Here is a 129,716-nt window from a genome sequence, read left to right as displayed (position 1 = left end):
GTTTCTAGATCTGAATTGTCCAAAGTATCTGCTGGAGTCTGGCCTCTGGACCCACATATCCTGGTGATCTGAGACACAAACTTGTGTGGCAAATCCTGACCTGATCAAATTGGCAACAGAGCCTCAAGAATTGTTTAGGCATGTAAGGACCACTGATTTCGGTAGCTGGTAAGCCCCAAACTGAGAATCTGTGCATTTTTTTTTTCCTGTGGCTTGATGCATCCCCTTCAAAATCAGTTTTTTCTATACTGCCTTTTTCTTTCCTCCCCACTGAGCAGACAGTGGTTCTGGTTATTCCCACACTGCTGCTGTATGATCTCTGGACAATATTTCCAGTGGGCTGTCATAAATCTTCAGTCCTCTTGCATTTCATGTTGTCTTCAGGCAGCCTGGGTTACAGCTGAGGCCGTGGGGCAGCCAGCAAGGGAGTGAGACCCTGCAGATTCATGGTGTGCAGGGATAGGCACAAACCTCGAGTACCATCCACACGTGACACTGGGGGAACTTACTCAGACTGACCCTCTCCTTGTACAGCTCGGTAGCCTAATACTGAGTAATAACATGATATTTTAATATTGCTCTTGTTGAAGAAGAGAGATAGAGGTACTATTGGGAGACGGATTTTTAGCGGTTAAAGAGAACTGGCTTTTAGCCTTTTTAATCTTGCACTCTTGCTTCTGTCCCACAGCTTAGCTGGGTAACCCTTCAAGGTTATAGTAACACCTTTTATGCCTTTTTTCGCTCATTACTAGAAGTATCTCAGTCGTTATCCACCTTTATGAATCACCTGGAGATGCAAGTGAGACATAAATGCAAAAATAGTATTATTGGTATTGTATTATTATTTTTCCCAAGGAAATCGCTGTTTTCCACAAAGCAGGGCACATGATTTCTTGTTTATTGTGTAGTAATAGCCTTGTGTTGTGATGGTAAGTAGGACACAGATACAGCTTTTCAGTGATGTACAGTACTCTTTCTTATCTTTAATTAAATGCTATTCCCTTGTATTGGAACATATTCTGTGATTACACATGTTTACAGTCTCTAAGTAACTTACCACCAAATACACTAATGAAAATCGGTGCCCCAAAGCGACTTGTGCCTTTTGTCCTGTACTGTCCCACACCTCTCTCATTTATAATTTTTTTATTATTACTTCCAGTCTCCATTTTAAAAATTAAAGGGTTGAATTAAACACTTTCTTATGAATTTACTCCAGCCATCTCTGCTTTTGATCTGGGAACATGTACCTATCTAGCTCTCTCTGCCCTTCCCCAGAACAGTAACCCCTGGGGATACCATAGAGCATAGAGATGATACAATTTAATAAAGTCACAATAAAACATCCAAGGCCTCTCATACTTTTTCACTTTCTTTAACTCAATTTATTTTTCATTTCATGGACAGAGATTTAGTCCTGGTATTAGTTTATGATTTTGCTGAAAGAATTACCGAACACATACAAAAAGGAAATATTATTTTTATTATTTATTTTGTGCCATGTATACCATAGGAAAAAAAAAAAGAGTTGAAATCACTTCAGTACCGCTGTGTTTTTCATTACAAAGTTATTACATATAGAAATTACTCCAAATTATCTGAAATGAATGGAAATTATGAGGTTTAAATTCCCCAGGTTACTGCAAGCACAGCACTGGAAATTTATTTTGTCATCTTGCTGAACATAATTGCTACAACAAAATTTCTTCCATTTTACAACCGCAGCATAACTTATTTATACCAGTGTTGTTGTAATTTTACATCAATAAGTTGCATGGGAAGGAGTATACAGGTGGTAATTGAAAACAATAATTTGTCGTGGGGTCCAGGTGGAACAGTTGGCTCAGAAAAGACTTGTTCGCTGCTCTATAGATGCTTAGCATCTCTGTGGCCTTTGACTAGGGTGCTATCAAATCTCTGGTCCACCCAGCACTGAGGTGGCCTGATCATCCTAAATTACATTTCAAAGGGAGGCGAGAGCTACAACAGATCTATCATCGTGGCACCGACCTGCAGCTCACACGGGGAAGCAGAAGCAGAAGTGTGGTGCCTGAGAAGAAGGCAAAATCAAAACTGGGCATGTGAACAAGTGGTGTGTGCGATCCTGGAGTCAGGAGCAGCATCCTTGAAGGAACCGAGCTGGAAGGAAACACAATCCAGGTCTGGGGCGTGCATGTAACAGCCAATACCAGCTGTTGCCCCTGGCTTTTCAGCTCAACCATCTTCAATGAGTGTGGCAATACAATGTCGTTTGTTTGTTGAAGGGAATGCTGTTATTTGATCATTTTCAATTAAGATGTGAGTAGTTGCCTGAGACACAAGCAATGACGTTCACATTCATACTTTGCTCCACTCTTTATGAGCAGGAATGTGTAATTTGGGTGCAATACACAAGCACTCCCCGGCCAGGCATCTGCACTTCTGCGATCCGTAATTGTCAACAGGAATAATGAAACTGCAGAGGCTGGTACTGAACCTAGAAACTGATGAATTTCCCTGTTTGAGTTCCATTGGCCAAGTTAAAATAATAATAATAATAATAATTACAATGCTAATACGTTACTATGGATATACCTTATTTAGATAAAATAAAATAGGATGAACACAGAGGGATGAAGAACCAGAATGAGTGAGGCGACATTCTCTTCTGCTGTTCAGACTCAGATTTTCATGATTCACAAGAGACAGGCTGGAACGTTTCTGTCACGAGTTCAAGCTGAAGATTTCATTGCCACATTCAGAGCTTAGAGGCCTTTGTTATTTAAACAATCCAAAGATTTCAAATCCTCTTAAAATCATCTGAGAAAGGAAAGAGAAGAAATTGGTTGAAACTTGCACTTGAAAGCAGAGGAGAGCTGTATGGATCCCAAATTTCAGGTTAAGTTCTGAGGAGCATCTGTGGAGAGAGGAGGGGTTCTTTGTTCCCTCCACATGCAAACCAAGTTGCACATGAATCTCTCTCTCTTTCTTTTGACAAAGTTATGCATTTCCATAATGGAGCAAGCTTTATAAGTACCTCTTCAGACAAAAATATCCCTCAAATTCTAGGAGTTTTTCAGGGATTTTTTTTTAACAGCAAAACTAGTGCTGGTTCACAAAACTCAGTTTATTGCACGAAGCAATGATGGCATTTGTTTTCCAAAGACACAAACAATCCTTGGATTGAAGTTGTTGGGGAAGATGTGCCAGCTTTTTTAAAAAAAGCCTCCCCAGCAACAGTGGATTTTGTCCATCTTTTTTTTTCTTTTTCTTTTTTCCCTCCAAATAACAGTCCTAACCTGGGTGTAACATGGATGTCCAAATGGCATTCATAGTGGGACAGAACATATATAGCAGATGGGATGCTTGACTCTTACTTACTTTGCATGCTTGGAAAGTGTGTTCCCCTCTGCTTTTGCCTGCATGTGCACGCAGATGCAGGCAGACCTTTGCAGGATAAGAGAAGGTGCTGGAGAGAATGATCTGGCTTTTAGAAAGACCCTCAAGTTACAAATGTAGGGGCAGGTCTTGCTCTCACTGCAGTCCCTGAGGGTCCTGCAAATGATTTCGGTGGGGACACAACTGAATCTCTACTGTTGGAAAGTCTGAAGCTTAAACAGACCAAATTCTGCCTTTAGGAATGCACCCTTTAAACTGAAGAAGGAAAATACAGGGCCAAATACCACATTTTATTTGATTAAGAAAAAAAAAATAGTTTTTCTTCTGCTCTGGCTTACTGGTTCCCTTATTTTATTTTTTTGGGTGGGGGCAGAGGTATTGTTTTGATTTTGTTTTAATTGAAAAAGGTGTGGGAGAAAACTGGGCCCCATCATTTGTACTGTTACCTAGCACGTTTAACACTTGGGAAGAGTTGGGAAAACGAGAGGTGCTGCAGGAAAAAAAAACCCAGAAAAAAAAAAAAAAAAAGAAGCTCAAAGAACCCCACAGACCATAGACTGAGCAGGGGACTCCAGGGAAGGTTTAGGATGTAAATGTTGAGAAAATCTCATTTTCTAAATTCACTCCTGGAAACAACTGCAAGAGACAGATGCCAAAAATAAGGGGACACCAAACATCTTGAAAACACAGCAAAATCTGCATTGCTTTTGCTCTCTCCAAGAAGTCTTGGGAATGGGGCAGGGGATAACACATTATCCTCTTAAGCCTTCATTTCACTGAACCCTCAAATAGGCTAGTGTCATGGAAAAGAAAATCAAGTGAATGAATGTTGCAATTTATATATATTTGAATAGATAACAAGAACAATTTTACTGTTTGCCATAAATGAAAAACCCCACCAAATCATTCCTCTGATTGAGGTTCTGAAGCTCTGTTTATGGCTGCAAAGTGATTTGATACAAAAAAATTACACATTTTGAGTTATTATATCACCCAGAAATTTGATGCCACTTAACTATGTAATTTTCAGAAATGATATAAAACCGCTGCAGAAAAATATTCAGGGAAGCCCAAAAGACCTCTTTTTATCTTTTTTTATGGGTCTAAAATGAGAACTCGCAGAGATCCTTGCACTGTATGTGAAGGCTGAACTGCCACCTCGGGAGCTTTATTAATATGTATGTAAATATGATCTGGTTAGATCCTGTGTTTCTGTGTCTTTTCACAAGGTGGAGCGGCTAACTAAGCTGATCAGATCAACGCCCTGTGTTTATTTTTTTTTTCTTCCCAAGCAGCAACATTTAAAGATTCAAAGAGAATGAGGACAGCAGCCTCATTCATGTCAAGATTGTCTCAAACCTCGTTCCTTCCTCCCTTCCTTCCTCCCTTCCTTCCTTCCTTCCTCCCTTCCTTCCTCCCTTCCTTCCTCCCTCCCTTCCTTCCTTCCTCCTCTCTTCCTTCCCTCCCTTCCTTCCCTCCCTTCCTTCCTTCTCTTCCCCCCACCCCCCCAACTCCCAGATCTGTATCAAAACCAATTTACTTCTAACTTAGCATGAGCTTTCTCAGTAAAGACTGGGAAAAAACTAAAATCACATCACACAGAATCTGCAGCTCCAATTTTTCTTCCACTGAAAAGTTATTTGAGCAAATGGGGAGAAAGTGGAAATTCATTCGAAATGTGTCCAAGTGACACATCAGGCTTATCCTCTGTGAGGATATTGGGACTCCCTCTTTACACTGAAGCCGCTGTTATTTATGTATCTATATCCATGCCAAATTTTAGCTAAAGACTTTGCATGATTGAAAAAAAATGATAAAAAAGAAACCCAGAAGCTGAACATGTGTGTGCGGAGAGTTCTTGACTCATCATGCCTTGTTGTATGTAGGATAAAACTGAATACTTAACATTATATTAGCTTGTTTTCCCCTATGATAAGGACAGTGTTTCTAGATGAGAACTCCTCAAATCCCTGGCATATTATGAAGACAGGAAAGATTATTACCTTGATACAAGTTATTTTGTGCAAGACTCTCCCCCCTAATTTAAACCAGGGGATTATAGCGTCTTCACAGCTAGCAAAAAAAGCTTGTGCTCTTGTTGCAGGTTATGCTCCCGTTTCGCCTGTTTTTTCCTTTCTTTCGGGGGATATTTTTTGCGTGGTTGGTCGCGGTTTTTGCTGCGGTTGTTACGCGGCCCCAGGTTTGCAGGCGGCGGGGCCGGCGCTGGGCCGGGGGGGCGCGGGGCGCAGGCCCCTGTGCCGGCGGCGGGCGCTCGGCGGCAGCCCGGGACAAAGCGGGGCGATGTCGGGGGCCGCCGCTGCCGCCCGGGCAGCCCCCGGGGACCCCGGCCCCTCTTGCGGGGCTGCTACCACCGGCTGCGCCGGGGGCGGGGGGGCGGGGAGAGGAGAGACAAGCGCGGGGCCAGCTGCAGATGGAGGCGGGTCGAGGGATAGGTCAAGGTTAGAAGGAGCTTGCTATTGATCTGGCTTTGAACGCGAGACAGGGAGAGCAGAGAGACTAAAGGGGGAGCTGTGAGACAAGACATTAACAGCTTTCAGTGCTAATGATCACAAGTGCCAGACAAGGGAGGAAAGAGGAGACTGAGAAATCACTTTGGAATTTCTCCCCCCCCCTCCCCACTGGGATGTATTTTCGGAGGGGGGGAGGCGGGCTGGGGGCTCAGCCCCCGCAGCCCTGCCCGCAGCCGGCCAGGCGGTGAGGGCGGCCGTGGGGCTCCGGCGGCCCTGCCGCCCCAGGCCGGCGGGGCGGCCGCCTGGTCAATCATTGCCGGCCCTTATCTGCCGCGCTCAGTGCCCACTGGAAGACACTGGTTAATCAACAGATGATGCCCAGTAACTTCCCGATAAGCTGCGCTCCGAAGGGGTGCAGCTTCCTGCAGCTCGCCGAGAAAGGGCCGCAGCCGCTGCGAGCCGGACTTTGCACCCCCGAGGGCGGAAAGTGACCCCCCCACACTCCCCGCCACCAGGGCCGCAGCCCCGCGGAGCGGCCCCGGGGTCGGGCCGCGCTTCGCCCGGCGGGCACGGCCACTTTGTGTGGCCTCGCCAGCCGGGAGTGAAGGAGGGATCAAAGCGGGCAGGGGAGCAAGGGCAGCCCCGTCCCCGCCGGCCTGCCCGGACCCCCTTCCCCGCGGGTGCGGGGGCCAGCGAAGGGGAGCCCCTTCCCTCCGCCCCCCCGAGGGTGCCTCATGCCGACCCGCGGCGCCTGCCCTTCGCCTGCCCGGCGGCGCGGAGCCCGTGCCATCGCCGCGCTCATTTTCCTTTGCAGGACCCGGCAAAACAAACCAGAACACGCACGGCAAAGAATCTAAACGGCTTAAGCGCCGTTAAATGTCTTTTGCGTATTTGTCGTGCGTTAACAGAGGCGGAGGAAGGCAGAGCCGGGGCAGAGGAGGGCACTGCCAGGCTGGCCCGGCGCCCACCGCCCGGCCGCGGACCGGGGGGGGCCGCTGCCCTGGGCGCGCCGTCGGGCCGGGCTGCGGGGGGCCGGGGTCTGGCAGCGCCGAAACGCGAGCTGGGAGCGGTCGGGCGGGTGTAGGGAGGGAAAGACGGTTTTAGTGGAGGAGGCGAGAGCGATGCTGTTTAGCCAAATTTCTCACAAAGCTGATTAAGGGCACCGAGATGAATTCTGGTCCCCGTCAAAGCTTTCAGGCGATTTAATACAAAAAAATATTCATTTAACGTGGAAAGTGAATGACACGACTGCAGAGCAGCTCTCCTAGCGTACTCCGAGTGGAGGCTGGGTTTCTTGGGTTTCTGCTCCATCTGCCTCTGAGCCCCCAGCCCTCCCCCTCCTCTCCATTCCCCTCGCCCTGTCCACACCTGGTGCTGAAAAGCTGTTTGCACCGAGCAGCTTCCTTGTCTGGGGAGAGAGACGGAGAGAGGAAAAAATAATCGCAGGAGATGAGCTGGGAGAGCGGAGGCAGAGGGGAAAAAGTTGGTTTCCAAGAATCTCCTAAGTTAGAAGCGCACGCAGTTGTGAGCATTTACCTGCGTGTGAAATAGGAGGACAAGTGCACCGAGCTGCAGTCCCTGGGAGCCCGGCGTCTCTCGATTCGTGGCTGAGACTTAATTCCTCCAAGGAAAAATCTTCTCTGCCAGGATTTTAAGGGAAGGGGGGTAGGGGGGTGGGAGAAGAAGGTCGGAGCGTGTGTGCGTGTGCGGATCGGGTGTGCGCGCGTGTCCCGCTACCATCACACTTCGGGTAGGGAGAGAGGAGGGAGGAAAAAAAAACCTCTCCCCAGCCCACACAGATATTTGTGTTGTTGTAAAACTGTTTGAAAGAAATGCAGGGGGGACGTGCTCGCCGCCGCGGAGCTGCTGCGGCGGCGCCTGGAGGGAAGAGCAGCCCGAGACCCCTCGGGAGCCGCCGCCGCCGGGCTCGGACGGCGGGGAGCACGACCCAGCGCCGAGCCTGGCCGGCGGAGCCGCGATGAGTAACGGCGAGGCGGCGGCACCGGCGGTCAGCGCGCCGCAGCCTCCCGCCCCTGCCGCCTTCGGCCGCGGAGCCCGGCGCGGCGCAGCGCGGGCCCGGGCAGCCGCTCCGGCCCCGAGCGCGGCCGGGCCGCCCCACCGCCCCCGCCCCAGCCGCCCCCGCCGCGGCCGGCGCCGGGCTCGGGGAAGTTTGGCCGTGCGTGAGGATGCGGATCCATGCCTGCCCCCGCTCCCCCCGCCGCCGGCACCCCGCGTCCCCGGGAACGCGGCGCTGCACAAAGCCCGGCGCGGTCCCCAGCCCCGCTGCGCTGTAGGCTGCGTGCGAGCGGGTGTGCGCGAGTGTGTGTGAGTGCGGGTGTGTGCGGTGTGTGCGAGTGGCGTTTCTTGTTCTCTTGCAGGGTACAATGTTAAAAAGCCACCGCTAGTCGCCCCCAGTGCTCCTACTCTCTGGGTCTTTTTGTCTCTAGTGCAGATTAAACGTCACGTCCGCACTTGAACTTGAATTTTATCCCATTGTACAGAGGCAGCCCCAGCCATAGAGAGACAGAGCGCTCCCAGAGAACCAGGACTCCGCCATCTTCACATTGCAATATATAATAGTAATAGCCAGCACCAGCCCAGCTGCACTGGGGGCTTCCTTCCTTCCAGTCCCAGTGCCAGGCGAGGGGGGAAGAGTGCAAAGTGGTGCAGGAGCACTGGCAATCCAAAAGCACCAGGGCAAAGCAGTGCCACTTGAACTGGGAAAGAGGAGACACAGTTTTGGCTACCCCTTTTCAAAAAAATTCTCTCTATATATCTACCCAGCAAGGGTCAATCTCTGAAAAACATTTTTTTTGGCATTTTTTTTTTGTGTGGGGGCAATCCCATTTCTAGTACTTTTTTTTATATTTCTGCTTTTTTTTCTCTTTATTTTGTTTTATTTTCTCTCCTTTTTTTTTTTTTTTTTTTTTTTTTTTTTTTTTTTTTTTTTTAACCCTCCTGGTGGAAAAGCGCACTTGCCAATTTGCCAAGCACTCTGGAAACAGGGAAAGAGAAAAGTGTCACTGGCGGTGCATATCCTCCTAAGTTCAAGAAGAGATCTGGAAGTCCAAGTGGCAGAAGCAGTGGAGAAAAGACAGAGTGTGTGAAAGAGAGAGAAAAAAAAGAGCGAGAAAGAGCTTTTCCTGATGATGATGATTTTTAATTGAGAGGGGATCCCATCCAGTGCACCACAGCAGCAACAAAAAGGAGGCTTTTTTTCCTTTTCTTTCTTTTTTTTTTTTTTTTTTGAAAGAAGAAGAACTCGATAAAGAAGAAGAAGAAGAAAGAGGAAAAAAAAAAAAAAAAAAGAGGAGGAGGATCGCCCCCCCAGCACATCCCCCCAAACCAGTGCAGCTCTCCAGGCGATGCCAGTGTAAATGCCAGGGCAATGTCCCGTCGCAAGCAGGGAAACCCGCAGCACTTGTCACAAAGAGAGATTATCACACGTAAGTTTGAACTTGGAACCAAACCGAGCCGAAATCGAGGAGCAAAATTAGGGAAGGGGAGGAAGCGGTTGGGGGGGGTGGGGGTGGGGGGGAGACTCCAGGAGCAACCAAAGCTGGTAAATGACTTCAGAGAGAGGGAGAGGAGAAGGGAACTAAAGAGGGGAGGGGGGTGTGTGGCTGGGGGATGGGCTGGGGGTGGAGGGGGGGAGAAGCCCGAAGTTTGCTGTGCGTTTTTGCAGTGGTGCGGAGGTGAGGCGGGCGGGCAGGCGGGCGGCGTGGAGCGGGGAAGGCGCTGCCGGCGGGGAGAGCGCGGCGCGGCGCGGGGGGCGCGGGGCTCCCCCGGGAGCGGGCGCGGGGGGCGGCGGAGAGGGGCGCGCCGGGCCGGGCCGCCCCGCGGGGCTCCGCCGCTCGCCCCCGGCCCTGCTCTTCGTTCCCTGCTCCGGGGGCAGCGCGGAGCGGTGGGAAAAGTTGGCTGAACGCCTTGCCTCGGCGTGACAGCCCGGCCGGGAGGTGTGTGTGCGGGGGGGGAGGGGGGGCGGACCGAGGTGGGTAGCGAGGGGGGGGGAAGCGGAGCGGCCAGGGGGGACTTAACGGGAAGCACATGGAGGCAGTGGGCCGGCCGGGGCAGGCGGGCCGGCAGCGGCGGGCGCCGAGCCCCCCGGCGCGGGGGCGCGGGGCAGGTAGATGGGCAGGCTGCACCCTGCCCGCCCCAGGTGCATCGCCGGCGGGGGGAGATAACTCTCCTCCAAAGCGGGGAAGGGAAGGCAGGATGAGCTCGGTTGGGGCTAGAGGCAAGGCTGCAGAGGGCTGGGGGCGGACGGGGGTGTCTATCGGTGGCGGGGGACGCGGAGAGAGCTAAGGCGGGGGACGGGGCTGGAGGGCACGAAATGCCGGGCAGCGGCACCGGCTCGGGTGCCCGGGCAGGGAGCAGAGGCTGCACTTTGCTGAAGCTCCTATCGTGAAATGAAAACACACACATTACTCTCCCCCCCCCAGTAGGGAAGGAAAAAATAAAGTGGGGGGAGGGAAGGAGACGCCCCCCCTCCCTCCAGCTCCAGCATCCCCCCTCCTCCCCGTTCCCACCCCTCCAGCCCCGGGAGAGGGGCGACCGCCTGCAGGCAGAGTAGGGGGCAGATCTCCGCGCCGGGCGCCCCGCTCCGCTGCTCCGCCGCTCCCGTCCCCGCGGGGCTTTTACCGCTGGGGGGGGAGGGGGGGCGCCTCCCGGGGCGCGGGACCCTCAGAGCTCCCCACTGCGCCGCCGCCACCGGGGCGGGGCGGGTTGGGGGGGGGGGGAAGGTCAGGTCAGGGAGGTCCCAGTTTACCTCCTATAGCATCTGACCCGTTTGGGGGGCTGGTAGAAAATGCCCGGCGAGGTTTCGAGGTTTGGGGGGGCGGGGACCAGGATGGGGCCCCGCACCCCGCCGGGAAGGCCGGCTCCCTCCCCCCCCCCCCCCCCCCAAGTCCGCAAGTTGCTGTGCTGCGGGGGGCGGCGGTGCGCATGGAGCCAGCCCGGGGCTGAGCCTGAGCCGCGGCGGATCCGAATATTTATGTTGAGATTTTAAAGAATTTAAATAAATAAATAAAATATTCCCCCGGCTTCTCTCCCCTCCCCTGAAAGCCAAGAATAGGAGCCATCTGCCAGGAGCATTTGGTGCTTGCGAGCTCCTCTCTTTCTTTGTTACCGGTGATAAATTTCTGTTTGTAAGATTTCCTTGGGAATCGAGATATGTGTATAATTTTTCCACCTCCTGTGAGGTTGTTTTTCTTTTCGTAGTGGAGGGTTGTGGGGGGGACGGTTTGGGTCCCGAAATTTCAATTTCTTTCGCTCTGTCTTTCCTCCCCCCCCCCCCCTTTTTTTTTTTTTTTCTTGGTGTGCGCCTTTATTTTTTAACCCGTTCCTCCTTTCCCCCCCCCCCCCCTCCCCCCTCCCGCCCCAGCCCATCAGCTGGTGGAACACAAATGAAGATGCATCTGGTATTCAGCTCTTTCTGGGGGGGTTTCTTTTTAATTCATTGTTATTTTGGAACCAGATTTGCATCACCATAAAAGGTGGATTTCCCCCCCCTCCTCAATTCCCTCCCCTTCGTTAACTGCATTTTTGTTTTTAACCATCCGGTTTGGAAAATGCATTTCCCTTTTTGTTGATGGCTTCTTCCCACCCCCCCACCCCCACCCCCTTTTTTAAAAAATTTATATATATATTTTATTTTTTAAGAAAAAGCATCAACAACCCTCTAAATCGCCCAGTGCAATTTCTCCTACTTCTCTTGTCTCACTTGCAAGGAGATGTGGGGTGTTGAAAGGGGGTGTGCGGAAAATCTGGTTTGTTGTGCACGTCTGATTTTGTTTAAAGGGGTGAAACATTTCTTGCTGCTGTTGCTGCTGGGGGGGGGGGGGGGAGGTGGGGTGGAGAAGAGAGCCAGGTAGGTTTGTTCTTCCAATTTGATCTCCTTTTCTGATCGCTTTACTTGAAAGTAAATAATGAGACAGGAGAGCATTAAAAGGTGCCGATGAGCTGCGTGTACAATGGGTTTAGCGGGGAGGCTGGGGAGGAATGGAGAGCAGAGCGGTACGCCGCTTCCCTCCCTCTCCTCCTGTATTTATTTATCTCTCCATCCTGAGGAAGCTGGCGGAGAAATCACGCTGCATACTGAACAGTGGCAGAAAAAAATTAAGGTATCCAGGGGAGGAGGTGGTGGGGGCCGGGGGGCTGCGGCTGGGGCTGGGGAGCAGGAAGCACAGGCATTGCAGCGCACAGGCGCTGAGCCTCAGCTGCGGGCTTGCAGGAGGGGGGTTTCGCAATCTCCGCACTCCTCAGGAAGGTGTCATTCGTGGGGGGAAAAGGAGCCAGGGAGACTGTTCTCTGTAAGGGGGAGTTTGGAAAGTAGCGGGCAATGGAATGGGAAACCGAAACACTTTCAACAAAGTAAAGCCAACCCCAAGCCAAGCTCCCAAAGCTGGGATGAATTGATGCAGTTTTCAGAAATCTTGTATTTATGTCATGTTTAGCATGGGCTTTCCCCCCCCGCCTTCTCTTTCTCCCTTTTTGGCGTCTGTCAGGAGAGTTGCATTTCAGGATGGATTGGAGGTCTGTGCCAGGCAAGGACAGAGAGATTGGGAGAGAGATGGAGGGTGGTGGGGGTGGGTGGTGGGTGAGGGAGAGGGAGAGAGAAGGGTTTTCTGACACTGCTCAGCTGGAGTTTATTGGGTTTCATGCTCTTGGTGTTCAGAGAAACGTTTAGATCCTGAGTGTAAGACAAACAAACAAACACAAAAAGCAGAGAGGCTGCAACGTAGTTATGCTCCAGAGTTGCAGCGTCTCATTAGCACAGTGGTCTTTAAGACTGCAAAACGGAGTGGCCTGTTTCTCCTTGCCAGTCTTTCCCAGGCAGCCTTGTAAGGGATGCATGTGCAGGACAAAAAGAGAGGAAACACATGCAGAGAAAAGAGCAGCTCTGGACTTTTCTTCAGTGGTGGTGGACAGAACAAACTTGGTAGCCGAGCTCATTTTAATGGGTGGACAAAGCAGAAGAGGCGATCACGTAGGGAAGAGGAGGCTGAGCTGTTAAGCTGTTCTGTGCAAAGAAACGTTACTTTGGTTTGATTCAAATCGCTGAGTTTCCAGCTTCAGATCTTCTGTTTTTAACTTGAGAAATCTGGTTTCAAACTAGCCTTGCATTTTGCATTTGAAGGACATGTGAAAGGCAAGAGCATGTGAAAAGCTCACTGGTAGCAGTTTTGCAGAAGGTGGCAAACCAAGAACATTTCTGTAGAGCAACAGCAAAGATTGGGAGGGAAAGGCACAGTAAAATCATAAAATTCCAGGTAGAGAACCAGGTTTCCCAAGGAGGCTCCTCACTACCTGGTCAACAGGTTCCATAGGAAGAGTAGTAATTTCCTTTATCACTTTGTATTTATGTGTAGTCATTAAAAATAATTATAAAAAAACCTCTATGAATTTTTGCATGTCAAAGTTTTGCAAATTCCTTCAAGGAGGTTTTCTTAAAATGAATTTAGATTTAGTGCAATTAAGGTACTTTTCCTACAGACGACACCCCTTCCCCCCCCCCCCCCATGTAATCAACTCTAATACGAAGAGAATGTAAGCTGTGACTGAAGAATTAGAGGAAATTATTATTATTTTGGAGATGGCTGCATTTTTCATATCTGCCTAGCTGTGCACAGAAAAGCTTAACATGCTCTTAAAAGACATTACATGTGTTGGCTTTAAATAAGGCAGGAAAAAAGCCCAAAAATGGTTGTGTGCTGTTGACTTCCAGGTTGCCTTTCATTTGAATATATTTGTATTGGACTTTCAAGATAAAAAAGAAAAATAAAGCAATTTTTCATAGTTTCTGATCTTTTAAAATATTTTACAAAATCTAGTGCAGAGTAACTAGATTGTGGATGTGGGTTGTTCTGTCCTTTTTGGTTGATGTGCTCAGGGGCTTAAATGGATGTACAGTGGGTGAGAAATAATTTTGCATTTTTTTGCTGGTCGGCAGATGCAGAGCATATTTTGTCAGGCTTATTTAAATATTGAGAAATAAAGGTCTTGAAGATTTTACAACCTGGCTGCCTTTAACAGGAACGGTTGGAGCCCTTGTCTTGCGCAAAACGTACATTTCTCTGTAGAACAAAGGGTTGTCTTGTGGCATATTTGACAATAATTATGACTTAGAGGAGTATGCGCTCGTAGAAGTAGTACAAATTATTGATATCAGTTACCGACTTCAGTTGACACCTCTTCAGCGGCTCTTCCCAGGGCTGCGCTTGCTGCTAGCGAACCCCTTCGCTCAAAAAATGCCTCGCACAAGTTGGTCGCTCCCCTTCCGTTTCCCACCTGGATTACTTCGAGCTCCGTCTTGTTTGTTGATGGAAAATACTTTCCAAAATAAACTTTGCTGGCTTGCTCAGCCGCCTCGCGAGCCTGCCTTGTGCCCCTGGCGAGAAGTGGCGGGTGTTGGCGACTAGGGGGAGCTCGCAGCCCGTGTGATGGGCTGCGGGGCCGGCCCTGCCCGGCTGCGGCTGCGGCGCGGTGCGCTGCCCCGGGAAACAGCCGCCGCGGCTCCGGCGCTCCACGGCGCTGCGCGGTGCTCCCAGTGTAAAGTTGTAGTATCGATTTTCACGAGGAGATCTATATAGCGCTAGCTGAGAGGGGCTGCGAGCCAGACAAATCTCTTTTTAGCTAAATCCCGGCTGATTAATTGGTTTGGGCGGACAGGAGTTTTTAATTAAAACGAGTTTTTAACAGTGCCTTTTATTGTCAACATGCAAAGTTTAAATTCTCGATTTGTCCTCGTCAGATGATGGCAGTCGGGGGGTAATGATACCTGTACATGAGCAAGTCTGTGTGTGTGTGGGGCGGAACAACCCACGGAGATCCGTTAGTTTGTTCCAGTGGATGTAAAAACACAGAGCGAGGAAGCTGGAGTTCTAGGAAAAAGTGTGTACAGCAATAAAGCAGACATGCACGTACATAATTTGGCATTGATTACATGTCAGAAAGCCACATGTACCCCTGCTGAGAGGATCTGATGTGAGATAGTGTACTGTACTTTGATCTTCAGGTCCTTATAGCAAAAAATCTGCAGTTTATGGAAATAGGCATTTTTTTCCTAGAGAAATAAAGGCAAAATCACATCTGTCACATAGAAGTTGGTGCTGAGCAGCTCACAGGCTGCTCTGCCAGGCTTGTGCTGCTCTCTGCTTGCAGTCGGCTTGTGCATCGTGGACGGACTTTAGCGGGACACTTTCTCGCCCAAACATATAATTTCACGGCGTGCACATGGGAAGCTTCGATCAGGGGATGTTGATTTCACCCAGTCTGAGCAATTCATCAAGTTATGATATTGTTAATATAGCACAAGCGTCTTCTTATTTTTAGGGTGCAATATGTGCATGGAGGTTATCCTGCGACAGGAAAGCACGCTTTATTCTAACCTGAAAGAGAAGTAAATTAGGTCAGACAAAAGATCAGGGCTGTCATCAGCTGTACAAAAACCCTTCACTCTTGGGTAGAGAGGGCCAGCAATTTATCTGATGATTTCTCTACCTCATTTAATGTTTGAATTGAGGTAGCTGGAAGCATATAGACAGGAGCCAGCTCGTTTGACAGACCGGTAAACTGAAGAGCACAGTGCCCGGGCCGCTTGCTGATGCTAGTGTTCCCCAGCCATGGGGAAAACCTTCCCTTCTCCCCTTCCGAAACCTCAGACTTTGCTGACTGTGGCTTTCCTTCCATTCCGTGAGCGTTAACTTTTACCAAGAGAAAAAATTCCATGAGTGTTAACTTTTACCAAGAGAAACAATGATTCCTCTCTCTTCCTTCCCCTCTCCTCTGCCCACCCAGTGCACGCACACCCATGCTCCCCTTCCTCTTGCTCCCTCCTCTGCCTCCCACCCGTCTCATCCAGGTCGAAGCCTGGTGGAAAAGTCTCCCTGCGGAGACCTACTACCCCAAAATGGCTCTCTGCCTCCTTGCTGGAGCATTTCCTTCTTTTCAGTTGCAGTTTGGTTTCGCCAGGGCTGCGTTGCAGTTGTTGGTTGAATTTGATCTCCCCTCAGTAGCCTCCAGAGAAAACACGCAGAAAAATAAACAGGGGCTGGGGGTTATCGCCTGCTTTAAAGTTAGCGATACTGTAAAAGCGCTTGGTGAAGCATCAGCATTGGCTGTAGACGGCTTTATATATATGTATATTTTTAATGAGGGAGGGAAAAAGCATCAATAACTGCATGCATTGATAAATGCATGATTCATTCAGCTGCTCTTACTACAGCATCTTCCTCTTTTCGTGTTTATTTACTTTCTGAAAATGTATCTGGGCAGGCTGCACACCGTTCCTCTGCACCCACGGTTACAGCCTTGGAGGCAGTTGTGTGTTCAGCTCCTAAATATCAGTCAAATATGCTTGTTGCCTGCCCTCCTTCCTGAAAAGCTGTTGCTTGCTCGGTACTGTAGATCCTTGCTGGAGCTTTAAGTAGCAGCTTCTTTTTCTTTCTTTCTTGTTTGGTTTTTTTTTTTTCTTTTTTTTTTTTTTTTTTCCAAAGGATATATAAAAAATGCCTAAAGCAGGCTATTCGAAAACAAATTAAAGCAGAGGGACACACTTCATGCGTTGCAGGCACGCGCCAGTAGAAGGGGGTTAGAAGAATATCATCATTTTACTGGCAAAAGTGACACCAGATCGGGGATTTGATTAATGGTGCAGCATTCACAGGGACTTAGTTCTGTGTTTTTGACATATGCAAGTCTTTTGTGTAGTTGCCTCAGTGCAAGAAATTCTGGTGTTTCTTTTTTTTTTTTTCCTGGAGCAGCTGATAATTTGTGTATGTGCTGGATATGCCCAAGGTACTTTCCAAAGGCTAAGCACTAGACAGCACAGTATAAAAAAGGAATCCAAAGTTAAGGGAGAGGAAAAAAACACACTGGTTTACTTAACTTTTTTATGACCTCTTTTACTAAGCCACTGGAAGAAGCCATAAATTCGCTGAATGTTATAATGAATATGCTTCAATGAAAGTAAAAAAAAAGGCTTAAGAAAATTGTATATGAGCAACAGTGTGCCATACACAATTGAGAAACACAGTCTCTTTTGAGCCTCATTCTTAAGAAAAGAACAGAGCCGTTGTTGTTTAATACATGTTCAAAACTAATTACTTAATTTTGATCATGCCTTTTAAATTCTTGGGTAAGAATCTGTGCTTCCAATATCCTTTTCCATGCCAGTTAAAAACCTGTACCCAAATACTGTTCCTTCTCCTTTTGTGGCACCAAGTGCTCCTTTTTCTCCTTGGTTGTCGTTTAGTTTTAAATAAAACAAATGTATTCACTGGGGAACAAAGAATGCTTTTATATCACATCATCACATCCCATTTTATCTGCGGAGATTTACAGCTTCTGCAGTCTATAGAAGAGCCTGTGTATTTTCCACTCTCAAAAGCAGTAAATAATTTTTTATGAACATATAGTTTACTTAAGAGGAGACACACCACTCCCTTCTTTAACACTATATATAGTTTCTGATGAAATAACATCTGACAAGTGTTGGAGATTCACACAGATCCTTGGATATTCTCGGCTTTTGTTCCATTTGGGTCCGGCGTGGTTATTGTGCAGTTTTCCTTCTTTTCCCTAAACCCTGATGTGTTGCCCAGCTCTTTGCGGCGGTGCTTGGGCTTGCTGCATCTCAGGTGTGTACAGAGGGTTAAACTGCTTTCTGAGGGATTCAGGCTACTTCTGCAAAAGGTGCCTGACTACTAACTCACAGCTGTGTGCGGGGCTTGCTCAAGCTTTGGAGTGAAACGGGTTCTCCCCCCTCAGCCTCCCTGCACGGCTGGGTCCCGATCCTCTCGTCCTGGTCCCCTGGCTGTCGGTACGCAGCAGGGGCGGCTTGGCAGGCTGTGCCGGGGTGGTGGGCTCTGTCCTGCCCGCTGTGGGCCATCGCCACCCACTGTGCCATGCTGCCGGCTGGCATGCAGGGACGGGGGCTGGCGTGCGGCGGCGGGTGACCGGATGGCGGCGGCTTGGCAGCGGCACCGGGGCCATGCATGGTGCGGCGGAGCGTGGCTGCTGCTCTGGCCGCCTTTGTGCACTTTGCACATGCCTGAGAGTTGCTGGGAAAGTGAAGCAGAGCTGTGGGCCCCTGCGTTTCTGGGGCTTCCCCACCAAGTTGCCTCTTTTGGCCGACTCAGACTTCTATTTAGAAAAAAAACCTACAAAGAATTGTTTTTCAGTCCTCAGAAAAATTAAAAATTGATGGCAGATAAGCGGTGCCTAGTACCACTGAATGTGATGCTGATGCAATATGTAGGCATAAGATCAACTCTGCACCTTGCAGCTGCAGGGAGCTGCGGAGAGGCTCTGGAAACAGGTTATTGATAAACTTTGACGGTGAGGAGCTGCATCGCCCGCTTTGAGCAGCGTTAGTCTTTGTGCAGCGAGGATCCTGACACTGATCTCGGCGATAACCCAGCCAGAGAGCGTGTGATCCGAGCCATTTCCGTTAAGCATGTTGATGTTACAGTAAATGTAACATGTGGGTGTTGATTGAAGGGACATAATTTTCAGGCCTGCTTTGGGGCAACACCCTGAAGTCACTTCTTTGTGCTCGCTCCCCAGCTAAGCTGAGCTCTTTCTGGATGTGCCTTCAAGACAGCAGTGACTGTGTGCAGAGAACAGCATGCTCGGCACACTGCGGCACACTTGCGGGTGGCTTTCCGTGCCTGGACACCAGGACCCTGGGCAGCCCCAGCTCATCCCAGAGACGGGTGGCCCCTGGGGTAGCCTGTGCTTCTCCCCCCAGATGGGCACAAGGGCAGGCGGTGGTGGGGTGCTAGGGCAGGCAGGGCACCCAGCAGCACCTCTGTGGCAAAGACACTGGCAGCGCTTGTCTTAACTGTTCAGTTATCGATTTGTGCAGAAACCAACCGTGGAGGGGAGGTTTCACATGCAATACTTTGGCCCAGCACCAAACCGTTCCCTTTTCCCCTTTCTCTGCCTCCTTTTGGTACTGCGGAACAGGGAAAATGAAGATAATAGGTTGGCAACTTTTAGATCCCTTCTTACCTTGATTCTGCAGTGCAATGAAAAGGCAAGAAAAGAAATTACTGCTGCCCGGACCCAGCCTCACCCGTACCCTGTGAACAAGCATCTACGGTTCTGTCCTTTGAGGGCTTGGAAGTGATTTTTAGTAACACAGTCTTGTTCACTATTAATGGGTATGATTCTGAGACATCTGACAGGCAGAAAGTAGTTGCATGTGCATTTGCTTTAATACTGGGCATGAGAGTATTGTTTGCATGGGGCACATATGCTCTAATGATGTCACCACGCTGAAGTAGGAGTGCTGGTGGTTTTGTGACAGTGCTTTTATGGAATTAAGAAGTTTGTCCACTGTATTTTGACGTGGTTGGCAGCCAGAGAGCTTGGAGACGCTGCTTACAGTCTAGCCAGCAAGTGTAACGCTTTTCAGAGAAAAGCAAATGATTTAGATTGTCCGGTTGCATTAATTTCATGAAGCCATTGGATAAAAACAGTGTCACTCATGTCCCCATAGATCGTCTGTCCCCGGCTCGCTGTGCTCCCTAGGTGGGCAATGCCTAGGCAGTCCTCTTCAGAGAAATCTCTGGGTGCAGAGAAAATGCCAGGCACACCTTAACACACCTGGAAGAACCAGGGCACGAGTCCTGGCTGGAAATAGCTCGTTTGCATTTTTTTTTTTCCTTTTCCCATGTAAGGGAGATGAGATGTTTTCCCTTCTCCTATTTTGTGTAGCTTGATCTCTCCTTCTTAAAAAAAAAGAAATTAATTTTAAATAAATACTTGGGAGGAAACACCTTCCTCTCCTCAAGTCCAGCTACCAACAAACAGCAATAAAACCACAGAGTTAAATTCAAATAATGTGAAGCGACTCATTTGAAACCCACAGACACAAGTGGAGTCAGAACTTTAGATTGAGACTGGCCTAAATTGCCCCATTGGTATTAAAGGACTCCTTAAACAGCCTAAGATCTTGGCTGTTGTATTAACCAGGCATGACCTGATGCGTTATGGGCTGGACTTGCAGGCTTTTTTCTCTTTCCCTTTGTGGGTTTTAAATCTCTCCTGTAATGTTACTTGAATGTAGGTTTTTAATGGCTTAATTGAGTTGTCAATAGGAAGCCTTTTATTTTTTTTTAATGCCAAGTAAAAAAAAATGCAAATCGACATGGATAAAATGCATTTGAAGACCTTTTCAGTATTTTGTTTTTCATTCTTTTATGTCTGTTTTCCACGTCCTGAGTAAGAGGATGTAATATAGCTTCTGCATTGTTGGGTGTATGGCTGGTCTCATGCTTGATGATTTGTTAAGCTCAAATCAGAAATAGAGTTGAGGAAAAAAATCTTTTGATAGTTTGAAACCCAATTACTACTGATCACGAGGGCTCGGCATACCAAGAAAACGAAAAGCTGATTTTCGGTAATGTGACGACTGCCAAAATATGAAGGAATACCAGATGTTGTTTTAAAAAAGTGCCATTGCAGAGTCCTTGGAAAGAGAGAGTGAGCGAGTGTAAGTGAATAGGCATATGTGGATTTAACTAATATTCAGATGAAGTGTAGAACTGAAAAGAAAGAATTCACAACAGTTTAGCTGTTCAAACCTTCTTCATGTTTCCACAGATGCCTGGTCAGGACCCTTATCAAATGCAGCACTTTTGCTACATTTTCTGAAGAACACAATTTAAATCACTGGCAAAAAAATATAAATCCTCACATAAAAAAGATAATAAAGTTGAGTTCTGTGCTTTTCTTTTTATTTGTTACATATATATAAATGCCAAAATTCAGCCTTTTTCGTTTAAGAGACAGACTTTAATCTGAAGGCTTTACAGGAATGTTAGGTGAAACTAGTAACAAGCATTTTCCTTACAACCCTTGGTTCAGTTCCTGTTTTTGTGTTGTCTTTTCCAGCTCTTTGTCCCATCTCCCGCGTGTGTATCTGCATGCCTGTGTGTGCCTCTCTGTATGGGTTTTTTTAATATTTTGACACACTGCTCCCCCTTAATAGGAATTCTTCCTACAAATAGCGTGCACATTTCTAAAGGACCCTTTTCACAGTCTTTTTCTTTTGGCTCTAAAATGATGTATATGTAATTGGTAATTAAAGGTGCAAGCTTTCTTCAATATAAACAATATTGCTCAATGTTAGATCATTAAAGGGAAGTGCAGAACTAAATAATTACCTTTTGCATCGTGACACACTGTTCGCAGGCATCCGCTCCCCTCCCAGCAGTCCCTGTTCAGCGCGGGGTTATGGCTGCATTTTCACTAAAGCAAGGAGGCATCTTTTCATGATATAAATTGGTGAATTAATCATGTAGTATTGTCTTCAAACTCCTTTTAAGCTTAGATTAAGGGGTAAAAGGTAATTCATGGTTTTCAGAATGAGTATTTTGCTGTGTATTTGGTAAGCTTGGTGTGAGTTAGGAAAAGGAAGCCTTCCCGTGCCCATCATCTGCTCCAGCAGGATGGTTCATGCCTGAGCACTTTTCTGAGGTCCCTGTCCTTTTCTGCTGTCACTGGTGCTGCTGCTGCTCTCCGCTTTGCTGTTAGTGAAGTCTGATGAAACTTGCAATACAGCTGGTAGATACACCCATCAATTATTCATTCTGGAAGGCAAAAATGGGGGCAATTCTTTTTCTAAACTGCCTTTTTCAAGGTTCAACCATTTTTGTTGCCAGGTAATACATTTCACCTTCTACCTCTTATCTCTTTCCTATGCGTGTTTGTTTTTTGTATTTTTTTTCTTCTTCAATTTGCTGAAGAGTGGGACAAAATTCCTTTTGTTTTTCAGCCAGGATGAGAATTCAGATCTGGATTATAACATCTGTTTATCTCTGTCTTACTTCTTTGAGATATTTGTGTGACTTGCTTTCCCCAGGAAACACATAAGCAAACTGCGCGGGCTAGTAGTGAACATTTTTCCTCCTATTCCTTTAATCCTGATTCGATTAGAGGTCTCACTCACTGATTTACATACTGTTAGTTCCTCTGTTTTGTTCAGCCCAAATCCTATAGTCCTTGCAGAGGCAAAACAGCCTTAGGCAAAAGTCAGTGGTAATTTTGCCTGAGTAAAGACCAAGGTTTGTATGATTTGGCAGTTACACAGCAGAACAAGAGAAAACAAACCAAAAAACACGTTTTGCCCCAGAAATGGATTGTGATCCATAATTATTTTATAATGTAAGAATTATCTTCTAAATACCCATTAAAAACACACTGTGTTTTATTAATTGTGAAATTAGAAGTTATGTATTTCTTAGAAACTGATGCAGGTCACTCAGAAATGCTTTCCCAGTCTTTGGGGGTAATGGTATGAAATCCATCAGGTCTGTGGGCAAGATTTAAACAAAAAACTTTTATGAACCTATATAACAACTGCAGGGTTATTTGACATCAGGAAAGTAGAGTGGAAGATTTCAGGCTCAGCCAATATTCCCAGTATGTTAAATAAGTGCCTCATTCTCTTTCCCACTGTACGCACTTTTGAAACCCCTTAACTTCGCATGAGACTGTATCTTCCTTACCTTACTCTTGCAAATAGTTTGCTGTGATTCATGCTAATGGGTGGTCATTTAACCTTGGCAGTATCTTTGTGATGGGACAAGGTGGTACTAGTTTTGTATGCCACAGGGAGCCTGATCCTGTTTGTTTGGAGGACAGAAGCTTTTCCCCTCTCTCTGAAATAGGAGGAGGGATTTGGGTGCATGAGCTTTGCTGGATGGGGCCTTGGCCAGATGGCTGAGAGACGTGGTGGGAATGAGAAGGTGGGATAAAAAGAGAGGAACTATTTCAGAAAGTGACTTGGGGCTTGAACATTTGCAAAATGGCTCTTTGCTGATATCCTTGCAGCGCTGGCAGCAGTGGGAAGGAGCTGTCAGGAAAGCTATGCCAGGTCAGCCTTTCCATTTTGTTTCAGGCAGGCTTGTTTGCGAAATATATTGAAATCATTCTGGGAGAGCGGAAAAGCTGAAAAATAAAAGAAAGATCTAATCAGGCTTGCCTTCTTTGGGGGTTGGGGGGAGGCTGGGCCTCTCGTGATGCATCCTTCAGAGTCTGTGAACATTCAAAGCAATCTCTTTCTCTTCTCCCCTCGCCCCTTTCCTCCCTCTTTCTCCTTGTCCATGTAAAGCAGAGGCTGACCATGTGGAACCGGCACTCGCCGACGAGGATGAGAGCCTGGCAATAGCAGAGCCGGGTGGCATCAGCATCGCCGCAGGCGGGACAGACCCCGACTTGTTAACCTGTGGACAGTGTCAGATGAACTTCCCGCTGGGAGACATCTTGGTTTTTATAGAGCACAAGAGAAAACAGTGCAATGGCACTGGTGGTGCCTGCTATGAAAAGAGCATGGATAAGAGCAGCCCTCCCCCCTCCTCACGCGCCGAGCTCAGGAAAGTGTCAGAGCCAGTGGAAATCGGGATCCAAGTCACACCCGATGAAGAAGACCGTCTTCTCACGCCTACAAAAGGAATTTGCCCCAAGCAGGAGAACATTGCAGGTACAGCATGTTTTACACTCAATCAACTGCCTAGGTAATCTTTTAAGGAGAGCCCTCTAGAAAGTGCCATGAAACAGAGGCTTCAGTCACAGGTCTTTATAGGAGCCATCAGTCTGGAGGATCCTCATGGCTCTTCAGGGCTTAGCAGGGCTGTCCACCCCACATGTAAATCCATGTAGCTATCTGTGCAGGGCCAGCTCCTGGAGAAAGCGGCCTTTCAGTCCCCTAGGAGGGCCAAGGGGCAGCCTGTACATGTAGGAAAAAGCAGAAGGTTTGGGTCAGAAACCATTTCAGGAGCATCCTTAAGCAGGTTGCAGTGGTGGAGGGATAGGGGACTTTAGTAAAATGCTCAGTTCAGTCCAGTTCAGATACCCTTTGTCACATGCAGACCTACTGGGAAGGACCAAATCCTGATCCCACTGACGTCAGTGGAAAAATCTTCTTCCAACTGACTGCAGTGGAAAGAAGTTGTGTGGGCTAAAGCTGGGGTTAAGTCCTTGCTTGTTCCTTCTGCTGGGACAGATGTCAGCTTCCTGGTCTGCATTACTTCCTGGGCCACCTCTCCTGGGTCTCTGCAGGTGGCTGGAGTCGGGTGGGCGACACCTGCATTCACGTGCGTGCCTCAAACGGGTCTTTTGAATGAGGAGACAAGAGCACGGGCTGGCCTGGGTAAAGCAAATTGCAGGCATTTCTAAAATTCTCCTACGTGGTGCAGTTCACATTTACTCAGCGGACCTCCCGGCTCAGAGGTGGGCAGGTGGGCAATGGTATCTGCCTGGGCGAGCTGCTGTGCAGCGGTTCCTGCAGAGCGCCTGGCATGGGGCCGCTTCCGCTGTGCAGGGCGTTTCTCCCCTCTGCAGCGGCATGTTCCTCTGCAGCAGTGAAAGGAAGGCTCTGCTCCGTGCTAGTGAGTGGGGGTTTTATGTTACACAGCAGGGTCTCCCCTCAAACAGGCCTTTTTTGTTCAAATCGACTGTATCCCATACAGGAGACCAGTAGCAATTTGTCTTTGCTGCCACTGTCCTGATTTCTCTAGGAACTGTCCTATGGGATTAGATCTGACAGTCTAGGATCCTGCCTGTAGTAGGGATGTCCCCATGACAGGATCCCCAGAAGACCTGTAAGAAGCTCCTATCCTTACAGTTGAAGCTTTAGAGAGTCCTGCTTTTAGCATTGGAGGTCTCTGAGTCAGTCCCCAGCACCTCTGATGGGCTTGGCCATCATATAAGTGAGGATGCGAACTTTGAACTGCTGCAGTCTTCAAATCTCCAGGTGATCTGCCTCTTAGGAGAGGGCATATGCCGCTCATTGACTACTGTGTTGTCTTCTAGGAATCCTTTTTTGGGTGCAGTCACCATCTTGGCATGGGGCAGCCGGTAGCTTTGGGGGCAGCCTGTGCTCTAGTGTTGTATGCAACCCTGCTGTAAGGCCTGACCCCGTCATTTCCTCATTCTTTTTCAGCTTTCCCCATCCCTTTGCAGTTGTGAATGCATTTCTTGGCAGAGATGACTACCTCATGGAGTAGCAGCTCTGAGGGCTAGATTTCCTTCCCATTTGGTGGGAGCAGAGAAATATTAAAGACCTTCTCGGCCAGTCTGCTGAAGGTCTCCTGGATGGTGCTGAGCACTGTCAATAGCTGTTGATCTCTGTGCGAGCTGATGGTGCTCAGCCCCTTGCAGAAAGTGCCCAGTGCTTAGTAAGGTTGGTCCAGGAGACCTATGCTGTAGTTGTAGTCCAGATCTTATCTTTTACTAATCTGTACCCAAGGTCAGTCCGTAAATACCTCAACTGCCGTACCAAGCCCACAGGGTGCTGTCCCATCCTGGCATCTGGGGGTCAGCATCGATATAACAAATGCTTTTGCCATGCAGAAAATCTGCTGAGGGAAGGGGTGAAGGGGATGTTCACATGTGGAAAAAGCATAGAAAAAAAATTAAAAGCCAATCTGGAGCACCTAATCTCTTTCAGACTCAACTGAATATCAAATGAAACTATGTCGGAAAGATTTTGAATCAAGAGAAATAAAAGGGTTTATCATTTGATTGGCATTTTCTCAGCAGTGCACAGAGATAGGGACATCCACTAAATAGTGCAGTAATAATGCTTTCTCAATTAGGAGCCCAGCTCCGAGATAAAAAGGTGCAGTGTCCTTCCATATTTTTTTTTAATAGCAGCGGATAGTTTTCAATAGTAGGATAAAAGCCTCACATTACAGCCATGGAGGGTAGCCATGAAAAACCCACAGAAGTCATTCACTGGAAAGGCTTTAGTGGGATATACCAAACCCCTTATTTATATTTCAATAGAAAGGCTTTCTGCATTAGCCAAGAAAATCAGAATCTGCATTTAACATTAAAGGTATTTCCCAGTGAGCGGCTGTAGAGCATTGTTGTTAGATTTGTTAAAAAAAGAGACTAAATACGATTTCATAAAAGGGAAACTTAATCTCTAAGGCAGCTTTCTCCCACCCCGCCACCCCCTCTCTTTATTTTTTTTTTTTTTTGGTAATAATGCAACAGCCTACAGTATTTTTACTTTATATGTGACGAAAGATATTCTTAGCCTTTCTGTACTGCGACAGGAAGAATGAATTTCTTTATTCCACCAAGAAATATGTAAAATAATCCCTTAGAAGTATGGGGAGATATGTTTGTTCAAAGCATTTAAAATGTTATTTTAATCAAAGGCACAAAACACTCTACATGCTGTGTCAGCTAAAGGAGACCATTACATTTTAACAGCAAATCATGCTCTTTTTTTCCCCCTCCTAGCCAGCACCCGCCCCACTCTGAAACTAACTTTTTTTTTATTAAATAAAAAGGCGAAAAAGATTAAAGAATAAAAAAATTCAGTGGCTCAAATGTATAAAGTAATTTAATATGGTGGAAGCATTAATTATTTTAGCTTAATTGAATTCTGAGGACTGCAGTAGTTGCATTTTTGTAGACAAGCTCTGTTTATTATTTCTTTGTGTAGATTAACAGTAAAGGAAACATAGATAACTTTCAGTTATTTATTGTAAAATAAATGTGTCAATTCATGTGTAAAGCAAGCTGTTCAAAGATAATTGAGTCTTTATATTTGAAGAGGGAAGCCAGAAATCACCCACTCGCCACTTGGGCTCCCTGAAATATGCTGCCACCGCTGCTGCCCTCAAATAGGTTTCAGCTCCTCTCCTTGATCTTGTGTTATTTTTGTAGACCTTCTTATTTGGTCGAAATTATTTGTGTGGCCTTCTGTGGTGTGACTAAGCTGCCAAACCTTACAGCTTCCCATGGCTGAGTGCAGTGAGGGTACATCAGGTGCTGAGGTTGGCTCTGCCATTGCACCCCTCTTCCCTCTGGCTGTGAGGAGGTGGGGAGCATTCACTCTGGTGCAGGCTGCACCGCAGTACTGAGGTCTTTCCTCCTCTCTTCCTTTTTACCTTTCTTTCTTTCCTTCCTTTCTTCCTTCCTTCCTTCCTTCCTTCCTTCCTTTCTTTTCTTTCTTTCTTTCTTTCTTTCTTTTCTTTCTTTCTTTCTTTCTTTCTTTCTTTCTTTCTTTCTTTCTTTCTTTCTTTCTTTCTTTCTTTTTTCTCTTTCTTTCTTTTTCTTTCTTTCTTTCTTTTTCTTTCTTTCTTTCTTTTTCTTTCTTTCTTTCTTTCCTTCTTTCTTTCCTTCTTTCCTTCTTTCTTCCTTCATTCCTTCCTTTCTTTCTTTCTTTCCTTCCTTCTTTCTTTTTTCTCTTTCTTTCTTTCCTTCTTTCCTTCTTTTTTTCTTTCTTTCTTTCTTTCCTTCTTTCCTTCTTTTTTTCTTTCTTTCTTTCTTTCCTTCTTTCCTTCTTTTTTTCTTTCCTTCTTTCTTCCTTCCTTCCTTTCTTTCTTTCTTTCTTTCCTTTTTTCTTTCTTTCCTTTTTTCTTTCTTTCTTTTTTCTTTCTTTCTTTCTTTCTTTCTTTTTCTTTCTTTCTTTCTTTCTTTCTTTCTTTCTTTCTTTCTTTTTTTTTCCTCTTTCTTTTTTTTTTCTCTTTCTTTCTTTCTTTCTTTCTTTTTTCTCTTTCTTTCTTTCTTTCCTTCTTCCTTGGTAACTCTGCTTGCTCTGGTCACTGAATGCCTCCTGACCACACAACAGACCTTGTGCCACTTGGAGGGAGACAGGTAATGTTCAGGAGTCTGCAAGAATTTGCATACACACAGTGCACATCTCCAACTGACATTTCTAGGTATCAGTAGAGACAAAGGCAACTTTATCTCCACAGTCAGCCTTTAAGGACCTTCTGATAATGAAATCTGTCATTTTTCCTGACTGGTAACTTGCAAATCCAAGCTTTTCAAGGTGCTTTCATTTAGTTATCACTGTCCGTAAGGTGCGTGGTAACATGTTAGCTGGCACTTGGAGGACGTGACCTGCTTAGGAGCAGTCTGTCCTGTGAAGTTGTTTTGTTTTGTTTTTTTTTTTTTTCCAAATTGGCTGACCTGTTTGAAAATCAGTTCTGCCTCTTGTACAGAGGGTGTGATAGTATCAAACAGATGTACCAGATTGTTGCACAGCAAAACACAGCCAGGCCAATGAGTTGGCTAGGAGTTATCAGTCACTGCTTCTTTCACTTTACCGCTGGCAGATATTTTGGAAAAATTTAGGCCACTGTTTTATTTTATACCTCTGTCTTTCATATTTATCAGATCTTGGGCATAACTAGGTGACCTGTCCTGGCTGAAGAAGGCCCCAGGGCGGTGGCTCCTGCTGTTCTTTGATGGTATCTCCTGTCCTCCTCATGGCGCTGCTGGGCTTGCGGGCCACCAAGCTGTTTAGCAGGACTCTCTGAAACAATCCAGATTAAAGAAAAACTACTGAACAGCTTGTTTTTAATTCTGGATGGTTTCAGAAAACCCCAGCAGAGAGGAGGGAGACTCTGTGGGGCAGGCACCTCTTGGACCAGACCTTCTCCAGCTTCACTGGCTGGTCTGCACATTTGGGGTAGCATACCCTTGCAGACAGGTAACCACACCAGCAGCAGAGGTTCATTAAGACAGTGTAGTTAATTTCTGCAAAGATGGTGCCAGGAAAGAGGAGGGGGTTGATCTCAATTCCTTATTCATCCCATCCCAGCCGCCAGTACTGGGCTCTATATATTATGTACTTGAACTAGATGTGCATCGTGAAAAAAGGCTCCCTGTCAGAGGTAGGATTTAACTGCAACCCCTGCTCCATGAATGTTCATTTCAGGCTTTTGAATGGTAAAACTGCCAGTGAGAGAAACTAAATAACTCGTATGTGCTGGAAGCCAGAGATAAACACCGCTGCAGGTTGCCATGAAATAGGCTATTTGATATATTTAGAATTGTTATTTTTCTCCAAATTAAGATTAGTTAAATCCGTGTGTGTTGTGTGAGTGATTGTTAACTCAATGACATGGATTATCCTTTTTTCAAATCATGACAGCTAATTATTATTGCTGTCTACCCTGAGACATTCACTTACAATGTACCATTATGGACCCGCACACCCGCATTAACTGTAGGACTCAGACAGCCATCGTGATGCCTTCACACGTGAGGGGAGGAAAACATGAACTGAAACAACCTGAGGCCTGTGGCAGCGATGTTGGGCAGGTTGGGGAGTGGTGTCCTGAGCAGCACAGAGCTGGTACGGAGCTTGGGGCCATCCCCCTTCCCAGGCCGCCATGGCACCTCCCCAGGGCAGTGGGTCTCACAGGAGTGACTTGTTTAAGGCAGGCCAGGAAAAACACGGTGTGAAGAGGCTTCCAGAAGAGTGTAGTAACAGTGCCCAAGAAACTTGAGTTGCAGCTGCAATCCTTTTCGTGAGGCTTTTCCAGGCTTGTTTCTTCCCTCACGTGTGCCAGGCTTTCCCTGAGCATGGAGGAGTTACCAGGCCTCCTCCTCCTCCTCCTCTGCTGCTTCATCAAGTATTTAGCAATGTGTTTTGCTAATCGGTGTTGTGGAGGGGACACACCCCCCCACCCCCCCACCCCCCACCCCCCCGAGTGCCAGCTGCCGCTCCCCTGGGAGCTGGGTTAAGGAGCAAGCCTCCTGCCCCTGGGGACCTCACCGAGGGCCTGACTTGGGTCGTGAGGAGAAAACCAAACCGGGTGATCTCATCCAGAGCCCAGCTGGCACCTGGAGCAGGGCAGGGGGGATGTCGAGGGAGCCTGGCTCTCCTCTGGGGACAGGACATCCCCTGCGCATGGCTGAGGCCTGTGGTGGCAGCTGCCCTCCCCTGGTTCACTGTGGCTTCAAGCATGACAAGGGGCTGCTGAAATACTGAGGGCTTAAAGTTTTAAGGCTGCCGGTGAGGCCAGGTGGAGACCAGTGTGGGGGTCTCCAGGGGACATGATCCCCCACTTTGGGGGATCCTAAGAAGGAGTGGTGTGGAGGGTGCCCAGGGGTGGCTTGGCAGCCGCCTGTTGTCAGCGTGCCCCTGCAGCTTGGCAGGGAGGGATGGCCGGGCTGCGGCTGTGTCTCCCGCCAAGGCAGCGGTAAGCACCCTGCTAATCCTGGCGGGAGTTAAAGGTGAGAAACCTGCTGATTACAAAACATTTTCTTCCCCTTGCTTGAACTCCACCACACCCATGTGGCCCAGCTCCAGTGCCCTCTGCTCAGCCCCAGCCCAGGGGCCACCGGCTGCCCTCTCCCTGCCACCATCTCAGCTCACCCCCAGCCATGTCCTGCCCAGGATCTGACATTGCCAGGCACCGAGGCTCTACCAGTGTCAACTATGAAATGAAAAAAAAACCAAGCTAAAAACACCGCTGAAGAATATTATGCCCTTGATCCTCCCTGCCGGTTTTAGCTTTTTGTTTTGTTCCTTTTACCATCCTGTTTTTCAAAGTTATGTTCAGCACCCTGTGTGCGGTTAGGAACCCCGCCAGGCGGGGAAGGCAGGTGTCGGTGCTGGAGGGGCAGCAGGGGGTCCGGTTCACCCCGCTCTGCCCCATTTCCACCTGGGGTAACTCCCCTGAAACTGGCTGTGCCATGCCGGATTGATTGGGCGGCACAAGCGGGGACCTGCCCCTGAATGCACAGGGCACTGAACTGCAAAATGGGAGCTCTCTGCTGTTATTTTGTCTCTCTCTAATCTCTCTTAGTTATAGTCATCTTTGGTTTTATGTGTGACAATGCTAGGTAAAACCTTTTTGGCAGAAGTGCCGTTTTGCAGGCTGATGAGAGGGGATTTAAGGTGGTTGTTCAGTGCATGTGGCCATGTTGGTCTGGGGTGGATGTGCATCGGGAGTCACTCTTTAAGAGCAAAACTTGCTTGCTTGCACTGGCTTGGCACTTCTCTTACCCTCTTTTAATTCAGTGGAAGGACTCTGGACTTACTCAGAGGTACAGCTTGGTAAAAATGTCACCCAACAAAGTGGTTTTTTGTCTTTATTTAGTCCCTCTTGTGAAATTACTTGGACCATGTGTGGAAGACCAGAAACCATCTGTGTATCTCCGATTACTGTTAGCATGGAAAGATTGGTAGAGTTTTTAGGCAACACTAATGATACATGATGAAAAGGCACTGGTCATCCAGTCATTACTTCTTTTTCTTAACAACTTTGCAAGCAGCTGTTAGGAGCAAAGTAAAAATAGTGCCCAACCATCCTACAGACTGCTTTGGCATTTGTCTGGATGTGACTAATAGCAATGGGCTTGTGCTCAGTGGAGTATTGACTACAAGAAAGGAGTCTGTGTGCATTCGCAGGGGAATTTTGCGCTGGGATGTAGCTGAAGGAGAGCCAGTTGCGTGCAAGTATTACAAAAGAGAAAAGCACCCATATAGACAGAAAAAGTTGCTGTTCCTCTCTGATGGTGAATAAATACATAAAGGCACAGAAATTGTTGCTTTGCTTCAGCAGGACAGAAGTGCTGCTATAGCATGAGGCTGCCTCCTCCCTTCATGTCTTTTCCATAGATTGTTTTTCTTTTTCAGCCCGTGTTTGAACTGTGCTGCCTATACACACAGTGACCAAATCGGCTGTGACATAAAGGTTGAACCTTTCTAGGTTTTTTTGGAGATTGGAACATTTTTCTATCATAACTGGAGAAAAAAAACCCTGTGAAGTAATCATACTTTTTGTACAAGAAAGGCTTGGATTTCTATGTCATGTCGCATAACTTCAAAGGGCATAGATTTGGGGCTGAGTTTCAGTGCTGGCTTTGGTGGCCAAGTGGGAAGATGGGAGCCTGGAGGGTGAGAAATAGAGGAGAGAGGCCAGGTACAGAAATAAAACTGTGTTTCTCAGCAGACAACCCTGGAAGCCTGGAGAAACTGGTTAGCTTCTGACTTGGGAGACACGCACACTCGCTCGGACAAGAGCATCTTTTTCAGCATGGTTCCTTCTCCCTGTTCCCTCCCACCCTCCAAATGGTAATTGGTGGGCTGTGCAGTAGAAATGTTATAAAAAAAAAAAAAGAAGAAAAAGTGGGTGGGTGGGGTATCTAGGGATTTGGTGTCTAAGCTCAGGAGTTAAGCCGGAAATCCCAGAGATGTAATGAAAACAAAACGGACTTTTCACTCGCGCTGTGGCATTCTGGCAGTGAGAACGCTTTCGTGAGCCAATGTTTTCATTGTAGGTTTTCTCGAGAGAAGTAGTGGAAACGAATCGTTAACCCCTTAACAGGAATGAATGTGGTTGCTGCAGCGGGAGAGCCGTCTTGGCTCCTAGTTGCCATGTTGCAGAGCTTGGGGGTGTGTGTATGTTTGTGTGTAGTGGGGAAGGTGGGGTAGATACTGCTTGTAAGGAGTTTAATAATCTTAATAGCAGATGTGAAGTGGTTACTTAGCGGTTGTTGTTTTTTCCTCTTTGCATGTATGCCTTTGCAGAAAGATTTGAGCATGATCAGCATAAACCACGGTTAAGTCCAACAGCTCTTAAACTTGCTCTTTCTTCTGGTGTTTGGTAGCGTATTTCTTGAGCGAGAAAACGGGGACACTGCTCTCCGGTCTCTCGGTAGGGTCATAAAAGCTGCAGATGGAAAAGACCTACCAAGTAGCAGATCCCTGTTTTCCTGGAAAGTGGAAGTACAGGATATGTGTGTGTCACAGTCATGTTAAGTATATAGCTTTAAATGTCCAGCAGCCTTGGACAGCATTCAGCATTACAGGAGTAAGCCCCTTCATCAAAAACAAAAGAGTCTAGGGAGGAAAGGAGGTAGGAGTGATTAATCTAATTTACCTTAACAGCCACTTTCGGTGAAGAGATTGTGTATCTCTGTCCCCCATGCTCTGATCAGGCTGCATTTTATTTTGATATTTTATTTCACCTTTTGATCACAGCTGGCACTTACCATATTTCTCTCTCCACTCTCTCATTAGGCTATTTTATCTGCATGTATTCTTGCAAGCGGTATAGAGCATCAGCCCTCTGCTCTAGCTAAAGAGTATCTCATCTACCTTTAGCATCTCTGAAGAGCAATTAAAGTCATTATATACCTTCTTCCAGCTGCCCTAGATCCTCTGGTCCAGCCCTGGCATGCAGGTTTGGGACTCTTGGTGCTGTGCAGACTTTGGACATAATTGCATAGCTGCTGCAAGGGGCTGTGTCCCTGCAGCTGACCTAGCTCAGCGCGTCTGGCTTCTGAATAGATGTTTGCCTTCTTTCTTCCCACTTTGACAGCTCCCCCCTCTGCACTCCAGCCCCTCACTCTGCCCCAGCCCACTCCTTGTCTGCTTACTCTGGGAAAGCACTGCGGCGGCAAGGTATTTGTGGCTGAAATTGCCTTAGCAATGAGCAGAGGCTGAGGAGAGCGTTGGTTCTCCCGCACCCCCCTGTTTGAAGAGGGGAAAAATAGGAAAAGAAAGAGATGCTGCTGAATAAATGATGGTTCTACATGTTTTTTTATACTACGCTGCTTTCATAATGGTCATTTAAACAAGGTGGAGTGCTGGGGGAGGAGAGAACAAGACGAGATGGCAGACAGGGATTAAACAGTCTTCTTTTAAGACATTTACTATTTTGAGAATCTAACCTGTAGCCAGCTAATGTAACTGTAAAAGTTTCCTTTGAATTATTGGCAAGGCATCCTGAAGTCTTCTATTACAGCTGATGTACTTGTGTGCAGGCAAAATCCAGATTTGAATTTAGCACCTACTTGTTTTATTTTCTTTATTAAACAACTCCTGGCTCATTTTTTCCTTTCAATACTTGCTTTTCGTTTCCCGTTTTCTAGAGTGCCTTATTACTAGCTCATAAAAAGAGTTAGAAACTGAAGGGAAGTTTCCTGAGCAAGAAGGAATTTTTTTTTGGCCTTTTTTTTTTTTTTCCCTTCCCCCTATGGCTTGGCCTGGAGCCAACCTGTCTTTCAACAAGTAGAGAGCCATTCCAAGTTGAAATTTATAGAGCAGAGTCCAGGTTCAAGGGCTGAAGCCCGCCAACAGCTCCAGCCTCTTTGTTACTGATTAATTCTGCAAGCGGTTCAGCTGGTTTGCTCACTTCTACCTGCTCTTCACAGCATTGCCGTGCTTCCGAGCCCTTTCCCCCTCCCCTGTTTTTCAGCAGCACCTTCACCCCTCACTGTACAGCATCCCCCCGCAAATTCATTTTAACCCCATGCAGCCCAAGCTGCACTTAGTTGGCTTTACTGCAAAGTTACAAAAAAAAATCTTTGCCCTCCACTTAACACACACACACACCCTTTTCTTACAGCTAATTTTAAATGTCTGGAGCTTCCCATTTCAGTTCAGCTCATATTAATGATTGCTTCTTGGCATCATTTGGAACCCAGGTTCCCAGGTTTTAATTAGTTTACTCAAACGCACGCAGCGGGGCAAAATAGTTTCTTTCAGCTTTACCTGCAAAGGATGTTTCCTGTCTCAGTGAGGGGGGTTTCCCTTGCGGAGGGATTTGAAAGGCAGAAGTTTTCAAGTGGTCTCAATATGGGGCCGCACAAGAGTGAGCGTGGGAGGTGAGGGGGAGAAAGAGCAGGAAGAAAAAAAGGAGAAAAAAAAACCCCAACCCCAAAAGAGAGTTTGGGAAAGTACCTTGAAATGAGGATGGTCCCAGTCCTGCAACAAACTGGCTGTTAAAGCATCATCTTATTGACGTCAATGGGGGTTTTGCCACTGGCTTTAGTGAAGGCAGGATTGCATCCTTAGCCTGCACCAAGCTGTAGGTATGCCAACGGTCCTTTTGCAGTCAGCGGGATTACTGATGTGCAGAAAGTTGAGTATGTCTGTAAGTGTCGGCAGGATTAAGATCTGTGCTGGTATTTTCAGACCCAAGTGAAATGCATGTGGGAGGTTTTTAAAGAAGAAAGTGCATGGGAGTTTTAAAAAACGGAGAGTATAGCCAAGGCTGCCATTTTTAAGTGCCTTGGGGAAAAACCTGGGTTGCTATTAAAAATATCGGAGAACTAATGTGTTACTAATTGTGACACAATTAACTTCTTAAATGTATTTGATTCCAAGTCTCAAGAAAATAAAAGATGGGGATGTATAACTAGAAATTTGGTCCTGTGTTTCAGTTAAAACATTTCTTTTTATTAACTAGAAATAAAAGCAAGCCTAGAGGTTCACTTTACTGTGCATCTTGGTTACTCTGCTACTAGAAGTCTACTTTAGAGTAGGTTGTTTAAAGAATTAAAAAAAGGCAACAACAAAGAAAAGAAGCTCAAACCCAGTAGCTGTCTGAGACCCCTATATGTGGTTTTACCACAAAGCTCTTAAATTCTTGTTTAAACATTTCTCCAGAGCTGTTACTCAGGAAATAAAAATGTGTGCTGTTTGTCTATAGCAGATTAAAAGTTTACCTTTAATGTGACAGCTTCTCAAATCTAGTGTAGGAAACATGCCTGTGTTTTATGGTATTATGAAACAGGTCTGGAGCAGAAACAATCTATTTAACTAAGAGAGAATGAGATAGAATTTGTGGGTTTCTTTCTTTGTTTATAATCAGAAACCTTTTCTGCGCCTGTCTCTAAAACTTTCATGCATACAAGTGGCCAGCACATGTAAAACACACTTTGAAATTTAACAGTAAACCTTAAAAGAATCTTAAGTTCAGAAAAACGGATCTTTTTTTTTTTTAGTCTATGTAATGATCTGGCAGAGGAAACTAAAGTTGTTTTTTTTCCTCCAAAACATTCGTAATTTCAGCAGTAGAAAACTGAAGCACACCCGAGCTCAGAGAAAGCTCTCTCACATCTGCCTTTGCCTGTGTGCTGATTCCCTGGGGTCCCATTTATAACAATCTAACAAGATAGAATCTGCCTTTGAGTATCAGTAAATATGGCTAAAGATTACAAAACTGTACTTATAATTGTTCAAGACTAAAAGGCAGAATACAATGGTTGATTAATGTTTATGGTAGAGGGCCTTTTTGCAGAAAGACGTTAAAATCAGTAACCCTCAAAACACCCTAAAAAGCCCCTGAGCCCCCACTCCAGCCTCCTCAGGCTCCACTGAAGGATGCTATCCTCATTGTGCAAAGTTCATCATTTAAGATGGTGCACTTTATTTTTCATGTTGAAGCTGATTGAGGATACCCCATCGGAGATGTTTCTTGAAGGGGATGCACAAGCTAGCTCTCTGTTAGCAGTGCTAGGTGCACAGGGGCAAAGGACATCTTTGCTGGACACCAGCAACACCCATCCTTCAGGTCAGGGTGCTTTTGGCAATGCATCGACTTGGACTGGCCTCACCCTAACCATGTCTGCTCTGTGGGTGATGAAAAACACTCTCAGCCCTCAATGCTCCCTATCCATCAATTAACTTTCATTAGACATATTTAAGCAGGGGGAGGTTATGGGTGCAGCGGCGTCTGTCAGTGACCCCTAGCAAATGCACCTACATGTTTTGGAAGGGCTGATGAGCTGAAGTGATGAGGTCTCGGTTAGTGCAGGAGCCTTGGGGCTGTTCAGGCTAGGGTTTGTGCTGGGTGACCGGCAGCTTGCAGCAGGCATTACCTAGGTGGGGTGCTGCACCGGTTGCCCTCAATCGCTCTGTGGGGAGCTTGGGAACTCCTGTTGTCTTGGCTGTTGGGAGGCTTCCTTGCAGTCTGGAAAGGTTTATTTTTTTGAGAAATAGTGAGTGGAGAATGCAGTACCAATAGATGTTTCTCTTTCATTAGTTCTTTTAAGATGCTTATTTAAATGTGTTTGCTTTGCTTTTCAAATGGTAAATGTCAGTGTTTCAGGTATCACTGTTAACAAAAAAAAAAAATAATTTAAAAAATACATCTTTGAACAAGCCCAGGCCAGGACTTTGTTAAAATGCTGATCTAGAAATGGCAAAGGTGACTGGACATGCAGGAAGGAGGGAAGATGTGGGGAAGAGTCGGTGCTAGTTTACATTCCAGGCTGGTCCCTCTTGGAGGCTCCTGCCAGGGCAGAGCCCAGAGCAGGTCCTGCAGGGGGGAGAGCTGTGGCCAGCAAGTGGGACTGGGTGCTGGCAAGGGTGCTCAGGGAATGTGCTGAACTGGTGGCTGTGACTTTTGCAGTGAAAAACCCATGTTTTGGGGAACAGGGTAAGGGCACAGAGAGAAAACCTGGAAGGCCTGATGTGTGTACGCTCCAGCAGAGTTTGTTTCTTACCGAGGAAACTGTGGCCTTCGGGGTGAGACACTAACTGGGGTGTGCAGAGCACTGTGCTAGCAGAAATACCACTCCAGCATGCCATCACGGGAGAACCCTGGCACTTCTAAAATCACGCTTGAATAGTTCTGTTTCCCACCCTCGCGTCCCTACAGTTCTCCCAGCCATGGCTGTGTGATGGCAGTGCTGAGCAGAGCCTAAACCCCATCCCCTGTAACCCTTCTCTGGGGCAGGTCTTCGTGGTTTGCTGGGTAAAACGCAGGAGACCATCAGCCTTTTCTCCAGTCCTGCAGTCCCACCTTTGTTCCTGGGAGTGGAGCAGATCCAGGAATTTTTAGTGCTCCTTTCTGTTGGTTTTAACCCTCCCATCTCTTTGCCAGCACCAGCTTTAAATCACCACCCACAGGAGATGTGCAGATAGCCACTCTCATTTCTTGGATAAGGCAGAAAAGATGTGAATGGCGTGATTTTCCAAAGTGTCTGCCTGCATCTGGTGGGGGCTCAGGGTAGCCTGCTGTGCTCAGCACCCCTCTGGATGGGACCACAAGTGCTGCCATCCAGAGTGACAGCAGGGAGCAGGAGATGGCAGCAGGAGTACTGCTGGGAGACCCTGCCCTCTGGGTTCACTGCTCATAGCCCCTACCCTTCTGTGTATTCATTGGTATTTTTGAAGAAGCCCAAATCCCTCCGGGTCTCCCATGCTGTTAGCATGTTCCCCCCTCTCCAACTCTTTGGCAAAATGGCTGGACTGAAAAAATGTGAAATCACAGGCAGGGCACCGGGGAGGGTACCAATCTCACCCATTCCCTCTCGCAGCCTGCACACTGCTGGTGAGGAAGGCAGGCTTCGTGCCACTTCCCAGAGCCTGGGCAGCATTGCCGCCATGGGCATCATGCCAGAAGATGGCTTCTGCCTCATAATTGAATAAGGATCTAAGGAAATTTCACTTGAGAGCATATGATAGGGTCCTTCCTTGCATGGGGAGATGGGGTCCCCGGAGCTGGGTGCCTCAGGTGAGAACCTATCTGAGTTTGGCTGGGTCGGGGTAAGTCTGGGTACACTCACCTCCACTGTGGCTGTCGGTCCCAAGAGGAGCAGGGACTCCTCCATGCTGCATCTCCGCAACTGGGGTGCCGAGGAAGAGGAGGAGGCAGGGGGGAAAAGAGGTGTGGGGGAGAGGAAAATAAAAGATCTGTGACAAAATCATGCGACACCCACGTAAATATTGTTTGTATGAATTGGGTCCTTCATCTTTTGTTAGCAGCAGCTTGTTAATTAACAGCAGATTAGTGCTGCTTTCTTCTGACACATGAATATATTTTGGGCTAGAAAATACTTGTACTCAATAAAACTGTGTGACTGAACAATTCAGAAAGTACCAGTGGAGCGCCGTAATGGATTCCCTTTTCATCCCCTCCCCCCCGCCTCCTCCTCCTCCTGCTCTAAATGCAAGCAGATTTCTGCAGTCTAGTGCAGAAGAGACATGTTAAACACAGCTAAATAAATCATGTTTACTCTTGGCGTTCTTGGTAGTGAAAAATCTGTTGGCTGTTTTTACTTCCTTATTTCTCAGCATTTGCTTCCTACCTGTTTTTGAGCTTGTGCCCAGAAATAGTAGTTTTGTCAAACGAGTGGATTATGCCAACCAGCAGTTCCCTCTGCCAAGGAAGCTGCTGGATTGCAAAACCCGGTGACTTCTTTCTTACAGTGACACTGAGATTCTCCCCCTTCTTCCCCCCCCCAGTATTATAATATAAAAGAAAAGTATTAAAATCTGGAGAAGGAGAAGATGTAACCAGATCCTAGCAGTTTAAAACCCCAGATTAAGGAAAGTTGAACTTCTGTTCCAGAAGCCCTCCTTTCCTTGAAGCTGTTTGTGGAGGTAAAAGAGCTGGAGATAGCAATAATAGGAACCAGACTTTTTCACTTTCTCATTATCATTCCTTGTCCCATTCCCCCACCCCCCCAGATGGGTGTGGGTTTTGTTCCAGTGTTGGGTTTTTTTTTTTCCCCTTTACAGAGAGCTTTGCAGCTGGGAGAAAGAGGTAACTAAGCCTTTATTTTAACCAAGTTGGCTCTTGAGCTCTGCTGTTGTGGGCAGCTGGCAAAGTTTGGTTTTGGGGCTGAATTCTGCCCCTGCCCCTGCTCTCCTGGGTGGCTTCATAAACTTCTTACTTGAGTGAAGGCTGCTGAAGGGCCTGAGCTCCTCTTTGCAAGGTAGGGTGAATGCAGATGTGACAAAGCTGTGCACAGCTATATGTTCATGTCTGTAGGTATATGTGTATATATATGCAGCATATCTACTGTCATCGGCAGAGCTGTGTTGAGTGGAGGGGGGTGTAGCCCAAAAGGCTAATGCACCAAAACTATGTTTTGATGCAGTCCTGGATATTAAGCACTCCTCTTTGACCTCAGGTGGCAACTTTTCAGCCTGGACCGATCCTCCTCACTACTGTTATCCCGGTTGTCAGTGATCCCAGATGTGACTGTAACATGGATTACGAGCCTGGTGGACTGTCCCTGTTTGGTTTTAAAATTAGAAAAAAGATCCTTTTTCCCATCAGAGCTTTGCATGTATTTACTCTTTGATCACATTGGAAGGGCCTTATCCTGTCTCCAGAGGAGCTTTAGTTCTGCTCTCAGTGGTAACAGGGATCTGGCCCATGCTGAATATTAGCATTTTAATGGCTTACTTAAAACCCCATTGCTGGTACACTCGCAGGGCTCCCAGCATGAGGAGAGTCCAGCTCCAGGGTTTTGCAGAGCGATGTTACAGGCTGCAATGCCTGCTGAAATAGAGGAGCGGGGATGGCCTATTTGTCATACATTATTAGTATTGTCAATAATAACATGCCTACAGAAGCCAAATTAATTCCTTCTTCCACTTTACTAAGTCCAAGAAATGCCAGATCAGTTTCAGAACAGGGGAAAAAATAAACAGAATCAAAGTTTGTATGTTATGATTCCTCTGAATTTCTGGTGGGAATACTCTACTATAGAAATGATATTTCCATAGAGGCATTGGCTGCCAGTTTGCTTAATTACATTAAATAGTGGTATAAACCTCGGCAGAACATAAACCTCTGTTACAGTCAGTCATTAGAATATTGAATCATAAGGAATAATGATACCAGTGCTAACGTGTTACAAGTCTTTATTATATTAGTGATTGAAGTGTTATTTAAAAAATAAGGTTTGTTGTAGCGGTTTAGGTGTGCATGCATATTTTCTCTGATCACCTATTAAGAGACTGAAGACTGGATTTGAATTTATTACAGGGAAATAAAAGGCTTGCTTAGAGGAAGAACTACTAGATGGCTCTTTATGATTTTACAGTTTGATTCTGCTTGTCCTTAAGGAAGGTTCATAACACTTACTTCAGAAATGCCATCTACATCTAGAAAATTAGGGTTAAAAGGACTTCTTTGTTGAAACTAATTACAGGCTAGTTCAGTTTCTTAGTTGGTGACATTTTAGAGATTTTGCTTGTAATGCAAGAGGTTATAGAAAGATTTGGTTAGATTGATACACAGCAATAAGCTGCCGTTTGAGTATATTGACATTTTCATCAGAAACAAAACAAAACCCTACTAGCCTTTATTTTACTGGGGTGATAGGTACGAATTTAATATTGTTTCTTCATCCTGACCATGGACGTTTGAAGGAATTATTTGCTTCATCTCGGTTTGTACAGTATCTCTGTTTTGTTACAATGTTTTTTTTTTGTTTATTTGAATACACTTTCCTGGGTAATCAACTTCGGCTTTCATTTCAAGCAGGCCTGATAATAAAAAGCCCTTTATCTTACGGAGAAAGATGCTGTTCTGTACAAATGAATGGGTGAATTGGTAGTTATGGGGAAATCTGGTCCAGAAAAAATATACCTTAGAAAAAATGTCCTGTATGTAGAATGGTTCTTGGTTTCCTGTAGCTGGCTTTGCTCAGTTTTGTCATACTGAAAGGGGTAAGGTGTTTGTTTTATACCGTACTTGTGTAATTACCTCTCCTGGTGCAGGGTTCAGTTATCCTGTCTAATTAGCACTTGTGATGGGCCAAATTCTGCTGGGATCCCAGTCTTTGGGTGAAACTTTTCATTGTGCTATTTAGCAGCAGGGTTGGGTGCAGGTTTGCAACATGCTTCCTTGTGCAAATGAAACATTGGTTTATTATTTCCCTGTTTTAACTTACATTATAGTATGAACTAGATTGCCGGTTGCTGATTTATTTGTCCGCTTTCTTTTGTTATTTAAAAGCTAGTTAATTTTCTAGCCTCTTTTCCATTCAGAGAGTATTATTTACTCTGTTGTGCTGGTGTCCAGTAAATTGAGGACTGAAGCTTTAGATAGATCGTCAGGGTTCCCCTTGTTTGGTGGATTGTTTTTTGATTGCTCCAGTCATTTAATTTGACAGATTCAGTTATCAGACTTGGGCCTGCTTGTACACATGCAGCTGGATTGCTTTTCCCCTGAGAGATCCAAAATTCAAAAAGAATCATAATCTTAAAAACCTCTGTGTCTTGTGTCCCCGCCCTGCCCTAATCACTTGCCCTGCTTTGCTTAAGTTTGCTTGGTGTTGGTGAAGTGCTCTGAGTGTGAACATGCTCCATACATAAAGGAAAATTTGTGAAACATAAACATGCATGTTAGTGGGACTCCTCAAACACACTTATATTGCTTGAAATGTAATGTACGTAGTCACACTAGCCAGGTAGTCTGTTTTTTTCACATTGGAATATAGCACTTATAAAATGCCTACTTTGGCAAGGGGTAAGCCAAGAAAACAGGAGCTGTGATTCTCTCCAAAAGCTAATTGTGCCTGTATATTAAGTTTGTCCATCTGTGCTTTACAGGGACATCAGCATCACCTGATGGTCCTCCTTCACATTTCCAGCAGTGAAGCAGTTAACAGTGCTACTGCTTAACATATTGCTGTTATGGAGTCTTTTTAGTTTCCAGGACATTTAACTAAATCAGGTGGATGTCATTAGCTGATATTCACAGATGGGGAGACTGAGGCACAGAGGAGCAGGGTGACTGCCTCTCCCCAAGTTCCCTCCCCTTCCAGGAATTGTTTTTGCTACCAAACAGCTGAAGAGCTGCTAAAGGCTCATCCTGCCTAATTCTATCAGTGGTGTGTGGTGTGGGGTTTTTTTTTTTTTTTTTTTCCTACTGTGGGACAGATTTCAAAAATACTAGCTGAAGGCAAACTTTTGAGCAAGGAACAGATACTTACCTGAGCAGCAAATCCTGCGGTTCTCTTCTTCCAGAGGCCATGCTCTGCCTGAGGATACGTGTGTGCAGTGCAGCGTCTGCCGGTGTGAGCTGGGCTCAGTCCCAAATGGCGAAGGCAGAGAAGTCCACCAGTGTTACTGACTCCTGTCCATCTGGGCTCTTCTGTGTCCAGTTCACTTCCTTCCTTTTAGCCTCTTGACCATGTGTTTGTGGTCAAGCCCTCTGATTATTTGTAGTGGTATTTCTCTCTCTAGCTGCCTGTATATATTATTTTGCCCTTTGGAAACAGCTCTTTCTATCCACTGAGTTCCTTTATTAATTCCAGGGCTTGTTAAATTGCTGCGATTGTCTGTTGGGGGGGCTATGTGTTTCAATTACATCAGGAATATTTGCTGCTATATAGAAATATTCATGGTATAATCAGGCCTAAAAATTTTAATCCCCACAAGGATTTTTACAACCATTGAAACTCCCCAGGACTTAATTACAAGAGTTGGGGAACAAACTTGGGAAAATTGATGAACTGTTTATTGTCAACCCTTTATGCCTTTTGGAAAGCATACTCCACAAATCAGGGTGATTATTGCTATTTGTTAGTTTATTGTGGTAGCTTCTGGACATTGCAACTCAGATCAGGGCACCATTGTGTTAGGCACTCTGCACCCCTGGAGCAAGAGCTTGGAAGCATTTTGGGGCTGAACAGACCAGACAGGCAGAGGGATGGGGAGAGCCACGCTGCAGGAGGGGATGTGTGGTAACTGGGTGGCTTGTGCCCTGAGGTGTGTGCCCCAGTCCACTCCCCAGCCCAGAGCCTTGTCTGCAAGACCACCCTGCTGAGATGAGAAAACACCCTGCTTTCCTGTGTTACTTTTATGTCACGTCTGTCAACATGCTGTATTTCCTTATCCCTTATGATGTTTTTAGGCCCAGTCCTGCCCCTGTTCTCCTTCTTGGTTGCTCTCATAGCAGAGGGATACGGTCATCCTGGGGCAAACTCTTGTGTCAGTAGGGTGGGCAGAGGGCACGGCAGGAGGAAGCAATGAATGCAGCCTTGGGGTAGGCGAGAGCCTTTTTTCATGTGTGTTTAATGGGAGTAAGCCAAGTTGTTCTGGTTTTTTCCTTAGCTTCATGTTCAAAGCACAGACAAGGGGCCAGGAGCTGGTTTAGATGAGCATCAGGTGGGACGGGAGATGGCTACTCCTGCAGGAGCCCCCGCAGGGACCTGGCTTACAGGGATGCTGCCAGTGCTGCCATGTGGCACCTGGACGCCCCTGCGAGACTCCCACCCCGGCCCCTGAGCAGGTCTAGTGATGACACCCCCCTCCCATTTCCTAAAAAATGGGTTCTGACACTATATGAGCAATCTTGCAGGCATAGTGTGGGCTACTTCTGGGAATCCACATGGTCTTTTAGGTAAGTAAAAATCTCCACGGCCTGCCCTTGGATGTCTCAGCCTTCCAAATACCATGTACAAATATATGGACAACCTAAAATGTGGATTTTTACGCAGTGAGAAGAGTTGCATGCTCAAAACAGGATATTTAGATATATTAGGATATTTATTAACCACATGGGGTGTTCCAAGCTCAGTTTATTTATCTTTGTAAAGTGCTTCCAGATCTTTGTGTGGAAGGCACTAGAGACATGAAAGGCTTATTATTATTATTATTGTTATTATTGTTGTTGTTATTATTATTACAGCATCTAAGTACTGACAGGCAACCACAGCTGTGCGCTCAATTCAAGCCGCTTAAATTTGGGGGTTGATTTTTATGATATTGACTCTTAATACTTTTTCCCATTGAATCCATATGCAGAAATGTGTGTTCACCTGCCCTGCTGAAGTACCATTATTCTCCAGAAATATGTAAATGCGGTGCTTTTAAAGAAAGGAAGAAAATGTGGCATAAAGATTAAGTATTCACATTTATATGGTAGAACTCAACTGCCATTTCAGAAGGGCTTCAAAGAAACCAACTGTATGAGCTGGTAGTTGCTTCTCTGTCATTAAAAAAGAAAATGCATTGATTAAAATAAAGCCAAGGATTCTCATAGACAAAGGATAACATTTATGGTGTTTCAAGGGTCTGACACGAGCTACGAACAGGCCAGGAAATGGAGAGCTGAGTTTCACAGTCAAGCGTTTTAATCAGTACGGTTGTGCACAGCCGCTGCTGCGTGCGTGTTATGTAATATCACACTTCACCCGCCCACGTACACCTAGAGACAACAGGCATCTTCGAAAGGTCTTGGCATTATTCAGAGGAAAGACTCCCAGCAATACCCCTGCATGGTGTTTAACCTTATCTTGTGTTTAGGCGTTTCTTTTTTTTTTTTTCTCTCCCTCCTTCCCCTTTCCTTTTGTTTTTCCCTTTTCTATTCCTGTGGTACATCAATAGTGGGTATTTTTATATCTCCAAAAATGGAGCAGATATAGGGGGGAAAATCCCATTAGCTCCATGATGTGTTTTCATGGCAGCTCTGAAGGTTCCAGTCATGGCCATTTTCTAGATTTTGTAGCATTGTTCTCATGCTGTTATTTTTACTATTTTTTTTTTTAAAGTACAGTTGAAATGTTACATTCTGAAGACACCAGCTAATAATTAAGTGGTACCTAGCCTATGCTTTCTTTAGGTTTTTAAAATAGGAAATAATTAACCAGAGATTTTAAAGATCTGCAGAAAAGCCAAACAGGCCTGTGAAACCGCAGGATCTAATAACAAAGAAGGTGAGTTGGTTTTCCAGTGCCCTAAGAGCTTGAAGACGGCCTTACTCTGGCTTTTGAGTAACAGAAAGAGCTCAATAGCATTTCATTCTGGTATGAAGTAGCCCTGAAGTTAACTGTTTTTCCAAAGAAAGACACACACCCCTCTCCCCCCGCCCCCCTCCCCCCCCCAAAAAAAAAAAAAAAAAAGAAAGGATGTCGCTGGCTGCTAATTAGATGTATTTTAACTGCAAAGTCATTTTAGCTGCTAATATTGTTATTATGTGCTTCCGTGTGAATCCTTAGTGAAGCTATTAAACTGTGAGAGCCTGAACTTATCAGACATTTTGTAATGTGGCTGGGTTTTTGTATCCTTGTTCAGAAACCTGTGGGGAGTGAAGGACCTTTTCTGGCTCAGACGTGGAAAACACATTTCTTACCAACTGATTACCAGGGTGGGCAGCTGAGACCTTCTTGCATCCTCCTTTTGCACTTTTTTTTGTTGTCTCCTGTCCCCCCCCAGCAATAATATTTCTCCTTTCTGTTATACTCCCTCCCTCCTCTCCCAGACACTGGTCAAACCCCACAGTGCACCCTCTAGCCAAGGAAGGGGGTTTAACTGCAGGGACCAATCTGTTATTTTGGGACACTTTCGACTCCTGCCTGTCGTATACAACAAGTTGGTGGTTCTCGGTAGCTGGTATGCTCTCAGCATCAGGCAGGCACCTGCTTTTGAAAAGCAATAGCCCACAGCAGACAGTGGACTTAGCCATCATTTTCCTATCGGTTTCTCACCCAGGATTCTTACTTTGTAATTGCTGGGTTGGGTTTCTCAGGGTTTGGATTTTTCCCCTTATTGCATCGGTTGCTTTTGTTCTCCTTCGCACCCTAAAACAAAGTGACTGATACAATACCCAAACTGATGAAAAAGAAGGAGATTTTCCCCCCCTTTATTTGCTCAGATTTGAATTGGGTTATCTGCCTATCTTGTTTATGAAATTTCTGCTGTCTTTTCTGCACAGACTGTGACTCCCAAATCTTCCACAGCTCCATTTCCATATTCCTGCGTGCTTGTTCTTTGTTAATCACTTGGCAAGCGCTTATTTGAATATTAAAAATTTCTTTAATCATCAAAGGCAGGAGCACAGCTTCATGAATATTCATATTTTTTTCCTCCTCAGACTGGATTCTAGTTCATTACCCTGCAGTAAAGCCAAACAGTCATCAATCGCGCTCATTACAGCCGCTGGCGTTTTGATTGGCTGCCTGCTGCTGGTAGCCCGCGTCCCCCATCCTCCCGCTCTCCTCCATGAGCTGTCGTGTACCTGCCAACAACAACAACAAAAAAAAAAATATCAACAATGCAAGAATAAATTTATCCCGTTGAAAAACAACTTTGCAAACTTGTCAAACAGTCCTCGTCACTTTTTTTTTTTTTTGGTTTTACACCAAAAAATTAAAAAAAAAAAATTAGAAGGGAGAAACTTGAGCTTTAGAGATGAATATTTGTCAAGAGAGTTGACGTAAGTTTCATTTGCATAATGACTTTGTACTTCTGCATTAATAAAATTTGCATATGAAGCCATGTTAATTACTCCTGATCATGCTTTTTGCATTCATGCATAGTAATTTTCTCCGACTTGTGAGAATTAATGTCTTGGCATGGGGGGAGGAAGGGGGGGGAGTTGGGGTACTGTCAAATTTCTGTGCCAGTGCCCCTCACTCACACTCTCTCATTCTTGCTCACCACATCGCTGTTCTTGATCTGTGGCTCATTTATGCGTTATCATTTGAAATTCTTGGGAAAAAGAAATGTATCAATTCAAAGGGAATCCTTGTTTCCCCCCCACCCCCCCTAAAAATCCCTGAGCAAAATACAACAAATCTCTTCCCTGCCCTCCTCCTTCCCTCCCCAGTGCAGCCTTTCCATTTCCAGCTCAAGCAAAGTTTTAGTCTTAGCATCATAAGTTGGTGCAGGGGAACTGCACCAAAACTGCTGTGTGTGTGCTGGGGGAAGAGGTAAAGGCTGGTGTACAGGTGTGTCTGGCTGAGCGCCGCGCTCCGTGCACGAGTGTGTATAATAGCACGTCTGCCTATACCACTGGGTTGTTCTGCCTTTCCTGGGGGGTGCTGTTTGTCTGCCGCTTGCAAGGTGTGCATGCGTTGCTCTGCTAGATGCTGTTGGAAATGTTTGTGCATGTGTCTCTATATGCTCTGTGTGTGTACACGTGTGCTTGTGTACATTTGTTTTGTCAGCCTTGTTGGTATCTGTATGAAAAGACATGGTAGAAAGATAATAATAGCAGGTGGGAACGGTCCATATGAGAGGGTGTAATACAGATGAGACAAGTAGTTTTAGGAAAAGCTTGGAAAAAAATCTTTTGGAAAGATTAGTGAATAGATCTGTCTTTCACTTTTGGATGTGTCTGTTCAAAGCTGCTGCAATGGTACATGTAAAACCCATCTCAAAACATCTGCAGTACTCTCCCTGAACATGAATTGCACAGGGTAGGGATGAGGCTGCAGCCTGCGCTCTGAATTTGTAGCCATACACTGTTTGAACAGATGTTTTTCTTTTTCTTGAAAGAGAGTTTTTTAATAATAGAGCTGAGCTTTAGTCTCTAACCAGCTATTGATTGATTTTCCATCACCAGACAGGCACAGAGAGAGACACAGAAAAACTTGGTTCAAGCCCTGTTAAGTGGCTTACGCGTCTGCCTGTGCACCACCTGCCCGTCTGCCTGTGCACATATACACACCCAGGCACCCACCCCTGCAAGCACACAACACCCCCAGGGGGGCACCAGCTACGTGTGCCTGCATTTACATGTGATGTGAGACGTAAAGCAAGTTCTCTTAAATTCAAATCGGGTCCCCTGGTCTAAACCGTGCTGAGGTGCGACATTGTGAGAGTTGCTTGTGGCTTCATCTTTGTGCTTTGCTCAGGGACTTTTCTTGCAGGTGTGCCAGAGGAGCATGGTGGTTTACATATACCGTATCATATAGCCAGTTATGCTTAGGCTCAGGGAGAGGGACAACAAAAAGATGCAGTTTATGCCTTGATTGTGGCTTTTGTCACATTCATCTAGGCTCTTATGTTCATTTCCATCTTCTGAGGTCATGTCCAGTTTACCTTGTTTTCTTCTTTGCAAGTTTAAAAATAGCAGAGAGAAAAAAATATTACTCTTAGCTGTGTGCATAGGAGTCTATATAACCTGTGAGCTACTGCCATGTAAAGGCACTGAGTATACGCTGAGTTTGTTTAAGCATGAGGACAAAATTCTCCTTTACCATCAGCAATGCAGATCTTTTATTTACATGGTGACAGTCCCTGTGCATGTTTCACACTTGTGCTACATGCAAAACTCCCCTTCACATCTGTGCAGACTGAATGCAGAATATATAATTGAGATCTGCAGTGCAGGTGAGTGATTTCCCAGGGCTGACCAAGAGGAAAAATCGAGCCTCGCACATCGTGTCAGCGATGTCTGAGCAACACAGAGCTGCATGTGTGCGCCTGTTCGCCCTATCCGGATTGGATATTTGCCTCCAGAATTGCAATGCAGTTCTTGTGGTCTGCTTTCCCTTAGTGCTCGTTGTTGCTGTGCACTTTGCGGCAGTCAGGGGTGGCTTGCAGGGGTGTTTGCTTTTTGAAACCTTTGTGCAACACGATGTGGTCTATTTGCCATAGAATTCCAGAGACTGGCTCCCCCTCCCTTGCCTGGTGCTGCACAGTTTGAGGCAGAAAACTCTCAGCACCACCTTAGGATACCGTCTGTCTACCTATCTGTATTTGTTTATCTTTTTGTCTGTTTGTTCATTTTGTGTTTGTCCATCACCTGTAGCAATTAAGCTGAAGAATGATAGAGCCCCTGTCTTCATTTTCAGCTTTAGATAGAGCCTTTATGGGGAAAAATCCCACAGAAGAGGAGCTGGAGAGGTAAAACATGAACATGTTGCTAGCAAACACAAGCTGAGTGTTTCTGGGCACCACTGTTACTCTTTTTATAGCTATGAAAATGTATCACGTACCTAATGGTGGAGCACCCCTTTTCTCTGTGCATTTCCTTGAGGCCATTAGGTATGATTCCCCTTCATGATTTGCCACTGATCTCATTCTAGATAGGACTGTCCTGATTTGTGACAAGGGAGCAAACCCTAAAGTGGTGGCAAAGAGGAGGAGGAATCACCTGATTTGACTTTGCTTGTAGGGGCAGACTCAGCCACCTGGTCTGGTAGCCCCGCAGTCTTTGCCTCTTAGTGCTGGACTCAGGAGTGGTGGTGGGATTCCCTGAGCATCTGCCGGAGTCTCTCTTTGTCCATTCTTCCTCTCCCTTACTAACCCTTTCCTTTCTAATAATAGGTTAGTGCTTTTTATATTTCCTTGTATATACATCAAAGGACATAAAAACACCTTCTGAGTGACATGTTCAGTTCCAACCATTCATTGGCAGCTCGTTCATATAGTCCTTCCCATAAATTTGTTAGGTACCTTGTTAAAGTGGATTGCTGGCTTGCCCCCAGTACCTCTGTCAGAAGGCTCTTACAGGATCCCTTTGCCCAGATGATTAGAAACCTCCTCTTTGAAGCCTTAATTCCCCTTCTACACTAGAGGAGATGTATTACACAAGAGCAGGGAGGGCCTCCCTGTACCCACTTGGTGAGCTCTTAGCATCTTCTTGGACACCTCAGGGCTATGCAAACTGTATCAAATTCATCGCCAATGGGCAGGTGCAGCCCACTGGGACTAGAGGAGAGGCTGTTGCTCTCAGGGTGGTGGTGAGTGCTAGGACCCATGCACTTCCACATTAAAACCCCATGCAGTTGCGGTTAATGGTACGCTTGCCTGGCTTCATATAGTTCCTCTGTGTGATGAGCTCCTTCCAGACCTCTAGTATGGCACCACAACGTGCAGAGGGATGAGTGACTGCAGGACCTTAGTCATGGTGGGGCCACAGACACGTCTAGGTGTAATGTGAGATGTAGCTGCTGCCCTGTGGTCCTACTCTAAATCCCAATTTCAAGCTCACAACTTTCCCAGCAAGGATGAGTGCCCAGGCAGCTCGACATAGCCTATGCTAGCCTAGTTATTTTTATAATATTAGGAATATAATATATAATTAAGTCATTGGAGGAAATCTGTTAGTCTTAGTTTGTTTTATAAAAAACCCGAACTTGTCATTCATGTTACAGTGACAGTAGAGTGGTCCATAAACACACAGAAATCTCTGTCTGACATCAGTTTCTACATACCTAGTGTACAACCCTGCCCAAAATGCAACACAGGTATGGTCTAGATAGTAGTTATCATTACTGCTTGTGTACTACTTCCAGGGAGATCAAACAGTTACAAAAGCCAAGGAACTGGTCCCCTAAAATAAAAAATCCTTCCTTGTCCCACAAGCCACAGAGATGGCTTCTATTTGAAACCAGTCCTCACAAAAGAGCACAAATTTTGTCGTGATGCTTGAAGCTCAAGTATTTACACAGGGAATTTAGACTCTTCACTTGTGGTTTTGGCAAAAGCTTCACACAAATGTTTTGCACTGGTGGTCTCTTAGCCATTTAAGATAAACGACAAAATCAAATGCAGTCCTTGCAGACTGGAGTGCTGGATGCTGTGCCAAGGATGAAGTATCCCTGTTTGCCTCATGTGTAGCTGTCAGATCAACATGCAGGCCTAGTTTCCGAATCAGGACTCTCAAGGTGGAAAGGGTCCCTTGGAAAATATTGGAAGGAACACAGATAAATATCTCTCCTTGCTGCCACGGTGCCTGCGTGTATCTGCAAGGCGCACATGCATGTGCAGCCAGAATTGCCGCCATTAAAAAAAAAAAAGACCATTTGCCAGAAGATACCCCACAATTAACACACATATTTCCTGATCTAAATACAGGGGGAAACTGTGGTTTCTGATCTACCACTGTGCGGTAACTGTTGGCAAATGCCAGTTTTTTAATGGCGACCACTCCACCACATATCTTCATTTAGAAACTGCCCTTGATTAGTAGCTACCCTTTATTTAATAATTAAGTGGTAGGCATAGTTTTAAATGAAGGGGGTGGATTCTCTGTGGATGTAAAGTGGTGGCATTTGCTCAACTTCCCTTTAAACTCTGCTAATTTGCACCAGCCAAAAATGTGACTCATACCTGATTCTGTGTGCGTGCACGTGTGTGTGCATGTATCTGTGCAGGTTTAGATCGATATTTAAGACTTGTATCTTAGTTTTTCAAAGCCGCAGAACTCAGTTTGGACTAGTGCCAGGAGGAGCGAGCATTTCTAGTGGAGCAGGAGAAAACTCTTAAATACAGCTTTTAAATGGTAGGTGATTCCTAGAGGGGTTAAAAATAAATAATACGGTTGGAGGTTACAATATCCTCTTTTAGCTACCAGGAAAAAGGTTGCTCCATTCTTCGCAGGCTCAATAGGGAAGCAGCTTGCATAATCGGGGCATGCAAAATGCACAACTGGCCGCAGCTCAAGCGGGAAGGCAGCACAGCAGCCGCCAATGCTTCCTTCTGGGAGCTCGGCTGCTGGCACCTCGCTGAAGCCATTTGAGCTCTAAGTCACTGCACTTTGTCCAGGCTGGTGTGTGGAGCCCACTTCAGCGGCGGCTCGGCAGAAAGCCTGCCCAGTTTTGTGTCGGCTCAATGCATTAACACAGCCGTAAAACAATAATCCCCCTTTTGATTCGGTCCCTGAGCAAGTGCCGGTGGCGATGTCTGCCCCCCTCCAGCTCTGCTCCATGCCAGGGCCGCCTGTCCCCTCCACTTCATGCCTCTCCATGCCCTCCGTGGGCCCCCAGCCTTGGTTCGTGGGTCCCCCAGGTCTCTTCTTGCTCTTTCCCTGCCCGGTGCGAGCTCACCAGCCTCAGCCAGACCCAGAGAGGGGTTCAGACCAAGCGTGTTGTGCATTAGGCAGCCAGCCCCCGCCTCACCTGTTTCCCCTGATGATGCCTCCTCTGTCCCTTCAAACTTAGATCCGACTGACAGTTTTTTCTATTGTTTTTTCTCCAGGGCCGTCCAGGCCTGCAAACCTGCCGGGGGCTCCCATAGCTGCCTCCTCCCACCCTCACACATCCGTGATCACGTCACCTCTCCGCGCACTGGCCTCCCTCCCGCCCTGCCTTAGCCTGCCCTGCTGTGGTGCACGTGCAGTCTCAGTTGGCGGGACTCAGACTGAGATTCAGACTGAGACGTCAGGCACATTTGGATGTCATTGTCAGTTGTCAGGTAATAGAAACATTTTTTTTTTTTTTGTTGCTATCTGAAGGTCAGTAGTGCTGCCAAGTGATGTCGTCTTTGCTGTGGGAGAGCTGCCTTTGCTGGGTTGCGTGGGGAAGGCAGAGAAAATGCCCTAAACTATCCCTCTCCCCTTCCTCCTTCCCCCTCCACCCCAGTGGAGGATGGAGAGGGGGAAAGGGTGTGCAAATCCCTCCATTTCCCCATCCCTCCCCTCCTGCCTTCCCACCTTCAGCTGTCACTGGCAGCCATGACTGGGCCATTTGTGCCACATTGTGAACAAATGCCTGAGACTCCTCACAGAACATGATACCCCAGTATCAAGATTTCATCTCTCTGGGCTGTTTATTTTAAGCTTAATTGGATAACATTTAACATCTGAGGGTTTTTTTTTTCTTTCCCTCCTTTTTTTCCCCCTCCCCCCATCCCCCCACCCTCCCCACCCCCACCCCCCCAGTCATTCATATTAAAGGCTCTCCTCTGCGTCCATGTGCACACAGGATGTATGTGCTCCATGCCATTTTCTCCCTTGTTTTGAGAAAACGCTCCTTGGTAACTTGCCACGCATCCCTTGCCTCTCCCCCATCAGCTTTTCTTTCCTTTATTCCTTTTGGATGCCTGACTTTTGCCACCGCGAGGAGGGGAAAGTGATGTGGAAATGAGGGTGCAGCGAGCTAGCCAAAGAGGACACGGACATATTGTCACCAGACCCCATCATTTAAAACCCAGTGATCTCTTTGAAATCAGTGGGTGTTTCTGAGCATGGCTCAGTTGCAAGATTGGGTCTATGGTGAACTGCGGGCTGAAGAGGTGAAAATGGGTAGGGCTTAAAAGAAAATACAGCTGTGGCAAAATCCACAAGTGTTTATGGAATCTCACTGTGGTGGGCCAAATCCTGCAGCCCTCATTCATGCTAACGTGTGTGAAGTTTTGATAGGGAGTTGCCAGAATGATGCTGGATAAGTAATGCATGAGGACCAGAGGATTTAGAAAGACAGCAATGACTGTCAGGAGTAAAAGCCTTTGGGAAATGACTCCTCATGTCCCCCTGCAGCTGGCAAAACTTTGCTGTGCTCAGCTTTTTCCTTCCCCAAGAAGTGGTACCACCTGGCTGCAGTACGCTATATCTCCTGAGAATGTCCCTGTACATCTCCCATTGCTGTAATAAAGTGAAACAAAAAGTTTTGAAAGGAATTTAAATTTGCATCTTGGAAACCCTTGGTCTTGAAAGATAAAATATTCTTGAGATGAAGCTGAGAACATTCTGCAGGGTCCTGTTTTGACCCTGGGTGAAGCTCAGGGCATGTGAGGAAGGCTCCCGTGCCGCCTGGGAGAGGCTCAGCCTGCACCCAGCCACTTGTGTTGAGGCGCAGGCACTGGGCTTGCAGCAATGCACCGTGTGGGGCATTTGGTCAGATTTCTTATGTGAGCTGCTGTACGCAGCATGGGGGCGATGCTGGATTAATCAGCCTCATCAGATTGACCAACTGGCCTGAGGTGGGTGTAGAGATGGGCTCTTCTGAATGGTAAGCGCTGGAGCAGAAAGTGAGATAGCTCCCCTGCCTCCCCCCTTCCCTCCTCCCTGTAACCAGCAAACCAAGCTGGAACTGATCTCATGTTTTGCTGTTCTGTCTTCGCTGGTGCAGCACGCACAGAGGTGCCTCTGGTAGGCAGGTAGCTGTAACTGAACTGGATGCCCTGCTTCCCTGTTGCTTCTGATGCCAGCAGCTAGTAGGGAGGGAAGCAAGTACAACTAAAAATAGAAAAGGAAGCAATATTAAAAAATGTGGGAAGGTGAGGCTTTTGTACTTTGCGTACTTTGAGTTCTCACTTTGGAGTTGTGCACTGTGAGTTTTCAGTATTGCCTGTTTGCTGGGAGAGCGGTGCCAGCTCTGTGGAGAGAGAGGCTTGTTATCATGGCTTCCTGTAATTACTGCTGCAGTCTGCAGCACTTAGAGAATAGGTTATATCAAAGTGCATGCTACATGTTTATGACAGTAGCTGGTCAAGGTCTGCTTGAAAGAAACATTTTCTTCCCTAGAAAAAGGAGATTATGTCTACTTAACTCTTTCTTAGCTCCTATAGCGTTCACTGTATATGAGCCTGGGCATGGTTTAAACCCTGTGGTAAGGGTTACGGGATCATTCTAGCCCCCCAAATGTTTTGTGGAAATAAAAGAAAAAAGAGTTCTTTGTGTTGACTAATAATCTAGTGACGATCCGTGCATTGTGCCCTCTTTGTTAATACAGACATTTACAACAGTCACTTGCTCCAGCTTTAGAGATCTGCTTGTCTTTCTGACTTGATTAGCCTTTTATTCTGTCAGCCCTGTTCTTGCTTCTGAGGAATTGTTTCCTTCTTTGAACAAAAGCCATCAACAGTTCCCGCCTCTCCTCCTCCTTCATCATTTCTTACCTTTCCTGTTTTTCAGCATTCATTTAATTCAGGACCTGGAGTTTTTCCATGCAGTTCTCAAGCAGGCTGTGACTCTGAAGGCTTGAAGTTGCAGGTACTCCCAAATCTCTGCTGAGCACTCACATATCGGGCCCTCAAGAGTCCCAGCAGTTTTGTGCTGGAGAATCTAAACTTCTGGCTGCCGGTGGGATTTGGGGTATGCACGTGTGAAAACTGCATTTGGAAATAAATCTCCGACCTAGATAAGAGCAATTGCCCAGCATGCTGAGTAGCGTTCAGTCATGCACAGGGGAAGCTGTGCTGCCTCATCCAGAGCTGTTTGCGATCTTTAGAGAACGTACTGCTGACAGTAGTTTCAATCACAGTAAATGACGCTGGGAAGTCTGCTTGGGTGTCCACTGTGTTGCTCGGCTGGTGCTGGTCATGGTCCCTTCTGTCTCTGTTCAGTTCTTTGTGTTCAGGGTACCACAGGATGAGGAATTTGGGAGTAAAGGTCTATGTTTTAACATGTGATTAAAAAAAAAAAATATCTACCCCTGGAACAATCTCTCTCTCAGTCTATTTATTTATTTATTTTTTGCCTCGGAGGCTTCTGTCTGTTCAATTGGGTTCTCCCATTTAAATGTTTTTAGTGCCTATTTAATTAGAAGTTGGAATAGAGTCATGAAATTCACAGGGTTGTGTAGCTTGGATCTAAAATACAAATGGGCAAAGCATTCATTTTGCTTTACCCCTTGCCAGATCAGGGTGCTTTTTTGAGCCTGCTTTTTATTTCATTTCAATGAATTGCAACTGCTCAGAGTAACTGTAAAACACACACACGGTTTTTTTTCGCATAACAGAGGCATGCAAATGATTGTTGAGAGACGTAATTATGTAAAGAAAAGTATATGCCTGTATGCGTGCACACATACACTGCAATGCTTTTTGTGGGGCTATTTTTTCACAATACATCTTCATAAGGCTCTTTTTATGATGCTGATTTATTAATATTGTACATTAAGGCTTAAATTGTCAAAGCTGCCTAAGAGATTTGGATGCCCATTTCCCATTAAAGTTAACGAGAAATGAGCTTTGAAAATCTCAGCGCAGAAGTGCATGGCACTTTACAGTGTGATCTCCAAAGAAAAAAGTCCCTGCCCTGAAGATACTACATGCAAAAACCCCAGAGATGGAATTATAATCGGCATAAGACAAAGGGGTTTGTAATGGCACAGACAATAATTTATCCCATACGTGTGCATTCAGATATGTACCTGATCCAAAAATCTTTGGACCTGGGCCCACAAGTGAGGGTTTATATAGCTCCGTAAAGATAATTAAATCTGTCCAATACACATATATTCAGCTCACCAGTGAAACTGCTTCCTTCCTGCATGTAGGCCGATGGAAGAGGTGGAAAACAATTATGATACTTAGTTGCGTATATAAAACCAGCAAGTGTGCATGGACAGCAGTGATTAATGAAGAGGGCTGTGAAGTTTAGGATCTAAAATAGAGGAAGGCATGGAGCAATAGCTCAGAAGAGAGGAATAAGCTCCTGTTTTTTCAAGGAATCAGCTGTATTGGTCATTAGAACATTCTGAAAATCAGTGTCATCTTGTAAAGTTAATACCAATTTACTTGGCTACTGAATTTCTACTTAATGCATTATTTAACTCGGCTGGTCTTTTCTTGGCAAAGATTAAGGTGACAGTAAAGATAAAAGGAGTACCTGTAAGTAAATAATAGGTTTAAAAAGAATACTTTTCCTTCCTTCAATTTTATCACTGTATTCATTTTGTGTCAGTTTTATAACTGGTTTCAGCCAATAAGAAGAGCTAGATTAGACCACCCGGCTGCAAAAACCTTGATGCAATTAATACAGTCTGCCTAGAAAGCAGTATTATTTCAAAAACTTTTATGTTAATGATATGGTATGCACTCGGCACACTTCTTACTAGAACAAGAAGCAAGCTTTTGTTCACTCCAGACTGGGTTTTATTAACACAGGAGGATCAATGGAAAACAAAACAGTAATCAGAGTGGAGAATGAAAACTCATCCAGCAAAAACCTACTAACTCATCAGGTCCCAGGACGATGGCTGATACCCTACTCTTCATTTTTTGTTGAGTGGAATCTCAAAAAAAATTAACGAAAAGTCCATTAAAATTTGATTCCTGATCAGCACTGGGTCCTTTTTTGAGATGAGAAAGAGGAATTTGGTATATGTGTCTGAGGGTAAAGATCTAAGGTTTCCCTGAGACCTTTTGTAAATGTATCTTTTAGGTTTGCTGCGTAAAGGTTTGCATAAAGTACTGTCTAACATTCAGGAGAGATGTTCCTATTAGTCATGGTTGCTTGTATTTATTTATTTTAGTGAAATATTTGATGCATGCTATAGTAGAATTGACTTTGTGGACAGAACTCACAGAGTTCAGGGAGGTGTGAGAGATGTATATACTAAAAAGTGTAATGCATCAGTCTGACTGTATGCATCCCTCTTTTCATCTATCTATCAATCTATGTGTTCATCCATCTATCCAAGTATTAAAATCATATGTGACCTGTCTGTCTATGCAGCTCTCTGTCTCACCAGATATTAAAATCAGATCCAAACTCAAAATAGATGGATCTAATCACAAACTGATTTTTTGACTGAAGAGTGTGTTTGTCAAGAGGCAGTGAAGAGACCTTAAGATGGCAAAGAGATAGCTAAAATTAGGGTGCTGCATGGGGCAGCAGTGCTGGCAATTTGAGCATGGCTGAGGCTTTGTTCTAGACAGACGCCCGATTGCTATAACTTTGCAAGTCCTAATTATGTCAAGATAAGAACCAGCAGGAGCAACAGCGATATTTAAAGGTGCTTTAAACTGGATGCCTGCCATTTCCAGACATCCCAGGAAAAAAGAAAAGCCCTTAATTGCAATATTAACGGGTGGAACTGAATCTGGTAATCTTGGGACAAAAGGTTCAAGGCAACGTTGCCTGCTGCAAAGACAATGGCTCCAACATTGAGAGAGTTAACTCAATCGCATACCACTATGCTGAGCCCGAGAGTCTGAACTCTTCAAACGCTCCAAATGGAGAGCTAAATCAAAGAATCCTGTTTCAAATCCATCCAAGATGTTGCTGTTTTTCTCCTCTGACAGGAGAAGCATTTGGAAGTGCAGTTTCTTTCTTTTTTTATAGCTGTCTTAAAAAGGAGTTTGGATGTTTAGCACAGCTGGTGCTCATTACATTATGCACTATCAATAAAATAGCATGTGTAATTAATTTTTAATGCAGTGCTGTATGCAGCGCTTTAAAGCAGTTACTGTATGGGGAGAGCCGACACCGGTCACTGACATCAGAAATATTGAAATAGAGGTCTAGATTTTGCATTTTTAAAGTGTGTATGTGTGAGTGGGGGAAGGGTAATGCCTAACCAGCAATTCTCTGGCCACAATAAAATTTTAAAATATAGGAACAAGATGGATGAAGGTGATTTTATAATTTGCTTATTGGAATGAACGAATTTATTTCCTTTTGGAGTTTGGTGGGTTATGAGTAGGTGACTTCAGAGTATAGGTAAGTACCTGGGACTGCACAGTGACTGATCCATCTTTGTTAAAGCATGAACAGGCTTTGGTATCAGGTGGGAGATAAGGCAAAAGGGGAGGTTAGGGGAAAGCAAGGGAAGGACATCTCTGTTCTATCTCACTGAGCAGTTTTTTTTTTTACAGGGCTCCTTTCTTGTGCCGTGTTGTTCCTGTTAATGATAACCCCTGTTCCCCCCCTCCCCCCCCTCCCCCCCCCCCCCTTGATTCATTAAATATTTGGGAGTATCAGTGGTTTGGAAAGGAGAGAGTAGCTTGGTTACAAAGTGGCACAACTGATGGCAAGGTGCCTGCTGCTTTGACAGAAGACCCAAACAAATCAGTCGTCTTTTTTTCTTGGCGTGCAGTGGTTTCCAGAAGACACCAGCACAGATAAAGACTGCTTTACTGGTGCGCAGTAGGCAAGGTTTGGGCACCACCGTGCAGCTTTCGGTAGCCGATATGTCCAGAAGCACCTCGGCTGTCCAAAGGAGGAGCAGACCTATTTTTGAAGTTGTAGCATGGTGCGTTGTTTGTATTCACAAGCACAGCTTTCATGTTTCTGCAGCAGAGTAACCACTGGGATGGTTTGCAGGATAGGACCAGCCTCTCCCTGCTGCCACCTCCTTCCCACCCTTTTCAGGGAGCTGAATGCTTCTTGGTGAACGCTTCCTAAAGAGAGAAGAAATCAACTGCACGAAGAGAAGGAAGGAAGCAATCACCTACAAAGCAACAAAATTAGGGGTAGTGTTCGTCAGGTGCCTTGCCTTTTGGTTGGGCAACAACCAGCTTTCTAAGAGCTGATTTTTTTTTTTTTTTAATACACATGCATGAGGCATAAACGTTTGCAATTATTCTTTCTTTCTCTCAGTAAATTGCCATTCATTTGTGCATAGCATATGCTAAACAGTTCACTTGTACAACCTCACCTGGCGTATTCAGGATGGAGTTTTCTCTTGCCCCTTCAGCAGCAGCTTTTTGCCATCACTTTTCTTCTCGCTTTCTGTCAGATACATGCGGATGTGTTTGTGTGTCTGAGCCAGGAAGCGAATTGGGCTGTTTGTGAGAACAGAGATAAATCTCTTGTGCACAAATATGATGCTCAGCGCCAAAGGAAGTAGGGCGAGCCATGGTGTAAGGTGTAGGTAGTTGTGATGAGAACCACTCTTTAGTTCACAGGCCAGAGTGGGAAGGTGGAGGCAATAGTGAGGCATTGTACATTTTGCAGTGAAATAATTTTATTTTATTTTATCTTATTTTTTTTAGAGGAGTTGGATCACGTATTCTTCCTGGGTTTGCTCAGGTTTAGGCCAGAGAACTGCAAAAAAATTACCCCATGTCCCTCCAGAGCTGCCTAATTCAGAGGACCTGGGTTCTTTTTTCTTTTCTGAGTACTTCATAAAAATAGATGAAAGGAAGAGTTCTGCGCTCAGATGGGACGCTTTATGTTCAGAAAGGGATTTAAGTCAAAGAAGCCATGCTGATGCACCTCGCATGTGCCCTGCTGGGCTCCTGTGTGCTGCATGTTGGTCCTTCTTTCTGCTGAGCAGTAAACAGCTGAGCAACTGTTAGCAACATACGCTTTTATGCTGTTTGCTTTGTTTTGGACAGGCTTTTTCCAAGCATTTTTGCAGTATGTACAGAAATCTGGTAGGCTAGAGTATGGTACATGCCTTTGCTATCTTTATTTCCCTCTTGTTTTTGTCTTAATCAAACCATTTCTGTGGGTCCCTGTTCCAGCTAATGCAACCCACAGTAGCACAAACTGGAGAAGCCAGATTCAATGAGACAGTAAAACATGCACTTGGAAGGAAGCAGGCAAAAAATCCCACATAGAGAAAGCTTACATTTTTTAGGTATTCAGCTGCAAGAGTCAGAGGTCCTGGCACTTCTGGAATGAGGTTAATGCAGGCACTAAGCGGGGTGGTGGGGAGACACAGGCGCTGGAATCATGCCATGAAATGGTGCTTTCTAAATTATTTTCTTTGTTATTTAACATAAAAAATCTCTGGTTAGAGAGAAGCCAGTTTGCACAACATACCTGCAGCTTTTATGCTTGTTGAAATGTCGCTTGGCTATTTGGCTCCAAATGTATTAATGTATTAATTTCAGCACATCCCCTGGCAATACAAGGGGAGCATCTTATCCTTTTTGTGTCTCAGACTGTCTCCTTACATGTGCTGTTTTGACCTAGATTACTTCATGTGAGACCCAGATCTAAACCTGATCCTTACGTCTTTTCCATGGCTGCGTGACAAGCATGGCGCTTCCAGGGTGTGCTGCGCTATGCCAGCAGCCTGCTGAGGGGCTAGGGACTGCCTAGGGACCCTTAGCTGAGCATCCCTTTCTAGGATGTGTTTTTTGACTTCGGTGGCATTGTTATGCCAGCTGTGAACATGAGCTATGGAATTCGGGGATGTACAGAGATTTAAGTAAGGATCAGAATATTGCTGGGAAATATGTGCTATGTAAAACTGTTCAGGTGATCAGGGTGAAAAAAATTCATAGAACCTTGTAAAACCTCAGCATAGTACCAGTGCCCTTTGCCTGCGGGGGAACTGTTTTTTCAGATTGCATCTTCTAACAGAGATTTGGGTTGTTTTCTCCTCTCTAGCTGAACAAAGATAAGTTCATTTATTATGGTACAGACAGGCTTAGAATGCAAAGTCTGTCCAAAAATTAGGTCTGCGTGTTTACAGATTGATTAATCCAAATCCTTTATAAAAATGTGTGAACCATCGATTAAACTGGGAATAAGATCACTGTGGTTTTGCCTACAGTGAGGACAAGATTAGTAAGTAACTTTACCTTTCTGGAAAACCTTATAAAATATAATAACAGTGATAAAACATATTATTTATCTGTTTTTTTCTGGGTTTTTTTTCCCCTTAAACTGAACTAATACTTCCATTGTAAATTTGAGGTGGAATCTTAAAAGCTCTGTAGTCTGTTGAAGCCGAACACTTTGCTATCATGATCAATAGATACATAGAGCAGTTATGAAATAATTCTGTGGAACTGCTGTAAATTCCTTCCCAATTTCCTTCATACTTTCTCTGCACATTTTCCAGGAGGAACGGTGTGAAAGCTGCAGCGGTGCTAGCCCCTGCCTCCACACCACTGTCAACGTTCATTAGTGCTGTTGAGCACACTCATAAATGTCTGAGCTTTTCCCGTATTTAGAGCCCGCTGGCCAGCAAATCTTTCCTTCTGCTCTCCCCTTTTCGAGGAAAGACCCGATGGTCCGGGATTGATGTGGGCACTTGAGGTATAATTTCAATTCTGTGGCGTGGTATCATCCAGAGTTGTAAGGGAAAGAGTGTGTGGGAGGCAGTACCATCACTGTCTTAAATATTTTGCTCCTTGCCCTTTCCTGCTAGGCTCACCAGGCCGTGTCTTGTGATTATAAACTGAGATTTCATAAATTTGTTTTCTCCTTAATAGGTAAAGATGAGTGAATGCTATATCCCACGTTCTCCTTGCTCTTTCTTCACAGGTATCTTTGCTCTCTGGGGCTGGCTGGGACTGCCAGGGAGGTATTACCCAGGGGATTTCATTGCCCCAGGGTTAGATTTGCCCCTCTGCATGACAGAATGGGGCTGTATTGCATATAGCTCCCTCCCAGCAAGTCCCAGTGAGTCACCATCTTGCTTGCTGGGCCGTCTGATGGGAACAAGCTGCTCTGTCCGTGGCCACCCTGGCCATGGAGCTTCTCTCCATCCACACCTTTCTGTTCCCCTGCTTTGCCCCAAGCATTCATACTTCTTTCTTTTTTTAATATATCATTTTAACTTTGCCATCAGGTAGGTCCTTCATTCATTGCTGTCTCTGCCAGTGGTCCCTGCAGCAATAATTACAGCATTTTTTTTCTAAAAATCGAGTCCAAAGTGGATTTGCTGTTTTTTTTGTGGGTTTTTTTAACTTCACATTTTTTTAAATGGAAATGACTGCTGAAAGTAAACACAGCTTGCAATGTACAGGCTTATTGGGCCAGCATGAATTTCCTTAATAAGCGGGGGTATGCGTGTGTGTGCGCGCGTGTGTTTTTTTTTCCCCCTTAAACCTTGGAATAAGAGTGCTGTCTCTTTAAATCCTAACTCAAACTTTACTGGCGATTTTACAGAGCCTGGTTTCATTTATAGTGGAGCCAGACTTGCTGTGTGAGAGCCGTCCGCATGCTGGAATTAGTCTTAAGCTCGCTTCTGTGGCGTTGCCAAATTCCATGTTTGTGTTTTATTTAGAATTCTTTTCACGGCCAGTCGAATCTGTTCAGGCACACATAGGCAGTGTTGCGCCCCATGGAGAAAATAAGCAAGTTTGCGTTTTCTTTGGCATAGGCCATGGCCACAAAAGACTGCGGTCTAAAAAAACATTTTTTAAAAGCTATTTTAACCCATAACAGATGTATAAAGTAGGCACACGCATGCCAGCTTCCTTAGTTTTAATTAAAAAATAATTACGGCTTTAATGGGATGCTAGTGACAAATTTGGATGAATGGTGGGTGACATTATCTCAAGGCTTGCTTCAACTTATAAATTAGTGCATTTCTCTTGGCCAGTGGTACAGATGAAATTAAATGAAGGAGCAGATTAATATTTCTTAAAGTTACATTAAACCAAATGAAAAACCAAATCAAATAAAAAACCAGGACCCCTTCCTCCCTTTCTTGCTCAGACTCCCGTTTGCATGAGATCACAGAACATGGAGGAAAGGTCATTTTCCCTGGCTGATAAATGATCTGGCCGACGATAAACTAGGCTTAGGTTTGCAAGGTACCTGTCTCTTCTGTAATTTCACATTGGTAGCCACATCGCCAAACTATTGTGATTAATGTCAGCAAGCGCTTCTATTTATAACCACATCTAACTAGCTAACACAGTACCTCCGAGCCAGGAAATCTTAAATATAAACCCATCCCTACATTCTGCATGTTGCAATGGTTCTCTCTCCATACCTTGGCTAACTGGCTGCCTTTTGGGCTGTGATTTCACATCTTTAGGCTATTTTCAGTTTGGGGCTTTTAAGGCTCACCAGAACTGGGCTAGATGCACAGGCTTGCACAGGTAACAACAGTTTATATTTATGAAGAAATAAACAAAAGTGTAATAAAAATGTAATGAGCTAACCCCAGATGGTATCTCTGTTGTTATTACAGTCAGGTGTATGCGGAGCTGGGGAAGGGAGAGGGAAGGCTCAGCATGGGAGGCTGTGGGTATTGAAGGAGGAGGAAGAGAGGTCTGACAGGTTCACTGGGAAAAGCGTCTTCCTCCTTCCCATGCAAGCCTCTATCCCACCCATGGACACCCTGAATAAGTGCTGAGAGGAGAGGCGATAGAGCAGCACAATTTTTCAGGGCATGCAGCAGAACTGCATTTCCTCTGGACCTGCTCGTCCCACCCTGGTGCTTTCCAGCAGCCACGGCAGCCCAGCATGGGATGGGGCTTTCTGGATGGGAGCAGATGATCAGCTTCATGATCTATGGCACAGGCAGATGAGGATCATTTTGTGTGTGGACAGCCAAACGCTGCTTGCTGTTCTTAGATGTATTCTTTCATGAAACTTCTCATCTGTTTAACATTTAGCTCCCCTTATAAAAAAACCCTGAAATGCTGATACATGTAATCTGGATGGTGAGAGCTCTTCTTCATTTAGGCATTGCCAGTTTTCTGTAACAAACATATTACATTATTTCCTCATTAAAAAATAAAAGCAATTTTGGGGAAAAAGCAGTGGAAAGAAAGGCAGAGAAAGAGGGTATCAGGTGTTTGGTGGATAGCTGTGCACCTTCCCCTAGACCAGTCCAGATTTGTCTTATGGTCTACAGATGTTTTGCTACTAATTTCCACGCAAATGTGGCAGTGTCCCCCACCTTGCATGCTGAAAGCTGCCTGCCATGTTAAGCCAGGGAAACCCAGCAAGAGGAAACTTCTCTGCTTGGTTTGAGCTAGTCTGGAGAATCTGAGCTCCTCAGGGTGATCTGTTTGATCCCTTGGGGAGAGCAGTGTCTCTCCTTGGTGTGCAGGATGTCCATTGCCCGAAGCTGAATCGAGCCAGACTCTCCAAAGATGTGATTCTTAGGCTTTGTTCAACTGCAGCAAAAGAGAGGGAGATTTTCCTTTGTTGATTGAATGAGGATTTCTGTGGTATCATTTCCCTGAGCTTGAATTCCTCATGAGTGAAAATGAAGTTCCAGCATTAAAAACATGAGTCACGCAGTGCAGATGAGAGTAATTTCTGCATTCCTGGAATTTTTGGAAGGGAAACATTACATTCATGATAATCCTTTCAATTATACCTTATTGCTAAAATAATCCATCAGGCATTCTGCAGTAGAGCCCTCTGCTATTTGGTTACAGTTGAAGCTTTGAAAATAGCACCTGAAAGCTTTTAGACTCCTGCGTGTTAGTATCTTAATTTTCTTTTTATGTTGTTGCACACAGGATGGTCTGGTGTTTCTTTTTATTTTATTTTATTTAGTCTTTAGGATTTTGTTGTTTAATAAATAAAGCTAATTTGATTTGTTCTGATCTGTCTCAAGTATCTAATTGCTGCTGTAGAGAGCGATTAATGTCCAGTTGAAAGGATTCCACATCTATAAATGAGAATTGAAAGCAGATGTTAGTTTGATGAACGTGTGCTGCCCATTGCTTGTCTACACTGGCTCAGAGAGCAGGCTGCTGAGATATCGCTATCTATCAAAAGAGAGATGTTAGATGCCATATACAGTTCAGAGTCACACACCTATCATGAGCTGACTGAACAGTTAACAAATAACGTATCCCAGGTATTTTTTTTTCTCTGCTTGAGAAATAGCTATACATAAGACAGTGTTATCCTCAAATTGTCAGAAGTACTTGACAAACTCCAGTTCAGGAGAATGCTCTGTGAATTGCTTACAACCAGGACTTTGTGTCTCAGTTTTTACTCAGGGAGTAGTGTTGTCTGAGGGCAGGTAAGTTCCATTTTCAGTGCTATTGCATGTGCAGTGTTGATTCTGAAGTTAATTCAACACATTTGAAAAAAAAAAAAAGTAGTTGTTGATGCTGTTCTTTTTTCTATTTGCTTACTGGCTAGGTGCTCCAGCATTTCTGGCAAGCCAGGTCAAATGGTTTTCAGAGTTTGCTAGCTTGAGTTCATGCAGATCTGTGGAGAGCAGACAGTAAAGGGAGTGAAAGACTGAATTGCCTGGGCACAAGATCAGATTTTGTAGTGCCCAGCCAACTTTGACATTCACCTGTGCACAGTAAGCACAACAGCTTTTTAGATAAAAGCAGGTACAATCAGGATCTTTTCGCGTGGCATCTCCAGTTCAGTAATGCATGATGCTTTACAGTCCTTTCACAAGCGGGTTCTCTCTTGGCCGTTGGAGTACTCCTTCCCGGCCAGTGTGTAACAGCAGGTTAGCAGCCAGCGCATGTCAGAGTGGAGGAGGAGAAATTTTGGCCAAGGCCAGGCATTTCTGATAATAGCAGTAGAATTGTCAGTGTTTCCAAAAAACAGCACGCTTGCTTTTTAAAGTCTCTTTTAAAAATCTTTCCTGTACTTTTAAAATGTTTGCCAGTATTACTGTGAACAAAAGAGAAAAAATAGCCGAACAAATTTACTCATTTTGATTTTTTTGTGAAATAGCCTTTGCATTTTTATTTTTTGTTGAATAGCTATGCAGGTAATATCTATGACTAGAAAACTATTTCACAGATGGACAGACGGAGTTGTAAAGACCAACACAAATCTTCCCTGCTGTCTATAAATCAGGCTGACTTGGGATGTTTATATGGCAGGAGAGAGAAGGAAAGAGAGAGAGAGGAGGGGAGAGGGAGGATAAAAAGGACAGAGAAAGGACTTGGAGTCATGGAGAAGGATAGGTACTGGATGTCAGAGCTCCAGCTATGTCAGCTTCCGTACTGTAGTCATGTCAAAATTACAGCAGAGAACTTCCAGTGGGACCTTTAGTTCCCCTGGGACCTGAACAGGGCTCTACATACAGCGGGCAGGCGAGAACAGAGGAGATACTTCTTTTACATTTAGCTAGCTTTTCCATTTGGGATGTAACTATAACAACATTAACTTCAAATATAATTATTTCCTAAAATCCTTGGGCTTTGTTTCATAGACAGAACTGGACTGAGCAGCAAGATTTTTTCAGTTAAAGTAGATATACTTTACTGGATTAAGACCTGGCCTTTTAAGACTGTTTCTGATGATTTTTCCTGACCTGTATCTACCTGACTGTGCTAAAATGTCAACAGTTCCCAACTGATATACCTCACAAAGTGACTGGAAGTCTGAATGTGGACCAAAATAAAATAAATGGTAGCTCTACCCCCATCAGGTCATACTTTCAAGCTATTAAAATAACTCAAACTTGCTTTTTGTCTTCCTTTACTCCTCTTTTTCTTCTCCACTCTCTTCTTAGCTTTCTTTTCTTACAGGGAAGGAATGCAATTAATGTAAATATGACTATCCTAAATTAAGCTGGTGAGATACTCATGTGGCTGATATTACTAGTTAGTCTGTAGCGCATGGTGAAGTCCATTTCTGTGGAGGAAAGCCAGGACTGAAGTCAAGAGATGGGGCACAGTTTACGGTGCAGTCAGCAAAATATGTTGCAGTTTCTCTTGGTGTAGTCTCTTGACTGGTTGTTCCTACATCCTTATGTGGTGTAAGACAAAGCGTCCTTGAGAAAATGTGTAGAGAAAGCTGTCCTTTGTAACATGGTGGCTTTTCTCATTGCAATGAACCCAGCCTGTCGAATGAGCTGTGGATGTGTAATTTTTGCAGGACAGGGCTTGTCTGCAGTATTTTATTGTTTCTGGAAGTGGTCACTTGAGCAAGTACACATGTGCTGTGAGTCAGTATTGGTTTGCTCTGGTTGCTTCTTAGCAGGTATTCCTATGAATAAAGGTGTGCCTGGCCCTGAGCAAATTGTGGAACTCCCTCGTGTTGGCAGCAGGAAGGTGTAAATGGGTTGGGAGCTTCACATGGAGCACATAGCTCAATGCACATCAGAGGCTCGGGATCAGGAATCGCATGTTTGCTCTGCACAGGCAGATACTCTGTTGGCCTTACACAACTGAGGGCATGGCTGCAAGTTTTAATCATGTCTAAAATCAAAGGAGAACACTGCACAGGGAGCGTTCCTTGGGAAAAACAGTTCTGGGAGACCAACAACAGGCTCTCTTTACAGGTGGGAGAAAAAAGCATTCCTGTCCAGGGGTCCCCAATGATATCAATGAAAGGACTCTGTATCTGGCTAAAAAAGGAAAATCCAGGCTGGAAAAAGTATTGTGAGTGGATTTGAGAATTTGCTGTAAGTTTTTATTGCTGTCCGGTGAAAAGTATTGATAAAAGAAGATTCTTGCATTGTATGTCCTATTCCCCACAGTCTGGGAAATCTAAATCCAAGTCTAAGTTGAATTTTTACCTGTGATCTTGGAAAAGTCCCTGAATTTCTCCATGCAGTGTCTCCCACCGATTCAGTACGGAGTTCCAGCTCTTCACTCTCTGATGAGTGGAGGACATTATGAGGATAAAGATGTGGAAGTTTCTGAGGTACTCAAATGCTAAAGTATATAAAGTATATAAAATGAATGAGAATAATTTAGGCTAATTTTTGAGGAATTACTTGTCCTGGGTTTTATTGGATGTGACGGAAGTGAGACCGAGGGCCATTGATGGTGATTGATGTTTGTCCAACTGTTACTGTGCTTAAAATACTCGCAAGTGTATAAGAGGTACTGCTGTTACTTCTCTCTGTGAAAACGATGGATCAAATTGTGCTCTCAGGTACAGCAGCTCAAGACCATTGCAAATTAAGCCGTTGGAAATCAATGGGGTTGCACATTTGTAACTGAGATCAGAATTTGGCTTGGCCTTTTGTGGTGCTCTGTGTGTTAATTCTTGCATCTAAACCTGGAAGAAATGGCTTTTTTATTACAGCAGTGCTTGAAGAGACCCCAGGAAAGTAAGGTGTAAATATTAGAGGCTGCCAACAGCTAGTGGCAGTTTCGGCCTAATAAACTGGAAGTAAATAACTTGGTGATTAGCTGGAATTGGCAGGCCACTTAAACACAGCACCGACCGCGTACATGGTTTTCCCTGTTCACACCTTAATACTATATAACAGCATGGATAGATGCCTGGAAGATATATGAGCCTCAGCAGAACTTGTTCTGAATCTACCTTGACACTTCTATTTGTGAATAATGTCAATGATAACAACAACAACAACTACAATAAGTACTTGGCTAGAACCTTTCATCCCAAGGAGCCCAGAGCGCTTCTAATTTGCAGAGTGAGCAAACAATAAACAATAAAATTTGAGTCGTTACAGCAAGGGTAGTTTTGCAGCTCAAATGCCAAAGTGGGAAGCCAGTGGAAATTGGGGCTTCTTGCTGCCGCCCCCACCACACAGTCCCTCTGTGAATCTGGTCAACTACCTTTCCCCGCAGTGTCTTTGTAGTGGGGGTGTCTGAGGCTCCGTCTGAGGCAAACAGGTATGTGGATAATGGGAGCAGTGCAAGAACCTGAACAGGGTTATTGTGAATAGACTTGTATGTTCAGAGAAATTCAACCCGTGGAGATCCACTTTAGGAAGAAATATGATCAAATAGCAAGGGAACAAATGAACTCTTTCAGGGCAGGACATAGACAAAGTCCATGGGAGTTATCAGAAAAATCAATTGCTATTGATTCAGTGAGCATTAGATCAGGCTTCTTGCTCCCTGACTGCCATTAAATTGTATTTCAGGAGACAACAGGGTGTTTTGGCAAGGGTAGTAAAAGAAAGTTTGGCACAGTCCACTCATTTTTGCCATTGCCATGCTCCTGTCTCACTTCTCTCCCTTCTTATATCTGTGTACTGTAAGTAGCAAGAGAAGATTCTGGTTCAGTTGTCATTTGCTGCCTTTCTGAGTCCTGCTTTAAACACACAGGATTGCTTCAACATTTTGGTGTTCCTCTGGATGACTTTACTTTTTCCTTTGCGGCGATGAGGTTCCTGCTGCAAGCAGGAATTCCCCTCTCCTGTGTAATAAAATGACCAGACGAGGTTGGCATTGTGTTCCCAAATAGAAAAGGATATAAAATACTCAAACAGCGCCAGGCTCCCTGACAGAATTAATACTTCACAGTATTGTATCACCCCTGCAGCCTCTGCTTTTCAGTTACCTATCCCTCTTAGTCATTTCATTAGTCATTATTTTTGGCAATGGGTGTAGCGATCTGGTTTGGTTGGAAAGCACCAGGGTACAGCGTCCAGGTTTGTTACTTATGAATAGTGGCCATCGTGTTGACATGTAGATTCATAAGAATTTAAGCTGTGTAGGGGTCAGAGAGTGTAGTGTTTCTTGACTCTTCTGTTCTCTGAAATGTCTTTTGGTGGTTTAGAAACGAAGTGATAATCCTTCAAAATGCTGCAACTTGCCTGAGATTGTGTAGCATAGTTCATCTTTGTGGTTTCTCCTAATCAGCCCTCACAGGTGAGTATGACCATTTTACAAACAGAAAAAAAAAAAGGACTTAGGCACAGACTTGGTTACTAAGTTCACAGCCTCTGGAGGTCTGGTCTGGTCATGTTGCTACATGAACAACAGGCATAAAATGAATGTATGGTTGAAAGTGATTTGCTTTGAGTTTGGATTAGGCCCATAAACGAGGTCAGCAGTTATCAAATTATCTTGCAGAAGATAAGAGTATTTTGGCCCAAGGTAGTCAGAATTGAAATGCAGGACAGAAGTATGTCTAAATTTCCTACTTAGGAGTGCTAAAACTCATGCATGGAGACACTGGAGCATTTCTGATGAAATCATGGGATCTTCTTGGCCTTTAACCTTTACCGTAACTGAGAACGTGCAAAACACATTTTAAAAAGAGGGGACCTTAAAAATTTAAATACAACTAATTTTACTTTGTTGAGATTAAGTAGTTGATACCTGGAGCCTGCTAGGAAAGCAAACAAACCAGGGTTGGCTCTGCGGTGTGGATCTCTGGGTTTTGAAGAAGCCAGGAATCCAGAATGGCTGCTTCATGTGGGATTTCTTAATTTCTTCAACCTCTTTGGTGAAAGTCAGAGCTGTGTGAAGGTAGGTGCGCATGGTATTTTGCAAGGAGACATGAGCTTGTTCTGCCCATGCTTCAAGCCACTGGACACAAGCCAGCCCTGCACAGGAAGCCGTACAGCTGTGTGAGTGAGGATGTTGAGCCCCAGCCCTGTCTTTCTGCAGGGCTTGTTAGCTCGGGTTTGGGGTTGCAATAACCACAGCTACATGTCTTCTGCCTTGGTGCTGGCTTGCATCTGGCCAGGTTGGAGTGCAGGCAGGGTGAGCCTTTGTCAGGCTGCCAGATACCATGTAGACATACCCTTCCTCACCCTAGGTAGCAGTTTCTCAGGCACTTAATTTTTGTTGAAGTCAGCATGAGCAAACATTAGTCATCTTGAGTAGCGGTTGCCAAAGGAGGTGCTTTGTGTAACACATAGATTTAGCAATCTAGGCATTGACTTTGCATTACTAATGTTTGGTCTGCTTTCTCCCAGGCCTTTCTACTCTTGGTCACTGTCAATTCCCTTTCCTGCTAGTTGCTCTAGCCCATAATTGCATCTGACTACAGTGATACAGTTGTCAGCCCTGGAGAAGTCTCTAGACTTTATCGCTACCCCCCCTCAGGCAATGCAGTTTGCCACCAGGCTTGAGAGGCTGGTTTGGAGTCTCTTGAAATTGTTGAGATCTCGACAGTGCATTATGGTGATATCGCCCTTTCTCTTCACCTTGAAGAAGGGAGTGGCAATTCAGCCATAAGAGAACAAGTGGTGTTAGAAAGCTGGTGCTTCTTCCCTAGGGAGTACAATAAAGGTTTCACCCTAGAGGGTACAAATTATGCTTCACAGAGTAAAACAGAAGGAGTAAAAAATAAGCTGGTGTAGGCTTGAGTTTCCAACTTGTCTGAGCTTTGATTGGTTTCTGTCATTCAAGGAACTGTAGAAGTGCATTTTATGTTTCCTTTTATTGACTGTTACTAATGCACTAGTATCCCTTCCTATTTGGCTTCTAGCTGAGGAAACTTGAACTTCATAGTGACATAAAAGCTTGACATTTCCCAGAAAAATTCTCCTTCCTTCACTTTTTCAGATGCTAACCCTGATATTCTGAAAATACCCCCACATGATCTAGGTGTGAAACTGTGGTCTGTTCAACCCACTAGACACTTCATGGTGACTTCTGTCAGGTTTCTCATAAGGGTTTGTGTCCTAAGGATTGAGAAGAATAGCGAACGTTCGCTTTGCATTGATTACTAAAGTTTCAAATTGTGTTTTTCTTCCTGTTGAAATGAAACTCAAAGATTTCTGAGAAATGGAATTTTGTTTTCAGTTTTTTAGGTTCAAACCCAATGGGTTCTGGGTCAGTATTGGTGTTGTTTCAGCATCTTTCTCACAGATCATTTGCAGCCTGACAGAAGCGGTCCTTAACCACTTGCAGTATTTCTGATGACATTTCATTGAAACTCGGCTCTTAACACAGGCCATATTAGCTGTCAAGAATCTTTGGTAAAAGTGTTCTGAGCAGCTCTAGTCCACGGTCTTCAAACTTGTTTTAACTTTAACCATGTAAGTCAAATCTTAAGATAGGATCTGTGGTGTCCTGTGAAAAGGAATGGGCTTTATACACTGACTACATTGCTTGGCTGGTACAGTTTTCCTCCAAGAGCTTTTTTTTAATGTGATAGACCTAAGAAAAGCCTTCCAATTGTCTTTTCCGTGCCATGTGTATCCCAGCTAGACTCCAAATAGAATCCACAAGTCCAGACATGGGTCACTTAGCTCTGGGGTGTTACAGATGCCCTCTTAGACCTGAGAGGAAAGCACTGGAAACATACCTTGTAGAGGGATGCACTTCACAGTTGGAGAGATGTAACCTAATTTGCCAGCTATCACAAAACACTCATTTAATTTCCATTGCTACAGTTTTGGCTAGATGTGTCCAGGCCCTGCAGGGTTCAATTCACAAGGTTTTATGTGAACTGAACCCTGCTTTCAGGTTGGGGAAAGGTGGGTGGAGAATCAAGTATGCTTAGGGGGATGAGTCTGAGAAATTCACACCTTCAGAACTCTTCATCATCTTCCTCCACGCACACATGCACTGAGCTCTTTAGTACACTTCACTCGTGACTTCATAGTGATCCTGGTAATACTTTCTATCTATTCGTGTTTCTGGTTTTCTCTGCTGAGTCACTCAAAGTGCTATACAGTGCTTTCCTCTCCTTTGGGCTCTAGGTGCTGCCACTAATTAGCTCTTGCATTGTTATAAACTGCATGCAGGATCTGCCCCACACTGTAGGTTACCTTGCTGTAGATTTGATCTTCTCTTGGCAATTCGCATGTGGAGTCTGTCTCTCTATCCAAGTTCATGAGAAGCCTGATTTATAATTTGTAGAAAATATGATACTGATACAGTTCTGCCCAATCTACTAAGAACAAACACCAGTGCCATACTGTGGCTCATTAAGGCTATTTGCAGCAAGGTCCACATCCAAAAGAACCTCAATCCAAAATCCAGCAGGCACAATCATACTTATGTTCCACAGCCTTGATATAGCACGTGCAAGGGCTCGGTGGCATTTTTAATTCACAGTTGTCTCCCTATCAGTGTCTCTTTCTTGAACTTTCATATTAATCCCAACTGCATTTTGGTGTGTTTGCCGTATTCTGCTCTTGCTTAGGCCCATTTGATTATCAGGAATTAATACCTGTAGCAGCAAAATTTATTAAAGATGAGATAATAAAAGAACAGGATTTTGTGTATGCTCCAAATTACCTCAATGAGCGTATATTTTTACTTTGGCTGTAGAGACATTTTAATGTGGCTCCACAACTTGGTTCAAAGCAGTTCCCTTTCTTGCTACTTCCCATAGGTGTCCTCAGAAGGAATAGTCCAAGCCTGTGAGTGATTTAGCTGCATGGCCTACATGGCCTACCTCACTCGTCTCACAGTGACAGTATCTTTTCTTCATTTAAGCTCAGTACAGAACATGTGGCTTTGAACATGTGGATTTTGGTGGAAGACAAACAGATTCCCTCTCCCCTTGACGCTAGAAACAGCAATAGCACTGAGCAGTCAAAATATTTCAGTCTCTCGTTCTAACTGTATTTGAGCGTGCCTGTGTTTCATGTCCTGTTATCATTGCAGGAAAGAATCCCCCATACTTGATAGCTTTTTTTGGTGCTTTTTGCAAACACGAGAGTGAAGAAGTAAGGGGGAGCTCTTCCACAACAAATATCGCTGCATGCTCTGGGATCTTTTGGAAACAAACCTTTTTTTTTTAAAAAAAAATTATCTTTCAACAGTCCTTATTATTAAGATATTCATTCTTATAAAGGGATGTTAAATAATTAAGCCTGTGGAAGGGGCAACATCAACAAATGCTGGAATATATTTAAATAATGAAGAACATCTTTAATTTGTACATGTAAAATAATTGTGGGCCGATGGCAGGTTAAGCATTCATATTTATTAAAATGTACTTGCCTTTCCTTTAGAGGAAGAAGGTTGTCATTTCCTATACTCTCCCTCAGCCTGAGCCACTTCAAGGCTTCCTTCTCTTCAGTCAAAAAGAATCAATTATGCGTTGTGGTTGCTTTCCCCCGAAATACTTTGATTGCTTCATTTTGTTTTAGCTGAGAGCACTCAAGTCATTCCTCTTTATACAGGAGGGAAGAAGGGTGTAGAAATTACCCAGTCTGTAACCAAATAACCTGGCCTTTAGTGAGGATTCCTAGTGATTCAGAATATTGACAGCAATCAGGAGTCTCAGGCTGTTGAAACTTCCCCTCTAATTGAACTGGGAAAGGTAAACCAGTTTCAGTGCTCTGCACACTGTAATTGCAATAATTTAATTTAGCTATTTAACCTGTAATTCAGTGGTATTTATTAAAGAGCATAGGAGAAAATGAGGCCATTAGGAGCCAGAGATGAATACATTGAAATGAAAATGAACACTTCTAACTGCTAGTTGACCTTAGTTTTGTAGCAGTTTTTATTAGGCTGGTCACGGTAATTACTGGGACGTGAATCATGGAGAAAAGTGAATAATTCTGTAATGAACATTTTTATTCATTATCTTACATTTTCAGGAACCAGAAAAGTATAATGTAAAACTATCTGCAATGTTCCCCTTTTGTTTGTTTTTTGACAAATAATGGTTTGTGGACAATAGCACAGTGCAAAACATCACTCCACCGTGAGAATTCGTGTCACGCAGAATTGATGGGCCCATGGTGTTCTGCATGCAGCATGCGGTGCTGTGGAGCGCGCTCAGGCAGCCCGAGCATTTTGTAAATCAAGCAGGAATCGTAATAGTAGATGTAGGACATGCTGGTCACTTCTGTTAAAACTTAGGAGGGCACATTTTGGGACAAAATCAGAGGTATTAAAATTTTCTAGTGACTTCTGCTGGGCTCTCTGGGCTGGAGTCTTTTCACCCTGGCTCCTGCCAAAGGGCAGTTTGTCTGGGGACAGGTTTTCCTGACCACCAGCACACCATTCTGGGGAACAAAGTCAGCATTTGTGTAGGCTTCCAAACGGTTTTTGTAAGGCAAGAATGAGGCGTCTCCCAACACCGCTCACTGTGCGGGCAGTGGAGTGCTCTCCATTCCTCTCCTGTTTCAGCCCACACCAGCATTTCCAATGCCAGCCTAGCCCTGGAGCGCACGAGCTGCCTCCCCAGGATTTGCTCCAGAGGAGAAAGGGTGGGGAGAGAGCAGGAGCGGGAGGATTTGGGGCTCTGGCTCTTGCATGGCTGTGCTGGGGCTGCCATCTCGCTGGGGAGCAGTGGAGGGGACCAGCACCCTGCGGGGAGGTGGGAGCCCAGGCGCTGCCCTGTGCCGGTGCCTGTGCGCCGTGTAGCACGGTCTGCCGGGCATCCTGCCACTGCAGCCCTTCCAGCCATGTTGTTTCATTAAATCTGCTCCTTTGCTGCAGCAAATTGGAGTTAGTGTCTCAGCAAGGAGAACGGGCAGCGTTTTGGCAGTTGTGCTGTGATTGATATTCTGTTCGCTGCTCTTGAACACTCTGATCGTTCTTTTTACCACTCTTGTTTTCTTACTAGTGTTATTAAACCAGCTAGACTCTACAGGGACCTGGCCTCCTGCACTCCCATAGTTCACAAGATCTGGAGGGGTTTTTCTTTTGGCTTTGTGGTCTTTTTTTAAAAAAAAAAATTTTAAAGTCTTGTTTTTCTTAATTACTGCCCAATACAATGATTCAGTAAATTCAGTGAGTGCAGTGCAACGAGGAGGGTTACTTCCCGAATCCCTCCAGCATATCTGCACTACCCAGGGCCACAGTAATTCTAACGTGGAGGAAGAGGGTGAATTTATTGATTGCAATTATTCACCCTGAAGAGGATGTTAATAGTTCCAGCTTTGAAGCTCTGCGTGCTGGAGATGATCTTTGCTAGGCATTCTTTTCTCTACTTAAAAGTGGCCAATAAACCTACACTAAGCAGCAGTGATGAAAAACTCCAGCTACACTAACTTCTTAATTTCCCAAAGTGTGTGTTTTCTTACTTGAAGCTCTTTGATTTTCAGTCTGACTTTGGAAAGGAACATAGGTCTCATTTAGCTTTAAAGTGTCCCAGTGATACACATTCCCAAGATAGTTTTCCTAATTTCTTTCACTGTCTTCACTTTGAGGCACATCTCAGTCCCTCTGGCAAATGTTTCACTGGGACTGACATTAACTTGAGACTTGGTATTCAAATGGATGAGGCTATAATCTGTGGGTTTAAAGTGGTAAAAAACAAATGGAGTTGTAAGGTGTTAATACTTTCAACATTCACCTGGGGTCAGAAATTGAATGTAACTTAAAAACTGAGATTGGAAGTGTGCTTATGGAGAGGCACCGAGGAGCTGGGGTGAAGAAAGGGAATGTGATATTTTCCAGTTGATTGATTTTCCTGCTGTATCCCCTTACCTGCAAGCTACCTCTTACTGTGCAGCCTAGAATCCCGGCCTGGTAAAGATGTCACTGTTTGCACCAATTTTCTCTACTTCATACTGATTTAACATCTGCCTCACTGCAGAGTCTAACCTGAATGCTTGCTGGCCATTGGAAAGCCCTTTGGAATTTGGCAGTGTGATCGCAGGGTGGCTTGCCAAGTCTTTTGTGGGGGGTTTAGTTACCTATGACTAGTTTTCTTTAGAATACTACCCATTCTTCTGGGGCCCTGTTACTAAATAGAGATGTACAAATGCATGTCTGACCACCCTGATACAGTGATCAGCCAGAAAACTTCATCTTGGGTCAACCTAATAGGGTTGAGTTTTATTACTTCATCTTATTAATTATTTATTATTAAGTCTTATTAAGTCTTCATCTGCAGTGACTACTTAAGAATTACGGATGGTATGTGAATGCTGACTCAGTATTGCCAGGATACTCAAGGATTTGAGAAGGCTTACTACAGCTCAAAGTTTAAAAACAATTAGCAGATTCTGGGCTGCATTTCTTTTAAAGACATTTATTTGCCTTGTTTATTCAAATGGGTAGAACTGGATGTCCTTACTATAGACACTCTCTTTGCAATGCAAGAGTTAAAAATCCTTGCTGTACATTTTTCTACATCTATATCAAAGATACTGTAGTGGTGAGAGTTACAGATATACCTGTACAAACAGATGTGCATTCAACATATTCCTTTTGTCTTCAATATGTCCTTTATATATACACACACACAGACACAGACAGACACACACAGACACACAGACACAGACACACAGACACAGACAGACACACACACACTTAAACATATATATGGGTAGGCAATAAACAATTTAAAAAAAATGCCAGACTGTAATAATGGTATACTTTTTCTAGCATAGGATCTTTTTAAGCCATAGACTCTGCCACTGGGGATTCTACTATGAGATAATTGACCTCCACGTGAATTATGTGTCCTGAGTCTAAAGCAAGGGCACACGTGGTGGCATCAAAATCAATTATCTCACAATCCATCCCCCAGTGGAAAGAGCTGCTGCAGTTAGAATAGACCCATGAAAAAGATTTAGATATTTTAAAATGTTTTCAGTGACTTAATTCTTATAAATAATGTTACTGCATTATGCAAAGAAATAGAATAACGGTGGTGGATTAAACCGTGCTAAGTGTGCCTATCGATGGACTGTCTATGAGCATTCAGAGCTGGGGCCAAAATGTCCCTGGAGTATCTCTGATGGAGTATCACCAAGGCTGTATTAACTGGGCTGCGTCCATTCCTGCCACGCAGGTGACTTTCAAGCAGGTGCATCTTCATTTCCTCTGTGGTCATCATCCTCTTGCGTGTGTCAGGGAGCAGCGGAAGTAATGGACAGAGCTGTTAAGCTCTGAGGACAAAATGCTACCTCTGCCAACCCTTACAGCCCCTTGCCAGAGTAAAGGTGTTTGGAGAGAGCAAAGGTATTTAACTCTGGGATGGCATCTCCGGTCAGAGCCTGATCACTGAAATGATCATAGCTAAACTATCATGTACTGGAACTTTGAAACTCTTCAATTGCCCAGTTGCTTGGTTACAGGACCATTTGTCATCTATTCTGGTAACAGGGTGAGAGGTGGGGGAACTGGAGGGAAGGGGGGAGAAGATTACATGTGCTGTTGAAAATGCAATGAGCACATTCGATCATATCTAATTCCCATTTATATTACTGTGGACATCCCTACTGTCCAGCTGCCCTCTCAAAGAGTCAGAGCGATGGGATTTTTTGATGCATGAATGAAGACTGGGAAGACGGCCAGCAGGCTGTTCATAGGCTTCTTCATCATTTATTACATTCTAGTTTTAATTGTTTTCCTGCTTCTCTTGAGATATTTATCTAGGAGGAATTGTACTATGCAATGCAGACACGCGAGGTGGCAACTGAAGATTGCTTGCTAGCTCAGTACGGTAGATGGTTCTTAATAAAATAGAGAAGACTATTTACATTAATAGAAGAGGTCCATTTGTAAACCTTTTATTACTGAAGTGCACAAGTTTGATGCCTGTTTGTCCATTATAGAGGTGTGGGTTATATAATAATCACCACATAACTGCATTGTCTGTACCCTTATAGTAATGAAAATTAGATCTCTCCATCTGCTACTCTGTTACACCCTATTGTATCTGCAGGGCTACATTTATCTCTGGCAAAAGTTTCTGGTAGATTTACAACAGGGCAAAATTTGGCCTGCTTCATTTCTGACTGGTACTTCAGCAGTGGAAAAATTAAACAGAAGCCACCAGAAGAGAGCTTGATGATAGGAGGTAAAACAAAGGGGAAGTTAGCAAAGGAGGGAAGGATAATAAGTGACAAAAAGATAGGAATGGAGTGTGTGTATCACAGAGTGAGATCTGGATGGAGAAATTCAGATCTCTAGTTCCCTGTACCTTCAGTGAAGATTCGGGATCATTTTCTGCAGACAGCTTTCAGATGTCACCCTCACTGCCCTGTGGATTCCCTCATCGGAGCCCAGTGGCTTTGTTGCGGGTGGTACCTCTGATTACCTTTCATGGTCCCCGTGCTTCTCCCCAGCCCTGCCCTGTCCTGCTGAAATTGTGTGCGCCATGGTCACAGCCTTTCCTCCTTTCAGAGCTGGCTATGGCTGTGAGGGGGGCAGCGCCTGGCTGAGGAGCTTGGCCTGCGCTTGGTCAGCCTCCAGCCCCCAAACCTGACACAAACGCTTTGTTGTACCCAAGGGAGCAAAAACTGGCAGTGTGGAGCCGTGTGAGATGTGGCTCCAGCCTTTGCTGGTCGGTGCTTTGTGTTTTCAGAGCATCCCGCACTGTGTAGGAGATGTGACAAAATGCTCCAAACCTCTGAGGAGGGTCAGGCCCGTAGGCTGATGCAGGAGTGACCACTTTGATATGAGTCCTCTTTGATTTGAAGAATAAAAAGATGCAAGGCGCTTTTTGTGCTTTGAGGGCTAGAGAATTAGGGGAGCTTTCATGCCTCTGTCCCACTTTAGTCTTCAGGAATGCAAGGTTTATGTGTTACTCCACTTTCCTCAAGCACAAGAGTGCAGTTGAGGACAATTGTGCATGTGTTGGGGCTTGGAAGAACTGAAGGCCACTAAGTGTAGGGGATCTTCCTAGGTGGAGAAAGTGGCTTTAGAAACAGGCGTTGTTGAATTGATACCTCAAAAATTATTTTATTATTTCTCCCAGCACTTCAAGAGTGTTTATCTCACCTCTTGGGGGAGTGCATAGGGCTGCTCATGTTGTCATCGTGAAAGTTCATGTTATTCACTGAAGCAATCAGGACTTCTCTGTTTGTCTGGTACCTAGCATTCCCTGTTAGTTAATTGGGAGAGTATTTGTTGACTCTGACGGGTTTGCTGAGCAGAGTCCACGTTGCCAAGTTCAGTAGACAAAGCATATACACCAGATTTATCCATTCCTCATCCATCTTGACAAAGGGATAAATATTGACTCAAGTGTTCAATCTTGTTTCCTTCCCATCCCCCCCTCCAAGCAAAACCCAAAGAACATATTTTATGGATACAGCCAAATGACCAAGGTTAGATAAAAATACCTTGTGCTTGTACATATGAAACGGAATCAATTAGCCTGAATAACAGGTCATCTCATCTGAGACCGCACACATCATTAGATCTAAAAAGATGATAACATGTGATTTATAAATATATATCATATATATTTCATAACGAGTTAGGAAAAAACCTTTTACCATCATATGTTTTTAATTATAAAATGAGTGTTAAAGTATGTGAATCAGCTTTATGTAAAAATACAAAACAGCTGAAGTACCCTGATAATAAATCCGTAGGTGTGTGTTGAGAAAGAGATGCAGTTCGCGTGACTGATGAAATATTAACAGTTTTGACCTGATCTCTTGGTGACTGATATTGATAACACTCATTTCTGGAGCGCACCAGGGCTGCCATACGGCACAGACTCCATTGAGGTTGCAGGGGGTGTGTGCAGCTTGTGCAGAGTCCAGTGTTTCTAAATGGGGTACTTGGAGCAACCCGATTCATTTTTGTGAATCACGGTCATAAATTTAGAAAGCAGAAAATGCCTGTTTCAGAATGCTGCCCTGACTCTGGCAATGTGACATTGTATTTTTGTTGTCTACTCTCAAATGCTCCTCCTTGTCTGAGATGCTGCTGGCTTGGGGCTTGCTTCTCTTAAGGATTTGCTGTTCTCAGAGTTAGGAAACATTTTGCTGATAATCAGCCTACACTGTCAACGGCCCAATTAAATCCCATTACTTCTTGTTATACCCGAGTGGGATCCCCCAAACAATTCCTTGGCATCCTCACTATCTGTCCCCTGTCAGACACTCCTGGATGCTTATCTGGAGCCTCCCGCCAAACTCCAGCTATAAGTCAGCCTGATTGCTGTCTGCTCTGTACATGTCTGGGGCCCTTCTTGCTGCTTTGCATCCCATATCCCTCAATTGCATTTTTTTTCAAATCTGGTGTGCCATGATGTTTTGGTTAGAAAATAACTTCTCTGTAGAGTTAAGCATCTGCCTGAGATTGATAAAGGCAAAACAGTCCAAAGTGAAGGTTGTCAATTAATCCCTTTGTCACTCAGCTTCGTCTGCTGGTCTCAGGGGTTGTAGAGGAGGGAATGCTCTTGATCACTGCTTGATCCAGGGACAATGACAGCGAGCTGTGGAAAATACCTTTACTTCTCAATTTGTACACTTCAGTCAGCCTTTGTTATGCACCTGGGCCAAATTCAGTCCTCAGTTTGACCATCCCAGGATGCTCTTGAAGTAAGAGTCTGATACACAGCAAGAGTAAATGGGAAACTATTTTTCCACAGAACACTGACCCAAGACTGTGTATAATTCTGTGCACCTTGCTAATTGGAGGGTGTTGTCAAATTGGAGGTAATTCACAGAAGAACAACAAAAATTATGAAAATGTTGGCAGGATCGTTTCATAGGGAAAGATGAAAAGAACTAAAAATATACGAGCAAGTTAAATAAGGAGCAAGTACAGGAAATATGATTCAAGTAACTAGGAACATTGGGGGTGATTCAGTAGTGAGACAGCCCCTCCAGACCCCATTTCCAGAAGGCTTGAGGTGACGTTATGAAGCCCGTGAAGCCAATGGGGCTTCAGTACTGGCTTGATGCTACGGTCCAGGTGCATTTTCAGAATGAGAGCTACAGCTATGAATAAGAGGTAAACTGACCTATGTGTGAAACAAGCATTAGGAAAAACTTCCAGACCGTGACTGATTTTCAGGTTGTAGAGTGTTCTTAAGAGGTGGAAAAATGCCAAGCTTCAGTAAAGTACTTATAAACCCATCTCCTAGCATTTGGTGACTACATTTCCTTTGTTTGAGGCATTTAAACCTAGATTAGATATTAAACCTAGACTAGGAACAGAACAAGAAACTACACAGTTGATCAGAAATCAAGAGCAAACTAACGAAGGGATGGTTTGGGAAAGAGCTGCCATACCTGACTTGTGCCCAGTCCTGGTTTTCCATCTGCTGTTGGTTAGCAGTCAGTCTCCTGTGGAACTGGTAAGGATTTGGCTGAAGTAAGAATTCTGTAAAAGCTGAGGATGATTTTGCTGTCTGTATTGCTAGGGAGCATTTTGCCGTGGTATGCTGCTGTGACACACTCGGGTTGCATTTGGCAGTGCGCGTGTCTCCATTAAATGCCCTGTGAGTCAGGCAGCAGACTTAAAGTTGATGTCGTTTTTTGCTCACACCAAATGGAGGTGTAGAACTCATAGCCACAGGATGTCACAGGGTCTGAAAGTAACAAACGGCTTCAGAAAAGGGCTAGGTAAAATCAGGAATGCTTGGTGGGTGGTTACCGAAAATGCTAACCCAGTCTGAATCAACCCCTGGCATTGAAAGACTCTAACCCATTGTTTTCTTGGGGCTGACAGGTCTGGATGGGGTTGAATCTTTTCTTACCTTGATTCACATGCTCTTTCTCTAAGCTTCTGCTGGCAGCCATGGTTGAAAACGGGGTCCTGCCTGTTGGCGTGACCCAGTTATTTTATGTTCCTATATGAGCAAGAGCAGTTGCGTCTGGCTGATGGGATCTCACTGATTTCACTCTGGCCTGAAAGAGACGTCAAGAGTCCAGCCCAGGATGCCATCATTTCTCTTACAGGCTTCCTGTGTGAAGCCAATGCAGCATTTGGGTCTGGCCTAAACACCCTTTTCCACTACTTTAACTAAAGGGGTCTTTCAGACAGATAATCCAGCATACTTCAGGGTATAGACTGCTTCAACTGATTGCCACCCCAGTTTAGCTGACCTGTTTTAGCATACCTATATAAAATCACAGTGAGAAATTTCCTGATGTAGCCAGTTTTAAGCTGACAGAAATAGAGGCTACGCTGGGGTTTGCACTGGTTAAAGTGAGTCCTTTTGATTAAACTGGTGCCAAATTCTGTGTGGACAAATCCTCATATTGTAACAAACCCACACATCCTCCCTTTCCTCTGACAATCATATCAGGCTGGTGAGTCCTATGGACCCAATCTAATAGAAATGGAATTTTTACCATGCAAATCTTATTACCTAAAGTGCCAATGAAACTAATGGGATTTTGGATAGTAAAAAATACTTTGTATGTGATACACAGTTTGGAATATAAATTCATGGGGTGGGGGGTAGGGATGTAAGGAAAAGGAGCTGTTACTGCATGTGGTCCTTTGTGACTTGGGAGGACCTGTTCCTCCCAACACCCCTCATCTCCCCGTTGATTTCAGTGGGACCAAAGTGGTATTTAGAGTCTTGCTGAAGACACTGAGGTCCTTGCAAAATTTGTTTTTCAAAATACACAGCTAAGTGTCTGTTTGTTTCAGAATTCATTTGAGGGAGGGGAACAGAAATAAAAAATAGCCCAAATGCTCCATTCCAAGGACAGACATTGAGAGGAATATATATTTTTCCAAAGGGAACCATTTTTGCTGTCGAGGTTGGCTGAATGCGTCAAGAACAAAGGCAGCATTTGGACATATATTTTGATAATCCCTCGATAAAAAAAAAAGGCGGTTCAAGCCCCCTGCAATATATACACACACATATATGGTGTATGTTATATATATGCTAGTATTGTAAGGCTGCCAACCTGTGTGGCAGCTCTCAGGCCGAGGACAGTGTCAGCAGATAGATGCGAAGTTAACAACTGAAGTGCTGCAAAAGCTACAACCTTTCAAACTGTCTGCTGTAGTTCTTATTTGTTGTGTGATAAGACAGCACAATTTGCAGAGGGTTCAACATCCATTGTCACTGCCTGGGCAGAGTTCCTACCAACTTTTCTGGGAGCTTATTTTATGTGTACATTCAGCCTTAAAATATTTTAGAGTACAATCTTTTTACATGCAACCACTTGCCCAGTCCCCCTTGGTGGGATGGGAGAGAGGATTGGAAGGGTGAAAGGAAGAAAACACATGGGTTGAGATAAAGACAGTTTAATAATAATAATAATAATAATAATAATAATAATAATAATAATAATAGAAAATAACAAAGAGAGAGAGAAATAAAACCCAAGAAAAAGAAGGGATGGAAATGAAAATCAGTGCTCACCACCAACCAACTGATGCCCAGCTTGTTCCCTACCAACAGCTCCCTGGAAACCTCCCCCTATTTTGCTGACCATGACCTCATATGGTCTGGAATACCCCTTTGGTCAGTTGGGGTCAGCTGTCGTGGCTGTGTCCCCTCCCAGCTTCTTGTGCACACCCAGCCTGCTTGCTGGCAGAGCAGCATGAGAAGCTGAAAAGTCCTTGACTTAGTGTAAGCACTGCTCAGCAGCAACTAAAACATCGGTGTGTTACACGTCCGAAATCCAAAATACAGCACTGTACCAGCTACTAGAAAGAAGATTAACTCTATCCTAGCTGAAACCAGGACACTTGTTTTCCTGTCACCTTGGAAGCAAGGATACAATAAATGATACCTTTATTTTTGTATTTATTTTAATGAAACACAGAAAAGGCACTTTAGAAAAGTGGAGGAAAGAGGAGGAGGTCAGATAAAAACAACTGCAGTGTGATGTTCATTTTTGTGGCATTGATAGTTATTATTCCCAGAGAAAATAATGTCCTTTTTTATTTGCTTTTAACATTTTGCCCTTGGCATCTGTTCCATCCATTGTGGACTAACCTAGACTCTGTTCTCTGACTATGGGTTAAAGTGAGCACTTACTGAAAAGCATTCTCTACTTAATTACTTTTCCTTCTTCTGGAAGCTATTTTTTTTATAGTCACATGTTAATTGTGTATTAGTAGGCCTTTCTGATTAGTTGAAAACATAATGAAACCTTTGTAAACAACAGAGAGAAAGAGGGAGAGGGAGGGAGGGAGCGGTAAGGGGGGAGAAAGGGACAGGGAGAAAGAGAGGTGTGAAGTGGGGGCTGGACCGGTGGGGGGGAGGTCGGTGAATTTTGAAAGGCAGAAATAATGCCAGTGGAAATTTCTGTTTTTTTGAATGACAACTTCCCTCGCCCAGATTAATCAACTTACTTAACGAGAAATGAGATGCATGGAGATGCAAATTGCTGTCGATCTCCAAAAGCAGGGTGGCAAAGGCAGCAAGTTGGAATGGCATGGAGGGGGGCTGAGCCGCAGCTGTCCACTAACAAGTCAGTCCTATTTGTAAAGGGCACGGAGCTGAATAACGGTTTTGTTATTGGCTTTCTCTCTCTCTCAGCCGTAGGTGGAAATGCTGCATTTGTTTCCTGCGACTATTTCAGTGAGATAGATGTCCTCCTCTTTCATCTTGCCTGCCCGTTTGATTCCCACAGTGGAGCCCTGTGTTCCCCATGTACCCCAACATCCCCCTGATGGGGTGGAAAATTGGGATGCATGAGGAACACAGGCTTAGGTGCAGGGTCTCAAACGTGCAAGGTGATGCCAGGAATTATTAAGTTGTCTGCACCCCCCTTCAGAGGGTCGGGAAAAAATTTTCAAAAAAGAAAATAAACAGTACTTGGACCCAGTTTGGTGATGCTCATAGCTCAGCCAGTGCGGATCAGATTCAGTGAATCAGCTGAATCAGGTCCTGTTGTTGGAGATGTTTTTTTCTTTTCCTGGAAAGCTGCTCCTTAAACATAATTCGCATTGGTTGTTTTTAAAAGGAGTACCCTCCGTTTGCAGCGCTGGATTTTGAACAGGCAGAGCCTCCCCCCACTCTGGTCCTCCACCCCCACCCCCTTCTGTTGCTGCTTTAAAGAGCTGTGCTTATAGGGATTTTGCAGCTCTTCGTGTGTTATTAGAAAACGTGTGGCTGGGACGGTTAAAATGGGAGTGCTACTGTATGCAAGAGCAATATTCACTGTAAGCAATCCAAGGAAATCCTGCCAAGGCAGTATATGAACAGCAGCCAAACAAAACACAGGCGCCTTTCCAGTGAAAACCAGCACACTTCTGCAAATAGAGGAAAAATTGACTTTCTGATTTGGAGTGTTTCTACAACTAAGAAGAATTACTACAGTGATTGTTCTAAAAATATATTTCAGCAGCACATTCTCAAAGGGGTTCAGATGCTTAGCATTGTTTAATTATGGTTCTATTAGGTGATCAGTCTGGATTGTATAGAAATAAAATAGGAAGTTTTTAGGATCTTCTTTTAAGCCAACACTGGCATTATTTTCTGCAGTATTACAGTGGCATAAAAGACCACCTATTTAAGGAGCAAAAATTGTATTTTTATCTTTGCACTTCAGGAAGTATGATTGGAGATTCATCTTTTGCAACTTCATAGTCATAGATTGCAATTTAACTGCTTAATCTAGAGCAACCCCCAAGATCCCTGTTTCTGTAATTGATGAGTTTTATTTTTCATCTAAAGTATCTTATACATTTCTCCTTCCCTTGTGCGTGCACACACCCCCCACCCCACCCCACCCCACCCCCCAATATTTAGGCTTTTAAAGCTTGTGTTTGTTTTGCTTCTTTGTTCACCCAGTCTGGGATTTTCCTTTACAGGACTTTTGAGTCCTGTAGGAACCCTTTAGTGTAAGATGTTTCTGCAGACATACTGGCATTCAAAAAAAATTTGAATGATGGAAGTTGAATGGGATTCCACAAATTTGTTTATTGCCAAGAATAAATATGATTTTTTTTTTTTAAATGTTTTGCTAGTCTCAGCTACAATTTTTTTCAAAGAATTTTTAATAACAGAGTTTAAGAATGCAGTCGGTTTATCTAAAGTGAGCTAAAGAAGTAGGATAGATCTATGGAGAATATTATTATCCTTTTTTACTTCCCCACATCAACATAATATCAGCTTAAGAAAAAGCAACAGAATTGCCAAGGATTAATTTCAGTTTATGTATTTCTCAAATTTTAACTGTTTTAACTAAACGTACAAAAGATACTTTACCAGATATGTCTCCATTTATTTCTTTAAAATATTTACAGCTCAGTTCTTTAGGCTTATAGCTGTTGTGAACTCAGCTCTCTTTTAACTACACCACCACAAACTGGATTTATCCCTACCTTGAAGACAGTGTCTTGAGACTAACAAATCCCAATGTGGAAGAATACCCTCATCCAGAGCCCATTGAAGCTAGTGGAAAGATTTCTGTTGACTTAAATGACATTTGTATTGGGATATTAAACATTCATTTCCTCTTCTTTTTTTGAATATAACTGCTCATTTTCAGAGTGAGATACTCCCTGCTTTAAACAAATCTTAAAGTTGCTCTAATTTACTAAATTAATTTGTGCTGTATTTACCATTCAGGCAAAACTTCCAGCAGGGTGAAACTGTTGTATACTCTTCTCCGAAGACAGAATTGTGTTTTTGAAGGTCTAGTTGGAATAGCTGGAGAAGGACGGATCTCTGACGTGTACTCAGCCCCCCTTCTCCTTTGTGCATAGTGCTGTATTCATAGCCAGTCTTACAGGGAGCAAATCATACATGTATACACACACACACACACACACACATATATATACACACACATATATGTATATATATAAAAATAAAAGGAAGCTTAAAATGTAAGCATTTCTGCCTTGAATGTGAGTGATATCATCTGCTGTGTTCAAATTAGGACATGGAAGTTGTGGCATATGCTACGTCAAGGCACAGCAGTGCAGTTCTGTATCTTTAAATGTTGATGTGTAGCAGTGAAACCAGGTGAGATCTGGCCCCAGGTGCTGGCTGCTGCACGCATTGCTGAACAATTTATAAAGGATGCAGATTGGGTGATTGGATGAGTAAAAAGTAGGTCTTTTTCTAAAGAGATCTTTTGTTTTTTTGAATATTTCATATTGTAGGTTTACTGCAATGATTAAAAAAATCGTCGACTTAAGCTTTGTACATTCCTCTAATAGCAGCTCAGTATCATTCAATCCTGACGTGGCTCCCCCTGATGTGCAGTACTTGTTGGCACAGACCCCCCCATTATGCCAAACTGAAGAAAGATTTTGTTGAGACCGTGAAACTCATTTCACTAGTGACTGTACATGACTGCTGAATTAAGGGTCCGTCACAGAATTACTCTGATGGCAAAGCTTGGATGCTGAAGAGGTGCTCTGAGGATTGCTGCTGCTTTCCCTGTCTGCATGTCAAGAGCCTGCACGGCTTGAAAAACAGCTCCACAGCAAAGTTTTTCCTTCGTTCCTTTCAATGTAAATCCAGTTTTGAATCATTTTACCTTCAAGTCCATAGGTTCAAATTCTGTGGTCGCCAGAGATGAGGCATCAAGGTAAATTTGGAGGTAATTTGGATAGTGGCCCATGCTGAAGGTGTGTGGCTCCTAAACCTAATTAGAGGTGTTGTTTGTTGCAGGCAAAAATTATTGATACACAAGGAAGGTTTTATTTGGAGACATCTGTAGGTTGGCAGCTGTGCCAGCCATGTCTGTTCTTCTAAGTAACGGAAGCCGTGCAGCCGGGAATAGCAGTGTTTTGGTGACAAGTGTTGAGAATATTGGTTGACTTGCACTGTGAAAATATTTTCATTATTTTTATTATTACTGTTCTGCAAGCAGATTTGGGATACGTGCCTGCCTATGCCTGTGTGTGCGAGCGGATGAAGTGGAGAGGGAGGGCTATTATTTTTATTTTTTTTCAGTCACACCTCCTTAGCATTTTGTACATATCAGCATTCTAGCTGAGCGATTTGCTAATTGCACTGGAAGACCCACTTTAAATTCAGGAATACTGAAACTTTGAAACTGTAACATTTTGACTGGCGAGAATGACCAGTCTTCTTTTCTCTTTCGCAGTGAGCTAGTTGAAGGAAGCTGGCATTGTCGCAGAGTGAAAGCTCTGCAGAAGTGCCGCAGGTTTTTCATATGGAAATGTGAAATAATGGGGTGATTAAATAGAGCTGTATATTAAAGTACATCTGACATTAGAATTAGCATAATGTGCTCTAGCCCTAGGCTGAGTACTTTATTTGCCATCTGCGTCGGACCAAAATCCCCTGGGGAAGCGCTAAAATATTCTGAATAAACTCAGCCCGAGTTCTTATTGAGAGTAAAATACCATTTGTGGCACGTCGTATTGATTCGTCTTAATTGCGGTGCAGAAAAGAACATTCAGTTGCTGATGACTTTTGTACTCTGTGACAAGTCGGCTGGAGTTATTCTAACACTGCAGTTGGTTAACCTGAACAGACTGTCGTGCTCAGAGAAGGAGAAAACCTTATCTTCAGTAGCATAAACTACAGTATCATCTCTCAGCTTTACTCCTTTCTATCTCGATGCAGCATCCTTTCTTTCTTTCGTTTTTTTTTTTTTTTTTTTTTTAAATATTACTCCCTGGAAACAGCAGCCAATGAACTGAAGGGGGAAATGGGGCTTCATTGAATCAGTCCAAGAAAATTCACATTCTTACCTAGTTATTCTCCCCGGTCTCCCTCCCCACACTTCCATCCCCACATCTTCTTAAAAAAAAAATCCAGAAACATCTGACCAGCTTTCATCTAAGGGAGTGAAAATCAGTGGAACTTGTCCTTGAGGATCCATCTCCGGAACCATTAGTTCAAGAGATTTATTATGTATATTCTGTAAAAAGCTGTGGCTTCTCCTGTGCATAAGCCCACAGTCTTAGTCGGTTGTAATGGTTTGATTTTTGTCAACTCTCCACTCAAATAGGTTGCTGAATACCTTTGAAAAAGTGCTTATAACATGCATAAAAGATAAATATTTCATCTGAAGGAAAATACTTTGATGCTCCATGCAATTCTGTAACATTCATAAGGTCCAGTTTTTACCCTATAATTGCCTATCATTATACACAATTTACATATTCAAACATTCCCTACAAACCTTAGTCTAGCATGTTTTTATTACAAATTCAGATCAAGGGAATAACCTTTAACTTCAGAGACAAATGAGACAAATTTACAAGTGCATGTCTGCTGTTTTCTTGTGTTTTATAAATCCCTGCAGACCCGAACACTTTTGCTATAACGCCACTCAGAACAATATACATATATTACTACTTGTTTGTAGTGCTTCAGTAATGAGTCCCCTTTGTATTAGATAACCTATATAATTCAGCATCTAGGCCCTCCATAACGTCAATTATCTCCTCATAGCTAAATGTACATTCCATTAAAACAAGATTTACAGCCTTTATAATAGTTCTTAGGATTGAATGTGGAGATTTTGTGGATTTAAAGAAGCAGAGATGGGAGTTAGCATTTGTTAAAGAAACAATGAATTAAAACAAAAATGCTATTTCATTTACTATCTATGAATAGACACCTAATACCCTTAAGAAATAATTGTAGTAAAACAGACTGAAGTACTCCGGGGGAAAAAAACAGGAAAATTTGTTTTCAACCTTTGGGTTTTTTTATTGTTTCCTAATTTACTCTTTATTTTTCCATTATATGACATGGACAATTTCCTTTATGTATCCTCCTTTAAGTTCCTATTCAGATTACTGAGAATTCTTGTTTGTAAGATGAGAAAATGGCACCTTAGAAAAGTCTGTGGGAAAAAAAAAAAATCCTAGCACTTGCCAGTTTTCAAACAAAACTACTTACAGGAAACCGATTTAAAGGGAAGCTGCTGGCATATCTCATATGTTGTAGAAGAGACTGACATTATTTCAAATGCATTTGAATACCTTATGCAAAGAAAAGGCCTAAAAGTGTCCTTGAGCAGTACAAGGGTTTTTAATGAATGCTGTAAATGGGATCCTATATATTAAAACACCAGCCATGGGTAGTCCAAAGGTCTTTTCATCTCAGGAGCGGGTACATTCCCCCTGATCCCTACTCCACTCCACCCCCCACTCCCCCCCCAAGTACTACATTCCCCATTTTCACTGACAGTTTTTGTTATTTTATACAGGAGGTTTGTAAAGCATCCTGTCCATCTGCTAGCTGATGTTTTGTGTTCAGAGAAACTAACTAAAAGACAGAAAGCTGTTTAGATGCTAAAGGTGGAGTCAATTGGAACTGTTATATCACAAAGGGCTAATTTAAAAGTTAACTCATTCGCTATTGATCTTTTAATATTGATTTTCCTGTTGGGTCCTTACTTTTCACACTTCTCTCTTTCTCTGTTTTATAAATTGCCTTTGTATTTTAGAATTGAACACCAATTAGAAGAAGGTGTTCAGAGATGACAAACACGTTTTTTATCTTCCATTTTAATAGGACTTTTGGGTCAAAATCCCTGTGTCATGAGTTCCAGCTTTTGCTATATATTTTTCTTTCTTTTTCTGCGCTAAGTAAAAGCACTTCTTATACTTCTGTAGGCTGAACATTAACTTGCAGTAAGCCACAAGCTCTTTTAAGGAATGAGAAACTGGACATTCAGGAGGAAGTCGCCCAAAACGACTATTGACATTTTATACCTAAAAATATAATATTGCCATTTTGTAATGCACTAGAAATTAAACTGAGCTGTGCTTTTGGCTCATTTATCTGAATCTGGCAGTACAGATCTGAGGTATGATTAAGTCTTACAGAAAATGGGACTATTGAACACAAGCTGCATCTTCAGCCAAAGGTTGCCTGTGTCCATTAAGAAGAAGGAAGCATCTGTTTGTGTTATGCATGGCTGTAGTCTGCCTGCGGTCTCCTTTTTTGTAAGTATAAATGCCAGAGAGGACATATAAAATGCTTCTGGGGAAAGTTTAATGAAAAAAAAAATCACAACTTGGAATATTCATATAAGCCTAGTTAAGATCCTTGTTTGTGATAACCTGGCATAGCTTATCTGGAAAAATTCAAAGACTGCAGTGATAGTTATTGGAGCCACTTTGAATTCATAGCAGGGTAATTCAAATCAGAGTTTAGCTAAGAGTATGATTTTAAAGGTATCAGGCTGATATCTCTAAGTCTTTCAAGGATCCATGCTCTTTGTTCTTGGAATTACAAAAGGATTGGCTGTAGCATGACAGTTTGACTTCTCAACGAAGTGATTGGTAATTAATCTGTTTGGTTTTCCACTCATATGATAAAATAGTTCATTTGGCAAAAAATACATTTATTATTAGAAGAATCATAAGTGGACAATTTGCAGTCCTGCCTAACAGAAAAGGAACACTGCTAAAAGGCACAAATGGCTTCAGAAAATAAATTAGGCTCCCAAAAGCAGTGCAGTGTTTAATCCATGAAAGACAGTTTGGCATTTTAGCATAGAAAGAATTAGTAGTGCATTACTAATAGTAGTATAATATTGATATATTTTAATACTGGTGTCAACCAGTGCTACTGTAGATCTTTCAACAGGTAGGAGATGCTCTCGGGAATATTCACATTGCACTTCTCAGTTACTTCCCTTCCTTTCTTCAGACACCCTTATTTTTCCATCCACCTCTTAAAAACATTTCATTTTTGTTTTCCTGTCACGTGCTTTCCTTTCACCAACCTCATCCTGAGATTCCCCATTTCCAGATGATGGCAGGCTCTTTGGCTCCTCATGCTTGTGCTCTTATACCTAAACCTTCATCTCTTCTTCTTGACTGAGATGCACTTGTCAGCTGAGCTTTACGAGAACAGTCTGAGTGGAAGACTGGAGGTGCTTAGGTTGTGAGACTGCAGGTGTCTTGCTGAGTCATAAACCACCAATTTTAGTTGCCAGTTGATGCTCATTTTACAAACTGTTGGTGGTAGCCCCCATCACCCTCACCAAGATGTGCTGCAAGACTCTCTTGAGCCCTTTCTTTAGACAAGGCAGTGTGGGGATGGATGCACTTTGTTAGCTCTGGAGATAGATAGAGGAGTTGCACTTGTTTTACATCTTCAACTCATGTTGCCATCAAACCAAAATTAAAATGAAGAGAGGTATAAAGAGAAATGGTTCCTTTGCGTTTGGTGTTTGAAACTAGTGACTCACATTGAACTGGCAGTTCTGATCCTCACCCAGGCTTGGATCCTGCTTCACATTTCTGTCATTTTATTGAGGCTGCCAGTCCCTCTGAAATGGAGGTAGCAGTACTTCCAAACAGCCCAGGGAGTGCAGGGAGGGTAAAACTCATGATACTGGGTGTGTGCTCAGCGGATGTTTATTCAATCAGAAACGTATGTAGGTAAATGTTCTTGCTAACTTGGATAATTTAAAGTGGTTATGTGGCTTATAAAACCTCTTCAGCAGAAATACCTATATTAGAGATAATTTTGCATACCCAGTCAAGCATTGGGTATGAACCGATATAGTTCATACTGCAGATCCACACTGCAGGCACCTGGAAAGTATTTGGCCCTTGTTTAGGTGACCTGTCAAACCACATATAACCATATATTTTCTTCACTATGAAACACTAAATCTTTCCAGTATTTAATGCCCTTCTCTTTAATGTCAGCTGGTCTTATAAGGAGACTTGTTAAACTAGTGTTCTCAATTATGGCATTTTAATTTAATAATCATTCAATTAAAGGTGTGTTTTTTATGGAGCATCCACGCTACCTTTATTGGCATTATTAGAGTAACCATCGTAATAACAAGGAGTAATTTTTTAAAATGTTCATTAAAAACTGAGTGGTGGAGAAGAAAGTAACATTGGTGGAAAGACTGTAGGAACCCGATGCATGTCTGTTCCTGAGTGCTACATTAAAAGGTGTCCTTTCTTTAAAGCTTGCAAGTTTCTACTTTTCCTGAACTTCTAAAGGTGCAGTAAAGCAGCATCAAAATTCCTTAACATTTTTATTGCCTCTGTTGTAACTTTGTAAAGGGAACCAGAAACTTTATCTGGAAAGCATTGCTAGAGGTAAAGAATGGCAGTGGTTATGTGGACCCGACTGCAGCTCCTCACCACAGTCTTGGCAGGGGTTATGGGTGGGTGATTAAAAAGGGGCAGGGGGGAGTTTGTTCTCTGTTACAGTTAACGGAATTATTCAGGCATGCTGAGGGAAGGATTCATAAGGCACTGGATGTCACTGTAGTCCAGCAGAAAATAATGAATTCTCAACAGTTCTTATCTCACACTGATTATTGTTTGATGGTATCCAGAATAACTGAGTATATTTTAAGGGAATTTTATCTCCAGGGCAAAGGCGCTCAGCATTCAGAGTATATAGAAAGTCATGTACCAGCTAGGCAAGGAAGATCTGCGTATCACTAAATGATGCAACTCAGACTGCAGAAGACAGATAAGTCAGGGGATTCAGGCTGCCTGGTGCAGTGGGATGAATGGCCACAGACCCAGGCTACTTTTGTGCTGGGCTGGGCAAAATGACCTATCTTCTCACTGCCCCCTGTAAGGGTAGAATTTGGGAGGCAGGAACTAAATTTAGCTTTGTTTTTTGCTGCTCATGAAAGAGGAGAAAGCTCATTATTGCTTTGACATTTTGAACGGAACATAATCTGTCATGCAGTAATGGAGGGAACACATTTTAATATTTCTGGAAAAGACCATCTTTTGTCTGAATATGCAGAAAAGGCAAGAGTGTTCAATAAGTTCATAGTTTATAATTACCTGCTTAGGGAGAAGATACTAGAGATATTTTTACTCTACCAGATAAAAACATAACAAGATCTAATAGTCAGCAGTGGAACTCAACAATTTGAATAGGAAAGAAAAAAACATTTTTTTTTAAATACTGAAAACAGTCCATTGCCACGGACTACTCCAATACATAGTGAATTCTCTCTCACTTGACATTTCTAAATCAAGTTGGGAGAATGGGGTGCTGAAAGGCATGAAGTGGTTCAACTGCAAATCACTGGGCTGAAAGACATCTGCATGTGAGGTGCAGACTAAGTTTTTTCCTATATTTTTCAAGTACATATAGGTAGGACAAAATATTATGATCTTCAATTGCAGGAAGAAAGATTTAGATTAGGCATTTGGTGAACCTTCATGATAGTAAATGAGAAAAGGAATGAAGTAGACTATCCAAGTGGAATTTGAAGCAGTGTAATAGAGCATCTGTGATAGATACGAATAGATACATAGATATGGACATCCCTTGGGTCAGCAATAGGACAAGGACAACCCTTCAGGTTTATCCTAGTCCTCTCATTCTTAATTTCATGGTCCTTCCTAGCCTTCAAATCAGTATTTCTGAACCCGTACACCTGTGTCTCTGTAGCATCCAGCCCTACAAACCTGGCTCGTGTCTGAAGGCTAGCGGCAGTGTTTGTTTGGCTTTAGAGCAACCTTGAAGCTACTATTGACTGCTCAGGGCTTGTGGCCTGGGTGTCTCATCTCAGTACTTACACCACATCTACCAGCTAATGTAAAGATAAAAATTACCCTTGAGCCATCAGCCCCCCCAGATCATGTCTAGTTACAGACTGAAGGGTTGAATCCATGTGCAATTCATTGAACGGTATTAATGAAGTCTTGGCTTGTGCTTAACTCTAAGCACATGAATAATTTCATCACCATCCAACAGAGCACTTCAGCCTATGCTTAAGTTTCACTGATGTTGATTACTCACATGCTCAAAGTCAAGCACATGCTAAAGTGATAAAGACTGCATATGGCAAAGCCTATATAGCTAGTTGTCATAAAGTGGGTATTTAGGCAGACTTCAGTGCAGGTGGCAAGGGATTAAGATAGCCATATATCAAAAGTAGCCTTATAACAAAGAGTTTTATAGTGTAGGTGCACTGCATTATTAAATATAAGGATCATTCTTGAGCGATATGTGGCTGTTTCTGGGCATGTTTAAAATATTTAGCAAGTTTTTGAATATAAAAATGTTCGGAGTGGATCTTCAAAGACTTTTTGACATTGTTCTGTTCTTAAAAGTGAGCATCTACAGTGCTCAGGGCAACTTCTAGGCAAGATAACCATGAAGTGATAATATGGAAATGAACATTTTAATTTTTTTTTAATTTTTTTTAAAAACAGGGAGTCTGGGGAGAGTCTTTGAGGGTTATGAAAGTTAAAATATGTATATCTATATACATGGGCATGCACACACGAACACTGGTGAAGCAGGCAGAGATTGGTAGCCAGGTAGCCTGCAGTCAATTTTGCTGTCGTGTTGGGTTCTCCTGAAAAGGAGTGTTAAGGAGCATAAAAGCTAAACAAAACAAAAAAGAAGACTGTTTTATGACTACTAGCTTGTAAATCTTAGATCACTAATAGCACTAATTTGCTCCATTTGAGAGAAAACGAAAAAGGAAGGAGACTTGCTTTTCTCACTTGAATTTCATGGAGGTGAAGTTTTGGAGAACAAAACAAAACATCTCAGTTCCATGTAACATGTCGTAGCAAGCATCCAGCCAGCTGCCATTTTGAGGGTAATTTTTTTAATCAGCCATTTCAGTTTTAGATTGGCCTTGATCCTCAGCCTACTCAGGAATTTTTCTCCTTACGTATATGCCTTTGCTGAAGTAAGCGTGTTGCTGTTGTCATCGTCATCGTCTAATACACAGCTGCTTTCTTCCTCCTGTCAGCTCTTGAGCTAAGCAAGGAGAATGCATGCACACACACACATGCTCACACACTTTATTTTTTTAAAGAAAAAAAACCCACAACAGAAAAGAATGCATGCTGTGACTTTAAAAATGAAAGGAATCGAACAGCTGTGGGTAATAAATCGATTAATTAGAGTGGATAAAATGAAGGTGAAGGGTGCAGAGCACTCTTTAATTTGAAGATATATGACCTTGTAAGATACTGCACTTCATTTGCTATTAGATCACACTTCAGAAGGGGCTTTATTAAAATCTATTCTAGGGTGAGCTGAGGTAAAACATATTGTTAAAAAAAGCTTTTGACAGAGTATGTTATATACTTTAGTCTGCTTCAGTGATTTCTGTCACTTTTTATACTACACATGTTGCAGTGCAAGAAAAGTTAAAGGTCTAGACATTTTCATCATATTTCTGTAAGAAACAGAAATTTAAATATTTGAAGTAATAATGGGAACATTTACTGTTGCTTTGGCTGCAGAGCTGACATAAAATTCCCTAACTGCCTCAGTGCTGAGTAGATTTTTAAGAGGTAATGTATAAGTTCCTTTCCGTGTTTGTATGTGGCTTTCATTAATGTCAATAGCAGTTACGGGCACTTTTTCCAAGCTGAATACAGCTCCCAAACTTGCTTTTTTTCCAATGGCGGTTGTTAGAGATTAATCAAAGCAGCTGGGTCTGTCCTGTACGATGCAGCATGCAGGGCTGGGGCACAGGGGCCGTGTCAGCCAGGCGGAGATGCCTGATGTGCTGTGTGCGTTTTTTCTTGGCTGTGGAGAGCCGGCTTCTCCAAAGTCAGGGTCTGAAGCTGCTATCCACAGCAATAGCCCTATTAAATCAATAGAAGCATGAGGAGCTGCACCACATTTATCACCTACTTTTGTAAATAAGTCTCAATCTGATAGATGCTTTTTCCTTTACGCTTTTGTGGATGTTCATTGTGTGATAAGATTAGATAGACTGACAGGCTGATAGGTAGGCTGATAATCTTCTAGCCTCCTTGTCTAAGGTTTTGTAGGTTTTGTTAGCAGCAGCCGTTTGTGCAACAGCCAGAAGAGGGGAATTCAGTCAGCAGCAATCCTGCTTCGCCTGGTGTGCCCGAGTTTAGTTTTTTTTTTTTTTTTTGACTGCTGTGAGTCATTCCTCTTTACAAAGGTAGTTTCGATAATATGGTTCTGTTCACCATATAAACTCTTTCATTTTCATGCTCAAACACGAGGCTTTCGTGAATTGCAGTCCCTCCATATGGTAAAGGGCTCTGTAGTTCAGCTTCGGGTCTCAGCTCCTGCGGAGGGGCTGGGATCAGGCTTCGTTCAGGTCATTATGCAGGTATGGGTCAGGCGGGAAGCTTGGTTCAGGCTTTGAACTTTCAGGAAGTTTAGTGCCTTTAGGTGTAGTGGAGCCATCACTAGCCAAAATACGTGCTTTCATAAAAAAACAAACAAACAAACAAACAAGGAATTAATTTTAGATTTTCCAAAATAGGTAGTTGTTATTTTAGGAAACCTCCTCCTCATTAAAAAAAAAAAATCCTAACAAAACAACAATAACAACAACAACAACAAAAATCCTGGATCACGATTTTCAGGTTGACACATATTTATGAATTTATCAGAGTCTTGCAGAGGCATTGAAAAAAGGAGGTGGCTGGGGGGGGGGGAGTGCTTTTTGAAGATAGCACATAGTTTATATTGTGCCCAGGACTGGAATTTTCTAGTTAGCAAATTATGACTGTAGTGCAGACTTGTCCACACCTGCTCTTTATGTAAAGCTGAATCAAGGTTAAAGGAATGCTTTCCACCTTTATGCAGTTGTTCAAAGAGGCTAGAAAGGCAAACAGAACAATGTTTTTGGCTCCGGTGAGTGTTTCTGCATTGGAGGGCAGGCTCAGGCTCAGAAATTCTTGGGACCCAGTTCAAGCATGGCCCGACATTTGTTACTGTTAATTGCAACTGTGCTGTCGGCTTTGATTACCGGATGTTTCATTTGAGTGGCTTCTTGGTGTTTTGGCAAAAGGAATGTCAAAGTGGTTTATGCAAGGGTATGTTTTCCAAGCTCCTGTTGACTTGAATAGGACTTGTGCAGCTAAATACCTACATAGTATTTTAAAAATGGAAGGGCTGGCATGACTGAAGCATGTATAAATTAAATTCAGCAAGATCTCCGGGGACTGCTGCATGAAGTATATAAAAATATAAAATGAAAGAGAGAAAATGACTCTGAAGCTCCTTGCAGGTGCCTTGTAAAACCTACCACACTGCATTTTCCTTGGTTTTTGTCTGTAGTCATAAATCTTTTGAAACAAATTCCTTTTTGTGGAATAAACACGTGAAAGGATTTGGATCCTTATGCATCATAAAGGAAGGTTTTATTTGCGAGTTAGAGGATATAAACGTATATAGCACTGATGCGTATGTGTGATATTTGTCATACATGTTAAGTGAATAAATGTGGTGAGTAAATGTGCTGTTCAACAATTTATATCAGTCAATACATTGCAATTAAGTCCTTCTTTCAGAAATGCCAAGGAGGAAATGTGTTAGCAAAATAAGGCTCATGCCAACTGTATTTAAATGTTCTCCGTGTATTATTTTTTGAGTGTTCTTTCTGTTTTTCTTTTATAGGTAAAGATGAGCCTTCAAGCTATATTTGCACAACATGCAAGCAGCCTTTTAATAGCGCTTGGTTCTTGCTTCAGCATGCCCAGAACACACATGGATTCCGCATCTACCTGGAAACAAGCCCTTCAAACAGTTCCCTTACTCCACGCATCACCATCCCTCCTCCTCTGGGACCGGAGACTGTTGCACAGTCCCCGCTGATGAATTTCCTTGGTGACAACAACCCTTTCAATCTTTTGCGGATGACAGGACCCATCTTGCGCGAACACCCTGGCTTTGGTGAGGGTCGGCTCCCAAACACGCCTCCGCTGTTCAGCCCACCACCTCGTCATCATCTGGATCCACATCGCCTTAGTGCCGAAGAAATGGGGTTAGTTGCCCAGCATCCCAGTGCCTTTGACAGAGTTATGCGTTTAAACCCCATGGCAATTGAGTCCCCAGCGATGGATTTCTCCAGAAGGCTTCGAGAGCTGGCAGGAAACAGTTCCACCCCTCCGCCAGTCTCACCCAGTCGCACCAACCCTATGCATCGCCTATTGAATCCTTTCCAGCCGAGTCCTAAATCACCTTTTTTGAGCACCCCACCACTGCCTCCCATGCCCCCCAGCAGCACTACGCCTCCCCAGCCTCAGGCCAAGAGCAAGTCCTGTGAATTTTGTGGGAAAACATTCAAGTTCCAGAGTAACCTTATTGTGCACCGGCGCAGTCACACAGGAGAAAAGCCCTACAAGTGTCAGCTCTGTGACCACGCTTGCTCCCAGGCCAGCAAACTAAAACGCCACATGAAAACGCATATGCATAAAGCTGGCTCCATGACGGGCAGGTCAGATGATGGACTGTCCACCACTAGTTCCCCCGAGCCAGGCACAAGTGAGCTCACTGGAGAGGGACTGAAATCCAGTGAGGCAGATTTCAGGAATGAGAGCGATCCTTCCCTGGGCCATGACAATGAAGAAGAGGAAGAGGAGGAGGAGGAGGAAGAGGAGCTCGAAAACGAGAGCCGGCCAGAGTCGAGCTTCAGTATGGACTCGGAGCTGAGTCGTAACCGAGAAAATGGCTCCAAGTCGCTGCCGGACGAGAAATCCCTTGTCTTGGGAAAAGTCATTGAGAATGTAAGTCTAGGTGCCATCCAGCAATACAACGACATGCTAGCTGAAAAACAGAAGAGGAGTAGCTTCATGAAAAGGTCTTCTGACCAGCGAGACTTGTGTCCTCGAGATCTCTGCCAGAGAGATCCAGGTGATGAAGACTCAGTGGTAGGAGAGCTAGACCGCACTGAAGAAGGGACAGTCAACGGAAGAAACTTTGGCCCGGGTGAACCCTTCCCAAACTTGTTCCCCCGCAAGCCGACGCCTATCACGAGCCCCAGTTTAAACAATTCCTCTAAACGAATAAAGGTAGAGAAAGATTTGGACTTGCCACCAGCAACAATAATACCTTCCGAAAACGTTTACTCCCAGTGGCTGGTAGGGTACGCAGCATCGCGGCACTTCATGAAGGATCCGTTCCTCGGATTCACAGACTCCCGACAATCCCCCTTTGCGACCTCTTCCGAGCACTCGTCGGAGAATGGGAGCCTGCGTTTCTCCACCCCGCCGGGGGACATGCTGGACGGGGGGCTCTCAGGGCGCAGCGGCACAGCGAGTGGAGGCAGCACCCCCCACATCAGCGGCCCCGGCCCCGGGCGACCCAGTTCGAAGGAAGGGCGCAGGAGCGATACATGTGAGTACTGTGGCAAGGTCTTTAAGAACTGCAGCAATTTGACGGTGCACCGTCGGAGCCACACTGGAGAGCGGCCTTACAAATGCGAGCTCTGCAACTATGCATGTGCCCAGAGCAGTAAGCTGACGCGCCATATGAAAACGCATGGCCAGATAGGGAAGGAGGTCTACCGCTGCGACATTTGCCAGATGCCCTTCAGTGTTTACAGCACCCTGGAGAAACACATGAAAAAGTGGCATGGAGAACATTTGCTGACAAATGACGTCAAAATTGAGCAGGCAGAAAGAAGCTAAGGCCCCCCACCCCCCGCCCCCCCACCCCCTCACCCCCTCCCCACCCCCGCTAGGTTAAATTTCAGGGGTCTAGGTACCATTTTATTTGTACAGTTTAACTATTGCCAACTGAGAAAAGATGACCTAACTTGCCTCCGTAAACATAACTTAGCATAACTATGGTAGGTGCCAGACTTTGGCACTTAAATGTAACCTGTGTCTACAAAGTTCTATTAAACCCGAGGGTTGATTAAGGCAGTAAAAATTGTGGAGCCTTTTAACTGTGCAATAATTTCTGTATTTATTGGGTTTTTGTAATTTTTTGGCATGTGCAGGTACTTTTTTTTATTCTTTCTCTTTAAATTTCTTTTAAAATTTTGTTGGGTATCCCTTTTTAATTTTACCCAGTCGTAGCCTGAGATTACTTGCATTGTAGGGGAGAAACATATCTTTTAAAATTATAATTTTTGGGCCGCTGCTTTGTTGAAATTTAAGCTAAGCATGTGTAATTTCTTGTGAAGAAGCCAGCATTTGAACAGAAATATTTCTTTTTTCTTTCCTTTCTTTTTTCCCTTTCCTCTTCTTAAATAACCTTGAATATTAGGGAAAACAAAATTGTACAGCGGATAACAATCTTTAAAATTAGCACTTTGTTTTGGAATTGGATCGAATATGGAGCACTGACAATGTGGCTGATGATAGAGAGGCCTTTTCTGGATGAATTTCATCACTAAAGTTAGGGCAACAAAATGTCATAGGTGCAGAAGGCAGCTACATTCAAAAAACAGAAACATTCTTAATTGTGCATTACTATCGGATACTTTCTTCTTGTTGTTAAGAACTCTGCCAACATAATGGTGCCACTTCGTCATTTTTCTGGGGTGTCCTTCCCTCCCTCTTCCCCTCCCATGACTTTTCCCAGAAACAGAAAAAGTACCATCTTGAGTATTGCAATATTATTTTCAAACCTTGGAGGAGCCAAATGCCATATTTTTTTCTTTTTAAACAGCAACATCATAAATTTGGCTTCAGGACATCTACTTTAGTCGAGATTTGCTGCAGTTAAAATAATGACGTGGGGTTGGGAAAGTGTGAATTTCTCAATGAAAAGCCTCAGCTTATAAGCATATGGTTTATGAACAGAAATATTAGAAATATCTTATATGATGTTGTTATAAGGAAGGGAAAAATAAATTCTAGTTGATTTACCTGTCTTGGCAAGATTCCACTCCTACTGAAGTCAGTAAGAGTTTTCCCTTGACTTAATTAGGAACAGAATGGAACTGAATTCAGACAAAAGCATTATGACAGAAAAAAGTGAAGAGAAGAAAAATGCACCTGCTTGACTTTCAAATTCCAAATTTTATAGAGCCTGTTATGACTAATATTAGCAAACAGTGGAAAATTATGGTTAGAGATATTAATTATGTTGACCCGCACTTTAAAGCTTTTGTTTGTGGTTAAGAGAAAAATGGCTTCTCAACAAGAAATTACATCATATTCTTCTACTTGGCCCAAAGGTGGGTTAAACTGTAAGGGAACAGCTGAGATTAAGTGTCAGTGTTGCTAAGCATGGCATTCACAATACTGGCACTATAAAGAAAAATAAATAAAAATAATTTATTGGACAGTTTTTCTACTGCCATTCAATTTGACGTGAGTGCCTTGAAAACTGATCTTCCTATTTGAGTCTCTTGAGACAAATGCAAAATGTTTTTGTGAAATGGAAAGACTTTTAAAAAAAAAAAAGTAAAACAAGAAAAGTACATTCTTTAGAAAAAAAGAGCCACATTTACTTAAAAAAAATTACTGGTTGAAGATAGTGGACATGAAAATGCCATAAGACCCAATCAAATGAAGATGTATACCCAGCACAACTTCGGACATCCATTAGCTGAATTATTCTCAGCCTTTTTTTTTTTTTCAGGACAACGCTGCTTAGGAAATGGAATGGAAATGATTTACTGCTGAATTAAAACTCAAATGACACAAATTACAAGTTGTTATCATTGAATGAGAAAAAACAATTCAGGAACAATGGCTAATTTTTTTTAAAAGTTAAATTTAGTGCACTCTGTCTTAAAATACGTTTACAGTATTGAATACATACAAGGGTAAAAAAGAAATTGTGTGTATGTGTGTTTGAGCAATCTTTTTTTTTTCAAAGTTTGCTTAATAGGTTATTAAAAAAAAAATGCCATAATGGCCATGTGTATATTGTTTTCTTTTGGTGACGGGGTTTTAGTATATATTATATATATTAAAATTTCTTGATTACTGTAAAAGTGGACCAGTATTTGTAATAATGGAGAATGCCTGGGCATTTTACAAAACCAGAAAGAAAAAAAAAAATTTCTTTTTTCCTTGAAAATGTTGCAGTAAAATTTAAATGGTGGGTCTATAAATTTGTTCTTGTCACTGTAACTGTAAAGTCTTGAGTTTTAGTAAATTTTTTTCTGCCTTGGGTGTTGAATTTTTATTTCAAAAAATGTATAGAACCTCGTATTTGGGGATTAAAAGGTGATTGCTACACCATGTAGAAAAAGTATGTAGAAAAAAGTGCTTAATATTGTTATTGCTTTGCAGAAAAAAAATCACGTTTCTGACCTGTACCTATTTTTCTCTTTTTTTTCTCCGCTTCCTCCCTTCCCTTCCCCGTCTGGAATGGATATTGATATTGGTTGATTCATATGATGTAGGCACTTGCTGTATTTTTACTGAAGCTTGTAATTTTTTAACTGTACGCTTGTCCTTTTAAAGGGATTTAATGTACCTTTTTGTTAGTGAATTTGGAAATAAAAATAAAAACAAACAAACAGGCTGCCATAATATATTTTTTTAATTTGGCAGGATAAAATATTGCAAAAATTAAAAAAAAAATTTGTATGTGAAGTCCTTATTGTACAGGAAAAAAAGGGGGTTGTTAGACGACCTTTGAGTAAAAGAAACAAAACAAAATAATTAAGTGCTTTTTTATTTTTAATTTTTTTTTTGTTGTTGTTGTTCACAAATAATTTTAGTTGTATATATATTTTTTTTTTGTCAGAAATGGCCTACAAAAAAGTGCTGTTCCCACAGGGCTCTAAATAACTTAAAAGCTGCCTGGACCCCTTGCATCAAGGTTTTACCAGGTATGGTTGAACCAGGCTGGATGGTTATTGCTTATTCCTGTGAAATGAAATTCCGTTCCCTTAAAGGTATCTGGGGTGACATCCCACAGCTTCCCCACAGATTTGAGAGAGAGAGAGGAGATTTTTTTTCCCCCCCCTTCCAAACAAGAAGATGTCCAACGCATCTTCTCTCTCCTGGCCACCCCCCCGACTCACTGCTCCCCACACCCTGCCACTGCCCTCTGGAAGAAAGTCGTTTTACAGCAAAATCTGAGAGCTGTTGCATCCATGTTGACACAAACCGGTAAAATGGTCTGCTGTTGGTACAGCTGTAACCAGGTTAAAGTAAAATTGGTCCAGGCACAGCCCTCCTCTTCCCTGTCAGAACAGGACCTACTCCGTGTACAGGTCTTGCCAGTCCATGTTATTAGCTGCTTTGCTGCTGTTCGCTCCTAATTGTACATTCCATAAATTTCTGAATGTTTGAGGGACTGGGATGAAATCCTGTGCCTTTCGATATCTCTCTTCTTTGCTGTCCTTTCTCTCTCTCTCTCATGCTCTCTCTCCCTTTGGGGTCGAGGGGAAGGCAGGTGGCAGAAGAGGCACTGATGCTCTAGTGAAGGGGATGAGGAGAAAATGCTCACTGCTCTTGCAGGAAATGACGGTAAAACTTAAAACAGAAACAACAACAAAAAATATCGCCATGTCAAATTCCTGCTGCTGCTTTCGTCGGTGCAGAACTGCTGGAGCGATTGGAGAGGCATGGGTGTGACAGCAGGGGGAATTCAGTCCAGCTATCTAACAGATAGTTATATGTCTTCCTGGCTTGAACAACATACCCTTAAGACTTCTGGACAAATTCTGGATCTCAATTAAACTGATAAAAATCAGGAATTATTCATCACTCTCAGTCCTGGGTTACTCCAGCATTGCTGAGGCTGGAATGTGGTCCCTTAAAGGAACATTCTCACTTTTTGGTGAAAATTCAGATCTCTGACAGTTGTGTAAATCCAGAGTCACGTCACAAAACTCAGCAGAATCCCTTGGACATGTATCAGTGTAACGAAGATCGGGAGTTAACCATGTATTTTCAGTCCACAATTTGCTGATTTAAGAAAGAATTTCACTTTTCATTTTAGTGTAAGTTGCTTAGGAGCTCCAGTCTCTCTGTTGTTTTTAATTATCCAGGATAGCTAACACCAGCAGTTGTCTCATTTTGTGACTTAAATCACTGAAACTAATAATAAGTCACCCAAAAGCACAAGGGTTGTGTTTCTGCAGACTGTAGTGATTATGAAATGGCTCTCCTTCTTGCTTAGAAGAACTGTAGTTTACTAGGCCATAAGCACAATATAACATAGACATAAAATAGCTAGAATGCTGCCATAGTTCTTTTTCACAATTTAGGTAGTTTCTTATTATTATTTTAAGGTTGAATTTATTACTTTCATTGTGCCTAGTCCTGCTGCCTTTGAAGTCCAGAGCAAAACTCCAGTCAACTCCTTTGGCAACAGGACAGGTCCGAGAACCTGGTTTTAGAAAGAAAAGTACCAATTTTTAAGGAAAGGGTCAAAAAATCAGCATTTCATCCCAGTCCTATGTAAAAGACAGTCCAAGGTTTTATTTATCACAGGCAAACTCATTTTTATGGTGCTCTTTGTATTTTAGAACTGCAAAGCAAAGTAACGTTGATTTAAGTTGTTTGCATTTGTACCGGCAAGGCAAAATATTTTTATTACCTTTTTCTATTACTTATTGTATGAGCTTTTGTTGTTTACTTGGAGGTTTTGTCTTTTACTACAAGTTTGGAACTATTTATTATTGCTTGGTATTTGTGCTCTGTTTAAGAAACGAGAGCACTTTTTTTTTTATTATGGATAAAATGTTGAGATGGCTGGAGGTCATTTCAATATGGCTTAGTGAAATATTTATTGTTCCTTTTATTCTCTGTACAAGATTTTTGGCCTCTTTTTTTTCCCTTATTGTCACAATGTTGAGTTCAGCATGTGTCTACCATTTCATTTGTACGCTCGTTCAAAACAACGTTTGTTCCAGTTTCAAGTTATAAAAATAAATTGGACATTTGACTTGATCTCCAAATCTTGTCTTTCCTGGTTTTTTGAAATTGAGGGGTGGGAAGGGGAAAAAAGAAGAGTGAGGAGTTGAAGCTTCAGTGCAGATGATAGAGTTTGTGCCGTATTTTCTGTTGGTTCTCATTGGGGGTCAATCAGGAGAGAATTCTTGTTTGTGGATGCCATGTGAGCACCTGCGTGATGCTAAGTAGATGTTCAAGCCCTGCTTACATCCCTTGGACTTAAATATAATTTTAAGTATTTTATGAGTAGGGCTCTTGAGAGAAAATGGTAGAATAATGCTGCAAAGAGTCATATTTCTGATATGAAATTATGTTATGTTTGGGGTAATTGGCATAGTTTTCTGCAGAGGGTGAGAAGAGCTTTGCTCTTCTTGTGTTGCCTTCCATCCCCATGAACTTCACTGGGTGCTGTATGCACCTAAGATGTGCTTTGCTTCTTGGATGCCAATGCAAACAGGGAGAACACTGATTTAACCAGGAGCTGAATTTAGGCCACAGACTGTGTATGTGTGTGTGAGAAGCACCAAAATGTAACTGCACCTAAACATCTGCTCCTCCTTCTTGGCTAGGGACAAAGTCATACACAGTTAAAGGCAGAATTTTGCACAATTTGCAGTCTAAGGATAAGAGCTGACAGATACAGGCAGTTCACTGTCCTGATACTCTTTATCAAGCCAACCTGTTAGCAAACGCATGCAAATCTTAAATGAGAGAATTGTTATTCAAACCATTATTGGAAAGCTCAGGAAAGATTTGGAGTGTCAGAGACCAGATTCTGATTTCCTGGAGGCCCTGGTCCAACAAACCATGTAACAGGCTTGTGATTCAAAGCAGGTGGGTAATTGAAATTCATTTCAAAGGAACTGCTTCTGGACTTTAAAGTATTTGGCTCAACTCAGAAGTCGGGAGGGGAAGCTAAGTGGTTTGTGCTACAGAAGAGCTCCTACAGATGGTCCCTTCCTGATCTCAGGCTCCCTGACTCTACAATCTAAATTTAGGTATGTGTGTAAGTGCTTTGCTGGATCAAGGCTTCAGAGCGATATAAAAGTTACAGGCTTTGAAAAGTTGCACTCATGAAAAACCAGTGAAAATGAAATCAGAACCCAATGCTGACAATTATATTGGGCAATAGTTCACGCTGTAATTCCCCAAATGCCACGTTCATTTTGAATGCCTTCTGCAGTGAGCCGTAAAGGCTGTTACATTTTACTTCTAAATTTTGTACAGTTTGCATTTGAATGGGGTGTTTTTAACACCCCATAAACATGACTTCACTCTAGTGGAGCTTTACACCGCTGTGTCATTTTGTCAGCTTTAAAGTCATTGCAGGCCTTGCAGATGTTGATGTGGTGTTTGAAGATTTAGCAGCAGCAGCAGCCGGCTGCTGTGCCTCCTTGCCTGGGGCCGGAGGGTTCGGTTGCTCGAGGGCACTTTCTGTCCACTGCATCTGCTAGGGGAGGTGGTATCTGCCGGCAAGGAGAAGCATGGACCTCCTGGAAGTAGTAATGCCTTAACTCATCACTACTGGATCTGCTAGAGCTTGTCTGTCGGAGCCGTGATTACTCACACACATTGGCATGAGGGAAAAAGCAGGATTAGGAGAAATCACACAAACAAGGCTGCAAACAACTAAATCCAAATGAGTGTCTTTGTAGCATCCTTGGGTTGGATACGCCGGTTTCACTCATGCTTGTGTAACCCAAGAACTCTAATATAATAAGTAGAGAAAAAAGATTTAGAAAAATCTTTGTGAAATCCAAAAGAAACTGATGAAGTTCAAACTTTGGTATGAAAAGTGAGGTAAAGTCAGCATTGTAACTATTATAATGAAGAAACATATTATAAAGGTGATTTAATTTCTCATGGGCTTTATTCCTCACACTGATTCCACACTATATAGCCTCTTTGGATTCAATAGGTTTAATCCTGATTTACGGAAGTATTTCATGGGGTTGAATCTGGCTTAGTGGGTTTTACATACAAAAAATTTACATAAATCATAAGAACATATAACAGAATAGCAGTGGCCATTGAACCTGAACTCCATAACTGAGACCTTTCCACCAGCAAGTGGAGTCAAAGAGTTATATTTATCCTATAAAAGGACAGAAAGGTACCATGTGATCTGCAGGTCCAATTAAAGCAACATGAAAACAACACTCAGAATGAAAGGCTTTTGAACAGACCAATAATTATACACCAAAGTAATTTGGGAAGTAATTCTGAATAATGAATGTATTTGAGAAAATTGTGATCCATTTGCAGACAACTTATAAGCAAAAAAGAGGCAACATTTGCCTAATAGTTGGTTTTCTCAGAATTTTTCTCCTAGCTCAGGAAACACTTACCTTTAGCTACTCAGCAATAACATGCATTTCACTGTCTGACAGATGATAGACCATTCTCTGGGGTCACATACGTTAGAGATGGAAAAGACCTATTCATTCCTTTTGCCTGTCCATTACCAATGCAAGATTATTTCTTTTGGTACATTTCCTAAACAGGACATAATGCAGAACAGAATCAAATATAATTTTATCCCTACTTATTGAAAAAAAGTTTGGCTGGTAAGAAAAAGATTCTTCATCCAGTTTTGTCACTGTCCACTTCCCCATGGGTTGAATTACAGGATATAACAATATGGTAATACATTAACTGAGAGCGGACACATCCTTCAGGGCTTGGTTGGACTATGGCTTGAGGGTAAGGCTAGTTCCAAAAATTGTTCTAATTCTATTCCCTGTATTACTCTGCATTATACAAACAATGTACTGATTTACAGATTACTTTTTCCGCACAGAAGTTAGACATGGGTTTCCTTTTATGTGTATCTTTTAATTTACTTCTTATCCTGTCAGGATACCTGTGACGTATCTCCTGTCCAAGAGAAGACCATTTACATATTTTCATGTAGAGTTGGCAAGTACCGGTGCTGATTAGGGTAGAAGTCATAGGTACCAGAGAACATCAAAGCTAAGAAAAGTGTGAAGGAAAACAGTCATGTTTTAATGATTCCTATAAACTGGCTAGGAATTACAATAATGCAGGAAATACACATGGCTCTTCAAAAATGATATAAGCATAAAGAATGGATGTCTGATGACTAACAAGTTATATGTGTGTGAGTGTGCAAAAACTATGTATACATCTCCATGTACATAACTTAGATTCAAATTTCAAGTGTACTTGTAGAAAGCTAGAGTATAATATTGATTGCATTTGAATTTCTCCTAATTAACAGGCAAGTGTAACCAAGCTTGTTTTAGTCCACACTACTATATCTTTAAGATTGCCAGTTACTTTAGCAAATCTGATTTAAAATGGATATTACAGTGATAGATGAAGACCCATTGCTTCCCCTCTAGAAATCACGACTGGAGTAGCCATTGCATGTGGGCAATGTCCATATAACATTCTAGTAGACACTATTAAAACCCCTAAGATGCTGATTTTTACTAGAAACTGATGGATCACAAAGCAAAGTTCAGTGACTAACCAGACTAATATAGGGCCTGAGAAGCTTTCACAGTACCAAAGTACCACTAGGAAGTATGTTTGTAATTCTTTTTTTTTCCCCCCCTCACCATATTTATTAATTTATATGAAAAATGGATATAACTACCTGTGTGTCTGGGGGATGTGAGGTTTCACTTGCCATGGTGCATGGGTCGTCCAGCTGCTGTCAGAAGTGGAGAGGTGAGCAAAACTAAGATAAATTACAAAAGCCAAGCAGACATAGAAACGCTCCAGAAGAAGCTCTCACAATTTAACTCTCTGTGATGTGATGGTGAGAAGAATTTTGGAGTCAAGTAGGAGGCTGAAGGAGGCCAAAGGCATAAAGTCTTCATATGATATATTCCCAATGTGAACCCTCAGCAAAGCCAGGGAAAATTTATATTGATAGCAATAGTAGTCTCATTCAGGATGTGGCTGCAGCAATCAGAAAACAGGCACTTAGCACAGAATACTTTGAATTCTTAGTAATGATGTAGCGTAATGCAGCTTTACTGAGAAAGCACCATTCTTGCAAAATGCCCCCAAATGACTGACAGAACAAAATGATACAATTACAGAATTAGAAGAGGAGAGGGAAGGAGATGCTAAGAGATATAAACAAGGGAGAAAATCATGTTCCACATTGTAATAATGTTCAGATGAAAGGAGTGTGTTGGAGGATCATTGATGAATCAATCCTGTTAGACATTTTGAAATACTTAAGTGAAATGGGAGTTTAAGTCCCATTTTAGAGGTAACTTGATTTCTAAGACCCACTGATTTTTAACAAGCCTTGTATTTCCAAATGACCTTTCAAAATAAGGCAGTAGTCCAAAGTTACCTTAGAAAAAAATTCTCCTGTCACAGGTATTATTCTGCTCATCTTCCAATGGCTTACATTATTACTTTTAATGTCTGAATATTTTTCAACATAAAGAAATTGGAATGACAGCCTCATCCTGTCTCAGTTTGTGGCTTAGCCTCATCTTTACTAAAGAGAGACATAACTCCTAACTCCCCACATTTCAGGTACCCAACAGGTAGCACAAATTCAGGGTAAATAGCACCTGACCAAGTGAGCGGTCTAACCATTTCACTAGTTAAGAAACACTGCAGAGCCATTTCCAGTTCAATATGTCTCAGAAGTGTTGTAGTCGTCTTATGGAGAAACTCTCGGAATGACACCCTGATGGAAACCTCTCTACCTGAAGAAGGTTCAAAGTTAGATCCATAATTTGGCTTATTGCAAAGTAGTGATTGAAGTAATTGAAGTAATAGTATGAAATTGTGACTATTTAAACTGTTCAAACTCCCAGCGACTAACAACATGAACTTTCTTGTTGAGGAAAACGCATTTTGAGTCAAAAGTCATGTCTATGTATGAAAAATGTTTACTGATGAAAATGCTTCTATGTACGTGCTAATTTTGAAGTTTGAGATGTGAAGTCTTTACTGTTTACTCCTCTGCCATAGTTTATCTTTTCCATAAAAGAGTTGCAGGATAGCTTACATGGGTACTCCTCACTCACTCTACTGCAAAGTCAGGCAGATTAATCAGCTCTCCACTGACAGATCAGGCTAGTCTGAGAAGAGGAGAGGACCTCAGCAGGACAATTTCAATTGGGCCATCTTGTTCTGCAGTGGATGTTTGACCATGGCTGTAGAATGTCTTGTCCACCCATGATGCTACGATACTCCACAGCAGATCTATGCAGAAGAAGGATATGGAGGTGGGGATATGTCTGTGAAGGTGGATTCTCTTCTCAGATATGGATCTGAAAGCAGATTTTTTTTTTTCTTTAGTAGTCAGTTAGGGAAATGCATTTGCTAATTCTACTTTGGAAGGGGCAAACCAAAATGGGACATTGCTTGGTGTAAATCAGCGTTCCTCTGTTGTGCCAAGGCACCTAGGCTTACTTATCACCTGAGAGTTATTTTCAAATTTGTGCTATCCACCTCAGCTTGGTAAATGGTTTTAATATCTTATATATTTTTCAAGAAGAATAAGATGTTCTTCAGATTTTTTAAAGCAAGAAGTGTTTTAAACAATGTTACTTTGATTGCTTTGTGACAGTGAGTGTGGATTCCCCAGTAAGGCAATCCTCAAAAAGAGTATTAGGAAGCAGTAGCTCTTGGTAAATTAAGTAGATGGTGCATGTCAGGAGGAACTTCTGTGATGTATGTGAATGATCAGCCAGAAGAATTAAGTAGCTTTTTTTCACTTTAGTGTGATGTAATCTCTCAAGAAATTTTTCCCAGAAGTATGTACTTGTCTTGATATGCAGAAAGTCTGGCCACAGAATTCACATGATTTTCCATACTCAGACACTGTTTCTTTTTCAGCTGTTACTCAGACATGATTTCATGTTACCACTTTAACCCTGGTGATGAGTGATTCCTCAATGTAAAAGAAGTATGTTTCTCTTCACCATGCTGTTTTCCCACTGATGAGGTTTCGGTCATTCTTCCTCTGGCCAGGCAAAACTGGACATTGGCTTCTCCCTAAACTGTGAACTAATGTGTACAGGTGATTGTGTCTCAAGGGAAGTTTCTTGGTTCTTGTGAAACACTCCTGGCCCAGAGAACTGGTGATCTGCTTCTGCAGTACATGATAGCTGCTTAAGCAAAATAGGATCTTAAGCAAAGATGAATTCAGATCCAGTGAGCACAAAGGATGCTAGAACAACCTGCATACCTACAAGTAAAGTGCTGTTTGCCTTGCCTCTGTGTCTGCCAGCCTCACATCGTATTTCACTTTGCTTGAATTCCCACATTCTCCTAATTTTCTCTTCAGGGTACCTTTTCTGTTCAGGGAGAGAAAGAGACATACAGCCTGAGGGGAACAAATCCATCTTGGAAGAGCTGCTCTGAAAATGGAACAGGTTTTGAGGGGTCAGTACTGGGAGCAGTTCTGGCGGTGTTTCATTAAAACCTTAGATGCTAGGCTGGAGAAGCACACCAAACCAAGTTCAGAGAGATCAGAAGTGTGTTGAAGGCTGGTGGTGGTGTTCAAAGAGATTCTAATATCTCACTAAGTTCACTAAACAGCCGTTGGTCAGAAAAAAAAAGGTATGAAGAATCACAAGTGACAGGGAGCAACAATATGCTGTTGCAAAAAAGTGGCAGGTACCAACACGGGATGTATCAACAAGAGAATAGTCTGCAAATGACATGATGTTCCCTGTTCACTCTCACCAGCATTGGTGAGGACTTTGGACATCTATTTGTGGGTTCAGTTCTTACAATTCAAGAAAAATGTAGGCCAGCTGGGGTGTTGTCCTGAAGGGAGAAAAGGAAGTGTTCAGAAGTCTAGAGTGTATGTTTGATGAGGAAATATTGAAACAATTTGAATTGTTTTTCCAAAATAGAGCAGAAGTAGCCAAAGTGAAGGAGAGAGATAATTCTTCTCAAGTAAGGAAAAACATGTTCTAAAGATGTTCTCCCCCTTCATGGTTTCATACCCTTCCATGGTACCTGGAAGAAGAAACACATCCACTGCACCTTCACTAGGAATTTCAGCTTACGCGGCTCTCAAGTCCTTTCCTTGGCAAACCTTCCTTTTCCTCACAAATCAGTGGCCATGGCTCCCTTGAATGGCATTTTAAAAGAGCAAAGATTTAAAAAAATCTTTACTAAACAAGGGAGTTTAGTGGCAATGTTTGCCTTCACCCAGGATTTATCAAACATAAGGAGAGACCTGTAGACCAGATTCAGACCTGGTGTAAACTAGTGCAACATAACCATTGAAAGAGCTCCTCCATCTCCCACCAGACCTGAATTTAGCCCTTAATTTAACTCAGAGAAAAATGTAAATTAGCCTAATTAAACATACAGTTCAAGCAATCAAGATACTGGTTTTATACTATATTGATCTATTTTAAAATATCAACGTAGGACAGTTAAAAGCAAAAGGGGCAATTAATGTCTTTCCCTGGAAAGGTGTGAAAGGTACCTGTCAGGTTTCATTAAGTGTATTTATTCTTTCCTTTCAAATTGTCTCTCATTTGAGCAGGCCACTCTTCTGGGCTAATGGTGACAGAAGACAGCAGCACTGCTGTAAGCATCCTACACAGCAAATGTAGCCTACTAGTGAAAGATGGGGAATCCTGAAAATGAAATACCTCTGAAATACCCCATATGCTTATAACTGTCTCAGAAAAGCAACACTGGAGCTTGGTACTTCTGGCTTTGTGAGAAATTTATTATCTTTTGGCAGCACATATAAACAATAAGACAAAAAATTGTTATTATAGTAGCTCTATGGATGGGGATGTTAAGCACAGAAAAGTTAAGTAATTTGTTCAAGATCATACAAAAAACCTCTGTGAATTAACGAGAAGTTTTGTGCAGGTCTGAGTCTAGCTCTGGTGGGTTTTGATCTTGTTCCTCAGTCATAGAGGACCATCCATCCTTTGGTAGATGTGTTGTTATGGCAAACAACATCTGAAGGTGTAAGAAAAAATGTTTTTCCATGCAAACTTCACCCAGACCTTGTCCAAGTCAGTGAAAAATCTCCCATTGTCTTCAGTGGGTCAGCTAAAAACTGCAAGGGGCAAGGCCATCCTCCACTTTCAGGATGGACACCTGCCCATCACTGGGAGAGCCTGATGTGCCACAGAGAGGGAGAAGGAGATGGGGGTAATTTTCCTACTGGATTTGCTGCAATGGAAAGGGTGGGGCTAGAGACAAAAGGAGGGAGAAGAGGCGGTGGGCAAGGAAGAGTGTCTTAGTATATTTCCTGGCGAAACCTGTGCTGTGCCTTGTGTGTATTGCTGTGAGTTCCTCTGGAGCGAGTGCTGCCGGGCTGTGATCACAGCCGTACAGTTTGCAAATAACCAACAAATGTGAGCAGCCATAAGTCTCTGAGTTGTGACCTTTGATGGTGGAATAGATTTCCCTCGTGATGCTGAGATTCTCTGACAGCTGAGCCTGACTCCAGGTTTACATGTTTTGTCAGGCCAGCATCTCTCAGGGTTTGTGGTTAGGGTGGCCTTGGTGACAGTCACTGTTTTCAGTTCAGGCTGTGAAAGAGATGCTGGGCCACAGCAGCAATTCTTCGGATATTTCTCCAGCTGAAAATCTGCACATCTCTGAGCCTGACATTTTCTTCTCAGTGGTTTTTAATGTTACATGGATTTTTAAGAAGTATAATTTATGCCAGTGCCATTTAATGATGCACCTTTAACCAAAGATAAAACACTACCTATGTTGCTTCTGATTTAGCCTTTTTGGCCCGGTTGCTGCAGATCATTTTAGCAAGGGAAAGGTTGTCTGCAGTATGAATCCCCCAACCAGTGAAACTACTTTGTCTTAATTACCTCAGGACGAGAGAGTGCCCCTGAAGCAATCATCTTTGTTTGTTAACACACCCTATCTGCTGCACTACTCCCCATAAATAAAACATGACCAAGATTACAATGTCATGTTCCTGTGGACTCCAGACCCTGGTAACTGCTCAAGTAGAATGCACAAAAACATCCCACAGCAACCCAGTGCGTATCGGAGGGCATATTGAAGGGATGTTTCTCATTCCTAAGCAACCACATGCATACCGGCTTCTAATATTAAACACAATGTTTGCTCGAATGCTAACAGTACGTATAAAACATACTCTTTCTCGCCTTTGTCACGGGTAAACAGCAGATCCCAGGCCAGATCTGTAGCTGCTAAAAATCAGCAGAAGCTCCAAGATCTGGCCCAAGTGTTTTGCTCTCTGCAGATTGCCTAACTGGAGCCCATCCCCACAGTGTCAGCAATTACAGTGGTGTTTGTGGGAGGGGGCTGCAGGTGATGTTTAGGATTTAAGGATTTACAAGCATTTTGCCTTTGTTTTCTCTTGTTTTTCTCAGTAAGTGTTTGTCCATTAGTGGTCTGCCAGTGTGGCTGTGCTCCCCAGACAGGATAGCACTTGATTGCTTAGGCTAGGACAAATGAATACTGCAAACAAATAGACTGGCCTCATAAATATCTGCTAGGGGAGGTAACAGGTATCAGCTGTGAAACAGTTTCCCAGGCTTTGATTCTTAGATGGAAAACTGGAGGGTAGGGTCACTCCTGCACTGAATAGTGTTTTAATCTGTGATTGATCTCACTGAAATTAAGGGGCACTGTAAGGTTAAGGATGGTTTAATGGAGGTTAAGATAATGGCAGTGCAAAATCACCTCCTCTGAGAATAATTTAGGGTTAGAGTAAGGGGTGGGATGAAGCTACCCAGGTAGCTCAGAAATGCCCTCCAGCTCGTTAGGAGGAAGGCATATTTTGCTGCCATCCTTAAGGGGCTTCGGCTTTTGCTGCAGTGGCAGCCTGGACCAGCGTGGTAAGACAGCAGGGAGGAAGGGCTGGTCTGAGACCTGGCACCTTCTGCCTGTTCTGCTGCACTGCTTCAGAGCCATGTGGCTTCAAAAAGGTCAGGGAGGGCTTTTATGACTTTCTGGTTGTACAGGTCATTTCTATTACAGAAATGTTATGTTACACCTGCATTGCAAATCTACACATGTGTTGTGACACATACCCCCACCCACCCACACCCCCCCACACCCATTAACCCTGATGAAAACCTGCCTTATGTTGGTCCACAGATCAGCCACAAAGACCATTGGCGGTGGTGTTTACTTTCTCAAATGGTTCAGCATGGTTCTTATTTGGAGAAGGTCCACAAGAGAGATCCAAGATCGGGAAAGAGGACAGTTAAGAAAAGGTCTCTTCAGACTGTGAAAGAGATACCCGAGGTCTGTAAAATCATTTGGGTGGATAAGGATGGATGAAGTGATGCTGGCTTGGGAAGGTCAGGAGTGGTTTTTCACTGTGTGTACAGGTAATCTGATGATCTCCTTGCTGTATGTTTTTAAGGGTTTACATGCCTTAAAGGGGAGGCTTTGCAAGTTTGCAGAAGAGAAACCTTCTATTGATTCTTGAATACACAGAACCAACTCTGGCCTAGAAAGTTGCTGAGCCACAAAGGGCTGGAGACTGGAAGACTATTTAGAGAAATGTTGTATTTGCATCTGTATTTGGGCACCGTCGAAGAAAGATGCAGACCTTTGTTCTGGTCCCACGCATTGCTGCTATGGTCATACTCAGGGGCTGACAGATCTGTATGGCTGATGTTACAGGCTGGTGTGTGCACTTCATGGCACTTTTCTAAAATGTTATGAAATTATTTTCAAAGGCCCTCCTAGTTGGGGCCATGTTGTATGTTTGCAGCTGTGATGCTGTTTTAGTTTGTTCAGAATATCTCAGCTTCTGTGGCCCATATTATAAAAAACATAATATTCCTCTATGTCCAGTCAGCTCTCAGCATCTCTGCTCAGACAATCGGTTGTGTCAACTGCCCTGGTGTTTTTTGTGAGAAAGACAAACATCTCCTGAGAGGGGAACCAACAGCTCTTTTTATACAGGACACCAAACAGACATCAGAAAGGGCACACTGCTGTCTGACAGGCTGTTCCATGGATCATCAAAGGCAACTGCCTGCCAGTGCCTTGACCTACTGTATGCTTTGGTCAGGCCACGCATTTCATTCATTTGTGATTTCAGAGGTGCTTTTTGAAGGCAAAACCTCTTTTCTCGGCTAGTTGCTCTAAATGCAGGACTCTAAGTCTCTGTAGAATACTCCAGTCCTTTTAATGATTTGTGCCCTGTCACTTACAGAGTTCTGTCTTTTCCCCAGCACTGCAGTAAAATGCTATTTTCCCTCTCTGGTGTTTTCTTCCTACTACTGTACTTTCAAGTTTTGTTTTGTTTGTTCAGTGTTATCTTGATAAATTCAATATTGTTCTTCCTGGTTTCCTCTCTCATCTTTGTCTTTATATCATTGTCCTGATTTACAAAAATCTGCTTTATTTCTTAAGCTTAAATCTGTATATCTGCCTTCTTATCTCTTGCAGTTGCCTTGTTTCCTCAGATACATCCCTGGCTTTTATCTGGCATCTCACAGCCTCTCTTGGCAACTTTCTGCTAAGTGTCTTCTGTTTCTTCATTTGTAGCACCATTATTCAGGCAGGTTTTACTCTGGGATTCACTGGCTTTCATCAGTCAGGGTGGCACACTGGAAGTTATGTAAGCGCCGACATTTTTTATTTAAAAGCTATCAGGTTAAAACGTGTAAAGAAAAAAAGAAGGGGGTGAAAAAGAAGGATGGCCAAAGCAATAAAAAAACCTTTAGTCCAAGTTAACTGCAGGAAGATTCTGCTGGACAACAGCTTTGGTTTGCAGGGAAATATAGGGGGAGAAAACAAACAGCAAAAAAAAAAAAAAAAAAAAGCACAGATCTTCATATTGCATCAAATCAGTGCAGCATTAAACCTCCCCAAGCTGAGGGTTTGGCCCTGGCTGTTCATTCATTTTTCTTGCGCAGAGACCTATCATCTGCAGAATATTTCAGTCATTTTGCAGCTGGGGAGAGAAACCTGTTGGGGCAGATCTATGTGTCCGTGCAGAGGAGTGAGGGTATCATGAGCCCGCCTGTGCCCAGGTGTGCGGTGCTGTGGGTGTTGATCCTCAGCCGCTTCCCTCTCCCGCGGGCAGGTGCGTGGGCAGTGGCTCGGAGGGACGGCTGAGCTGCTGCCGGGAGGGAGGCGAGGCTGGTGGTAGATAGCGCTTTCTGCCCCCAGGCAGGGGCAGGAGGGGGACTGTGTGCCACCGGGGCTGCCTCTGAGCTGCTTGGCTTCCCAGGGCTGCTCCTTGGGCTGACCTGCCTTCATCACCTACTGTTGTCCCAGGGTTGCACCTGGAGGCATGATCTGAGCCATCATTTGTTGATGAAAGGATCTCGTAATGCAGAGAGTCTGAGTTACTGACCTCTGAGTGCTGTTGTAATTAAAGGTTGGTAATCCAGCGGGGAGGAGGGCCCAAAAAAGTCATGTCTTATCCAATGCGAACGCTGGTTACGGGAGGCTGCTGCTTTCAGATGCTGGCACTAGGGGAGACTCCAGACAGACCCGCGGAGTCAGCAGACAGAAACCGGCCTTGTAAATCTGAACTGCCAGTTTTTGTGACAATGAACAAAAATGTAATTTTTTAATCAAATGTATGTGTCATAACTTGGTGACCTCAGTGAATACGCTTTAATTAAGTCCTTTTGTTGCTTTTCACCCCTTTCCCCCCAAGCAATTCCAACTTTTTGAGAACAGCCAAACAAAGTCTGTTGTGTTTATTATGTATCTGACAGAACTGTGAATGATCCACAACTATAAAAACACAATATACCAGCTCCTGTCTTTGGCTTTTAGGCAGGACTAGCTGTAGCCATTGTTGAGGTACTGAGAACTTCTCTGTTCTCAGTGTGATGTGCTGCAGCCATCCCCAAGGGCGAAGCTGCATATGAACTGCTCAGCTGCTCAGAGCCTGCTCCCTTCCCTTGAAATCAGGGGAGCCAGGCTGATGCAGATCAGCTCCAGGATTTGGCCCCAAGACATCTGCTTTTGTCTTGGGCAAGGGATAGCCTGTATCATTCTAGCTGGAAACCTGGCCTAAAGGCACGAAGCACAGGAGTGTATAGGAGCTGCAGGTGGGATGGAGCTATGGAAGCCCTTCAAACAGCTTTGAAGAAAATGTTCAGAAGGCCTGAGTGATGTGGAAGATGTAAAATAGGGGGTACACCGAAAGAAGGAAGGAGAGAACAAGGAATGCATGGGAAGGGAATCCAGACCAGGGAGATGGGGAAGGCAGTGAGAAGGAGCAGGGTGGTGTGGGAGGTTGGGCCATTAGGTGGGTTTCAGTGCTGGGCACCTGAGTGGGGAGTGGGAGAAGGGGGAAAGATCTGGAAATCGGAAGTACTAGTTTCCCAGTTGGGATAACAAGGCATAAGAGCACCGAGAGGTCCCAGCAAGGCAGGAGGTGGTATGATCTGAGGCAAAGGGCTATCAGTTGGGCTGCTGAAGTGTGTCTGAGTTTTCATTGCAGAAGCAGGTGAAGAAAGGAGCTTGATTGAACAGGCGATTATTCTGCTTTTGCAGACCTATGGAGAATTTTCTAAACTCAAAAGAGGATTGCAGAGAGGCAGACCATTGAAGATAACTAAGTGGATGATCTCATTCCATTATTTTTAACTCCATATACCATTGATAATTAATTTGTCTGACACCATATTGATTTTCTGTCTCTTGTTTTATTGTCAGTGTTTTGTTTGCAATATATAACTGGTAAAGTTACAATTAACCCGTATTGCCCTGTCCAAACACATCTGTGCATGTTTAGAAGCACAACATGGATATGATGCCTTGAAACAATGCTTGCAATGTATAGTAAAATGTTCATGCCTGTACTAATGAAAAGAAATATGAGAGGGGTGCTTTCATGGATGAAGACAGAGCTAGAAATGATGCCCTGTTTGGGGAACCCATAGATATCTCATCATGAAATTATTCCTGTTTCACCCATATCTAGGACAAAAGATCTGTACAAAATATTCTTCTGTAGATTTTTAGCTAACTGATTAGCATTTCTAAGGGAATACTTGTGTTCAAGCCAAATCAGGATACTTTGCATTTCTTGAAAGAACTTCCCTTCTGATAACATTAAAAACCTTGATATGCATAAGCTAAACATGTGATTCTCTGTTTTTTCTTGTGGCCTGACATTCTATTAATTGTCTTAAATGTAATCTTTCTTGCTTCTAGAACAATTAATCCTGTTCTGAATCTTCAGGATAGATAATACGTGTATTTATACACACACACATTCTCCCTTGTCCCCTTGACTTAGGTTTTCAATCCCATGCTGTGAACTTCAGGTAATTTGCAGCAAAATAACTAAATTGCTAAACCCAAACAAGTAGCAATGCCCTCCTGTGCGCCTTGGCTTCTGCACCGTCAGTTCTGCATGGTGGGATGGCTTTGCTTTGCCATCAAAATGCACAGGTTCAACTGGAGACAGTCCCAGAGAAGCACCTCACAGCCACCATGAGAGTGCTCACAGTCCCCTTCTCCTCCCAGCTGTTCAGCCTCCTGCAACTGAGATACCCAGACCCTCCAAAATTTTTAATCTGCCTGCAATTTCCCTGATGACTGCCCAAAACTGTCCTTCCTGGCTGCCAACAGCTCTCAATACATCCTGGACAAGCTGACTAAACATCCTCCTTCCTCTCATGATGCATGCCAGCAATCATGCCCACGCGGTATTGTCACATCTTGCAACTGCTCCTCCTGGGTTTTACATAAGGTTGTGGTCTGGAGGGACCTAAGCCCATAAGTTCATTCTTATTTGTGAGTAGGTCTGTGGTTAACGTTGGTGTGATCTGTGTTCATGCAGGCACAAGGAAACTGGCACAAGAGCCCAGGCACCTACCTCTGAACCTCCAGCCTCTGAACACATGGGAGTTTGGTCTTAGTCACCGAAGCTCTCTCCTGAAGTTAAATGTTGTGAACATTTGTTGCAGAGGTTGTTTGGGTGTTAAAGCTACAGTGCCTAAACTTTCTCTTGTTGTCATGGTTCATAGTATAGGGATCATTAAGCTTAGTCATTTCTGATCAGAAAAGGGCCCAAACCACAACTTCTCACTTGAATTCTCTAGGGGACACCTGGGATTTATCCACTGCAGTTTGTAGAAAGCTATATAAGTGGCATTCTGGTGATGCACACTGATAGTTTTGCTTCTCCAGTTCAAGAGAGCACCCTTCCATTTGGGTAAAGCTTGTCTGTGAATGAAACACCTTTATGAAAGCTCTCCATCAATTAAAACAAAAGCCTAAAAAGCTAAGGACTATCACAAGCCTCATAGTCTTCCACTCCAAGTGTGAGACATGCTTTGTGACCTTGATTTATCCAGTATGCAGCAACATGTGCAGACAAAACCAGAAGAAAAAAAAACCACCCTAGGAAAACAAGAGGCCTGGCGCCACATACTCCTCCATGGGGAGATGATGAGAGAACAAAGAACATGTGATGGATGTGAGACGCATCACATAATGTGATGTCCTCAGATACTCAGATGAGCAAGTATCCAAGTTTTGACAGGACAGAAAGGCACCTGAACCTCTGCAACAGATTTCACTGGAAAGTGAAGATGCTGGAGTGAGTCTTTCAGTGTACAGTACTCTTCTTGCAGTGAATGTTCATGGATCATCAAATTTAGTGGTTAGTATAGACATGTTTTCTTCTGGACATTTCATGGCATTCCTGACTTTATTAAAATCATGTGTTGTACTGCTGTGCTTTTTTTTTTTATTATTATTTTATTCTTCCTTGTATGTAGAATGTCCTAGTTTGACTGCTGGTCCAGTGGCTATTTTCCAGGAAAACTGTTTTGTAACAGCTGGCGCACGTTCCTTGACTTTAGCTCATAGACTATCAGAGTTGAAAGTCTGCCTGTAATCATGTAATGGAGACAGGGCATGTTTCTAACTTACATAGTGAGGCTGAAGCTGTGACAGCAAATACCACTTTCCTTACAGACAAAGCTATAGTTAGGCAGAGAGAAAAAAATAATTGTGACCGAAGGAAGAAATTCTTCAGTTCTGCTCCCTCATTGAGTGATTGGAAGCCTGTAGGTGCGTATTGTTGGTACCTACTGTGACTACTTGCCTGTGGGAGATAATATTCACACAGAAGAATTAATAATAACCAATGCCAACACGTCCCAAAATCAGGAGCTGTTTTCAGTGGGGAAACCAAATTTTTTAGTTGCTTTTTGGAAGTGGAGCTTTGAAGAGAATCCTTCTGGAAATTAAACTTTGGGCAACCAGCAGTTGCCATTTAATACAGCCTCACGTAAATAACAGAGGGAGTACTGAAATGATAAAGGGGTTTTGGAATTTGCTGCCCATAACCATCAGACATACCAGATCCAATCTTCAGCCATTGCAGTGTTGGAGAGATTGTTGAATATAATGCTTTTTACAAGTTCTGATAGTCTGGCTTTGTAATTTTTCAGGGTGTACAGGAGACAGTGGCTCACTGGGCAAGAGATGTTTCTGACATATTCAGGGGAAAACAATTAATGGTTTTCTTTGTCCCTCTGGGTGTTGCCTTAGTTGGTGGGGCTTGGGGAGATATGTAGTGGGAAGGCCTGACAGGGTTATTGGTAAGCACAGGAGCTGCCTGTCTCCTTCGCTTCTTCAGCTGACCCCTCTCACATGATTTACATTGTTCTAAAAGGACAGGGCAACAATTTAGGACATTTGCAGCAGCTTCCTTGCTTCTCTCTCTGAATTCAAGTTGACACAGGGAAAACTCTGGCCTCAGAAAGCTGACCCAGGCTCTAGTTGCCCTCCTGTTGCAGGCTCTCCTTGCTGCCTGGGGCTGGGAACCAGAGGCTCTGCTCACCCATGGCAATGCACTGCTGGGTAGGCATGCCCTGCATACCCACATCTGCTCACCCAGTTTGCTTGTACTGGGGTTCTCAGATCCTCAGTTTTGTTCTCTTGTGTTTCACTCTCCCCTGCAGTTAGCTTTCTTGGTGACATCTCCAACCAGATACCTGCTGAAATGAGATGTGCTGTTCTAGCACAGATCCTGTCTGCCTAGCATAAAGATTCAATCTGTAGAGTGGGCTCTAAGGCATATAATCAAAAAGGAAGTAGAAAATTATTTAAACATGAGTCTTAGGAGGGGGAAGCTGTAATATGAATGTGTGTTTTAGCTCCCTGCAAATACTTAGTGGCTGTAGATACATGAAATGAATCCATTGGCTTGGCTTCCTCTCGGAGGTGGGTACCTTGATATGGTGTGTGAGCTGCACACTCGTTTGACATGTAGGAGGACGTAACCCTGCTGAGCTGCAAAAAGTGGGACATCGTAAGCAGTGGGATAGTCGTCTGCCTTCTTGCAGTCAGTATATTTGGATTCATTGTCAGCTGGGCTTATTATGTCAAGTTTAATGCTTTGCTAGCTGTGGTTGAGTGGAGTGTGGTTGGCTTAACACACTGGCAGAGTGTTCGTGTCTACCCACAATACAGCATATAGACATGCTATGTGATTGTTCCTATGCTGGGCAGAGGTTGGTCTCAACAGAAAAGTTAATTCAAAATATTGCAATTTTCTGGTGTAGATAGTAAGACACGGAAGTGTTAGATTTTGGGGTCACAGTGTACAAAAACACTATGGGGAAACCAGCATGCATTGTTCCTGCAGATAAAGACAAAATAAACAACAAAACAAAGGCCCGCAGAAACCAAAGGAACTGCTAGAATAAAATGTGAAATCCACTTTAAAAAGAAAAAAAGCAGGAAGTCAGCACAGCACTAACAGGTAATGCAGAAGGTGACAAGTAACATGTCTCTTCAGAACCCCAGACAATGCCTTCTCTTTTACAGCTGTTGTCGTTTCGTTTGAAGGACATTAGTAGCGTCTTTACTGCACTTACGGGAAGAAAGGAGTGGAGGCAGCACCTAGAAGTTATACTTCCCTGAAGGGAAGTGTTTAGGGTTATTGGGTAGGCTGCAAAGGTGAACTAAAAGTGATGTCCTTGGTGTTTGATGTTCAGGCACAAAAAAGAGAGAGAGCCAAAGTGGTGCATAGTTCAGGTTTTAGTCCTTCCCACGCGTATAGTGTCCTCTGTCATGAGGCACTTCTTGAAAGCAGAGTTCTTGAAGATATCAGACATAAATGTATCACATAAGCAGCCTATCAAAACAGAATATCCTTCCTGGGGAAGCCACCTTTCCTAATGGGCTTTTTACTGTGCTTAAAATAGCAACATTAAATGTGGTTAGCAGAACTTTCTTATACACTTAAAATTCTTATCAATTATATAACTTAACACTATTTCACACCAAGTTCTTTCCTTTATAGTTTTTGTGAGCTTCCAACCTGCTTGGAGAATTAAGGTGTTATCTTCTGGGTTTAAGAGAGTTACTTTTTTCATGCCAGTATTGTACAAAGTCTTGTGTTTACCTTGCAGGCGTCTTGATGTTGGTGCCAATGCAATTTATTCTTGTGATGATAAGAGGCTGGCTTGTACTTGATTCTTCTGTTAGCAGGGTGTTTTGAAAGTCTGTTCTGATATTTACTGGTTGTCTGTCTGCTCTGTTCCTTTCCACATCCTGCTGACTGAGTCTCAGTGCCCCCATCGTTAACGTTCTGAGTTTGTAACAAGTGTGTGATATTTGTGAATAATATGCCCAGCCGCTGCTGTGTTACATGATTGAAGCTTTATCTGATCAAGGCGTGTATCTTCCTCAAAAATATATTATTTCTCCTGAGATTACATTTGATCCTAACAGGGTCTCCTGATGGTAGTTTTGAGATGTTGTTAGTTCATCACTTATTCTATGCTTAATAAACCCCCAATTTTTGTCTCAGTTATCCTTTTGTTGTTGACTTTAATGAAGTTCTAACAACACAGGGACTATTGGCATACATCTAGATATCAGCCTGGTAAGGTCTTGTGTGGGATCCTCTCCCTCTGCTTTTTTTCTCATTGAGGTTTTCTGTAATAGGCTGGAAATTTTTTCCTTTCTCTACTTGACCAGCTTTCACATTTCCTGGTAAATTGCTCAAACTCATTGCTAGCAAAGTAGCGTCTATTGTCTGGAATTACACAGTGTGGGCTAACATTCGTGATGAAATGCTTTACTGCTTTGTTTGGGATGGTCACTGTGGTAGTGTCTGACAGTTTGTCTCATTTCCAGGAGGAGGGTTTTATATTAAACAGTTTAACATGAGCGTATCCCTTGTTTTGACCAGATCGCTTTTTCTCAAGATGCTGCTCTCTGCAGTGCCCTGGCCAGACTCCAAGTCAGGGAATAATTTTCTGTCTATAAAAATCCCACTCGAAGTTACAAACAGTCAAGTCCTAAAGACTCTTGAATTTAAGATGTCAGGTTGAGGAAATGTCAGCTTAAGGTAATGAGGAGAAAGCTCGAGATGTTTATTCCTTTTTTCTATTTGTCTAAATTTTGAGGAAACAGAACTTTAGTTTTTATTAAAAATCTGCAAATGTTTTGAAATGTTGAATATATTTCTCCTGTTTTTCTACATGTCTTCTGTTTCAGGCAGCTGTTGGGGTGTGTATCTCACAAATGAATCTGTACTTGTATCATGAAAAAAGATGTTACGATATTGGACTCTTATATCACCCTGTAAATCATGTTTTCCAGTGTAATGAATTATCATTTTAAAAAAAGATTTGTTTAATAGACATTTTGATCAAAAGTTAATTTTTTTAAAAAAATTCATCAAAAAAAGAGAATTCTCAGCTCATTTCCTCAGTTTTCCCCAACTGAACTGCGATTTTGTTTCCATGTAAATCCTTTCAAAATAAGATTTCATCTGTTTTCTTATTGCATAACTAAAATTGCCCAATCATCTCCAATATTTCAGTAAAACATTTGCAAAATGTCTGCAATGAGGAAGGAAGGTATGATTTATGAGCAAAATTTGGCTTGTATTTGAGCAAAGATGTTTGTTTATCAAGACTGCATGGAATCTCAAGCCACTGGGAAAAACCCCCAAACAAATACACATTGGAAATTTCACGAGAATGAAAAGGGAAGTAGGAAATTTAAGTATGTATTGTACTGTATGGAACAAAATAGTTAAAGGTTGACATGTTATTTTTGGAACGAGAAAAATGGAATTAGTGACAAGTCCCTTTGAGATCCTTTGGGATGGAAGATGGCACATAGTGGCAGGATGCACAGTATTTGCTGTATTATTATAATCTTTCTAATTGTTCAGAGAAATAAAATGTACTTTGCTTGCCATCCTGTCCCTCAAATTTCCATCCCCTCTTAGAATATGCATTTGAACAGTATAAAATGATGTTTTGGCAAGCCCTGTTGAAGATAATTACACAGACACTTTATTTAGGTCAAAGCAACTGGGACTACAGTTTCTTCTTCCAAGTTCCTAGAGATTGTTATTTTTTGCGGAGGGGTCATCTGCATAACTTAGAAATGAAGAGGCCCTTGCATTGTATATGAGGCATAATTTTGGTTTTTTTCCCTCTTTGCCTTTGATCTGCACAGAATGAGGAAAACCTCCTCCAGTTTGAATTTCAGAATTACACTGATTCTGAGTTTAGAGAATCACAGTGTGCTGGGAAGAAAAGGGAGAGCTGGTTAATCTTCTGTAATGCTTTTTACACGAAAGGAAGGAAATAATAGCATGTTGCAACAACAAGTGTGTTCTGTGTGCATGGGCACGCATGTGCATGAGTGCACGCATGCTCATCCCTCCAACTCTGTGGTTGGAGTTGGCACAGAGATCCCAACTAATAAATAAAGCTCTGACAGGTTGTGTTAATCATTGCTACTCTTGGAAACCCGCTTTCCTAGGCTTTAGTTTGTAAATCTCATGTATTACTCAGATGTTTAGCGCTCTCCTGGGGAAACATTTTGTAAACCACATGTGTAATTTCTCTCTTGTAAACAGAGGAGGAGAACCTAATTTTGGGGTTCTCCAGTTTTACAAGGTAAATTTTCCAAAGCCAGTCCCAGGCTACGCACTAGAAGTTGCAATTACTGATGCATCCCAAATGGAACACGAGGCTTGTTTTAAAATAAAATTACCAGTAAGCTATGAACCCTGTGTGGTGTGTAGGACAAGGAAAAGCTATGGCAGTTCACCCACCACCATATTCAGTGGTGTTCCAGAAAAGGTGAATTTTGCTTACTCTTTTTCATGCTAAAGTAACAGCCTAAGAATGTCAGGATGTCATATACGTTGACAGTTTCCAAGTAAGTTAAGAACTATGATGTCTTCATGATTTTCTACTAGCTGAATACCTGATGTGTTCCGTATAAAATTATTCAATAACAGGACATCATGGGCATAACTCCTTTAGTCCCTGACATTACAGTAGATAATTTCCCTATGTTTTTATATAGGCCTTATATAAATTATATATATATATATATATATATATATATATAAGGCCTTATACTTATTCTTATCTATAAGAGCATATCTATATATTTTATGTGTATATTATGCTTGTATTTGTAAAATATAATGTGTTTATATGTGAGTTTAGAATGGTTTTTTATAAATTTAATAAAATGTCAGATGTCAGAAAAGCTTTTGCTTCTTTAGAGTACAAGTGGAAAACAGGGGTTTTTTTGTATTGTCACAGAATTCAAAAAAATTCTGGAAAACTGCAGCTGTGTGGTGCTCTTTGGCTCACAGCCTGTGCAGTGGAGGGATGGCATGAGGCTCCTGCCATTACTTACCAAATGATTCCCTTCTTGGCTCAGTGCTGGGAGAATATTCTCCTTCAGTTATCCTAGATATTTTATATCTATATCTATAGATATAAAATCTAAAAATCTCTTAATCTTTTCAAAAGAATGGAATCTTTCTTTAATGAGAAGCAGGAGAAATTTAGCATATAATTAGGTAAGGACATCTTGGGGTGTTATTTTGAAAATATACATGCCACAGGGATGCTTTGTTCCATAACATCTTATGTTACCTACTCTTCAGAATTGTTTTCCATTCTTATATTTCTTGCCTTATGATAGTTGTGGAAGCAGAGGCATCATATAAGACTAAAAGGAAAAGAAGAAAAGGAAAAAAAACAACTTTGCTAAGATCATGGAAGTTTGTACAGTCCTTTATTTACTCAATCAGAGGACTATATGGCTGTCCTGTGAAGTGGAATCATTCAATTAGGAGACGGTACAAGTATTCCACTGAAGTGCTACAGCTAAATTCTGTAATTGCCACATGGAGCATCAACTGTGTCTTCTTGTATGCTGTCTGCTCCTATAAGATTGCATCAGTATGATTTATTGTGCCATCAATATTACTTCTTATTTTCAATGGGAACCTCAGTGAGACTCTGCAACCTTGTCAGACTCTTGAATAAGTTGGAGTTGAGTTTGTTATAATAAGATCAATTATTATGAAGGAAAATTATTAAAAGTTTCATCTGCAAAAATTAACTTTTGACTAGCATTCAGTTAGTAGCTTTGATTGAAGTATCCCATAATCCAGACAGACTGTGTTTTAAGATGGCAAACAAAATTCAATGGTGGTAACTGCAAAATAGTTACATAGAGGGAGGAATCCTCCCTAAAAACATTGTGTGTTCATGTTCTATACGTCTATGAACAGCATGGTATAGGTACACAGAGACGCTGAAATAATTTTGTTGAGTTGTTCAAAAGGATCAGGTCAAAAAATGCAAAGGGAACATTTGGAATGATTAGTTAAAGAATAGAGGGAAAAATTGAAAGCATCATTACGCTATTATTGGTGTCCTTGTCCATGGCAGAGGGGTTGGAACTAGATGATCTTTAAGGTCCCTTTCAACACAAACTATTCTATGGTTCTATGGTTCTGTATGTTCATGACGTATCTGTATCTTAAACACTGAATGCAGTTATGGTTATCCTATCTCAAAAGAGATAAATCTAACCTGAAAACGATACAGAGAAATGTGATGTGTTTTCCCAGATGCAGGAGTGCTTTCCATAGTGTGGACTGGAAAGAGTTTGATCTTTCTAGGTTGGAAAAGAACTTTTGAGGGGATATAAGAGAAGTCTATAATAGTACTAATATTGCAGAGAAAGTGATTAGGGAAGGATTAGGTTCTGTTTTTCACAGTCCAGTGAAATTATTAGGTTTAAAACAAACAAAACCTTCCTTTCTTGTGCAGTGCTTGATCAAAATGAAGAATAGGATGTAGTGGAAATGCAAAGTAAAAATGAATTAAAAAAATAGACTTATTCATTGAAGTCCAGTGTTTGTTGTTTCAGAAGTAAACTCTGCTTCACAGGGTCTTTAAAACTGATTGAGGGAAGCTCGGCAGGTAAACTGGAGACGAGGCCCACACTGGAGCTCCATCTCTGCTTCTTCCCCGGGCATCCATCGCTGGGCACAGGCTGGGCAGATAGCTGTCTGATCCAGGATGAGTTTTATGTACTTATGTGCCTGGTGCTTAGAAATCTTAGATTTATGTTGTTATTTTTATTAGCTTTTTATTTTTACCACCTTTAGACCTTTTGTGTGCTGCTCTTCCCGCCCTCTTAGGTCCAGTCAAACAGATCTGGGAGACAGTCTCTGTGCTAATGGACTTGTGTGTAAAAACAAGACACCACAGGAGCCTGGAGAAGTGACTTGCTTTTGCTCACACAAGCACTGAGTGCTAGTCAGGAATAACTATCTATTTGTGGTGAATTCTTGACCTTGTTAAAATCAATGGCATAACTACCTTTGGCTCCAAAAGAGTTAGCTCTTCACCCTTTGTAATGAAAATTCTGTAGACGTTAGTTAGTATACTGTAGTCTCAATTATGATATATATTAGAATAGGCTAGTCCAGGCTAGAAAAGTAATTAAAGAGTGCTCTTTCCAATTAATGGAAGCCTATTTACCCTACCTTCAGAAACTCTGAACTGCTTCCATCACTGTGCGTGATACTTATCACAAGCTGCCTTGGTGATTATCCAGTAAGGAGATGCAACTCTGAACTCAGAGAGCTCTGAGAACCCAGGAGGGGCAACAGACAGCTCTTAAGAGGCAGCGTGCATCAGGCAAAATCAGTTTTAAAATGAGTTCATCCGTTTTTTCAGATATATAAATTCCTGCCCTGCATGTTGGTGCTCCGTGTCTTACTCTGTCTGAATTTTCTACCTGCATAAGTTAACTTCAGGATGGAAAACCCCTAGGGAATATAGCAGTGCCTGTGA

At 43.3% G+C, this 129,716-nt stretch overlaps 1 protein-coding gene and 1 long non-coding RNA gene across 6 annotated transcripts; both read left to right on the top strand.

Moving 5' to 3' along the window:
* Positions 1-8,809: 8,809 nt before the first annotated feature.
* On the top strand, positions 8,810-105,645 carry BCL11B (BCL11 transcription factor B). Of its 5 annotated transcripts, none has more exons than XM_080396130.1 (4): positions 8,810-9,295; positions 22,972-23,340; positions 51,808-52,023; positions 98,453-105,645. In XM_080396130.1, exons 1-4 carry the CDS (start codon positions 9,238-9,240, stop codon positions 100,462-100,464), a joined length of 2,655 nt encoding a protein of 884 aa, XP_080252256.1. In that variant the 5' UTR covers positions 8,810-9,237; the 3' UTR covers positions 100,465-105,645. The 5 variants fall into 5 exon arrangements, with proteins under 5 accessions (XP_080252256.1, XP_080252257.1, XP_080252259.1 ...); XM_080396131.1 differs by having other exon boundaries at positions 8,811-9,295; positions 22,975-23,340; XM_080396132.1 differs by lacking the exon at positions 8,810-9,295 and adding an exon at positions 11,491-11,971 and having other exon boundaries at positions 22,975-23,340.
* LOC308067373 lies at positions 27,342-31,740 on the top strand. The gene is made up of 2 exons (XR_013929577.1): positions 27,342-29,099; positions 29,143-31,740. It is a non-coding gene; the product is annotated as an uncharacterized lncRNA (long non-coding RNA).
* Positions 105,646-129,716: the final 24,071 nt, after the last annotated feature.

The sequence above is a fragment of the Falco punctatus genome (genome assembly GCF_963210335.1).
Source record: "Falco punctatus genome assembly, chromosome: 7".
NCBI classification, from domain to species: Eukaryota; Metazoa; Chordata; class Aves; order Falconiformes; family Falconidae; genus Falco; species Falco punctatus.
Note: the sequence above shows the minus strand (reverse complement) of the source record. Positions and strands in the feature narration are given on the sequence as shown.

Excerpts from the sequence above, each read along its gene's own strand:
- BCL11B (XM_080396130.1), top strand. The coding sequence starts at position 9,238 with ATGTCCCGTCGCAAGCAGGGAAACCCGCAGCACTTGTCACAAAGAGAG. Across the intron at positions 9,296-22,971 it reads ACAAAGAGAGATTATCACAC|CAGAGGCTGACCATGTGGAA; the intron begins GTAAGTTTGAAC and ends GTCCATGTAAAG. Across the intron at positions 52,024-98,452 it reads ATGTCATTGTCAGTTGTCAG|GTAAAGATGAGCCTTCAAGC; the intron begins GTAATAGAAACA and ends TTTCTTTTATAG.